The 144179-nt window shown below is 42.2% G+C and overlaps 1 protein-coding gene and 4 long non-coding RNA genes across 9 annotated transcripts in view; 3 read left to right on the forward strand and 2 right to left on the reverse strand.

Annotated features, from left to right (window-relative positions):
• Positions 1-7341: 7341 nt before the first annotated feature.
• Positions 7342-81489, forward strand: SNX10 (sorting nexin 10). Of its 5 annotated transcripts, none has more exons than XM_038557158.1 (8): positions 7437-7477; positions 29111-29174; positions 50791-50837; positions 67242-67328; positions 71333-71433; positions 71839-71937; positions 79009-79221; positions 79677-81489. In XM_038557158.1, the coding sequence occupies exons 3-8, from the start codon at positions 50814-50816 to the stop codon at positions 79756-79758; spliced, it is 606 nt and encodes a 201-aa protein (XP_038413086.1). In that variant the 5' UTR covers positions 7437-7477; positions 29111-29174; positions 50791-50813; the 3' UTR covers positions 79759-81489. The 5 variants fall into 5 exon arrangements, with proteins under 5 accessions (XP_038413085.1, XP_038413089.1, XP_038413086.1 ...); XM_038557159.1 differs by lacking the exon at positions 7437-7477 and adding an exon at positions 8783-8801; XM_038557157.1 differs by lacking the exon at positions 29111-29174 and having other exon boundaries at positions 7342-7477.
• On the reverse strand, positions 78560-79932 carry LOC119866299. The gene is made up of 2 exons (XR_005369578.1): positions 79608-79932; positions 78560-79166 (listed from the first exon to the last, which is right to left on the reverse strand). It is a non-coding gene; the product is annotated as an uncharacterized LOC119866299 (long non-coding RNA).
• Positions 81490-83574: 2085 nt separating the features above from the next.
• On the forward strand, positions 83575-97616 carry LOC111098806. Its single transcript, XR_005369579.1, has 4 exons — positions 83575-83824; positions 88447-88665; positions 90991-91107; positions 96810-97616. It is a non-coding gene; the product is annotated as an uncharacterized LOC111098806 (long non-coding RNA).
• LOC119866302 lies at positions 92329-94676 on the reverse strand. Its single transcript, XR_005369580.1, has 2 exons — positions 93609-94676; positions 92329-92812 (listed from the first exon to the last, which is right to left on the reverse strand). It is a non-coding gene; the product is annotated as an uncharacterized LOC119866302 (long non-coding RNA).
• Positions 97617-136615: 38999 nt separating the features above from the next.
• LOC111098688 overlaps positions 136616-144179 on the forward strand; it is a 7681-nt gene continuing 117 nt past the window's right edge. The window contains exons 1-3 of the long non-coding RNA XR_005369211.1: positions 136616-136733; positions 136930-137017; positions 143921-144179. The exon at positions 143921-144179 is cut by the window's right edge and continues 117 nt beyond it. This is a non-coding gene — a long non-coding RNA (uncharacterized LOC111098688). The remainder of the gene's footprint in view (positions 136734-136929; positions 137018-143920) is intronic.

Consider the following 144179-nt stretch of genomic DNA (forward strand, 5'->3'; position numbering starts at 1 on the left):
ACTCAGGTTTAAACCTGATCTCAGTCTCACGCAAAAAGGTTCCATTGTTCCCCATAAAGGGCTTGTCCTCTAGGGCCACAGAGCAGGACTATGCAGGTTGTACCTTTGAGCAACTCTAGGGGGCACACTTCACAGGGTAGTAAGTTTTCACATATTTTAAATGATAGTTTGGCCGCAGATGGCAGTAAAGTGTCTCGATGAAAGAGAGCTCTTAAGAAATCCTCACAAAGGGCTTGCAGTAGGGTTGGGTCATTGCTTTCCCCAGAGGAAAACTTCTATAAATGTTTAAAGCTCTCCTAGACCAACTATTCACACACACACACACACCAACCAAACAAGTTTTATAAACTTACAACTTCTTTTATGTAAATAGTAGCATACTATATACTATTTTCCACTTTTCTTTTTTCAAGTAATATGTCTTAAAGATCTTTCGATGTCAATGCATACAGACATTGCTGTGCATGTACCGTAGATTATTTAAACATTCCCTGATTGGTGGACATCGAATGTGCTTCCAGTCTTTTACTGTTACCAACAATGCTGCGATTCCCATCCTTGTACGTACATATTCTCAATCACGTGCATAAGGGTTTCTGTAGAAGAGATGCCGAGAAGCGGTACCGCTGGCCTACAGGGTATGTACAACTTGATAGGACACTGCCAAATCACTCTCCAGAACTGTTTTTCCAATTTACACTCTCATAAGTAGAGCATGAGAATATCTATGATCAACATGTGATACCCTCAATTACAATTTTTAAACTAAGCTGAGTGTTGAAAAATGGATTCTCCTTTTATGGTTTATCAGCTTTTGCTACTTTTGTGGAATTTTCTGTTCATGCCTTTAGAGCTTGCCTCTTACTTTGTCTACATGTTTTTGAATGTGCTCTTTAATATTTAAAAGGTTCAGATGACTATAGAGGGAGAAGTAATCTTCCTCCCACCTTTGCTCCTCCCATCAACTCCCTACTTCTCCTCACCAAAGTGTATCCTTCCAGAGGTATTTTATACATATACACTGACTGGTTATTTATTTATCTATTTATTTTTGACTGGTTATTTTTTAAAATGTAAGTGCGTGTATGTCCCTTTACAGAAAACTGTATACATGAATATAAGAGTATCCTCTTCTGCAAGAGTTATCACAATGAGATTTAGATATTAGGCAACCAGTTATTCAGGAAAGTTGAGGTGTGCATTAGAAGCAATAACATGGGGACGCCTGAGTGGCTCAGCAGTTGAGCATCTGCCTTTGGCTCAGGGCGTGACCCCAGGGTCCAGGGATTGAGGGGATTGAGTCCCACAACGGGCTCCCTATGAGGAGCCTGCTTCTCTCTCTGTCTAGGTCTCTGCCTCTCTCTCTATGTCTCTCATGAATAAAGAAATAAAATCTTAAAAAAAAAAAGCAAAAATATGTAAGTAATGCTTATGAAGCTCCATTTTACTCTGTTGCAGTGCCAGGCTAAGTACTTTTAATTTCAACCCTTGGGTAGATACTACTTTATATATAGATAAGAAGATTGAGACTTGGAGAGACAAAGTGATTTGCCAGGTCACATGGCTGCTGAGTAAAAGCTTCGGGATAAAAGCAGAGCTTTTGGCTCTGGAACCACTGCACTCTACTACCTCCACATGGCGATTGGCTGTAATGCACCCATAATCTAGAACTAGTACCACGTGGATAAAGTAGAGGCTACCCGTTTTGCAGAGCAGGAACCTCTACTAGCTCCTCCATCCAAGAGGGGGGCTTCTCCATTGTCCTCTTGCTCTTTGGTTGACTGTTGGTGCTAATTATACCATGTGACAATTTGTATCAAAGGCCAGGAAATTAGATGTTTTGGGACTGGATTCATGATAAAGATATGCCCTGTCACCCTAAGTTTTGTTGTTCATTTTTGGTCAGTTTTAGCCAACCAATTTATTATTTTTAGTTTGTAATAATAAACTCTGTTAGTAAAACCAATGGTTTTAAAATGGAGTTCTTGGGGCGTCTGGGTGGCTCAGTCAGTTAAGCATCTGCCTTGGGCTGGGGTCATGATCTCAGGGTTCTGGGATCGAACCCCACAACAGGCTCCCTGTTCAGCAGGGAGTCTGCTTCTCCCTCTCCCTCTGCTCCTCCTCACCGCTTGTGCTCTCTTTTTCTTGCTTGCTCCCTCTAAGTAAATAAATAAAATCTTTAAAAATAAATAAATAGGGATCCCTGGGTGGCGCAGCGGTTTGGCGCCTGCCTTTGGCCCAGGGCGCGATCCGGGAGACCCTGGATCGAATCCCACGTCGGGCTCCCGGTGCATGGAGCCTGCTTCTCCCTCTGCCTGTGTCTCTGCCTCTCTCTCTCTCTCTGTGTGACTATCATAAATAAATAAAAATTAAAAAAAATAAATAAATAAAAAGCAAAATGGAGTTCTTAATAATACAAAGCTTTTTTTTTTTTTTTTGGTTCTTTCGTTTTTAGGGAATGAAACTGTTAGCTATTTTGATAGAGCAGGATGACAGACCATCACTGCAGCATGCATCCATGGGTGGGGCCTGTGGAGTACGAGGCAAGGTACCCACCGCTCTGCTTGGTGTGTGCTTCTGTTGGTTGTGAAATAATACAAAAAAAATTTACACACACACACACACATACACACATCTCTGCCTCAGCTTTCTGGCATAGGATTCCTAAGATCTTTGTAATTTCCTAAGTGATAAGAACATTTGGAAATCTGTTCTAATATTTGGTTTCGACCCTGGGTCATGACACAGAGCTCCTAAATCCCTTGGAATTTCCAAGATCCTTTGGAGTGCCTTTTGTTTTAATGAGGCAACTCTGGGTGGGTTCATGGATAGCTTCAAGATGGAGGCTGATCACCAGAAAGACCAGACCATGGTTAGAAGCTTGGAACTTTCCACTCTATTTCCTATCCTTTAGGAAGGGGAAAGGGACTGGTGTTGCAAGAGAAGATCATACCACATACCACTAGCCTGGGAGAAGATAAAAATTCAAAATCTGAAGTACAGTTTCTTCTGGTGAAGATATATCACTTTTGCACCACCGTTAAGTCTAAAAATCCTAAATTGAACCATCATTAGTCAGGAACCATCTGTACAGGTGACAACTTGGAACTTGCACTTGGCACCTGAAGTGCAGGCAGTCTCTCAAGGGACTGAACACTTAACCTATGGCATCTGACACTCCGTGGAAATAGTGTCAGGGCTGAATTGAATTGTAGGACACCCATCTGGTGTTGCAGAATTGCTTGGAAAACCCACACATCTGGTGTCAGAAGTGCTGTGGATGTGGTAGTCACGTGAGAGTAAAGGAGAAACATGGGAGAGTTTATTTTTATACGGTTGTGTAAAGACAAGTGACCACATAGCATGTGGTATGGTGATAATTCCCATTATATACGTGTTAGTACCTACTGTAAATACTGGTCTTCTGACCTGCATTTTCTTTTCTTTTCTTAAAGTTTATTTATTTATTTTTAGTAATCTCTATACCCAGTGTGGGGCTTGAACTCACAACCTAGAGATCAAGAGTAACATGCTCTTCTGACCCAGCCAGCCAGGCGCCCCCTGACCTGTGTTTTCTATTCGCAATAAAACACGAGGATGTGTTCTATATTCTTAGTGCTTCATCTTTGAAACAAAAATTTCGATTAGCCCTCGTTCAAACTTCTAAATAGTTTAGATTGAAGAAAATCTTAAATTGTTTACAAACTGACTAAACAGCTCTCTAAGTAGATTAGGATATTTTCAATATTGAGTCATCAAATACAGAAATAAATTGGATGTTGATCCTGATAGGACATTCCAAAAATCATTCACAAGTCCCTGATTTCAAATGCTGGTGTTCAACAAAGCAGCTTCCGGTGGTCTTGGATTTCTTTGTGATATACAAATGTTACAAAATCAAAATTTTCAAATAAATGTATAGTAATGCAATATTGTTTATACTGGTTTTATAAAGGGGGTTCATTTTATTTTATTTTTAAGATTAAAAAAAGATTTTATTTATTTGAAAGAGAGTGAGGGAGAGAGAGAGCATGAGGTGGGGGAGCGGGAGAGCCAGAGGGAGAACCAGTCTCCCCACTGAGCGGGGATCCCAATGTGGGGCTCCATCTCAGGACCCTGGGATCATGACTTAAGCCAAAGGCAGATGCTTAAAACCACTGAGCCACTCAGGTGCCCCAAGGGGGCTCTATTTTAAAAAGGATCTCTTGCTAAAAACATTTGAGAACCACTAACATGGACCATAGTAAAGAAGATGTTGTAGGATTCTGAGAGAGTAGAGCTGGATAGGAGAATGGAGAGCAGAAGGTGAGGAAGCAGCAAGATCTGACCACAGTGAAATGCATGGGACTTGGGTCTGTGTGGATCGGGGAAGGGAGCAGGTCAAAGGCAGTGCCGATGTTGGTAGAATTGAGGCCTTTAACTGAGAGAAAGGTAGTTCTCTAACAAAAATAAGGAAGATGGAGTGGATGGGTTGATGGGTGAGAAGTCTAAACCCCTTTATCTTACAAATAGGTAATCAGGCTCAAAAGTTTTCTTTAGTCATTGTTTGGCAGGGGTGCATAAGACAGGTATTTGGAAAAAACATGTTAGATTAATGGTCAGAGTCGTTATTTTTATTCATGTTAATCTGTCTTTATACTATTCCAAAAAGATTATGATTGTAAGATCAGAAATAAAAATCCAAGTGATTTGCAATTTGTTTACTCTTTTTGCTCACATCCCTTATTGTTTGATGAATGATAAAAACTGTTTTCTGCACATTATATCTACCGTGACAATGTTTTTCAAGAAGGCAGGCAGGACCGTTCATGCCAATTTAAAGATAAAGAGTTTTTAATGTTTATGTATAGTATCAGTTAATTAAAATTTCTGAACACTGAGTCCAGGCAACTTCCATTTTTACTGTCTGTGGATTTTGTAATTTGCCCAGGGGTTGGAGGAAGAATTCAGTGTCTTCTTACTGACTTTTGAGCTAGAGGCAGGGTACTGGAGGTGGCTTTCCTTAATATGTCTACTAAGGGCAGCTTGGAGATGGAAGGGATTAGAGAAAGGATCAAATTATAACAATTGTAATAAAATCATAATAGTGTCATAGTAATAAATATATTAAGTACTTATTATGTACCCAGAAGAGTTCCAAGAATTTTACTTGGATTATTAAATACAAATTTTTTTGAAGTATTTTACCTTTTTTTTTTTTAAGATTTTATTTATTTATTCATGAGAGACAGAGAGAGAGAGAGGCAGAGACACAAGCAGAGGGAGAAGCAGGTTCCATGCAGGGAGCCCGATGCAGGACTTGATCCCAGGATTCCAGGATCACACCCTGGGCAGAAGGCAGGTGCTAAACGGCTGAGCTACCCAGGCGTCCCAACAAAGTCAGAACCTAAAAAGGTGGTAGTCACTTAGCTCCATCCTCTGGATTCAGGTTGCACATTATAATTTTAAGCCAGTAACACCAGTAATACCATCCAGCTGCTACACCCATGGAATGGATTAAAATACTCCATTATTGCTTCATTCTATTCTGAATTCTTTTTGTTTTCTTCTGTTCTGTTAGGGTCATAATTCTTTTTTTTTTTAAGTATTTATTTACTTACTTAAAATTTAATGTGCCAACATATAGTATAACAGCCAGTGTTAATCACAACACTGGCTCTCCTTAATGCCGGTCACCCAGTTACCCCATTCCCACCTCCCCTCCAGCAACCCTCCTTTTGTTTCCCAGAGTCAAGAGTCTCCCATGGTTTATCTTCATCTCTAATTTTCCCCCACTCAGTTTCTCCTCCTTCCCTTATGATCCCTTTCACTATTTCTTATATTCCACATATGGGTGAAACCATATGATAATTTTCTTTCTCCCATTGAGGGTCATAATTCTAACAGATATTTAAATGACCTCCTATAGACTCCCCAAAGATTTTTTTGCTACTCTGTCTACGGTTGTAAAGTTGTGCTTTGGAAATGATAATATTCAGAAAGTTTTTAATTTTCCAGAATCTCTTGGGATCTTAGACATACACTGCATTTTGTTTTCCAGTCAATGCTTTTGTGGGGCAGAGGAACAAGAATTTGAAACATACACTTTAATTTGATTTTCAAAAGCGATCATGTTTACACTCACTGTGTATTATGACTTGTGTGCGATTTTTAGAAGTTAAATAGCGATGTTAAAAACAAGACACAGGCCCCAGATGGAGTCAGTTATGGTAAGCCCCACACCACCAAACTGAGACCTCCTTACAGTTCTGCTGTCTCCCAGAAATGTAATCTTAAACCAGTCAATCAGGAATAATCTGGTTAGCACCGGCTAGGGACTCTGCTTGAGAGGCCCCTGCTAAGCCCTAAAGGGAAATAACCCGTGCACAACCAACCTGCTTTTTGTTCCCATAACTTGTCCTGCTCCCTTCTGCCTACAAAATCTTTCATAGGGTATAGCTCCTCAGAGCTCCTTTCTAGCTGCTAGTTGGGATGCAGCCCGATTTGTGAATCGGTGAATAAAGCCAAGAAAATCTTTAAAATTTACTCTGTTAAATTTTGTCAACACCAGTGCATGCATGTTCAGGATCCAGGACGTTAATACGCTAACATTGTAGATTTAGAAGTTTTGTTATGCCGAGTCAGTTTAGGTGTGGAGGACAGATACGCACATTTTTCTAGTGGGCCTGAAATGGCCCTGAATGATAATCTGCAGCCGGCTGTGTCGCTCGGGAAAATTCGTGCTTGTAAAAATGATGTATGAAGCTACGTTAGCATTCTGGCCCGTGGTCATCCAGGTGCTGTTTAAGCGATTCTGGGGGTTTCCCAAGCGAACAGGTGGGCCACACTCAGCCCAGGGTGCCATTTGGGAGATGGTTTCCTGATTCGGGCCCCTTTGGCACATCTCATTTCTTGCCCCCTAGAAGTTTTATTAACGAAAAATTTCAAACATACAGCAAAGCTGAAAGAATTTTACAGCGAACACCCCCATAGGGGCCACCGCCTAGGGTGCACCTTTCTAGTTGGTCCCAGATCTATCCACCCGTCTCTCTCCCCGGGCATCAGGCCCCCGGGTCACTAAGGGGGCGGGGTTAGGAGGCTCCCGGCGGCAGGCAGGCGGCGATGCGGGAGGATGCCGCTCCCTCGCGGGCTTTGGGGGACGCGCGGAGGGGGCGCGGAATCCGGGCTCCGGGGCGCCCCCCGGCGGCCGCCGCGCTCGCGGCAGCCCCTGCGGGCCTTCGGCGGCGGGAGGGCGGGGCTCGCGGGCGGCGCGGGGCTGCACCTGCGCTGCGCGGGGCGGTGCGGCGGCGGCCGGGGCGGCGGAAGCGGGCGGCCGGGCGGCCCCACGAGGTCTGCGGGCGCCGAGCGCGGGCGCGGGGCCGCTACGTGCGCGGGGCGCGCGGGGCTGCGCTCGGGGGCGCTCCTGGGCGCTCGTGGCCGCCGCCGCCGCGCCTTTGAGTCAGCAGAGTCCGCCGGCTCGGCCCTGCGCGGAGGAGCCGTAAGTGGCAGGAGCCCTGCGGGGTGGGCACCGCGGCGAGCCCGCCGCGCTCGTCTCTCCAGGGGGGCCCGCTGCGCCCCCATCACACCCCCCCGGAGCCGCTGCCTGCGGGCTGGGAAGAGCTTGGGGCGCCCGGGATCGCAGCGGGAGCTGCCGCCTTCCCGGCAGGGATGTGGGGGGAGGAAGACGTGGTCGGCTCGGTCGCCGGCCGGCGGGGGCTTGGAGCGTTACCGCTCCGGAGCGTCCAGGGACCCCGGGGAGAGGGTGGGCGGAGGCGGGAGCCGGGGTGCCAGAAAAAGTGCTCGGACACCTTACACCAGGCCGGGTGGGGTGGGTTTGTTTTTTTCTTGTTAAAACCCACCAAAGGGGTGGCTCTGAGTTTAGAAATCGGGAAGGGTAGGCGGGGGTTTGGGATTGCGGGATTGAGGGAAGAGGCCCGACCGAAAACCCACGTTGACTGGTGATGATGGTGATGGTGGTGATGGTGGTGATGGTGATGATGGTGATGATGATGGTGATGATGAGCAGCTTTGGTGCCGCGGGAAAGCAACAGCCTGTTTTTCAGTTCTGATGCGTCGTACTTGTGTGAGGTTACGCGGGTTATTGTGGGCAGTGGGCACCGGCCCGCGGGGCAACCCGTCCCGCCCGAAGGGAAGGGCGTCTGCTCCTTGCAAGACACGTTTACTTGTAAGAAGGATGGAATTGGACATTTGGAGCAGGATCGAGGCTTTCACGTGACCTCCTTCAAATCTTCCGTTTTAAGGACGGGGAAACTAAGGCCCGGGGAGGGGTGGGGGGAGACTTTCAGCCCAGATGGAAGCAGAGACAGGCCTAGATTGCAGGGGGCATCTGACTGCCACCCTGGGGTGGGGCGCGGGGGTGGGGGCGCGGGCTCGGGCAGGGGCGGGTCGGAGTGCAGAGCTCGCTGGCCTCCCCCGGGGCTGCTGCGCCCGGCAGGGGTGGGGGGGAGGCCGGGGAGAGCCAGCGGGAGCCGCGGGAGGGAGGCGCTGGGCACGGGAGGGGAGGGCGCCTGCCCTTGTGCCAGTCGCTTCCAGGGCTGGCTCTTCCTCGGGCCTCTTTTGTTCCGAGCAGCGGTAGACGTAAGACGGACCACTGGGGATGCTCTGGATAAAGGTCCAAAAATGAAATCCCCTTTAGAAGTCAGTGTATGAAGAAGGGAAGCAACGTGATGAGCACCGACTTCTATTGAGCTGATCATCCTGTTTCTTCTGCCGCCCATTTCACAAGGTCCCAGTGCCGACCATCCCGGCTCCCGGGTGAGGAAATTGGTGTGGGAAGCCTGGGGACCTACCCACCTGCTCAGGTGAGGCGGCCCCTCACCAGGGGTCCTTGCTTCGCACTGCACTTTTCTTCGGGCCACTCTTGGCTGTGGGGAGAACTTCCTCTTCTTCTACTTAGGGGAAGGCCTCCTGGAGCTTGATGTCCCCAAAGTAGATATAAACTGTCATTCTCTGCTAAATAAAAATGTATTAGTGCAAGACTGACGTTTGTGTTCTAGATGGCAGTTTTCACGTGGCTTCAGAGCAGTCTTGATATCTTTTTTTCAGCCTTAGGATCTCTATTTTCGTTTTAAAAAGGTTCACTTTGTTAGTGAAGCTATTGTAGGAAATGGCTTCTTTTTTCCTCTTTTGGTGTCATTGCTGTGGTTTAACAACCACTTGCGAAAAGCTTAGAACTGGCTGAGACTGGGGTCCAGCCTCTGTAGTCTTTCATTTTGGAGAGTGGCAAGAAGGGCTTTTTGTCAAAGTCAGGGTTGACCTCTGTGGAGGATACCCCTAATTTTAGACTGTTACCGCCCACCTCTGTTCTTTCTCTTGGTAAGTAGTAAGTATGAATCAGCATTTATGCTCTCTTAGCCCTGTTCAAATAAGAGATAGTACAGGTTTGTGATTACAAATTGTGGTTTCAGACTCATCAGAGTTGAAGTCTTGACACAGTCATTTGCTAGCTGAGGTACTATATCGGCAGGGCACACTGTCTAACTTAGCCTTTATCCGGAAATTTAAAAACAGGTAATGATCACCTTTCCCTCCCAGAATTGTTAATAGCAATAGCTGACATTTATTGAGCATTTACTACATGGTAGGCATGGTGAGAGTTTTTATGTGACAGCCTCATTAATCCCCACAAAAAGCTTATGAAGCAGATCCTATTTACATTTGGGGGAAACTAAGGCATCAAGATATTTAAGACTTCCCTAAACTTCACAGCTCACAGTTTTAACCACTCAGCAAATGTGTGCCACCTTTCTGTAATAGCTGATAGTTACTTAGGGCTCACTATAGGCCAGGCCCTGTTTCAATACCCTATGTATATTATTAACAGTCCTTGAGATTGGTACAACCTCTACCCCTCACCCTCCTTTTTTCTTTCTTTCTTTTTTTTTTTTTTATTACAGATGAAGAAACTGTGGCACAGAGTCCAGGGCAGACAACTAGTTAGTGATGGGGCCAAGATTTGAACTGGGCAGCCTGGTTCTGGAATGGGTGCTCTCAACTAGTCCCCTGTAAATGTATGTGAAAAGGCTGAGTCAGGCTTCAATCAAAGCAAGTCTTTTTTTTTTTTTTTTTTTTTTTTTTAAGATTTTATTTATTCATGAGAGACACAGAAAGAGAGGCAAAGACATAGGCAGAGGGAGAGGCAGGTTCCCTGCAGGGAGCCCGATGCGGGACTGGATCCAAGGACCCCAGGGATCATGCCCTGAGCCAAAGGCATATGCTCAACCACTGAGCCACCCAGGCTCCCCAAGGGCAAGTCTTAATGGCACTTTGATTTATTTTTCCCTAACTAACTCCTCCCTCCTCCCAGTATCTGCAGAGGAGATGCTCCCAGTTTTGCAAATGATTCAACTTCACTTCAAGTTTTGTGATTCTGTATATATTTGTTGTATTCTCTGTTATTTTTAACAGCTTGTGGTAGGTCTCCGTGATCTTGAGCCTAGGAATACAGATACAGGCTTTAGGGGATCTATGAGTCCCCTGAAAATGTCTGATTTTATACTCAAGTGCAAAGGGGCATTATTCTGAGTGCACAGCTTGCTTCCGATTCTTAAAGGGTCACCTGTGGTGGAAAGCAAGGTTAGAAATGATCATTCTATTCCAATAATCTCATTTTATGAATGAGGCAGCAAAGGCCCTTTGTAGAGGCAGAGTAACTTAATCTGAACTACACAGCTAATTAGAAATGGAAAGGGGGCTAAAACCCAGGTCTGCTGGGCTCTTCTACCCCTCACACTCACTTGTTTCCCTTTGGAATAAGTAAGTGGTGCCAGGTGAAGAAATTATGAGATGCCAAAAGACTCCCTCCTCTCCTGCTGGGTTGCCGCAGTATGTGAGGCCAGCACATCTTTCTGGAAGTGCCTCTCAAAATACAACATCCTTTGGCATGTCACTTTATTAGCTGAACCACTTTACTGTGACTCAGGAAGGGCATCAGCAGCTCTGAAAGGTATGAGCCGGGAGCATAAAAACTGGGGAGAAAATGGGGCAAGGTTCAGAACACACATCAGTTGAGTCACAAAGAGGCTGTGTGGGCCTCTGGGCCAAATTGTAGTGTCAGAGCATTTTTCTTGCGAGGTTTGTAAATTCAAAATTCCATGAAGTCTGAGATTTCTGTGTAGCATGTGAGTCACTAGGAAGTAAGGCCATCCTCTGGCCCAAGGCTGATGCTCCAATGACTAAGCAAGACTGAAAGGTCTTGAGATCTTTATTAGTTTAAGCCAACCCTTTAACTTTAATTTTTACAGACTGATGAAGTTTACCTGGAAAAGTAGCTTTGTCCTGGGAGGCAGTACATTCTGAAATGAATTGTTCACCCAGATTTCAAAATGTAGCCTACGGGACCAGGGATGGGGAGTCCAGAAATGGTTGTGTTGTGAAGACAGGAATTGAAGGTATGTCAGAAATGACTATGGTTAAGTCTGTTGAGACGGTTGCCTTACCCCATTCATAAAAATACAGGAATTCCATTTAAAGGTTAAATGTCAAAACCGAATTACAGACATTAAAATACATACGTAGATGAGATGGGTTTTTAAAAATATTTTATTTATTTATTCATGAGAGAGAGAGAGAGAGAGAGAGAGAGGCAGAGCCACAGGCAGAGGGAGAAGCAGGCTCCATGGGACTCGATCCCGGGTCTCCAGGATCATGCCCTGGGCTGAAGGTGGTGCTAAACTGCTGAGCCACCAGGGCTGCCCCTAGGATGGTTTTTAAAAATAACTTTGGAGTTATTTATTGGAGTTTGACGACTTTAATAAAACTCAGAAACCATAAAGGAAAATATTGATTTAATGTTATGAAACATTATACTTCTGTAAGAAAAAAGATGTCATAAACAAAGTTGAAAGGCAGATGACAAGTTAGTAAAGCCAATACTTGCAAGACAGATAACAGGCATAGAGTCTTGGAAATCAATAGAAAAAAGAAAATCTGATAGAAATATGGGCAAAGGCTATTAATAGATAATTCACATTTGTAATATGAAAATGTTTAAGTTTATTAATAACCAGATAAATGATCTGTGCCCACTGTCCCCTCCATTTGGCGGCTCCTCGGCCCATCCTGGGTCCTCTTTTGTTTCTCCACATTTTCTCCTGAGATCTGCCATTTTCAGATGTTTTTGTGCATAAGAATGATCTGGGAAACTTGTTAAAACAGATTTCTGGGCCATATCTCCAAATAGTCCAGTGGATCTGGAATGAGACCTGAGAATCCGTATCTTGATTCCCATGTGATCCAGATGCAGTGACAAACACTGGACAAGCCAGTTTTATTCATTTCCGTGATTTTAAACCACTAATTCCTGGATGTCTGGCTCTCTTGTGAGCTCCAGGATGATGCAGTTGACATTGAATCTGACTCCTTGGATGTGTCATGCACATTTTAATTAACCTGCCCAGCAGTATTGATCATCCCCTCCCCAGTTTTGTAGGGCCTAACACTTAGGCAGTTTGGGGGCCCTCTTTAAGAAGGAGAACACAGCATTTTGAATGCAAAATGCAATACAGGACCATGGAGGTGTCTGTGCAGATTGTGACCTCAGAAACTGGAGCTTCTTTAACTTGTTGGTCATCCCTCCTCTGCTCTCCAGTCTCACCCAACCTGTCAGCCTCCTCCCTTGCCCATCTGAAGATACTATTACTGCCATCCGTCCATTTGTCCAGGCTAGCTCGGGGAGCCATTTCCTCACCCCATCTCTGAGCCAGTTCAGTGGCTGATTTTCCCATCTACTTGTGCTCAGTTCCTTGCCCCAGGTCCCCCTGAGCTCAGGCTGCCGTCATGCACGTTCGTCTCAGCTTCTGATCCCATCTCTTGTTCCACTCTGCTCTCCACACAATCTAGTTTCCCAAATCAGCCAGAGTAGTTTTTTTTAAGGTTTTATTTATTTATTTGAAAGAGAGAGAGCACAAGCAAGGGTAGGGGCAGATGGAGAAGCAGGGTCCCCTCAGCAGGGAGCCTGATGTGGTGCTTGATCCCAGGAACCTAGGATCACGACCTGAGCCAAAGGCAGATGCTTAACTGACTGAACCACCCAGGTGCCCCAATAGTAATCTTTTTTTCTTTAAAGATTTATTAGAAGGGGGAGTGGTATGGGAAAGGGCAGGGGGAGAGAATATCCAAGCAGACTCTCACTGAGCATGGAGCCCGAGGAGCCATGAGATTGGGACCTGAGCCAAGAGTTGGATGCTTAAATGACAGAGCCACCCAGGTGCCCCCAGAGCAATCTTTTTAAGAATATACATTGCAACCTGTCATCCCCTTGATTTGCCCAGCCCCACAGGGTGGACTGGATGGTCCCTGCAAGTGGCTGAGACTGGTGGCAGGGCCATGAGTATAGGGTGGGTGGGAGAGGGTCAGGGTGGGGTCACACTACAAGAGCTTGACGTTTTGAGGACTAATTTCAAAGAGGTCGGGGTGCCTCTGGAGAGGCATTGTCCACTCCTGCTTGTTGGGTCTGTCCCAGTTTACCACCTTTCACTGAGAGAAGCTGGGTGCCACATAAGACCTGTGGAGTGCAAGCAAAGTCGGGGTGGATGTCCCTTCATTCTTTGCTTTGGGATGCGTTCCTGTGGTGGTTTGATGTTAAGCAGGATAATCAGGCTGTTTAATTAGTTTTAGGGGAAGAAAGGCACATTCTCTTTTAACCCAAGTGGCATCTGGGGGGCCTCCTGTTTCTTAGAAAACTAACAAACCTTGGTGAGAACCCACAAGCCCACGGCCCAAGGAGTTCCAAAGTCCTCTCAGGTTTTCTGCAAGTGGGTGCACCCTAGGGTGCGAGTGGGTGAGGGCTCCCCTGCTGTCTCTGCTCTACCTTGGTGTCAGCGCTGATGTACTGATGGAGTGATCTGTGCCACCGTGTACGTTGCTGGCTCAGTAGACTTAACTAGGTTAGGGAGAAGTCAGCCCTTGGGGCTCCTAACCTACCCTCTCTCTGCTCTGAGCCCTGCCCCTCCCTCCCGCCTCACTTACCTCTGAGTTCCAGGCTTTTCCCTCTATGACTATGGCTACTCCCCAGTTCCTTCCTCAGACTTATGAACCCAGACAGTTCAAAGCGCAGAGCACAACAAGCTGCTTTGTATGTTGGAGACCTGGGCTCCTTAAGAATTAGAAATACAAACACGCAAAGAAGAGTTTTCTATTGCCTGGCAATTTTCTTCCCTTTTCTTACCATCACAGTAGTTCTCCATATAGTAGAGTAGCATTTGGAAGATCTGGGGAGGAAGGTAAAAAGGGGAGAAGGCAGTTGTCCTTGCAGCAGCCCCAGGTCTCTGGCTGGTTTGGGGGTGGTGTGATCATAGCTCCAGGTTCTGGTATCTCAGAGCAGGAGACACAGAGGCTTATTATCAGCTACCTCTGGATGACCAGACCCCCAGAATCTGGGCTACCTTCTGCTCAAACACACATGTAAGTTCCTATGCCAGGAAATCAATGCAATGATTTACAAGGAAACGCAGACCGGATGCAGGGTTTGTTTTTTTTTGTTTTTTTGTTTTAGTTAGCTCATTTCCCTCACAGTTGAGAAACCTTGAAAAACTGTGACCTCTGTTTTGAGAATTTTGCTACACTGGTTGTAAACAAACACACATCAGATGCCCTTGGATTGCAGTCAGTGCTTTGACCAATAAGGAATAATAACTTTGGTATTCTATCCACATTAAAAAGGACTCTCTATATGGCTTATCTTCACCTTTTTTGATCAGGGTCAGGCACTGGATATCCCTGGGGAAATGACTGGCTGCAGGCCATGGTCAAGGGACGTGTTGCACACATGTGGGCTGAGTTTCAGAGCGTATAGATCTAAAATTTTCTGCCTCTAAAATGTTACTGTTCCATCTGACAAAACAGGTACTTGAAGAGAACAGTTTTTATTTCATTATTATTATTTTTAAAGATTTTATTTATTTATTCATGAGAGACAGAGAGAGAGAGGCTGAGACACAGGCAGAGGGAGAAGCAGGCTCCCCGTGCGGGACTCGATCCCAGGACCTCGGGATCACATCCTGAGCCAAAGGCAGACACTCAACCACTGAGCCACCCAGGCGTCCCAAGAGAACAGTTTTTAAAGGAGCAAATGCTCTGTGACCCTGAGGAAGAGACCTCAGGATTTTCCCTCAGGGGTCTTGGAAGAGTCCAGGAAGGCCAGTAGCGAACGGTGACAGTGGCTGCCACAGTGAGCCCTAGGCACACACGCCTCCACGTTGGCTCCTTCGGTCTTTGCAGCAGATTCATGAAGTGGGCAGGTGTCCCCCTTTTTACAGATGAGGGAAGCGAAGTCACCAGAAGGTTAAATACTTTCCCTTGACCAAGAGCAGCACGGGAATTCACAGCAGCTCTGCTTTCCCATACACCAGGCCCTTCCAACTCCTCTTAGGGGGAGTCCGTGAAGTCTTGCTTACATGTGAAGTCTCCCTTCTTGCGTGGCCCTCACCTTACTTGCCACTTCTTCATACCTGGACTGATGTCACTTTGGGCAGATTTGAACTTGACCAGAAGGTCACGACTCTTCTCACAAGTGACTGAGCTGGTGTTGTCAGGCTGCGCTTCTTTGCGCCAGAGGTGGCCAGCGTGGTGAAGACACCAAAACACAGTTTCCAGTGTGTTGCAACGCTTTTCCTTTTTGAAAGGGAATTTGTCACTCGGTTTGAAAGAGCAACATTGAATGCTCACTGTTGGCTCTCATTTGCCTTCCTGCATCCTTTCTCTGTCCCTACTGTTCTCCAGAGGCCTGAGGTGGTTTTGTTGTTCTTTGTGGACGTCCTCCAGCATGTCAGCGTGGTCCCACCCGACCTCATCTTTCTCTCAGCTCTGAAAACAGGCGCCCCCTTGCTGACTTCTTCTTTTCTGCTGGTGACCAGTCTTTTTCCAGTCACCTGGCTAGTGAGTCATCCTTGACTCTCTTTTCCCTATCATGCTCTTGTCTAAGTTTTTCTCACTAGATACATATTTTTAAATAGATTTTTTTTAAAGAGCAGTTTTAGGTTCACAGCAGAACTGGGGGAGAGCACAGAGAGATCCTATATACTGCCTGCCTCACCTCCCCCATTATCACCCAGAGTCCACACTTTTTTTTTTTTTTTTTAAGATTTAATTTATTTATTCATGAGGGACACAGAGAGGGAGAGACAGGCAGAGGGAGAAGCAGGCTTCCAGGGATCCCTGGGTGGCACAGCGGTTTGGCGCCTGCCTTTGGCCCAGGGCGCAATCCTGGAGACCCGGGATCGAATCCCACATCGGGTTCCTGGTGCATGGAGCCTGCTTCTCCCTCTGCCTGTGTCTCTGCCTCTCTCTCTCTCTCTCTCTCTCTCTTTCTCTGTGACTATCATAAATAAATAAATTTTAAAAAATTAAAAAAAAAAAAGAAGCAGGCTTCCTGCAGGGAACCTGATGCGGAACTTGATCCCAGGACCCTGGGATCATGACCTGAGCCACCCAAGTGCCCCCAAAGTCTATGCTTTACATCAAGGTTCATTCACGGTGTTGTACACTCTTTGGGTTTTGACAAAGGTCTGACGTGTGTCCACCATTCCCGTATCCTACAGAATAGTTTCACTGTCCCCAACACCCTCTGTGTCTGCTTTTTGTTACTTTCAAGTGCTTTTCCATCGCCCCTGCCCACCTTCAGTCCATGATCTCTCCTGCTGGCTGGAGCATCCTAGCACCCCCCTGATGAAGCTCCCTGCCTGTAATGTCTCTCCCTGTCAATCCATCCTCCACCCCATCCCCAAATGTATCCTAGTGATCGTATCATGGCAATTCATTCCTCTCTACCTTCCAGCAGGGTCGAAGTTCAAATTCCTCCTCTTATCCTGCAGGGACTTTCCCATCCTAGATGCCCATTGGAGCCCTTCTAGACACTCCCTTGAACTCTTCTACCAACACAGCTTCTCCACTCCTGGGGGACTGGGCCTTAGATCTCCAAAAGTGGTACTGCTTCTTAATCACCTGGTCCTGTTTTCTGTGCTTGTCCTAATGCAAATATTGAAGCCTCATCAAGCCCTACCTTCTCCACAAAGCCTCTCCCTCTCCATTCTTCCTATAGCCTTGTTCTTAGTACTACTTTTCTTTTTTCACATACAGTGAGCTTTGCATTACAAGTGAACTGTTTCATATCTGTGTCTGGCCATCCTTAGGTCATAGAACTCGGAGAGTGTAACTTAACCATTAAAAAAAAAATACCCCTCACCAGGACCAGACCTAGAAGTATCACACAGTAGGTGCTCAGTAATTACTTACTGAATTGAATTGTCATTGTCCTCTATTCTTAGAGGGTCCTTTATAGCCATTGGCACTAAAGAGCTCTGTCATGGGAATGTACTACCCTTCTCTCAGTATAACTCCTTTCTGAGGATGAGAAAGGCATGTCTAGATGCTTGGTTGCTGGTTTCCCAGGTTCATATACAGACAGAACTCTGCCCCCACCTCACCTCTCTAAAGCATTTGAGACTGGTTGCTATCTTTTTTTTTTTTTTTAATTCATGAGAGACACACACAGAGAGAGATAGGCAGAGACACAGGCAGAGGGAGAAGCAGGCTTCATGCAGGGAGCCCGACGTGGGACTCGATCCTGGGTCCTCAGGATCACACCCTGGGCTGAAGGTGACGCTAAACCGCAGAGCCACCCAGACTGTCCTGGTTGCTATCTTTTAAGCATTTATTTCTAAGGATGTAGCAGGGATGCCATGCTGGGCGTAGGGGGTAGTGTGTGGTGAGTTGGGGGAAGGCTGGTTACCTAGGTTTGGATCCTGGCTCCTTCACTTAGTAGCCACATGACCTTGGGCACAGTTTCCTTATTTGTAAAACTGAAGTAATGATACTTGGCTATCTTGAGGATTAGATCATTCATGTTACAAGCTCCTCACAGTGTCTGGCACATAGTTAGCAATCTGCTGTTGTTACTTTGATTACCATTTCTGATTATTAGTGGCATAACTAACGTTATTCCCCATTTTCATCCTCTGCTGTCCAGTGGAGTTAGGTCAGGAGGAAGACAGAAAACAAGAGAGGAAGACATGTGGTCTTGAAGACATTCCCTCTGGGCTGTTGCTGGCTAAAAGCTTTCTTTTCTCCCAAGGTGAATGGTGAACCACGAGTGAGAAGAGGGCTGGCAGGAGAGGCAGGCGCCTTATTCTCGGGGCCCCTCCTCCCAGCCCACGAGGTTGGCCTGCTTGGAAACCTGATGGCGATGCAGATGTGGAGAAAATTAGTTGGGACTAATTCAATCAAATTTAATTCACCCAATATTTATTGGGCACTTACTATATGCCAGGCACTCTGCTAAGTACTTGGGTTATAAAGCATTGAATAATTTGGACAAGGTCCCTGCCCTCCTGGGACCTTTGAAAGGACAGATAATAAACAACAGAATAGATTAATAGACAAAATAATACAGACTGTGATAAATTCTAAGGAGAAATAAAAGAGTAGAGCATTACTGGGGGAGTCTGCTCTAGTGGGTGGTCAGGGGAGGCCCTTCCGAGGAGGTATTTAAATCAAGACCTGCAGGAGGGGAAGGAGCCACCCTGGTGGATTGGAGGGGATGTAGCTGGGGAAGGGGGGCAAGGGGGACATTAGAGGGAACAAGAGGCACAAAGGGCCTGAGGTGGGAGTTTCAGAACTGACCTGTAGGGCAGCTAGACACCATGAGTGTGCAGAGGAGCTGAGACGAGGGGTTGGTTGGAGAACCAGAGGAGTGTGCTTTATAGGGGTTGTGCAGATACAGACCCTGTCCTCTGAAACAGTGGTTTTCAAAAACTTTCTATCATCAGTGCACTTGAGGGGGCATGCAGTGACCTTCTGGGGTGAGCCTGTTGGGTTGGTGATGGGGAAGGCTGAGGGGTATGTGAAAGTTGAAAAGAGCCCCCCATGATTGGGATACTCCTCACTTTCTCCCCTTCCCCAAAATGAGAAGTGCTGCTCATTGTGATCCATTCAGTAGCCGTGGAATCTTGGGAGCTTATCTTTTTTCTCTCATTTCTTTTTCTTTCTCTCTCTCTCACTTTCTTTTTCTTTTCTTTTTTCTTTTTTTTTCGGGTTGGGGGGGTTGCGTTGTGTTTCGTTTGGCGTGGTGTCTGGTCGTGGCGGTGCAGGTCGTGGCGGGGGGTCGTCGTTTGTTCTTGTCTTGTTTGCTTTCTTGATGGGTCTGCTTTTTTGCTTAGGTCTTTATTCTTTTTTCTTCTTTCTTATTTCTGTCTTTCTTCTTTCTTCTTTTCTTTCTTTCTTTCTTTCTTTCTTTCTTCTTTTCTTCTTCCTCTCTCTCTCTCTCTCTTTTTCTTTCTTTCAGATTTTATTTACTTGAGAGAGAGAGCAAGCATGAGCCCGGGTGTGGGAGAGGGAGAAGCAGACTCCCCTCTGAGCAGAGAACCCGACCTGGGCTCCATCCTACTGATACGGGAGAGCTTGGTTCTTGTCTCACGCAGCTGAAGAATGAATCTCAGGGACCCCAGAGTGAGCAAAGCGATTGAAGTTAATATTAAGCAGAGATACAGAGAAAACTAAAAAATGAGAGGCGTCCCGACAGGGTTGCCAGCAGGGGCTTTTTATGGTCTATCTTTTATAGGAAACTGACCAGGGTACTTGGCAAATTTCTAATTGATATCAGGGTGGATATTTGGAAGAAACATGGTATACTTACAACTATCATAATAGCCAACAAGATTTTTTTTGTAAATGTCATGAGCCCAAACCAAGTGTTCCCTTCTCTCAGGTTAGTATCTCCTCTATAACATTTCCTACATTGGGGTTTCTGTGATTGCTTAGTAGTCATTAAAAGAAGGATACTCCCTAACATTTTGGAGCTAGTGAGCCAGATTTATTTTATTTTTTTTGTTTTTACTGTCTTATCTCTGTTTTCTTGGGGTAGGAGCCTGACTCTGGGGCCTTTCCCTTCTTTTTTCCTGCCTAGCCCTGCCTGCCCCTATTTTGTTCCTACATCACTAAGACCCTGAGATCATGACCGGAGCCAAAGGCAGAGCCCACTGAGCCACCAGGTGCCCCTCTTGGGAACTTCTACGTCTCTTTTTTTTTTTTTTTTCAATTAAATTTGTGAGGTTATATAGGCACACTATAGAACATGGAACTCTGACAGTTGGTGAGAACATTGGCACGGGCATTTGAGGATGAGTCACTGTTTAATTGGATCACTGTGCGACCCACTTAAATAAGCACTTTTTTTAAAATAGGAAGTTTATTATTCACTTACTTTTGCAGTTATTTAGAAATGACTTTGGAGATGTCCTTTAAGATTTTTTTTTAAGATTTTATTTATTTATTCATGAGAGACACACACACACAGACAGAGACAGAGACACAGGCAGAGGGAGAAGCAGGCTCCATGCAGGGAGCCCGACGTGGGACCCAATCCCGGGTCTCTAGGATCAGGCCCTGGGCCCAAGGTAGACGCTAAACCGCTGAGCCACCCAGGGATCCCTTATATAAAATAACATTTTTAATGCATGTAGATGTTCCTTTGTTAAGAGAGGTGGTATAGGGGAGAGGAGAGCACAACTTCTGGCCTTCAGGAGCCCTCGGTTTGAGTCTGGACCACACGGTATGGCTTTCGTGGTCATTTATCCTTTCTGGGTGTTGGTATCCTCTTCCGTAAAATGAGACAGATAAGCTGCCTGCCTCACTGGCTGTCAGTGGGACAGTGCTTTACAAACTGAGCACATTAGAAAATAAAAGTTACTTTAAAAACCTTAAATTCTGGGGCACCTGGGTGGCTCAGAGTGGTTGAGTGTCTGCCTTTGGCTCAGGGTGTGATCCCGGGGTCCTGGGATCGAGTCCCACATCAGGCTTCCTGCAGGGAGCCTGCTTCTCCCTCTGCTTGTGTCTCTGCCTCCCTCTGTGTATCTGTCATGAATAAATAAATAAAATCTTAAAAAAAAAACAACCCTTAAATTCTATTTGTGTACATTATGGCCACGATGTAATTCATGACCATAGAAGATAACTTTTCACTGCTTATGGATGATTGGTTTCTGGAAACATCCAAAGGAAAATGTTTTTATAACTTTGCAGTAGGCATGGGCTTTCTAAGTATGGTGCAAAACTTAGAAGCCATAAGGAAATGATCAATAAAATTCATTACCTAAAAACAGTTGGCATCGTAGAACCCCCAGAAGCAAAAGACAATACATATTAGAAAAATATACTTGCATTTCATGTTATGTATTAAGGACTATTTTCCTAATACATAAAGAAGTCCTACAAATCAGTGAGGAAAATGGTCAAAGGCTGTGAATGAACAATCCATAGAAAATAATTAGTGGCTCCTAAATGTATAAAAAATGCTTGACCTCGCGTGTAATTTTTTGAATTCTAATTCGATTGCACTGAAATATTACCACATTTCATTTATTTGGGATTGACAAAGAGAAAAACATTTTGAAAACCATCCATGTTAGGAAGTCTGTGGGAAAACAGAACTCACACATACAGGGTTGGTGAATGTGTATTAGTTTGCATAGGGGCCACCGAGCCAGTGTCTATCAGAGTTAATAATTCACATGGTCTGGCTTGACTCAGATTTCACTTAAAGAATTTTGTCCTCCAGATAAATTCAATGTTCACTCTTTATAATAGCAAGAGTGTTTATAAGTGGAAGCTGGTGGACATGAATTATGGTGCATTTGCACAAGGGAGTAGTACACAGCCACGAAAAGAGACAGGGATGCTCTGTGGATAGCTGTGGAGCAGTCTACATTGTTAAGTAAAGAGTGAGGCATAGAAGGGGTCATATGTGAGTCCACCATTTACAGAAAAGGAAGGGGGGCAATCATAAGTATGTGTATGTGTTGCATATGCATAAAATAGCTCTAGAAGGATACTAAAAAATGACTAAGAGGTAGGAGGAAGAGTTTTTATTTTATACCATTTTGTATTTTTTACTTTTTAAAAAAGATTTATTTATTTATTCATGAGAGAAAGAGAAGGAGGCAGAGACACAGGCAGAGGGAGAAGCAGGCTCCCCACAGGGAGCCTGTGGGACTCGAACCTGGATCCTGGGATCACACCCTGAGCTTAAGGCAGTTGCTTGACTGCTGAACTACCCAGGCATCTCTATTTTTTTACATTTTGAAGTAAGCATTATATTTTAAGAGTTAATAAATACCAACTATGAAACAAAAAATAGAAAATAAAATAGTTGAGATAGGGATTGAACCTTCTTGTAGATTCATTAACAGTGTGTTTGATCCCCAGATTATTGAACATCTTTATGTGTCTGCCACTGACAGTTTGGGGCTATGATGGGGGGACACTTTCAAAGAGCTACTGGCCACTTGGGGACACAAGACTAATGTATGCTACAATCAGAGGCAGGGGAAGGACCGTATAACCAAGCATTCGGGTTGGTGCAGCTGAAGTCTGGCGGGGATTCAGTTTCATATTTGTCAGGGGGACACTGTGTTCAAGACACGTACACAAAGATTGTGATAGAATAATGGCCCCAAGGATGTCCATGTTCTAATCCCCAGAACCTGTGCATGTTTCCTTACTTTGAAGGATGAATGTTTAGATTAAGTTAAGGGTCTTGAGATAAGATTATCCTAGTTTTCTAGGTGGGCCCAATCTAATCACATGGGACCTTAAAAAGCAGGGAACGTTTCCTGGCTGTGATCAGAGGGAGATGTGCCCACAGAAGAAGGTGATATGTGCCTGACTTGGCGGATGGAGAAAGGAACCGGGAGCCAAGGAGTGCCGGCAGCCTCTAGAAGCTGGAAAAGGCAAGGGGACAGGCTCCCCTTTAGAGCCCCACAGATGTCTTGATTTTAGCCAGGAGAGATCGCTGTGGGATTTCTGGAGGAGCTGCGGAGGTGTACTATAATAAATTTGTGTTGTTTTAAGCCACGGAATCGATGGCAATTTGTAACAGCAGCTATAGGAAATGAATACAAAGATGATGTGGAAATTACTCTGAAGCCTTGCTCTCACGGGGTTTCTCATTTAGGAGGGAAGCAATGACAAGAATCTAGTCAATAATCATGCCATGCAAATGGGGAAAGTGCCATGAAGATTTGCAAAGAGCTGTCCACCGAGGGGTCGGGGAAGGCTTGGGGAGCATGTGCGGCCTGGATTGTGCTGTGAGAGGCAGTGCGGCTTGCTGGTTGGGAAGGACTCTGGTCCTGACTGTGGGCCCGAGTCTTGTTTCTGCTTCTTCCTAGCTATGGGGCCTGGAGACAGTCCATCTCTCTGTGCCTCGGTTTTCTAATCTGTAAAGTGGGGATACTAATGCCTCTTCCAAGGGCTGCTGCACACCTGTCAGTAAGTTAATGTGTGTCAAGTGCTTGCAGTATAGTCCTGGCCATTCCAAAAGCTGTAGAAGTGTTCACTATTGATGTTTTGCCCTAATGGATGGGGAAGGCAGAGGTAGGCAGAGAGAGAGATGGTGGGCCATCTGAGGACAGCAAGCCCACTGCTTCCAGTTGAGTGGGGAGAAGGAGCAGACAATAAGGCTGTTAAGGAGCATGGAGCGAGATGATGGTGGCCTTGGCACCTGGCTGAAGAGCAGTCGCTTAGTGCCCTGGAGGATTTGGCATGTGGGATGACAATGAGTACAGCAAGGGTGCTGATCAGATTTCTTTAAGCAGGGAGGTGGGTTTGGTTTCTGAGCCCTAACTCCAGAGCCTTCTTCCCACTTACCTTGTCTTTTCTATCCCCTCACAATGGGCGGTCTGACCTCTAACCAAGATGATCAGTCTTCATTCCCCTCTGTGCTCCCTCTGCCACTCTGCAGGATTTGGATTCAGGGGCAATCTTATCAGTACTAGATCATCAGGGCTCAGAGAACACTAGAGAACACTCCAGTATCTGTCATTGGCTCTCAGGTGTGGATTCTCATAGTCAACCTACTTCTTCAAAGCCAGCTTTCAGCCTCTTCTGTGTCCCCATAGACAGAGGAGCAGACACCTGGCCAATGTGGCTTCGGCAGGTCCCCACAGGCTAATGACTGGGCCCAGGAGGGAGCCTCGGCCTATCCCTTTAGTCTTTCAGAAGTCAGCTCCCTTCTGGCCATTTGGGGTCTGTGTCCTCTCAACATGTAGAGCTGGTTCTTGAGCAGGTGAGCCACCAAAACCTTCAGAGTTCTTGGGGAGAATGATTCTGAGGTAGGGCATTTCCCTTAAGCAGAAATGGGAATCTGAATTTTCCCGACCAGCTGCTTGGTCCTGTGTGTTCTCTGCTTTTTGGAAATCCCTCTTTCCTCACAGCTCAGGTTCCTCTCACTGACTCTGGGATGCCCTGGGCCTCTCAGGGAGCTGTCCCTGAAATAGGGGATCCTCAGCATGTCCTTCCAAACCATCCCCCCAGACCTCCATGCTTTTGACTCCTCCTGCCCCTCCCACTTTTGCTTTAACCCCCTCAAAATTTAGATGCTAGAGTGTTGGTCTTTCAAGGCCTCTTCTCTGCTACATTATCTGGTAGGTGAACTTGTGCAAAGGGACAGGTAGGTGCTTGTGAATGGATTTATTATGATCATGTAAGGAAATGCCCACGCCTCTCTATCCTTGGATAAGTCATCACCTCCATTAGGCATCTCTTCTCATTTGAGAAACAGAGACCGTAATACCTTCGCCGCCTCACAGGATTGTTTTGACTAGGATATCACTCATTCGTTTATTTGTTCACTCATCCGTCACATAGTCCTTGAGTACCTGGATAGTGGCTGGTACTATGCCAAGTAGCCGGTATAGACTCATGATAAAACACAGTGCCTGCCCTACTCTTGTGGAGACAGATCACAAACAAGAGACAAAAACATATGTGGCTTATGGGTACGTCGTAATGTCTTTGACAGGGCCAAGTTGTCATTGGAAATGACGGCCTTCAGTTTACCCAGACAAAGGCCTTCTGGTGAAGCAGGGGTCAGGGCTCAGGGTCTCCTGCGTTTCTGGGTGGCGGGTGAGGAAACACCTGTGAGTGCTTTGCTTTTCCTTTCGCTTAATCACACAGCGGAGGTCTCTCTGCCTCTGCCAGGGCTTTCAGCAGGCGTGTGAGTGGTGTTTGGACAGGCGCCTGGCCTTTCTCATCACTGTCTTCTCAGAATGAGATCGGGGAGCATTGTCCTCCCGACAGGTGAGTGCACAGGTGTGCTCCCTGGACACAGGGCTACTTCCTTTGCGGTTCTATGTGCAGGAGAGGAGAGAGGAACTTGGCTTTTGCAGCAAACAGAAGCAAGCTTTGGTCCCTGTTGACTTTATTAGAGTTGCCAGGAGGAGTAACTGGAGGTTTAGGGCCATTGTGATAAAGCGGTTTGAGTTGCTTAAAATTATATTCAGAGGAGGCTCAAGATGCTAACAGTTGTGCATAGGTCTGGCTGTGGGTTACTTCATTCGAAGCAAGGCTACACGTAGTTCTTAAAGCTTTCATATGAGGGCTCATGTGGGGCCCTTGAGATCATGATTTTAGCTTCACATCGCTTCCTCTTCTTAGGGAACAGGCTTGGGGTGACTCCACCCCAAGTGGTAGCAGATGTGGGAAACAGAACCTCTTTTTCTTTTACGCAAGGTGCTGCCTCTCAGGGAAGAGCGGGGTATTTCTGTGAAGAAGATGCATGAAGCACACCTGGGAATCAAGATGTAGACGTTAACTGGCAGAAGGTGGAAAAAACTAGTTGTGTGTGGGTGCACACGTGTGTGTGCAGGTTCACAGAAGAGGCATGAAGGGACATCTTTGTTTGCAACCTTTTTTTATTTTTTTAAAGATTTTATTTATTTATTCATGAGAGACACAGAGAGAGGCAGAGACACAGGCAGAGGGAGAAGCAGGCTCCATGCAGGGAGCCCTACATGGGACTCGATCCCCAGTCTCCAGGATCACACCCTGGGCTGAAGGCGGCGCTAAACCGCTGAGCCACCGGGGCTGCCCCATGTTTGCAATCTTTTGGGAATCCTGCAGTTTCTCTTTCTCAGTCCTTCCTGTATGGCTAGCTGAAAACCATTTAGCAGATATCTAATCATTAAAAAAAAGGTTTTTTTTTTTTAATTATAGTAAGAACACTTAGTATGAGATCTACCCTTTTAACAATATTTATTTATTTATTTATTTATTTATTTATTTATTTATTTATTTATTTATTTATTTATTTATTTAAAGTGGGTTCCATGGCCAGCATGGAGCCCAGGATGGGGTTTGAACTCATAACCCTGAGATCAAGACTTGAGCTGAGATTAAGAGTCAGAAGTTTAACTGACTGAGCCATGAGCCACCCAAGTGCTCCTTAACAAATTTTTAAGTTTGTGATGTGGTATTAGGATGGTATTAATGATGAGTACTGTATCGAACAGCAGTGCTCTGGATTGGTTCTTCGAGCATATACTTGATGGTGTTAGAACCCGTAAGCTGATGTCTTTCCTCCCCAAGGCTGCTGTTTCACTCACCTGCAGTACTTTTCTTGGCTAAGAGGTTGCCTAGCTGGTCTCTCCAAGATTGTTTTGCCACCCGGGAAGATCTGCTATATCTATGACCCTCTGAAAAGAATTTTCAGAAGAATTCTATACCTATAAAGATTGCATATTTAAAAAGGGTTAAATTGTGTAGGGCTTTCATGAATTTGGGGCTTTGCCAACACAATGTGGCTAAGTTTGTTTTCTCCCCTCTTTTTCCTGAGCATTTCTGTAACAAAACTCCCCTCTCCGGATTGTCTCCACCTCCTCTCTCCTCATAGAGCTCAGTGTTCACCTGTGGTATAAAAATAAAAAACATTACAAAGTTTGAGCTGTCATCAGACTAATAATTAGGCCCTGAGCCCTTTATAAAACCTGATTTTTTGACAGGTAGCAATTTTTTAAAAAAGTTATTCCTTTTTTATCTTGGACTAAAATCACTTGTGGATGTGTTTTCAAAATATAGTCCCTTCTCAAATACTATCTTTTTTTTTTTTTTTTTCTTTTTTTAAGTAGGCCCTACGCCCAACATGGGGCTTGAGCTCATGACCTTGGAATCAGGAGTTGGATGATGCTCTACTGACTGAGCCAGCCAGGCACCTCAAAATATAGTCCACTCTTGTTAAGGACTTAATACTTCTACTGTTTTACGTTTTAATATTATGAGTGACTATAATATGGAACGGTGCTATATGGTTTGCTTACAAGATTTTGCTTAGGGGCGCCTGGCTGGCTCAGTCGGTAAAGCATGTCTCTTGATATCAGGGGTGTGAGTTCAAGCCCCACATTGGGTGTAGTGATTACTTCAAACATTAAAAAAAAAAAAAAAACAGGGTACTTGGCTGGCTCGGTTGGTGCAGCATGCGACTCTTGATCTCGGGGTTGTAAGTTTGGGCCCCATGTTGGGCGTGGAGCCTACTTAAATAAAGACAAAAAAATTTTGCTCTGAAACCCTTGGGATTTTCCTTGTGACAGTGACTTGCGAAGAAGTGCCGAGATTTAATAACTATTTTTTGTTGTGAATATAACTTCCTTTATTTCCAGTTGCTTTCACTTTCGTAGCTGAGTGTTAAGAAAATAGCCTGTGAACACCATGTGATTCTGCTTCAAGTGTTTTGAGAAAACAGATAAGGAAGGGACTGGAAAGCAGATTAAAATAGTAGGAAAAATAATCAAAAGGTGGTGGTGGGGGCGGGGGAGGCGCCTGGCTGGCTCAGACCGTGAAGCGTGTGACTCTTGATCTTGGGCTTGTGAGTTCAAGCCCTACCCTGGGTGTAGAGATTACTTAAAAATAAAATCATAATAAAAATTGTTTAGTTAAAAGAATCAAAACAGAAATAAGCCATATGTAGGGAAAATAATCCACCAGAATGAATCAGAAACATGATTTATTGTTAATGATGTATTAATGATGATTAATGAGGGTTGATGAAGAGTCCAGCTCTTGTACTGCCCTCTTTCAAATGGGGAGATGGTGGTGTGTCTCACCATTGGGAGGTTTTATGCTTGAGATCCTTTTCCACTTCTGTCTTATTGTTATCTTGGTTCTCAGAATGGGCAGATGGTGTTGTGGATGGATGTCCACTGGGCTGCCTGTGCTTGGTACAGTACCCAAGTGGCTGGCTGATTTCTGAGTACTGGTTTTCCCCATTTATTCATGCAATCAGTGTAAATGTGTATGGAGAACCCATTATGTGCCTGGTACTATGGTAAGAGGTCAGGGATTTTAAGTAAACAAGCACAGTGAGGAGCTGTGCTATCCTCAAGCTTACAATTTGATGTGGAGACGGACATTAAATCAATATTGACGCAGATAGGGATAAAAATGTCACTGTGATCAGAACTACAGAGGAAGACAATAGTGCAAGGGAAGTGTACCTAGGGGGATTTGACTTTGCTGGAGGGAGTTAGGGAAGCTGCTCTGGGTTGGTGTGATTGGAACCCAGATCAGAAAAGTGAATAGAGGTTAACTAGACAGGTGGGTTTGAATTCCAGCATTGCCCTTGGACAAATTGGTGACCTTGTGATGACCTTGAGCAAACTACTTCACCTCTTTAAGCCTTAGTGTCTTCATCTATATGGGTGGTTGTGGGAATGAAATGAGGCAGTGCACATAATATACTCCACACAATACCAGCGCATAGCTGACACTCATAAACAGTAGCAATATTTATCAATGTGGTGTTTTCTATTCATTTGGAAACTTGGAAAAAATACCTGCTTAAATTTATTCTGGTTAGCGAGAGCTACTAAATACCTGAGGATGGAAAATGGAGGCCTAAAGGGAGGTTTATTGATGGTCTTCAACTAGGCCAAGTGTTCTTGGTGCCTAAAACCTGGGAAAAGCTCATACAGAGCCAAGGTGGTGTGAAAACACATTCAGAATGGGGCTGCCTTGGAGGTCATTGTAATGTACTAGGATTTTAAGGCACAATATTGTTAGATCACATCACCTACGTTTCTATTTCTCTTGATAGTCAATCGTGAATAGCTAGGCTAATGTGTATTTTCTATACCAATAGCATATTCTATTTGCCCAGTGATTTTTGCTGCAGTGTTTGTAGTTTTGCACAGATATTTCTTAGAGCTAAAGGTGTAGTGGTCCCTGTGTGTGTGCTTTGAGAATGGCAAGTTTTGCTTTTCTCTCTCTGCTCTGGGACATATACGTGTGTATGTATATAGTCCAGCTTTTTACTGAAATAATGAGTTTTTACATCCTTTATTGTTCTTAGATTTTGAAGAAAAAGGTATCAAGGATTCAGCCCGTGGTCACGCTTAATTTTTATTGTACACTTGGTAAGTGCTTTAAGTACATTATATTACCTGACTTAATCCTCACCCTATGAAACAAGCACTATGAAGAATCCTTCTTCCCCTTCTCCCCTCCCCACCCTCTGCAAGAAAATGGGGACCAGAGAAGTTAGGTACTTGCCCAGGTTCTCACAGCCATGAGTGGCATAATTGGGATTTGAACCTGGATGTGAATGGCTCCAAATCTGAGCTCTAAATGCTTCCATGCTGCCTTTTGAGCTACTTACTGAAAATCATCGACCCACTGTGCCAACACGGTAGATATATGTCAGAAGATTAATTAGACTTATATGGTCATGAAAAAGACTAATTAAACATGTCAGTGGCCTCTGAAGAGCATGGGGAAGCTTGTTGAATTTAGATTTATTCACTGAGTCAGTGGAAGTGGATATTGTAGTGATGTTCTTCTGGATTATTTTCCTGATTGTTATTAACCTTGGTTTTATAGTACGGATCTTAAGGAGCACTAATGTATATCAACCAAAAATTACATATGCTTATAAGTATTAGGAGTTTATACTGAAAATAACATTTTTACTTCTTCCTCATTCTTACCATATCTGTATGACAATTCCTATGTTAACTAATAGCTTTACTGTCTTAAGGTTAACTATTGTTTGCTGCCTTAAAGCTCTTTGGGAACTGCTTCCCATCCATTTGGAAGCAAGGGAAAGATGAATTAGAGATAAATAATATATTCAGAAATAGATATAGACAATATGGATGGAGTTGGAAGGACATATCAATGAGACCTTTGGCCAATAAAGCCACTGGCCCTCAGTGCCTGATACCGTCCCAGACTTTGATGGAGCCTGCTTGGGCCTGGCTGACCTGGCTTCCTAACTGGCTGGATTTGCTCCACAGTTCCTGTTTTGTTTTACTGCTAATGCAAATCCTGCTTCAAAAAAGTGTTGTTGACGGATCAGAACCAAATACAAGTACAGCCTGGTGTGTCAGCTATGGGAGGGAGAAATATCAAACTCTGGGAGGGAGGGAGGGAGGGAGGAAGTGGAGTGGTCTCTTCTCCAGGCTTTGTTTACTTTCCTAGTAATTGGTTTTATCTGATTGAGCAAAGGAGAAATAAAGATGCCTGGGGGCCCCAGTTTGTTTTATGTATTTACATATGCTATATGCATTTACACCTTTATTTTATCTGTATTTTCAAATCACCAAAGTACTGTATTTTAAAAAGTAAGAGTTGTTGACAATCCAGGAGTATATAAAGTAGAAAAAAGGAAGTGGTCCCCCTGCAATACACCCCAGTTGCATTCACTTTGGCAATATATGCTCTGGAATTTTCTTCAGTGCATATAAGAGTATACACATGTATGTTGTTAAAAAAAAAAACAATACTCAACTGGTCAGCATCCCACCCACCAAGTAGAGAGATGGTCTGAGGAACTGTACAAAATGGAAGGTTTTTATAGGAAGGAGGATGGGGGAGAAAAGTTATTAGCAAAAAACAAAGAATTGCTTCAGGCAAGGCCATTTTTTTCCCCTTGGGAAGAGTAGGTGCAGATTACCTTTATTTTAGACAAGAAGCAGGGGAGTGGGATGAAGAGGGCCCATGTGATGGATTATTTTATTGGTGCTGACCAAAAAATTTCTGACTGACCCGTTAAGACTACATTTCTGGCGTGGGGGTGGAGGTGTTTAAACTGCATTTAGGTTAGGTAGTAAGGCCTGGTTTGGTGATGTGGTCTAACGGAAGTGACTCCATTTTGGGCCTTTGGTTTTCTTTTCGACACACTTAAGCAGTGGAGTCACACTACATATTGTTCTGCAATCTGTTGTTCTCACCCTGTGCATCATGGCTGATCCCACATCTCAGCCTTTACAGGTTCCGCCCCCCACCTTCTTTGAACAACTGTGAGGTATTCTATGAATGTTTCTTACTTTATTTAATCGTTCCTTCACTAATGGGCATGCAGGGTGTCTCAGTCTCCAGTTAGAAACACGGCTGCAGGTGAGCAGCCTCACGGATGTGGCTTTGCACCTGGGTGCTCGTCTTTCTCAGGGATCCCTTCTTAGAAGTGGGGGTGCTGGGTTGAAGGAAGTATGAGCCCTAGACTTTGCTTTTTTTTTTTTTTTTTTTTTAAGATTTTATTCATCTATTCATGACAGACACAGAGAGAGGGGTAGAGACACAGGCAGAGGGAAAAGAGGCTCCCTGTCGGGAGACCGATGCGGGACTCCATCCCAGGACCCTGGGATCACAACTCGAGCTGAAGGCCGACACTCAGCCACTAAGCGATCTAGGTGCCCTATTTATCCTTTCATGGGAGACACACAGAGAGAAGCAGAGACACAGGCAGAGGGGGAAGCAGACTCCCTGCTAGGAGCCTGATGCGGGACTCGATCCCAGGACCCAAGCCAAAAGCAGATGCTCAGCCCACTGAGCCATCCAGGGGCCCCGAGCCCTAGACTTTGGAGCCGGTAACCCTGTGTTCAGGTCAGGGTCGAGGGTGCACACTGCTCTAACTCACACAGAGTCATGTCTTCCGTGCCGACGAGGCAAGCAGAGCAGTACCCAGCCCAGAGCCACGAGACAGAGCTAGTTATTGGGCATGATGATTCTCCCAGCTAGCTCACCCTTTGCAAATTTACGAAGGTAACAATTTAGCAATGGTTAAACCTTGACTTTTGTTTCCATCCGGGTATTCTCAGAGAACTTGAATCTGCCAGGTCTACTCCTGGAGCAGAGCCAGTCTGGGTTTTCTTTCCCACTCCCCAACCACCTACATTTGTTTGCTCTCCTGGTATTTTGTTAATCTTTGGACTTTAAATAGCTGACAAGATCACAAGATTAGTGTGGTTTCAAAAACACTCCCTCTGGCTTTAATTTGGGCAGTTCGGTGAGGCCTTGTCCCAGAGCCCTTTCCTAGGCAGAGTGCCTGGGCCCAGGCCCCTTTCTAGGGGTACCGGAGACCCATGACGTCCCGGATCCCATGGTGACCGCCTGTCCGGGTTATGCTGGGGCAGGAAATGATTCACGTACCAGGAGTGAGCCAGGCCAGCAGGTCCCTGGGCGCCCTAGCGACCTCGCTTTCTCTACTCCTGGGTTCCCCCACAGCTTATGCTACGGGCCTGAACAAGTCACTTTAATTTTTTACTTATAATTTACCAGGTTTTAACATGGGGCTCTGATGAGGCTTAGGGCAGGGGTTATTTCTGTCAGACGCATTGCTCACGTCACTGTGCCTCCGCTTTATCTCCCATCTCCTCCCTGCCTGGCCCCCACCATGGGAGAGGGCAGTGGGTGATCTGATCCTGCCTCTTTCCCAGGGGGCCTGACGAACCCTCTAGAGTATTTACTTTCAGAGGTCAGAGGACATTTCTTTGGGTTCTTTCACTTCATCCTTAGGTCTCCCCTTGACCGTGAGGAATGACCCTGTTGGATTCTTTTTTTTTTTTTTTTTTTTACCCTGTTGGATTCTTACAAGTTGGGAGGCCTTGGAGCTGAAGTGATTATTGTTTGGCCTCCTAGAGTCTCAGGTAGAAAGGAACGAAAGAAGCACTTACAGATTCCAAGGTGATCTTTTCCAGTGATGAGATTAGGAATCTGAATCAGAATGACCCAAGGGGTTGCTTAGACAATTCGTGAGGCCTCTTCTCCTTTTCCTTCCCAAAACAGTGTTAGAGCAAGTGGTTAGTTTTGGGGTCTGCCTTTTAATTTGTTTCTACAAAAGTTTTCCTAAGATAGACTTGTGTATAACCTCACAGCAGCGGGGCGTCAGGATGGCAATTTATTGGCTCAGATTCGAAGTACTGTGAAACAAAATCAGAGATTTCTGGGCACCTGGGTGGCTCAGTCACTTAAGTGTTGACTCTTAATTTTGGCTTGGGTCATGATCTCCGTCCTGAGATGAGCACCACATTCGACTGGTGCTGGGGGGTGGAGCCTGCTTCAGATTCTCTCCTTCTGCCCCTCCGTTCTTCTCCTGGCAAAAAAAAAAAAAAATAAATAAATAAAATAAAATAAAATAAAATAAAATAAAATTTTAAAAAACACATGTAATCCTTTTTTATAATAAATTTATTTTTTATTGGTGTTCAATTTGCCAACATGCAGAATAGCACCCAGTGCTCATCCCGTCAAGTGAAAAAACACATGTAATCTTTTTGGACTAATACTGTATCACAAATAAGTACCAGTGGGGTAGGGTGCTGATACATTTTTTTTAAAAGATTTTATTTATTTATTCATGAGAGATGCACACAGAGAGAGAGGCAGAGACACAGGCAGAGGGAGAAGCAGGCTCCCCCTGGGCTGAAGGCAACGCTAAACCACTGAGCCACCTAAACCACTGAGCCCCCGGGGCTGCCCTAGGGTGCTGATACTTAACTCCATGGACTGTGGGGGAGGTTATACCATCTAGTTCACAGTAAGACCTTGAATGAATCAGCGATTCCTTTGCCTTTTAGCTTTTCCACCTTCAAATTCAAAAGAACTAAATATGTTGGTTAAGAAAACAGAGTGAACATGCTCCTCTAACTGTTCACTATCTTGTGAAAGATGGAGGCACTTTACCTACCAAATGAGACCGGCCAGTGGCCCTGGACCAGGTAACAGGAAGCTGCGTGTCTGGCCCCATCTCTTCTCTGGGACCTTACTTTCTACCACCCCCTCAATCCCAGCCACAGTGGACCACTTCCTGTTCTCATCTTCAGGCCTCACTGCCTGTAATTGTGTGTTCCCTCTACCTGGAACCACCCTTTGCCATCTTACCCCCATCATGAAGGCAGCGTGACAGAGGTTAAAGGGACTAACAACACGGACACTGGAGCCAGACTGCCTGGGTTCAGATCCCAGTTCTGTCACTTGGTAGCTTTACGACCTTTGACAAATTACTTGTTAACTTCTTGGTGTCTCTGTTTCCTTAACTGTAAAATGGGGATCACATTCATGCCTACCTCAGGATTTTTTTTTAAAGATTTTATTTATTTAAGAGAGAGGGAGTGAGTGAGAGAGAGAGAGAGCAGGAGCCAGGGGAGGGGCAGAGGGAGAGGGAGAAGCAGACTCCCTGTGAGCAAGGAGCCTGGATGGACATGGGGCTCGATTCCAGGACTCCAGGATCATGAGCTGAACAGATGCTTAACCAACTGAGCCATGTTGGTGCCCCTCATAGGATTTTTTTGAGGATATAGGCAAAGTTCTTAGAATGGTGACTGTGTCAGAAGCACTCTCTGTGTGTTGGCTATTATTATTATTATTATCATCATCTTTTGAGGTCCAGCCTGTCCTGTAAGTCTATGACCATTAATCACGATAGGATTTGGGGCCTGCAGACCTGGGTTTGAATCTGAACCCACCCGTGTATGAGTTGGATGACCTTAGATGGTTATTTAACTCCTTTGAATGTCATTTTCCCCATCAGAAGCACAGTATATCATATAGTTGCTGGGTGAGTCATGTGTGTGTGAAAAGCCTGGTTTAGTACTTGACAACTGAACAAGTGTTAGTTTTCATCCCCACCTCCCCCTGCCACAACCACCCCCAACACTCTATCACCTGATACCCTGTGCTTGCTTGGTTCCATCTCCTCCATTAAACTGTGTATTCCTTAGTCCTCTTTGCACATAGAATGCATTTATTCTTTTATCTATTCATTGATTTTTCCCACTCATTTGTTCATGCAGTCATTTCATTCATTCATTCATGCTCCTTCTTTTGTTTATTTGAAAATCATTTACTGAGTATCTGCAAAGTGTGTTGGGTGCTGAGAATCTACATTATTCCAGCTAGAATTCAGGAAAGAAATGACAAGATCCTGAATTAGTCCAGTGATACTGGAGGCCAAGAGAGGGGACTAGACTAAGGCAGCATTTCAGAGAGACGCTTGGTAGGGCTTACTGACCAATTGGATTTGGAAAGTAAGGGAAGGGAAGGAATCAAAGACAGTTTCTGGGATTCCCATTTGAGGCACTGTGTGGATGGTGACACTATTATCATTAAAATCATTAAATGGGCTAGGCCACAGAAGTGCACAGGGAAAGGTATCCTGTGACAGCCAGCCTGGATTGGACAGAGTAAGTGAGAGGTGCCTACCAGATGTCTGGATGGAAATGTCTACTAGGAGGTGGCCAGGCTGTCCCCTCAAAGGCAGTTCTGATTCTGGACTCCATTGCGTGTGTGATAGGGGAGTGGTAGCCAAAACAGAATGAGGGTAGAGTGGGAGAAGAGAGGGCTGCTCATGGCTCCTTGGAGAATTGTCCTACTTAAAGTGGAAGGTGACAGTAAGTCTGTGGCTTCCGCTGAGAAGCCACGTGTGTGCCTCACCAAGGAAACTACTCATGTCTCCCACCAGGAACATACTATTCACTACATATTCAAGGACAGCCCTGGGGGTGTCAGTGCAGAAGTAGGGAGAAGAAAGCCTATTGCCCCGTTGTGAGCCTCCGTGGAGTGTACTTTCACAGGACTGCCTTGTGTCTGGCTCCCTCTTGCCTTTCAGATTTCAGTTCAAATATCACTTTCTCAGAGAAGCCTTCCCTGATCACCTGAATGTGAAGTAGTCCCCACCAAATACCCATAGTCGACCTTTATTACATCATTCTGTTGTTTTCTTCATTAAGCTCGCTCATTACCTTGTCCATTTATTTGCTCACATGTTTGCTTTCTGTCTTCCCATTATGAGGTCAGTAAGACCAGGGACCTGCTGTCTTGTTCATTGCCTTATCTCTGATGTCTGCAGCAGGGCCTGGTCCTTACTAGGTTGAATGAACTAACCAGGATTGCCCATCTACACTGAGATGAGAAAAAGTTGCACTTGTTTGTTGGGGAAGGAAGCAGTTGGAGTTAGTAAGGGTGAGGGGCAATTGAACCAATTTCTTAGAGGAGGGAGGAGAAATAAGATCATGAAGACAGGGGAGAATATGATCCTTTTCTTTGAGACTGAGGGAACTGGGTGAATATATGGGTAGATTTCAAGGGAGCAGAGAATAAGATGAAGAATGTATACCTGGTTGTCTTACTGTTTTGATGAAGTAGGACATAAGAGTTATCAGATGACAGAGGGGTGGCAGACTGGGAGGAGGTAGGAGGTAGGAGGCTGAAGGTCCCAAGATACTGGCATGAGTGGAAGACTCCTCCCTGGAGAACTTCACCGAAGTTGGAATTTATAACCTAGTAATGGAACCAATCACAGAACGATGGGATTTTTCTTCAGTGGTAGATGGGAGAGAAGAAAAAATGGAGGTGACAGCTTAAGTTGGTCCATTTTTGGAGGTTGATAAATAGAAGTGTGTCTGTGGAAATGAGGAATGCTGGACGGAGAGTATTTGAAAGGTTCAGAGCAGTGAAGTTGGGAGGGAAGTCTAGGAAGGGAAGGAACAAAGTTCTGGAGGTTTTTCATTCAAGTGGAAGAACAAATTGGATAAGAATGAGGAAGTGAGAAAAGGAAGGGTGGGCTGTGTGGTAATCAGAGGAGACTTTAATTTTGCATTTAAAAAAGCAGTTCCTGGTCTGGGTCTGGTTACATGGTAAGCACTTGTTGGTAAGAGGTTAGGGTACAAGAACGAATAGCCTAAGGCAAGGCCAGGAGATGTTAGGTCATGACTCATGAATGAGGTCCTCCTTGGAGAAATCAGGAAAAAGTGGGAAAGAATACAGAGGTTCTTAAAAATGTAGAAAGGAGAAACAGGACACTGGAGAGAAGGAAGTCACTCCAGGAAGTGAGGAGGAGGGAGTTGGTCACATTCTTAGGTTCCAGGTACTTGTTGGTAGGTTATTGTCTGGAGACTGTAGTGACCAGGGGAATTTGGTTTTCTCTTGGTCCTTAGAAGTGGGAGTGCTGAGGACATGAGCAGCTTTGATTGTAAGGGTCACAAGGGAAGGGGAGAGTGGAGAAGCCAGGGCCCCGCCGAGGTAGAGCTGTTGAGATAGGTGCAAATGTGGGGCACTTGTTGGCTCTAGGAGGAGTGTTCCCAAAGGACAGTGGGAGGAAGGGTTGCAAGAGGGGATGGCAGAGCAAGGCTGGGGTCAGAGCCAAGTAGGGACAGGGATGAGAGAACCCTAGAGGTGGATGATGCCTGGAGGGCCTTCAGCTTGGCAGACATTGTGGTTTGCAGGATGAGGGATGCTGGGGCCATGAATAAAATGAGTCAAGCTCAGAGTTTCAGGTAACACTTAAAAAAAAAAAAAGACAGCTTTATTGAAATATCTACATACTGTACAACTTACCCAATTAAGTGTACTATTCACTGGTTTTAGTATATTGGCGGATATATACAACTGTCACCACAGCCAATTTTAGAAAGTTTTTATCATCTCATTTCATTGCCCTTTAGCTGTCACTTCCCTGAACCCCTAAACTCCACCCCTCTACTCTCCACCCACCACCCCACCCAGTAATCTTAAGCAACCTACTTAGTAATCTATTTTCTGTTTTAATAAAAGAGTTCGCAATTTTGGACTTTCATATGAATGGAATGTGTAATATGTGAAATTTTGTGGATCTTTCTAACTTGATGTTTTCAAGGTTCATCCAAGTTGTATCAATACTTCATTCCTTTTTATTGTCAAATAACTTTCCATTATATGGATGTACCACAGTTTATCCATTCATCCGTTGTTGAACATTTGGGTTATTTCCACCTTTTGGCTATGAATAATGCTGATATTTATATACTAGTTTCTCTATGGACATACATTTTCATTTCTTTTGGGTATAATTTAGGAGAATTGCTGGGTCAAATGATGAGTCTGTGTAGAGTGGTTTGAGAAACTGCTGGATTGTTTTCTGAGATGGCCGTACCACTTTATAAATCCACCCACAGTGTTTGAGAGTTCCAATTTCTCTGTTTCCTTGCCCAAATTTATTATTGGACTTTTTGATTCTAGCCAGCCTCGTGGGAGTGAAGTGGGGTCTCATTGTGGTTTTGATTTGCTTTCCTCTGATGACTAATGATATTGAACATCTTTTCATGTGCTCATTGGCCATTTTTCTATTTTCCTTGGAGGAATGTCCGTTGAGGATCCTTTGCCTGTTTTGGAAATGAATTATTGGGCAGCCTGGTTGGCTCAGCGGTTTAGTGCTGCCTTCAGCCCAGGGCGTGATCCTGGAGACCTGGGATCAAGTCCCAACTCAGGCTCCTGGCATGGAGCCTGCTTCTCCCTTTGCCTGTGTCTCTGCCTCTCTGTCTGTGTCTCTCATGAACAAATAAAATCCTTAAAATAAAATAAAATAAAATAAAATAAAATAAAATAAAATAAAATAAAAAGAAATGAGTTATCTGTTATCTTTATTATCAGTGATCTTTTTATTACTGTATTTATATATGTAATGTGTAATATATATTTTATTATTTTTCTAGTTTTATTGAGGTATAATTGACAGACAAAATTGTAAGAAATTTAAAATGTATGATGTGAAGATTTGATAATACACATCCATTGTGGAAGGATTCTCTTCTCAAGTTACTTAACACATCCATCACCTCACTTTTTACCTTCTTTTTTTTTTTGGCAAGGATATTTAAGCTTTACTCTTTTAGAAAATTTCAATTATATAATATAGTGTTATCAACTCTTGTCATCATGTTATACATTAGGTCCTTAAGGTTTTTTTTTATTATTGAATTGAACAAGCTCTTTATGTATTCTAGCCATAAGTCCCTTATCAGATACATGATTTGCAGATATTTTCTCCCATTCCATGCATTGTCTTTTCACTTTCTTGATGGTATGCTTTGAAGCACAGAAAGTTTTAATTTTCACAAAGTCTAACTTACCTGTTTTATCCTTTTGTTGCTTATGCATTGGTATATCTGAGAATTCTTTGCTAAATCTCAGGCCATGAAGATTTACCTCTGTGTTTTCTTCTAAGAGTTTCATAGTTTTTGCTTTTACCTTTAGGTCTTTGATCCATTTCAAGTTAATTTCTATAGATGGTATAAAGTAAGTAGACTTCTAGCTTTATTCTTTTGCTTTTGGCTATTCACTTGACCCAGCACCATTTGTTGAAAAGACTGTTGTTTTTTCCCCCTCGTTGAATTATTTTGGCACCCTCTTGAAAATCAGTTGACCATAAAGGTATGGATTTATTTCTGGACTGTTAATTCTATTCTTTTAATCTATTTGTTTATCCTCGTGCCAGTTGCACACTGTCTTAAGTACTGCTGCTTTGTAGTAAGTCTTGAAATCAGGAAGTGGGAGTCTTAGCTTACTATGTTCTTCTTTTTCAGGGTTGTTTTGACTAATTTAGGTCCCTTGCAATTAGGGTTTTAGAATCAGCTTGTCAGTTTGTACAAAGAAGTCAGCTGAGATTCTGATAAAGATTGCATTGCATCTGTAGATCATTTTGAGCAGAATTGCTGCCCTAACAATGTTAATTAAGTCTTCCAGTTCATGAGTATGGTGTTTTTTCATTTATTTAGATATTCTTTACTTTTTATTTTATTTATTCATGAGAGACACACACAGAGAGAGAGAGAGAGAGAGAGAGAGAGGCAGAGACACAGGCAGAGGGATAAGCAGGCTCAGTGCAGGGAGCCTGACGTGGGACTCGATCCCGGGACCCCAGGATCATACCCCAGGCTGAAGGTGGTGCCAAACCGCTGGGCCACCAGGGCTGCCCCTTAGATATTCTTTAATTTCTTTCAATGATCTTTGGTAATTTTCAGAGTATACACTTTGTACTTCTTTTGTTAATTTAATCATAGGTATTTTATCTTTTCAATGCTGTTTTTCAGGCAGTATGTTGATGAGAAGTTGTGATCATACCTGTGCAAAGCCCCCTTACCAGGTGAAGGGCTAGAGTAAGTTGAAAAAATGACCTCCCAATTATTGGCAGGAAAGAAGAGCAGGGCATTTTCTGCTGTTCTTCAGGGGGCTGTGTTCTCAGGTCTTTCATGATTCTGTGGCAGGGCACTGAGGGGATACATCAACCTCCAAAGAACTCCACACCGCTAAGTACCAATGGTTTCCCCTCTTCCATCCTAATCCAAACTGTGTGGTGATGGGGTAGGGGAGGGGAGTGAATAGCTGTAGATAGCTTCTGGCTAATAGGAGTGCAATCTGATTGGACGAATTCACACTAATATTTAAATTACTAATACCCCTTCCCCTAACCTCAAGACTTATCTGCTTTTTTTAGAAGATAAGCCCTTAACTGTAACTTTAGAAGAGGAAAAGGAGTAGCCCAGGCACATTACTAGTTAGGAGAACATTAGTAGCATATAAAAGGAAGGGTACCATTTGGGAAATGTGAAAAATATTCTTGAGTTTGATCTTGGAGGGGGGGTTGTTTTGGGGGAGAGAAGATGTCACAAGTTAGAATGTAGTATTACCTGTGTGTCTGCTCTAGTGTCAACTTCTCTCTCCTACATCTGCTTTTTATGGCATCTTTTTAATTCTGTTTCTTCTGGTCATGGTTTTTATTTTATTTTTTGTCCCTTCCCCACCTCCCCCCACCCCGTTATCCCCCAGGTGGCTGTCCTTGGTGTGTATATAATGGGAGGTAAAGGTCAGGCCCACAACATCCATGCCTATATGTCCAGAGTGGTTAAATCTAAGGTAGTACTTTTCCTAAATACACCAAAATAGTTGTGAGGTTAAAATTAGATGTATTTTGGGCAGCTCGGGTGGCTCAGTGGTTTAGCGCTGCCTTCAGCCCGGGGTATGATCTTGGAGACCCGGGATTGAGTCCCACGTCAGGCTCCCTGCATGGAGCCTGCATCTCCCTTTGCCTGTCTCTGTCTCTGTCTCTCTCTCTTCTCTGTCTCTCATGAATAAATAAATAAAATCTTAAAAAAAAATAGATGTATTTTTTCTTCTCCCTGGATTTCAAACCCCAAATTTGGCCTAGCATCATCTTCATGACCATTAATGGAACCCCTGTGTTGTCGAGATTAGCAAGTTAGTGGTTTCATTGTTTTTTTTGGTACTATGAACCAGTATTTTTTGGCTGCTAACAAACCTTAAAAAGAAATGCCTTATCCTCTTTAACTTTTTTCTTTTGTGATAAATTGTGGAAAACTTAAAGGGTAAGTTTATTTGTGCTTCTAACTTTGAACTTCAGATTTCGGCTTGTTTTTCCATATTTTTTTAAAAGTAGGCTCTATACCCAGCGTGGGGCACAATGTGGGGCTTGGACTCATGACCCTGAGATCAAGAGTTGGACGCTTAACTGACTGACGCACCCAGGCACCCCTTAGTTTGTCTTTTTTAAGTTCTAAGATCGGAGTGAGGAAGAACTTGGTGGGCTTGGGAAGAACTATAGTGGTTCTGCACAAGCTGTACCAAACCCATAAACTGGACTAAAGTGGAGCAGCCATGCTCTTTCACGGAGAATATAGCTGATTTGGATGAGCTCTTTTGATTGCCCAAGTTGGGATCTACCTCAAACTACCTTAAGTAAAGGGTGCAAGGGGAATCCAGGAGATGCTGGAGCATTAAGTCACTGGGCACCCTGGGCGCTGCAGCTCTGTGGATGTCAGCAGCTGAAGCCTGCACTGTAATTCAGCTCTTCTGGTGGCCAGCTTCTTTCATATCTCATGAGAACTTTGATCTTCACCATGGCTTCTGTTGTGTTCAGAACTCTAGCTGTGACGTCATTACCCTCCCTTTCTCTTTCATCCTTTCCCAGGGAACTGGCAAGGCTCCCTGTGTTTCCTGGGCCAAATATGGGAAGGAGTGGGTGCCCACTCCTTCTTTTGGTGCCAGGTGGTGCCTCAGGCACCTGACTAACCTATGGACTGGCTTCACTGGAGTCTGATGCTTATCATTGATGCTGTTGCCTGTATCTAGGTATGGGGTGCTCCTGCCCCACCTCCACCATGATACAGAGCAGGGCTGCCCCTGTAGAGCTGCTCCTGCAGCAGGAGCTTGGCTGACACTTTCCCCCCAGAGAAGATTTTGGGGAGACCATGGTCCTACCCCCAGACCTGCCCAATGCAGCATGAAGGACATAAGGTGGTGGTACTGAGAACAGGTATGAGAAACATTGGTATGGAGTTAAACTGTGAATCTAAAACAACCTCACTGATGGCATATCTTTATGAGATGAAGGTAATTTTTCATTTATATAGAAAAATTGATGAACATCATAGAAGGAAGTAAAACCCAGTGAAATTAATGTAGTTGTTTGTTTCCTTGGAAAGGGGAATATAAAAGTAACTGAGCACATAAAGTTTTACTTTTAAAAAATGTATTATTTTTTGTGTTATTTTAAAAGTACTTTAAAAAAGTATTTTTTCAGACTTAAAAGTAAGGCATTGTAAACTTTTGGAAAAATAACAGAAAAAAGTGGATTAGAATCCTACCGTTCAGAAATGACAACTGTTAACTTTTCATGTGTAAGCTCTGGTTCTCAAATAAATAAGTAAAGAAATAGAAACATTGGGGCAGCCCGTGTGGCTCAGTGGTTTAGCGCCACCTTCAGCCCAGGGCGTGATCCTGGGGCCCTGGGATCGAGTCCCACGTCAGGCTCCCTGCATGGAGCCTGCTTCTCCCTTTGCCTGTGTCTCTGCCTTGCTCTCTCTCTCTCTCTCTCTCTCTCTCTCCCCCCCCTCTCTCTGTGTGTTTCTCATGAATAAATAAGTAAAATCTTTAAAAAAAAAGGAAATAGAAACATACTTAAAAAAATCATTTGACAATACTTCTTGAACAGTCCCTATCATTTAATATTCTTCTCTAACATAATTTGTAGTGGTACAAGCTGGTCTGTTAGGCAGCTCTACCATAATTCATTTTTTTCCTAATCTACTGATGGACATTTAGGTTTCCATTTTTTGATATATTTTTAAAAAACATTGCATTGCAAACATTTTTTCAGACAGAATTTTTTTTTTTTTTTTTTTTTTTGCACATATCAGATTGGTTTTTGAGGTTGAGTTCCCAGATGTGGAATAATTTAGTCAAAGAACATGAGCAATTTAAAAATTCTTTTGAAACATATGGCCACATCATCTTTAAGGAATATTGAAATAGCTCATATTCCTACCAGCAGCGATTGGTCCATTTTGCAGGATCTTTGCCAGTGGGGATATTATCATTTAAAAATTCTAATATAATAGACACAAATATGGTATTTTACTTTTTATTTGCATTTTGGTTTATAGCAAGGTTAAACATTTTAAATAGATCATTGACCTTTTTCCCAAAACGTTTAATTGTGGTAAGAACATACAAAATTTACCATCCTGCCCATGTTAAGTGTACAGTTCAGCTGTAGGTATATTCACATTGGTGTGTAACATTTCCAGATCCGCTTCCTTCATCCGTTTCTCTGGCCAAACTGAAACTCTGTACCCATTAAACAAGAGTTCTCCATTTCCCCTTCCCCTCAGCGGCTGGCAACCACCCTTCTACTTTCTGTATCTATGAATTTGGGTGGTTTAGAAACCTCAAGTAAATAGAATCATAAAGTACCTGGTTTTTGTGTACGTGACTGATCATTTCATTTAGATTAATGTCCTCAGGGTTCATCCATGTTGTAGAATGTGTCAGAATTTCCTTCCCTTTAAAACCTGAGTAGTATTCAATTGTGTGTACGTACCATACCACATCTTGCTGATGCATTTGTCCATGGACACTTGAGTTGGTTACCCTTCTTGGCTTTAGGAATAATGCCTCTATGAACACAGGTGCACAAATATCTCTTTGAGATCCTGCTTTCAGTTCTTTTGGAGATATACTTGGAAGTAGAATTGCTGGGCTATATAATAGTACTAATTTTAGTTTTTAAAAGTTTGTTGGTTGGTTTATTTATTTATTTATTTAAGTAATCACTGCCCCCATTATGGGGTTCAAACTCATGACTCTGAGATCAAGAGTCTCGTGTTCTTCCAACTGAGCCAGTCAGATGCCCCTATTTTTTTTTAAAAGATTTTATTTATTTATTCATGAGAGATGACACACAGAGAGAGGCAGAGACATAGGCAGAAGGAGAAGCAGGCCCGATGTGGGAGGGATCCCGAGCCTGATGTGGGACTCGATCCTGAGACTCCAGGATCATACCCTGAGCCAAAGGCAGATGCTCAACCACTGAGCCACCCAGATGTCCCAGATGCTCCTATTTTTAATTTTTAAAGTAACTTCCGTACTGTTTTTTTTTTTAATAGAAGCAACACCATTTTACATTCCCATCGGCACAAAGGTTCCAATTTCTCTATATTCTTGCCAATACTTGTTTTCTGTTTTTTTTTTTTTTTTTTTTTATAGTAGTCTTCTTAATGGATGTGAGGTGATATCTCATTGTGGTTTTGATTTGCATTTCCCTAATGATTGGTGATACTATCTTTTCATATGCTTTTTGGCTATTTTGTATATCATCTTTGGGGAAATGTCTATTCAAGTCCTTTGCCCAGTTTTTAATCATGTTGTTTGTTTTTTGTTGAGGTGACCTTTGTTGTTTTTGTTTTGTGAATTATTGATAATGTTTGCTTATTTTTCTACAGAAATATTCTTTGGTATGGATTTATAAGAGCTTTTCATATATTAGGAAATATTAATCCTTTGGCATATGTATTATAAATATTATTATTATATAACATTTGTCTTTATATTCCTTGTGAGTATACAGCAGGTTGAAATTTTTATATGGTCATATCTATCACTGTTTTCTCAAAATTTTTTCTTTTAAAAAAATAAAAAAATAAAAAAAATTTTAAAGGTTTTATTTATTCATTCATGAGAGACACACAGAGAGAGATTGAGAGAGAGAGAGAGGCAGAGACACAGGCAGAGGGAGAAGCAGGCTCCATTCAGGGAGCCCGACATGGGACTCGGTCCCGGGTCCCCAGGATCAACATCCTGGGCTGAAGGCAGTACTAAACCACTGAGCCACCTGGGCTGCCCCAATTTTTTCTATTCTTACGTGTTTATGAGGGTGGAGGGGTATTTCCTAACTGTAATGCCAGGGGGTCCTAGAGAACTCCTTGGGGCCTTCAGCACCCTAGGGCATTTCCCAAGGCAGCACAGTGGTCACAGCATAAATCCCCTGGCATGGCGAACCTTTCCCCTGCAAGGCAGGGAGCTGGCCAGCCAGGTGTACACAGAACACCACTCCCTCCTCTGTGCACACTGCAGGGGCCATAGGTACCAGACTGCGCATAGGTGGACCGAGGTTCTCCTCTGGAAGGGTGGGCAATAAGCTTTTTAGAAGCCCACAACAGCATAGTTCCTGGGTGCCCTGAAAGCAGCCATCCTTCCGCCTCTTCTGAAACTGGCCCAGGCTATTGAGCCAACTCCTCATGTGGCCCCCCCAGTGCTCAGCAGGGTTCCTACCCTTACATCCCTTCAGTACCAAGGCTTTTGTCTGACGTTTTTACAAAAAGCTCTGTCTGGAGGCAGAATTGTAACAGGAAAGGAAATGGGGACTGATGCTTTTTTCCTTAAGCACTGCTGTCCCAGGGTGGACTCTCTTCAACATTAAAGTGGTAGTGTGTTGTTGTGAAGACTCTAAGACTAGGGTGAAAATGCATCAGAAGAAGCTGTGTCCAGGTGAGATGGTGAGACATGGCAATACCTAATGGAACGGTGGTATCTTTTTTACTTATTGCTTCCTCCACACCCAGCTTGCAGGCCTGTCTCCAGCTCCAGCTCCTGGAACCTGGCCACATCTCCAGAAGGGAGAAGAGGTTAAGTGTATTTGTTGAAGAGGGTTGACTACTCCTTCTAATATAGTAAATAAATAAATAAATAAATAAATAAATAAATAGGCAAGAAAGCTGTAGCAGTTGTTTCCTAATAAAAATACACTCCTGCCCCCATATAAAAGCTCTGCCCACTGTGAGGTTAGTTAAAAATCTTCCTGCACGTTCCTCTAGGAGCACATGAGATTTCTCTAGGCTTTGTTGTGGGAAATCCGGAAAAATATATCCATTTGGTCTATGAAATTGTATATTGTTACAGTGAGTCAATAACTGTAGATCCTCAATAAAACCAATTTTGTTCTGTTTAGGATATCCTTATGGCTTTGAAAATTCCAGTCTAGTTCATGATTAACAAGTTTGTTGGGTTAATCAGCCTTTGATACAGGATGGTAAAGGAAACCCAAAACTACGCTCCTGAAAGCTCACCCCACCCCCATTTTCATTTTAGAGAATGATGTAAGCCATACTTTCATTCCTTATTTCACCTTTGTAAAAGTACGTAATCCCCCTCTCATTCACGTATATAGTCCATAGACTCTCAGTCAGGAGTTTGCTTATCAGAGAGGAGATTGCCTTATAGGCATATAGACCAAGTTTAACATTGTGACATTTTTTTTCCTATTGATCTAAGAGAGAGCTTTATTAAGGTATAGAATTGAAAACACACCACATGATTGCTCCACAGGAAGGCTCTGTGAACTATTGCCGACTGTTTTTGTAGATAAAGTTTTGCTGGAACATAGCCATGTGCATTCAATTACTTAGCATCTGTGTGCTTTCTCACTGCAAATTGTAGAATTGAAGAGTTTGCAACAGAGACTATTTGACCTGCAAACCCTCAAATATATACTATCTAGGCCCTTTACAGAAAAAAACTGCCAAGCCCTGCTCTACAGAACTCTTTGTTTCACAGACATTTTGTATTTTATAGAAGAAATATTCCAAGATGGAAAACGAAGGCAGTTTTCTCCTGAAGTTTCCCGCTTGGCAAACCATACTCTCAAGGCAGTGATAGAGTTGTGAAGATACATCATGAGTCTCTCAGATGACTCTCCATGGCCGTCATGTTTCCCAGTAGGGGGACAACCCATGTATCTGCCATCTCCCTGTACTCAATTCTAACCTGAACAACAGGTTTGAGAAGTCATCCCTGTTGTTTGGAATGGTGGTGACATTTAGTAATTCTTTTTTTTTTTTTTTAAATTTTTTTTTAATCTTTTTTTTAAAGATTTTTTATTTTTTAAGATTTTACTTCTTTATTTATTAGAGAGAGGGGGAGGGGATGGAGCATGAATTCAGGGTGGAGGAGCAGAGGGAGAGGGATAAACAGACTCTGTGTTCAGCGTGATGCCTGATGCAGGGCTCAATGCCACGATCCTGAGATCATGACCTGAGCTAAAGTCAAGTTGGTTGCACAACCAACTGAGCCACCCAGGCACCCCGAGATTTAATAATAATTCTTTCTAGGAAGGTAAGTAGGAAGGATAATGGGTCTCAGTAAGTGAGTATCTAGGTGTGCTGTGGTTCCCTATTGGTGGTGGGGAGACAATGTGCTCCAAAGACAGCCTTGTTGATGGTCACCTGGAAGTAGAGTTCCATAATTGTTGGAATGAAAATATTCTGGGCAGGCAAGAGTTCTCTGTGAACAGCATAATGACAGACACATGGGCTAGTTTGGGGAATTTGGAAATCTAAACAAATCTAATACTACAACCCATCAGGAGGGCATTGGTTTTTCAGAGGACGGTTTCTGATTAGCATCTTTGGTTTGCTTAATTATAGACAACTGACCTCTTATCTGAAACCATACTAATGTACAATCATTTAATTTCCTTCCCTCTATTAGGAAATGCCATGGCAAGGTCTAGTACCAGATAACATTTTCTGTTATAAAGGTAGCATCTCTATAATTTGAATCTGCTGTTTATTTTACGTGAAATAAAAAGCTTCCATAATTTATGTTAGAGTCCCTGTTCCTGATAGAGTTCTGGTGTTTAATTTACTTTAAACAGTTGTTACTTCAAAAAGTATAAAATGAATTTGTGTTAACTACAAAAATTCGAACATTGTGGAAGTCTGTAGAGTAAACAACCTTTCTCCCTGTGGATTACAATGTTAAAGGTTGGGACGCCTGGGTGGCTCAAGCGGTTGAGCGTTCTGTCTTCAGCTCGGATGTGATCCTGGGGTCCAGGATCGAGTCCCGCATCAGGCTCCTGGTGGGAAGTAGGCTTCTCCCTCTGCCTGTGTGTCTGCCTCTCTCTCTCTCTCTCTCTCTCTCTCTGTGTCTCTCATGAATAAATAGTATATTTGAAAAAAAATGTTAAAGGTTGACTGTGTGGTTCTCAGTGATGTTTTGGAACTGGTTTAAATGTTCTGTTTCCTACTTCTGTGCTACTTGGTTTGTAACATCTTGGGGTGGCCAGCACCCTGCTGAGATTGCTGAGTCTTTCCGCCTGGGTGGGAAAAGCTCCAACTCTTTAAGGAGGCTTAAGATCCAGACTTGGACCCATTGGCTCATAAGACATAGTCATGGATGTAGCCTCAGGCAATGGAAAGAACAGCATGGGGAAGGAGACTGACTTGCAGAGTTGAAAGTGGACTGGAGTTGTCTCACTAGCTTGGGCCACCTGATCCGTCTGTTTTCTTACCCATAAAGTGAGGATGCTCACATCTCCCTCCCAGGATGGTTGTGAAGTTTAATTATCCAGGAAAACACAGATATGCTGTGTTGGAGAAATTGAATCTGTTGGGGAGACCGAATATACAAGTATTATGGTGTGAGTGAAGTTGAGGATGGCAGAAACCGGGTGAGGGGCCGAGCTGGGGCAGGAGAGGGGGAGTGATTTCTGAGCAGAATCATGGGGAGGAGTGGGGGTTTGCAGGGGGACTTGGAAGGGGTGAAGGCAGCGGCTCAGCTGTGTGGAGCAGGGCAGCCTGGGTAGGGAATCATGACCAGTCCTGAGACGGAGGCGGCCCTCGGTCTAAGGTTTATCCAATACAGGAATCCCTTTAAGAGCCCGTCTCTCAAGCTACTCCTCCCTCCAGCCTCTGCCCCTCTGCGCATGCCAGTCCCTCTGCTTAGAATATATTTTTCTCTTTACATTCCTGGCTAAGTCACCCCAACCTTTGGGCTTCAGCTCAAGGGCCACATTCTCAGTAAAGCCTTCCCAGTTCCCCCACCCCCATATTGTCTCTCCATTCTTGCAACAGCTGTCCTTTCCTTTCCTGTTGCTTCTGCATTATAGTTCCGAGGTCCTCTTTAGGAGCTCCGGGTGTAGGCCATACTCCACTGCATGCCCATTCCCAGCCAGCACGTGGCCCGTACTAGGAGCGCCGTATTCGTTGCGTGCTGCACAAATGAACGCATTCTCATCGCTTCCACAGCTGTGACCCTGGCCTTGCTCTCCTATCTGATCCCCGCAGACCCTTTCTGTATTAGTTTCCAGTGGCTGCCAAAAGAAATTACCACTTAACAGTGGCTTAAAACAAGACAAATTTATTCTTTAATCGTCCTGGAGGCCAGATGCCTGAAATCAAGGTGTTGGCAGGATGGTGTTCCCTCTGGAGGCTAGAGGAAAATCTAGGGGATTTTTCCTTGCCTCTGGTGACCAGGTGTCCTTGGCTTGTGTCTGCAACTCAACAATCTCTGCTTCCATCTTCATGTGGCCTTCTCCCCTGTGTGTAGATTTTTCTCCTCTTCTTTCATAAGGACGTTTGCCATTGCATTCAGGGCCCACACTGGTATTTCAGGATGATGAAATGTGAGAGTCTTATTTATGTCTGCAAAGACCCTTTTATCAAATAGGTTCTAGAGGTTAGGACATGGATATATCTTTTTGGTAGCAACAATTCAACCAAACCCACCCTCCATTGTCCCTTTCCCTCAATGGAACTGGCCTGTCCACCATCTCTTGTCTATCCATCACGCTTTTCTCCATCCTTGTGGACACCACTGCCACCTCTGTTTCCTTGGAAATCCCTCTTACTTCCATGAATGCTGATATTCCTGCATTCTCTGTGGGTTCTCCTGTGCCCTTCAGGTGACAGGAGCTGTCTTCCCCTTGGAAATCTGCCAGCCTCTCCCTACAGTCCACTCTTCCTGTAAGACGTCCTTCCCCCCTGCCTGCCATGAGGCATCTGATCAGCAGCATCATGCAGGTCTGGAGGCTGAGGCTAGTGTTCTTACTTCTTCATATTCCTATAGTGCCAAGGATGTTGGTAGACTCGGGAAATATTTATGGTTGGTAAAGAGTGTCACAAAATAAAGACAAATAGTGACCATGCAGTCATAGCCACCTTTCAGTTGTAAGAATACATATGCATGGATATAGTCAGGGGATTTTAATTTTCTTTAACAGGGACCAGGCATCAATTCCAGTGGGCTTATGTAAGGGGTTTAACATGCAGTAGACAACCCCAGGGACATTCAGGGCCTGGAATCAACCTTCGGTTTGGTTGTACTGACTGGAATCAAGGTGCTGACCTTCATCCTTCTTGGTGCTGCATCATTTCTTGTCTGAACTCTGGAGTAGTTTAGCTATCACAGGAATGACTTATTTCTTGAAGGTCTAGTTGCTGGGAAAGGGATCAGAACTGTTCTCAGTGGTGGATCTTTCTGGGCATTTCCATTCTCTCCATCTCACTGCCAATCAGTGTCCCCTGCTGGCCCCTCGTGGCCACTCTGCTTCCCCACCTCCAGCCTCTGACTCACCAGGGCTCCAAATCCAACCAGAGTCTGCGTGGCCTTCCAGTGTGAGTGCTTGTCATCATCTAACTGCCCTGGACTTGCCATGTTGCAAACTCCCAATCCCTAGTGCAGACTGCTGTTCACCTTGGTCTGGGCAGCAGTGGACAGGAGGTCGGACAGAGCAGAGGTTCATTGTTCAGAGACTGTGGATATGCAGAGAGATGGTTCCTTAGAGCATTTGGGTGGGAGGCCATGAGAGGCATGTCTGCTCCAGTACGGAACTTCCAAATCACTGAGTATTGGTATCTTATTTTTCAGATTGATTGTGTCCTGTGTTGAAGATGTTTCCAGAACAACAGAAAGAGGTATGTCATCACAAATTCGAAAATAAATAATCCATGCATTTTGATTCACTGAAGGTTAGTTCTTCATTCATCAACTATCAGTCTGTGGTGGAGAGTCAAGATACTCCCAGGGCATCCCAGAGGAGGGCTAACGAAAGAATAAAACACCTGCCCTCCTGCTCCCACTCCCCCCACTCCCCAGCATTGGCACATTCTTGGCTCTCATTCCTTGGTTCCAGTGACTGAGCTGGCTCTTAGCTCACTCCCACCCACTGCTTATAAAAGTATCTTGTTCCATGACTCAGATTTCTCCCAGGCTCTGACTCCCACCCTTTGCTTTGAACAGCCTTCCTCTGGCTTTCTTGGATTTCTACTCAGTTGCCTCATATGTGAATCTCCCCACCTTGAGTAACAACCCAGGGGAGCTGTCTGCCATTAGTTTCAGTATTGCCTTATGTATTGCCTAGTAGATCTCTTGGCTTGGTTTCGCACAATTCAGAGAACACTGTCCCTTCCTGAGCCAAGCCTGATTGATCTCCCAGGCCTCTAATCCCAGCTTCCAGAGCTTTGTCTGACTGGGAGGTGGGTAGGACAGCCACCACACCAACCTTTTGCTGAGTGGCCCTCTCTGGAAAGTTTTTTTTGTTTTGTTTTGTTTTAGAGGGACAGAGAGAGGGGGAGGGAGGGGCAGAGGGAGAGAGAGACAGAGAATCTTAAGCAGGTTCCATGACTAGCACACAGCTCCATGAGGGGCTCTGTCTTACAACCCTGAGATCATCACCTGAGCAGAAATCAAGAGTCAGACACTTGACCAACTGAGCCACCCTGGCGCCCCTTGAAAGTACCCATTTGTCCTACCCTGCCTACTATTGTACCACATACATTGTCACTAATGAAACTGAATAGTGGCAGAAGGGCTTTTTAGGGAATATACACGCACACGCACACACACACACACACACACACACACCCACACACACACAAACACGGCCAAGTGGCCCTTTGTCTTGTCCAAGTTTAAAGCACTATACAATCCAAAAAATACATTTCAGAGAATCCTTCTAGAAGCTTCTTTGCTAGATCTCACATCCTTTCTTTCAGCCCTGTCTTTGGGTTCAGACTGTCCTCATTAATCTAGCCCACTTTGACCCTTTAATTCCAGGTTGGGCTCCCCCATTTTCTTTTTTAATTTTTCTTCTTCTTATCTATTTTTTTGGCTTCCCCATTTTCAAAGACTGTTTTGGTTTGTTTTTTAACTTTCTGAGTATAGCATGTATACTATAAAACGCATCAAATGCCCTAATCTTATATGTACAGCTCAGCAGATTATCTCTTATGTGTACACCTGCGTAACCACACTCAGGTCGAGGTGTGGATGTTTCCAGCACCTCAGAAGGTACTGTGTGTCCCTTTCCAGTCAGTCCCTCTATTTTCTCTACAGAGGTAACCCCATACAGGACCAAGACTCTTCTCCTGTCTCTCTATTAAATAATATTGAGATCAGGCTGTTTGTTTCGGGAAATACCTTCTCTGTGTAGTTGGCCAAACTTCAAGTCCCCACCTGACTTCTCTCACTTCACACACCAATTACAATTTCAGGGTTTCCCCAAACCATCCTCAGTTTTGATGATTTACAAGAAAGATTTACAGAACTCCCTGAGACAGCTGTTATACTCATAGTTGTGGTTATTACAGGGAAGACACAAATTAGAAATACTCAAAAGAAGGGATTGAGAGGCACCTGGGTGGCCCAGTGGTTGAGTGCCTGCCTTCGGCTCAAGGCGTGATTCCAGGGTCCTGGGATTGAGTCCCACATCAGGTCCCTGTGGGGAGCCTGCTTCTCCCTCTGCCTGTGTCTCTGCCTCTCTCTCTCTGTGTCTCTCATGAATACGTAAATAAAATCTTAAAAACAAAACAAAACAAAAGGAAGGGATGCAGAGGACAGAATTGGGGAGAAGTCCAAATGTGGAGCTCTCACTTGTCTTCTCCTTACGGAGTTGCTGGAATTATGCTGCCCCTATTGATGTGTGATGATATGCACAGGGGAGCTCAGCAGGGCCTTTGGTGGCCAGTTTTTACTGGGGCTCGGTCATACACTGTGGCTGACTTTTTTAGTCTTCAGTCCTCCTCGGGTCATGCTAATACCTCCTGGGGTCATGCTAATATCATTAGTCTCTGGTTCCTCCAAAGGTTGCAGTTGGTACAATGTGGTCCTAAACCCCCATCATATTCACATTGTTGGACTGTCTAGTGGCCAAAGCCTGTCTAGCAGGTACTCTTGTTAGGCAGGACATTCTAGGGGCCTAGAGATCACCTTCTAGTAGTTGAGGGCAGAGACCAGACCTCCCCCTGGGTGAGATGAATTCTTCACTATACACAGGCATTGGTCTGACCGCTGGGCAGGCAGTGCCAAGGGAGTAGGAGTGTGTGCTCACTGGCACATATCAAAGGCACGTTTTATTTATTTTTTAAAAGATTTTATTTATTTATTTACAAGAGGCATAGAGAGAGATAGAGAGAGAGAGAGAGAGAGAGAGGCAGAGACATAGGCAGAGGGAGAAGCAGGCTCTGTGCAAGAAGCCTGATGCAGGGACTCGATCCTGGGACTCCGGGATCACGACCTGAGCCAAAGGCAGACGCTCAATCACTGAGCCACCCAGGCATCCCACAAAGGCACATTTTAAAAGTTGTTCTCCAAAGGGGAAAAAACTGCCAATGAAAGCAACAAAGACTTTCTTTTTCATTAGAAGAAGATTTATTTTAAATTAAAAAAATTTTTAACTTTCTAAATTTTTTGCTTAATAATTTAATCACTTGATTTTTATTATAAACTCACTTCAATTGATAAAAGCCACTCAGATTTTAACCAACTACATAAAGTATTTTATTGATCTTGTAAAAGTCCTTTAAAGATTTTATTTATTGATTTGAGGAGTGGGGAGGGGCAGAGGAAAAGGGAGAGAGAATGTTAAGCAGACTGTGCTTAGTGTGGAACCTGACCTGGGGCTCGATTTCATGACCCTGAGATCATGACCTGAGCCGAAATCAAGAGTCAGATGCTTAACTGACTGAGCACCAAGCACCCCCCAAAGTTTTGTAGTATAAATAATTATATAATAATATAACATTAAGAAATTTTAAACTAGAAAGTCCTTCAACTGAAGAGGAAAAAAATACAGTAAGAAGAAAGAGGTTTAATATTTGGAAGTTTAGCCTCTGTCAGCAAGGACCTAAGCATAGTCAGGCTAGGTTCTGGATGTATTGTAATATAGTGCTTTTCATCGCATATCAGTCCATTGTCTACCTGTGGCTGGAATGATCTCCTGGTTTCTAACGCATTGTTCTTAGAGCAAAGTCAAAACTCCTAAATGTGGTTTCTAAAGCCCTGTATGATCGGTCCCTGCTTCTTTCCCTGGGCTCATTTTCTGCCTCTCTCTCTACCCGGATGCCCTTCTTACTTCTTATTTTGGAGCTTATTTTGCAGACTTGAATGTTCTGTGCGCTCTGGGCCCCTGAGCTTTCACAGATGTTTTCCCCACTGCTTGGAATAATCTCTCTTCCTCTAGACTTCACTCCATGTTGACTGGCTAACTCCTCCTTATCCTCAGGCTTCCACTTAGAAGTCAAGAAGAGGCTTTTCTAAAGCCTCAATTACAAAATGTATTTTCATCTCACCACCTACTCTGTAGTCAATGTAGTTAGAAGTGGAGGAGATTTTGGTTGAGCCTTTAAATCTCTTGGTGCCTGGTTGTTGTTTAGTGGAAATAATTCAGGTCCCACCTGACTGCATATGTAAAGGCTAAATGCAATATCACTGATTGTTCTAGTATCTAGACTCAGGCAGCAATGTGTGTAAAGCACTTTCCACTCGGTGCCCATAGCAGACTTTACTAATTAATCTTGACATTGGCACATGGATTGAGACCTATTTACCATCCTTGTTTAAAACTGAGACAGCCAGGAGTGATATGTTGGTTCTACCTAACTGGTAGCTCTAGCCTAGAAGTTTGGTAAATTTTTTTATAGATGGTGGGGGGTGGATAACCAAATGTAGTCTCTCTCGTTAAAATAGCTTTATTATTGTAATAAATCTATAGAGAGAGGAGAACAGGGAGTGAGAGTCTCCCTTGTTAGTTAAACATGTTCCATTTGCACATTGGTTTGGATTCCCAGGAGAGCAGTATCCAAGCTGATGGATCTTTCCCATAAAAAGGCCTTGGCATTGGGCCATTGTAAAATCAAAATGAATTCAGATTCATTCATGCGTGCAACTTTAATTTACAATTAAAATATTATGGTTACATATTTTAATAAGAATAATTAGATGGGCCCAACTGAATCAACTCTCCTGTTTAATGAGATAGAACCCAGAATCCTAATGAAAAGGCAGGTGACTGTGTCAGAAAACATGTTTCAGACTGTCTTTCCATGGAATCAGGCATTTTCATTCTTTTTATATTCCAGTGTCCAGAGCAAGCAGTTGAGTTTTTCTGCATTATTAAAGACCCTCGCTTCCTGCCATGTTGAACTCCTCTTGTGTGATGTGTCGATAAACAGTTCCTTCCTGCTGGATGATGTTTTATAAGGTCCCACATTCTGGTCCCTCCAAGGCACTGGGTTTGTCCCTCTGCCCCTGGTGTAAATGGGATGGTTCTGCCTATATGATATGACCAGAAAGGTGGGCTGAAACCCCTTCTGTGTATGTGGGTGTCGGGGTGGATGTATATCTCCCCTGCTGCCCTGGATCACCATGGCCAGATTCTCCCTTGAGAAATTTATATCTTTAGGGCAAGGGTTTTTCTTCAAAATGTACATACTTCATACTGGACAGCAACTATCGGTCATTGGCACCTTAGTGGCAATAAATCCTGCAGCTTTATGGCAGCAGATATCCTGAATGGAGCAGACCAGGTGGACCCAGGAGAATTCCAGGTGCCACAAGGACCCTGTCAGCGAGGGAGGAGACAGGGCCATGCAGGGAGGGATATGAGGGATGTGCTGCTATTTTGTTTGTGTTGCCTCAAAACGTAACATTTACATATTTGGGATATGTTTGCACTGACTAATGGTACTCTTTTGGGCTTCCTCTAGGAAAGCATGCTTTTGTTACTGGGAAGCTGGAAACTGACTGGGCTGGAACCAATGACTATCATTAAAGAATATCCCATAAGCAAGTCTTCCCCCTAGGTCCTGTGATCCTGGGGACGTTGAAGGGAAGTGACAAGACAGAAATCTCTCCTACTCCCCCAAATGAATTTTTTGGTCATTTCTTCCTCCTTCCTTCCTTGCTGTTGTGATGTGATATTATAATAGGGGAAACTAGATGTAGGATATATGGAGATATTTCTTTATATCTAAAACTTTTAAAACAAACTACACTGAGGGGCACCTGGGTGGCTCAGTGGTGGAGTGTCTGCCTTCGGCTCAGGTTGTGACCCTGGGGTCCTGGGATCGAGTCCTGAATCAGGCTCCCTGTGGAGACCCAAGCCAAAGGCAGACGCTCTACCACTAAGCCACCCAGGTACCCCAATGAATAAAATCTTTAAAAGAAATAAAATTACACTGAATTATATATGCTCACATATAGAGGTTTCTAAAAGATTGTGCAGTAAATAAAGCAAGGTATAAAACAATATTTATATTATACTCCCATTTGTGTTAAAAAGTATAAATATGATATATACATATGTGCCAATGACATTTAATATATGTAATAATGTATATATAATATAAAAATATATATTACATAATATATAACAAAAAAATACATAAAAGTCCTTGTTTAGTTGGACAAAAAACTGGGAGTCTAGTAAGGAGGGGGGCTTCATTTTCATGGTGTACTCATCTGCTTTTGAAGTCTTATATATATCCTTCTTTAATTACAGACATGTTTTATCCTTACAGTAATGAAAAAATCCTATTTTTAAAGATAGATAAGTTTTAGACTATCATTATGATAATGGCATCGATAAATGTTGAACAATGGTTAACATTTCAGATCGATTTCTGACTTGCTTTCACCTTCGAGCGCCACATTTGTTCCTTTTCATCAAGCACTTTGCTTGGGATGACCCCCCCGCCCCTCTTCCCGCTCTTCTTTCCTTTTACTTTCTCTGGTTTTAACTTTTCATTATGAAATTTTAAACATACACAAAGCAGAAAGAATAATATAATGAACCCTTATGTACCTAAGCATTCAACAATTAACACATTATTAATTAATGACCAAATTATGCCCCACCCCTATCTGTTTCCTCCTATCAGACAGTGAATTATTTTGAAACAAATTCTAGACATTGTGTATTTTCATCTGTAAATATTTCCATATACATGTCTAACAAATGACCCTTCTTAGGAACCAACCATATTATCACACCTTAAATAATTAATATTAATTCTTTCATACCATCAAATATTCAGTCAGTGTTCAAGTTTTTCTGATTCTGTTGGTGGGGTGGAAAATATATATTGGTTGTTCTAATCATGATCCAAATAGGGACCACACATGGCATTTGGTTCATATATTTACTAAAGTCTGTCATTCTGCATTTTTTTCCCTTTTGCAATTTATTTGTTGAAGAAACTGCATCTTTTGTTTATAGAGGTTTTCACAAACTGAGTTTTGCCTATTGTGTCCTTGTGGTGTGGTTTAACACAGGTTGGCAATTACTTCTTATTGCAAAAGATGAGTTTTTTCCACTGCACTTTTCTTAATGTGTTATGAGATATAAAGATAACTCCTTAATTTGGGACACTGCTTGTGTAAAGAAGCTTGCAACATCAGGAATCCTTCATTACTGTAAGGATAAATCATGTATGTAATTAAAGAAGGATATATATAAAACTTCAAAAGCAGATGAGTACACCATGAAAATGAAGCCCCCCCTCCTTACTAGACTCCCAGTTTTTTGTCCAACTAAACAAGGACTTTTATGCATTTTTTGTTATATATTATGTAATATATATTTTTATATTATATATACATTATTACATATATTAAATGTCATTGGCACATATGTTATATATCATATTTATACTTTTTAACACAAATGGGAGTATAATATAAATATTGTTTTATACCTTGCTTTATTTACTGCACAATCTTTTAGAAACCTCTATATGTGAGCATATATAATTCAGTGTAATTTTATTTCTTTTAAAGATTTTATTCATTGGGGTACCTGGGTGGCTTAGTGGTAGAGCGTCTGCCTTTGGCTTGGGTCTCCGTTGTATGTCCTACAAAAGGCAGGTCTAAGTGAATCTCATCCAAGTTATTTCTCCTGAAGTAATAAAAGCTTTCTTAAAAAATCATCATTCAAAACTGCCAGAGCATGGCATTTAAATACCCCAAGCTATAAAGTGGCAAGTAGCATCCCTTGTACTGTATCTTTTAGGTGATTTGTCATAACTATTATTAGGAAATACGAAGCTTACTTGATACATTCCTTCTGCCTTTCAAGCTTGTTATTTGTAAAGAATGCGGTGTGTAAAATGGGCTAAATTTTAGTTTTAAGATTTGTTATGTGGGAGTCCTGAACAGAACCCTGGTGAATAAGATATTGGTTAAATTCTGCAATTTAGAACAGTGCCTAGCACAGAGTCAGTGCTCTTTAATTGAATGAATGAATGAGTCCTCAGTTTAAATGCATAACCATGTAAAACATACTTTGGAATAGGGGAAAAAGAAATGTCCTGAGAAAGCGAACACAAAATGAAACAAGTTTTTCGTTTTTGTGAAAGAAAATTTTCATTAAACCTCTGAACAATGAATACTTAGTAATACCTAGAGGTCTTGATTTATTAGCATTTGTCTCCCCTACTCATCTTTTTGTAATCTGAGTAAAGACTCTTACAGTTAGCACATAGTTATGTTTACTGCGCTATAAATATAAAGCAGGGCTACAGTGAAAATTTAAAAAAGACACACCTATCAAAATGGCTAACATAAACTGTAGCAATACCACCACCAGTAACAGGTGGTGGTGCAGTGATACTGCACTGTGTGGCCACCCACATTTCCCTGATAGCTAATGACCTGGCACCCCTTTTCCCATGCTTGCTTGCCCTCTGTGTGTCCTCCTTGGTGAAATAGCTCTTTGGGTGTTTTGCCTATTTTTTAATGGAATCCTTTCTTCAGATGTTGAGTTTTGGGAATTCTTTACGGGTTCTGGGTACAAGCCCTTTGAAGGATGTGTGATTCATAAGTATTTTCTTCCATCTGTCATTTGTCTTTTCAACTTCTTTGCAAGATCTTTTGCAGGGGAAAGATTTTAGTTTTGGTGAGGTCCCATACATCACCATTTCCTTATGTGGGTTATCCTTTTGGTATCAAGTCTTAGAACTCTTTGTCTAGGCCTAGGTCCCAAAGATTTTTTTCCTAATCATTTTATGGTTACATTTAAATCTGTGATCCAGGGATCCCTGGGTGGCGCAGCGGTTTGGCGCCTGCCTTTGGCCCAGGGCGCGATCCTGGATCGAATCCCACGTCAGGCTCCCGGTGCATGGAGCCTGCTTCTCCCTCTGTCTGTGTCTCTGCCTCTCTCTCTGTCTCTCTGTGACTATCATAAATACATAAAAATTAAAAAAAATCTGTGATCCATTTTGAGTTAACTTTTGTAAAAGGTATGAGGGTCAGGTTGAAGTTCATCTTGGGCCTGTAGATGTTAAATTGGTGCAGAACCACTTGTTGAAAGGTTATCTGTCCTTCATTGAATTGTTTTTACATGTTTGTCAGTAATCAGTTAGGCATATTTGTATGGGTCTATTTCTGGGTTTTCTGTTCTATTTCATTGATCTGTGTACCTCTTCCAGTACCATATGGTCTTGATTACTGTAGCTATCTAGTAAGCCTTGATGTCAGGAAGAGGTATTCTTTTCACTTAGTTCTTTTTCAGAATTATTTTGGCTATTCTAGGGTCTGTCCCTTTCCATGAAAATTTTAGAATAAGTTCATCTATGTCTTCAGAACATCTTACTGGGATCTATACAAGAATTGCATTAAACCTATAGATCAATTTGCAGAGAATTGATCTCCTTACTGTGTTGAGTCTTTCAGCTCGTGAACACAGTATTGACATATACTTACATGGATATATACAAAGAAGTATAAACCTCTTTGATTTGATTGCTTTCAACTGCATCGTGTAATTTTCAGCATATAGCATTTGTACATCTTTTGTTTTTGAATCATCTTTGTAATCAGTTGGTTGGTTAATTCTCAAACATTTCATGACAACTTATGTGCTAATGCTGTGCTTGGGGCTAGAAATATAAAGGTGGAATAGAAAGCCTTGGAAAAATGCATGTTTTTTGAACTGGTATTTTAGCTGATAACAAAGATGATAATTTTCCCCCCCTCCAAAATAATACGATTACAGTGAAAATGGAGGTTATCTGAGATTTATCATTGCTAAAAGAACCGCTAGATAGAACATGTTTGAGAGCACAGGTTTTGGAGCAAGGTTTGAGTTTGAAACCTAGCTCAGCTTATTGGCCATTTGGCTTTGGGCCAGTTGCTTAAGCTTTAGAAGCTTTACTTTCCTTATATGTATAATGGGATGTTAATATTATTGACCTGTTAGGATTGTTGTAAAGATGAAAGAGAAACATATATAAAACACTTCTCACAGTACCCTATGCAGTGCGATTATTTTTATTGTTAATTTCATCTCCTGTCCAGGCTAAGGAAAAGAAAAAAGACCAGGTAGACAGATAAATAGACAAAGGTTGAACCTGGGATGTTGGGGGCTATGGGGGACAGGGTGTATTGAAATCAAAGAGTGATTATTATAAGAGAACACAGGAATTAGATTTTTCAGAGTCTAGCAGTCTTTCTTTCTTCAGAAGCCTTTTCCCACATGGAGAACAGTAGGGATCAGTTAGTTTAAATTTTTAATTCTACTCTGCCTGGCTTCTTCCTTCATACTAGATATAGTCATTAGGCCCAAGAAGTCATTAAAGTGTTTAATAAGGTTATTAAATTGACTAACTGCTGCTGCTGAAGCAATTTTCATAGGAAATCCATATGATTCTAGGTATGGAACTCGGAGCTGTCCTCTGTGGCTGACAGACTGTCAACATTCCTTTGAAGGATGGTGGGCAGCATCGTGAGGGATGCGTCTAATTAAGAGATTATAGGTGAACCTTGGCTTCCTGGGTGTGCTATTCATAGCTGGAAGCATGGTGAAACTTCACTAATTCCTACTAATTGCAAGGTGGGGGAGGGGAGGCCCATCTGAATCATAGAATATTTTAAAATAAATGTACTTTTATTACTTTCAAGTACATATTTTAACTCCAACTAGGCAAACAAATTGTTGTCTGGTACAGGTCTTAGGGGACCCAAGTTATTGAAGCTATCAGAATGATTTTCAATTATTTCTATGTAAATAGGTGCTTCTGGAGTTCTTTAGGGTGCTCAAAAACAGTTTGTTCTCATAGATCTTAAACATTGCTCCCGTAGCCATATGCTGTTAATTGGCACACCCTTAGAGGAAGGGGTTTGTTAAATTAAGATAAACTTTAAACCAGCTGCTAAATAACTTATCATTAATTCACGGACTCCAAGAACCCAAGTGGATGAGGATTTTATTTCAATTGAAGTTTGATCTCATTTTTTTCCCTAAAGGCAGTTCATTCATTCCTGCAGGCATTCATTTATTTATTAAGTGATATTAATGGAGTACATTGGCTGTGCACTCATGTCCTACATGAGAGCCTGCACTCCCCTGAAGGAGCTCAGCATCTGGTAGAGGAGACCTTCGGGCATGAGCAGCCCAGTAAGCTGTGGTGAGCAGGGACAGGGCCCAGAGGCATTAGCGGCTTAGAGAAGTATCAGCTTAATCAGACTAGGTGAGTCAAAGGATTTCCAGACACTGAATTGCATTTTGAAAAATGAATTTGCGTTAGAAGAAAATGAAGGCAAGAGAAAGATGATGGCAAAAAAGAAAGAGGAAAGGGGGGGTAGGGACAGCAGTCCAGGAAGCGGGCATAGTATATTCAAAGGTATGGAGGTGCAAACTGGCATGTCCTGTAGGGGGACCTTTGTTAAGCCTTTGGAAATGAGTAGAGTGAAAATCATGAAAGACTCTGTTGGGCTAGCTAGGGAGCCTGAACTTGATCTTGAAGATTTTGGGGCAGGTTTTGAAGGGGCATGTTTTAAGCAGGACAATGTGACATTACTAGATGTGTGCTTTGGGGCCATTCTTCTCTTAGTGTGGGGGATGAATTGGGTACAGGCCCGGAGATCAATTAGCCACCTATGCACTGATGTTGGGCAAGTGGTTCTTGAGCTAAAGCAGTTGCAGGGGGAATAGAGTTGTGGGTAGTTCAGAGGAGGGTGAATCTTGAGAACTTGGGGGATGCCCAGGTAGCTCAGCAGTTTAGTGCCTGCCTTCGGCCCAGGGCGTGACCCTGGAGTCCCAGGATCGAGTCCCACATCCGGCTCCCTGCATGGAGCCTGCTTCTCCCTCTGCCTGTGTCTCTGCCTCTCTCTGTCTCTCTCTCTCTCTTGAATAAATAAATAAAATCTTAAAAAAAAAAAGAATCTTGAGAACTTGGTCAGTGTGGATTTGGGAGGTGAGTCAAAGAGAGAAGTCTAGGGTAACTGGGTTTCTGGTGGGTTGGCTGGAAATGAGATGGAGAGCAAGAGGGTGTGGCAAGAGTGTGGCCTCTGTGCTCATGGGACCACTAGGCAAGAGGCTGGATATGTATGTGGAGAGATGCCTGGGCTGGGATGGAGATGGAATCATCAGCTCATGCTGGGTGCTTGAAACCATATGTTTGGATGAGATCATCCTGGAAGTGCAGCAGGGTGTGAGGAACAGCAGCTGGGGATGACACTCAGGGGGCCACAGCAGTGTTTAAGAGAGTGAGAAGGGAAAAGCTCACCATCCGCAAAAGAATAGTGATATTTAGCACTCCAAGTTAAAGATTTTCAAGATTGAAAAAATATTTAGAATCTTAGCACCATAGCTAATTTTGTGCATTTATTTTTTTTTAATTTATTTATTCAGGAGAGACACAGAGAGGGAGGCAGAGACATAGGCAGAGGGAGATCCCAGGATCTGGGATCATGACCTAAAAGCCAAATGCAAATGCTAAACCACTGAGTCACCCAGACATCCCCAAACTTGTGCATTTAAAATGCATTGCTGTTCTTTTTTTTTTTTTTAAGATTTTATTATTTTTTATTTATTCATGATAGACAGAGAGAGAGAGAGAGAGAGAGGCAGAGACACAGGCAGAGGGAGAAGCAGGCTCCATGCAGGGAGCCAGATGTGGGACTCGATCCCAGGACTCCAGGATTGCGCCCTGGGCCAAACGCAGGTGCTAAACCGATGCACCACCCAGGGATCCCCTGCATCGCTGTTCTTAGAAGACTGTCCCCCATCCCCCCACCCGGCATAGTTTTAGAATATGTATTCAGCATACCCTACCCTATGTAAAGATTAGACTTAATGAGTGATAATAATAGCAGAGTCTGAGAATTCCAACCCACGGAGATGAAGAAAGGACTTTTTTACTGTAATTTGTCATTATGCTGTCCATTCTTTCTACAAATATTATGAGGGGCTTGCTCTGAGCAAGTACTGTGAAATCTTTAGGTCAGTGTTTTACTGAAAAATTACAGTGTTAAAGTGTTTGCTGCTGGGTTCTTAAATTAATAGTTTGTACTTTAAAAATATATACAGTTGGTTTAGCTTAATTGCTTCTTGCCTGTGTCTGTGGGAAGGTCTCAGTGCTTTGGGTTTATAAGCATTTTCCTTTCTATGTAATAATACTTTACATTCATATAGCACTGAAACATTTTGCTTTTTGTTTTTTGTTTTTAGGAAGGGTATGAGCAGGGGTGGTGGAAGAGGCAAAGGGAGAGGGAGAGAGAGAAGCTTAAACAGGTTAAACAGGTTCCACCTCTACCACGGAGCCTGACATGGGCTCGATCTTGTGACCCTGAGACCTGGGCAGAAATCAAGAGTCTGGCACTTAACCAACTGAGCCACTGGGGCACCCCTATATTCACATAGTGCTAAATGAAAAATTTCCTAGCATTTTCACCAGTGTTTTATAATTTGATACTCCTAACAAACAGCTGAGATAAGTTGGAACAAGCATTATTCCCATTTTCCAAATGTGGAAACAGGCTCAGTGAGTAAGTTAATAATTTAGAAAGTGGATAAATCAAAATTTATTCCTAGTCTTGTGACCATAATCACTGCTCTTTCCATGAAAAGGGATATGTTACTCTCAGCTTACATGTTAACAGTTGGACAGTAGCAAGCAAATAGGGGAAAAGAGCCCTGATTTTTTTTCAGAACTATTTGTCATTGCTACCATTATTAATAGTGTGTTGAGTGGTTAGGGGGTTTGTGACACTGTAGTAGCTGTGGGTTTTATAGTTTTAGTTCAGAATCTTTTAAAAAAATTTTTTTTAAATCATAAGTTTGCAGCACATTGACAAATGGGTTTCCTTTCTTTTCATTTTTTAAAAATCTGTGTAAAAGCCCACTATTTCAGTAACAGGTACATGGCTTCTGCTGTTAATATAGAACATTCCGCTATTGGAAATTTTTAATTTCCCTTTTGGTAAATTCAAGAACTCCTGCCTCTCCAAGTGGAAAAGTGGAGCTGCCAGCACCCTGTGAGGGCACATGGCTTACATGTGACCTGATGACTAGGTGCCTTCTGGCTTGAAGAGCCAGAAGGGGTGGCATAGAGTAACCTTGGCTGCTGTTACCCGTGTTGTGCCTTGTTCAGTGTGGGCTCCACTGGCTTCTCCATTAGGCATAGTGGTGACCAGGGTCCAAGAAAATGTTTTGATTTTTTTTTTTTTTAAAGATTTTACTTATTTGAGAGAGAGAGCAAGCAGGGGGAGGGGCAGAGGGAGAAGGGGAAGCAGACTCCCTGATGAGCAGGGAGCGTGATGTGGGGGCTCATCCTAGGCCCCTGAGATCATGACCTGAGCCAAAGGCAGACACTTAACTGACCGAGCCACCCAGGCGCCTCTGTTTTGATTTCTTTTAAAATCAGAAAAGTAAAATGTACTTTTAGATGAAAGTAAAGGTTTTAATATATAATATTGATATATTCATCTTTATGTCAGTATAGTCATAAAGTATGATTTTTTTAAATATATATATATATATATATATTTTGTGGCAGAAAGTACCCAGGACCAGGAAAGTGAGAAGGCAGCCCTGAGTGTATGTGTGGATGGGGGATTTGGAAAAGTAAATGTCTGCCCTGGATGCCGGTCTTCTCTTCCTAACCTATTTGCCCTCTGTTCATTGATTCATTGATGACCGGTTCATTCCTTCTAAGAATGCTGGGTATGTGAAAAATACTCCAGGGAAATGAGTTAAAAACACACACACCCACAGACAGGAGATCAAGGTGAAATGTGCACAGACTCAGGCATCATGCCTGGGTTTCGTTCCAGTTTCCATCTCTGGGCAGCTTCTCTTATAATTTAATGTGCTTTTGGGAAATAAAGGCCAAAAATGTGTAGAGCATCACTGTATGGTCATCTTGTTTTTATTGTCTGTCTTCTAAATGACCTTAAAAATACATAATGAAGAGATTTTAAAGTAAGGCTTGGAAAGATGAACTCTTAATCCCTTTATACTGAGGGGAGGCAGTGAGGCAGAAATCTCAAATTCAAGAATAAAGTATTATGTTGCCTTAGAAGGTGACACTTGATAGGTGGCAAGAGGGGATACGAACTATTTTTTTCACCTTAAAAAAAAATCCTCTGTACTGAGTCTCACTTTACAATCTATGTAACAGAATGGAGGTGCTTTGTCCAGAACACACCATAATCTCTCTTCTGCTTCTGCTCTAGAGCGTTCCTAGCCTGTCCTTCCGATGTACCAAAACAAAGCAGTAACAAATGCCTAAAATTTCAGCTTTGATACCCCATTCTTTAGACAAAAGGTTAAAATATTTAAAATTAGATTCAATTAGGGGTGCCTGGCTGGCTCAGTTGGTAAAGCATGCAGCTCTTAATCTTGGAGTTGTGAGTTCAAGCCCATATAGAATATAGTCATTATTTAAAAATAAAATCTTTAGGGCACCTGGGTGGCTCAGCGGTTGAGCGTCTGCCTCTGGCTCAGGTCGTGACCCCGGAATCCTGGGATCGAGTCCCACGTCGGGCTCCCTGCGTGGAGCCTGCTCCTCCCTCTGCCTGTGTCTCTGCCTCTCTCTGTCTGTGTCTCTCATGAATAAATAAATAAAATCTTTAAAAAAAATAAATAAAAAGAAAATCTTAAAAAAAAATTCAGGATGCCTGGCCAGTTCAGTCAGTGGAGCGTGGAATTTTCGATCTTGGGGTGTTGGGTTTGAGCCCCATGCTGGGTGTAGAGATTACTGAAAGGTAAAATCTTTAGGCATGCCTGGGTGGTTCATTTGGTTTAGTTTCCAACTCTTGATTTCATAGGTCATGACCTCAGGCTCATGGGATTGAGCCCCACTGGGGCTCTGCATTCAGCTGGGAAATTTCTGTCCCTCTCCCTGTGTTTTTTCCCCCACTCATGCTTACTTTCTCTCTCACTCTCTGTCTCAAATAAATGAATAAAATCTTTAAAATAAATGGAATCTTTAAATAAAATAATTCATTTAGCAAATTTATGATCACCAAGTGAGTATAACTTACTTTAAAATTTATTGTGCCAAACATAATAATTGTTTGTTGCACGTGATTTCATATTTTTAAACTGAGCTTATGTAGTAAAGGGCACTTTTTGGAAAGTATTGTGTTTTAAATTTTATTTCCAATTCTTACTATATTTAAAAAGGAACAAGATTATCTACCGTGTATTTTTTTTAACATTGCTAACTTTTATCTATAACATGAGGTTATGAAGACGAAATGATTCACCAAATGGAAAAATATATTTTAAAAATAGAAAAGTATTGAGTAAAAGGTGTTTATCTTTTTTATTAATAAGTGATTGCTGCTTAATCTCATGAAGCTGGGCTGCATACATGAAGTCATTTTCATCTTCCATTGCTTGCTTCACATGATCTTCACTAGTTTTTTATATTTTGTTCTAGGGAATGACTTAGTTTTAATGTAGAGGGATGAAGAAAGTAAGAAATGGCCGCTTTTATGATTTGAGAAAACCCTGAACATACTTTTCATGATTAAAAATGAAAAATCCGTATTCGAGTATATTTTCTTGTCATTATATAACCTGTAAGACTTTAAGGACACCCAGCTTGGTTTTGCATCATTTTGAAAATTCCATTTGTGGCAGAAGTACTTTTGGACTTCCTGTGGTGCCTGATTCATTAACCTTACTTCTTGTTTTTTTAAGAATTAACGACCACAGCTCATTTCAGTTTTGTTTTGGTAGCATCACTTCCCTCTGCTCTTTCCAGACCTCCTTGCGATTCTGAAACATCTCTTTTCTTATGATGCCTTTACAGGAGTTTGTAAGCGTCTGGGTTCGAGATCCTCGGATTCAGAAAGAGGACTTTTGGCATTCTTATATTGACTATGAGATATGTATTCATGTAAGTATGCAGTCAAGAGTCTACAGGTCATAGTAATTTTTAGGTATACATCTTAAGGGGCACTGTTATACTAAAAATTGAAATCTGTAAAAATTTTCCTAACTCAAAGAGTGGAATTTGAATGATGACAAGTAATGCCTGTATCTCCAACAGGGTAGTCAGATGGCTCCTAAAGCTGGGAAATTACTCCTTTGAGTTCCTTATTGTATCTTTACTAATATTAATATTTTAATGTTTATTGCCTACATGTATGAATATGTGAATACATCTAAAATTCACCATTAAAGAGTATTTATAGCTCATTAATGGTATTTCTTTATGATTTGTTATAGCATATTTCTGTGTAATATATTACCTGATAAATCTTAGGTTTTGAGAGATATAGAGTTCTCTGAAAAACTGATGTGCTGTGGTTTTATATGTAGAATAAGGAAGTAGGAAATGAATACGTGCAATTATTTTGCCTTAATCTAGATTCTGAGTAATTAACATAAGTAAATAAATAGAAATGATGTATTTTATTTGGAAATAATACTTTATTATAATCTCTTGGATAATGCTGTGTGGTGTGTGGCCTTCTACGATCATCTTCAACAGCTAACTTTTTTTGTAGAGACCCAGGTAGTAAATGTTTTCAGCTTTGTGGGCCATACATTCTCTGTTGAATCTACTCAATTCCGCTCTTGTAGGTGAAAGCAGCCATACACAGTATGTAAATGAGTACATGTAATTGTGTTCCAATAAAACTTTATTTGCAAAGACAAGTGTCAGGCTGGATATGGCCCACAGATTATAGTTTATTGGCCCTGATCATGGAGATGTCACTTTCCCCATCAGATTTAGTCCAGAATTCTCTTGGGAACATAGAAACAGGCTCAGATTTGATCTGTGACTATATAGTTCAAATGAAGTAAAATTTAGCCACCTTTAGTTTTCCCATTGTAAATAATTAACCTGGTATATTGGACACCCAAGCATCAGCCATAAAACTTTTTTTCCCCCTCCTTTCTTCCCTTTTTTTTCTTCCCAAGTTCCCCAACTTAGAAAATAAAGTAAAAACTCAGAACTGTTTTTGTTTTGTTTTGTTTTGTTTTTGGTGGTGGTGGTTGTTTTGTGTTTTTTTAGAACTACTTTTTATTGATTGTGTTGAAGGTCACTGCCAGTGTATGCCTTGTATTTTTATTTTGTTTTGGTTTTACTCCTAAAGTCACACCAGATACGGATTCTGTGTAGAAAACTATAACATGAGTATGTAAGACTAAGCATTTGAAAATGAAATGAAATTCTCTAGTTACCTTTTTAACTTCCTCTAAAAAATATGTGGATCCTTATCACTCTTTATGGTAGACATGAAATTTAATTATCCTCAGAGAGTAAATGAAAGCATAGATTTTTCTCTGCTACATAAATAGCTTGAGGTGAATTCAGAAATGTCTGTCTCAAGCCAGAAATGATAGGTTCCACAAGTATTATTTGATGGTTTTCTGGCATTCTGCTGAAATACTAATAAATTGACATTGTATAAATCTTGGCTTGGTAGATAGCAGAAATAAGCAAATAGATTTAGAGGAGCTTAATAAATAAGTGATCTCAGCATATTCTGGTCTGAACTGTCCATACTTGTTTATGATTAGGAATGGGTGGGAGGGCCTGGAGGGCTCTTGTCAGCCTCCCTCAGGTGCTATACCCATAGAGCTTTGCAGGTAGAGAAGCTGGTGGTTAACCCTTTTAAATTAACCTCAAGGGAAATGATACCAGGTGACTCTGGCATCTTAGCATTTATTTGGTATTTTAAACTAGTGGACTATATATATTCTCCTGACCTTGTCCTGCAAATGAAGGACTTATGAATGGACCTCTGTCTGGTATAGGTACCAGATGGATCTTCAGTCAACATCCATGACATTGACATCCATAGTAATTCAGAACAGAGAAATGAAAGGGAGTTGAAATTGACTCAGTTGTAGGTGAGGCATCAGGAGTCCCTGAAGTGGCCTGGTCCCCTCTGGGGAGGGAGCACTGAGAAGATATCTGCCCAGGCCTTGTGAGGGCCTCGTTCTGATGTAAATGGTCTGCTGTCACTTGATCACTTTATAGAGTGAGGCCCTGGTGTGCTTTGAAATCCACGCACAGATTGTGCCACAAACGTTTTGCTGCCATATTGTCAAAGGTGATGGGGTTTAGACCAGTAGTTACTTTGGGGACAGATGTCTTAACCCCTCTTCCTTTTGAGGCTTTCCGAACTTTATCAAGTTCAGGAGTATCAGGAACCATGCCATACATTTCATAGGAACAGTTTAAGACCTCAGGCACATAATCACTTACGTTTGCCAAGGAAAACAAGTGCTGGGTGCTTATTAAGTGGTAGAATGATAATAATCTTGAGAGAATATAAATCTTTGGGGCAAACAGTTTTTTCATTTGGCAATGTAAAGATTATGAAATAGAATTTTGAAATAAATACAGAGAATAGAGATCTCCTTACAACACCAATAGACAGGTATTTGCCAGTCTCTTGTTTATAGAAAGGAGAAAGGAGAAACACTTGTATTTACCAGTCTTGGGTTCAGTCTTACCTGAAGGAGAAGCATTGCTGTTTTGCTTAGGATGGGGATTCCATGGGTCACTTTTTCGAAGTCTACTTTACGGTAGCTGGAAGGACACCCAACATGTATTATCTATTAATAATATTTATAGATAACATTTGCCAGGTACTTATCTCACTCCTTACAACCACCCTGTGAAATAGGTATGTACTACTTGGTCCGCATTTTACCATTTGGTAAACTGGAGTTGAAGTGATTTGTCCTGTGGCAGAGTGGGACTGGTTTGCAGGCTCCCCACGTAGATGTTTGTCCCCATGCACTGAATGCCTCACTCTACCTTGCATGTCTAGTAGAGGAGACTGCTGTTTTAAAAGCAATTTCAGTACACCCCAGTGACCCTCTACACCTGGGGGTCACAGGACGAAGAACTCCCCACTGTCTAGACAGGCAGCCCAGTTCTGACTTCCCCTGGGGCTGTGTAGACCCCACCCACAGGGGCCAGTACAGATGCTATGGTGAACACAAACTCCTCCACATGATCAGCCCCAGGTATCCCCTGTCCCAAGACATCCTGATCACAGCCACAAACAACCAAGATTACACAGTGGAGAATCCCATCCGGGTGGGCATGCCTACCTTGATCCTCCTGATGGTTCTCAGGGGGCTGCTGCTTCAAGCTCAGTACAGTCAGAGAAGACCCCAAGATGCAGACATGAGATAAACATAAGGGAGAGAAGACCCACCATTCGGCAAGTTAGAACATTGGAAGTAAAATTGATGATACCAATAGGTTCTGGAAGAAAATCGGCATACGTTGGGGAAACAGTTTGTTGAGGATGCTCAGAGTATAAACATGGTTTGGGTGCAGGGAAATGTCTGGATTGGTGCTGTAGCAGCTCTTTTGTGATTAAACTATGGTAATTTCAGCCCCCCCCGCCCCAAATGATTTCAGGATGCCTGGTGATTTGTGTGATCTGTACCGATGGCCATATCAAGGATATGACGGCTTCTTGCATCATGTCAAGGGCTGTAAGAATGTGTCTCTCATTCCCAAAGGTCTTTTGCAGCTACACACATGGATGGATGGATGGTGTTAAAATGAAAGGATGACCCTGAGTTTTTATTGGTCACTTAGACTTCAGGATTTGTTTAATTTTTATGATTCATCTTTGATAGCAGTGCTAATAGGTGAGCAAGAGGCTGCCTCAGGACTCAGGGAGTTGGTGGGGTCATGCTTCGCCCCAGGATGACACTGCTCATTGATGTCATCCCAGCTGTCTTCAGCAATGTTATATTGGTGGGTTTTGTGCAAGATGGGAGTCTAGCATAAATGCCAATGTATTTTTGGTTTTAAAAAATCCTATTAAAAATGTATATGGGTGCATATAGTAAGAGATGCAAGAAAAAACTTTTTTTTTTCCTCAAGGAAAACTTATATGTGTTTTTTTCTTTAAACAGACCAATAGCATGTGTTTTACAATGAAAACATCCTGTGTGCGAAGAAGATACAGAGAATTTGTGTGGCTGAGGCAGAGACTCCAAAATAATGCACTGCTGGTGTAAGTGATTTAAATAAGTGATATTGAGGAGACTTTATTATTACATTCAATATTTTAAAATTTGTTGTGCAGTAGACGACATAGTACATAGGCTTTTTTTTTTTTTATTGCAGTATATTAGCTTTAGCTAGTTCTGTGGTTACTGCATCTGAATTCAAAATTTACCACTTAAATTTCCTCAACTTGATAAGTACTGGCCATGGAAGGCCTCAGGAATGTTTAAAAATGGGTTTTTCTTTAACTTAATTAATTTTCTCATACCCTTATTATAGAACTATAATAACATATGTGACATAAGATACATATACAACTATATGATAGTTACATGATAATTATCATATAATGTGCTTTCACCAAACCACCTTGATTTGATGATTAAAAACTTTTTTTTTTCTTTCTCGTAAGACAACTGCCAGAACTTCCATCTAAAAACCTATTTTTCAACATGAATAATCGCCAGCATGTAGATCAGCGGCGTCAGGGTTTGGAGGATTTCCTCAGAAAGTAAGTGCACAGAAACTCTTGTGGCCAGATGGGAGTTGTGAGCAAAGTGCTTTGCAACAGTCAAGTGTCCTATAATTATGTGGGGGAAAATATGACTCTTCTGAAATGCTAATGATAATAATCTAGGGCCAGGCTCAGTAGTTCATTTCCTATATTAGAGCTCCATCTTGTGGCTCCCATCATATGGTACACATCCCAGACCACATCTTCCAGAAGGAAAACAATGGCTAATTGAGTCACATAATAAATCTGTATGTAGTCCCTGCAGCTGTAAAGCAGAGCCAAATTACTTGGGGAGTTTAGCTGGCAAAAGGAAAATTTGCCAAGAGGCAAATGTGCTTTATTAAAAAGGTATTTCTTAAAAACTGTCTTTATTTAAATTTTATTTATTTATTTATTTATTTATTTATTTATTTATTTATTTATTTATATTTATTTTTTATTTACAACATTTTAGGATTGACCAAAAAGCAGCTCCGTGATGGGCTGCTAATTAATCGTTTCTGGGCTCTTCTAAAGAAAGAGTTTAACTGTATTCTTTTGGAGAGAATGTTTATAAGGGAGTATTTATTGGTGTTTGAATAATCTTGGTTACTAACCCTGGGCTCTTTGGTGATGGTAGTTACTGCAGTTAAAGTGACTTGAATTTGCATTACTGTAATTTAGTTTCTCTTTTTTTCCCCATTCTGGAATGCTAGAATGTCCATCCCGTGAAACAGCACATTGATTTGTACTCAGACACTGAGGCCACACTCCCTGGGTTCAAATCTTGGCCCTGCTACTTATTAGCCAGGGATGTGGACAAGTCTTTTACCTCCTCTGTGCTTGTGTTTTTCCATCTATAAAACAGGGTTAATAATAGTATGTACTTTGTAAAGTTGTCGAGAGGATTAGGTGAGTTAATGAACGTAAAGCGCTCACAACAGTTCTACATGTAATGTATGGTATTGGTCGTTATTATTTTAATCCACTTAGACATGAAATTAGCTTTGAGCTAATTTTTCTAATTTCCTATTTTATAGATAAGGAAATAGGCTGAGTCCTATGACTATTAGTGGCAGGGCCTAGTTTCCTAAGCTACCTCTCTTTTTCCATTGACTTCAGGATCTGAAGTAATCTCCTTTGGAGTTCACTACACAATACCTTAGAGCTAGCCTGAAATAACATACTGCCTTCTCCCCATATGGCTCACTCATAAAGGGTTTGGATATTAAGTATGCACATGAATATTAATATTTATTTCAATTAGGTTGATATAGTGTCTTTCTTTGGAAGGGGTCATGGAGACATATAGAAACGTGCGAGATTATAAATTGAGGGAGGACCAGAAAGGAAAAGGAAGCCAGAGGAATAAAAATGACAAGACACCAGAAGAACCTATTAAGTGAGCCAAGTCCTCAGGAGCCATTATGGGGGTATTCTTTTGGGTATCACAGGCATGGAGAACAAAGACCTGGTCAAGTCTTTTCTGCCCATTCCCTTGGGAGACAGCTCTGATTTTAATTGCTGCCTCTATGAGACCCAGGTGGCTGATGGCGTCTCCCTTAAGATGTGGCTTCAGTGGTTCAAGTTTGCCGACTAGGCTGTCAGTGCAGATGCTGCTCGGGAGCTGCAGACTGGCGGTCAGCAGTGAGGCCTGGACAGGGACAGGCAAATCCTGTGGTCCCTGTCAGCGCTGGGAAGCTGCTTGTCTTCTGTAGAGGAGTCTCCTGATTGGAGGTCAAAGGACAGCATGTGTCCCTGTATTTATATTGTGAGTTCAGCACAGGGCATGTGTTTCTGACCAGGAATCACTTCACTATTTTGACTATGACCTTTCCTTCCCCAGTTGATCTACCAAATTGATGCCTGAGTGAGTGTGACTTGGCTGCAGAGGAGTTAATGCTCGTGCCTGGTGGTTTTTGCATCCTGTGTCATTTGGCTGCTTGCTGATTGAATGTGATACAGTCCTCCTAGCAGGGGGTATCCTGGAGCAAGAGCATGGGAAGCTGGGTTCCAGGTCTCCCATGAATCGCAGCTTCTCAATTTTTTCTGGCTCTCCGACCTTGGAAAAATCACTTAATTCTCATGTGCCCTGGTTTGCTCTAAAGGGTGTGATAATGTAGCACAAAACGCTGCTTGACCTCATTGGTTGTGTCATTAGGATGATGCATTTGGAAAGGCCTCTGATAACCTGTTTGTCAAGTGTCTACTTTGGGCCAGCCTGGGTACTGGGCAGATGGGACAACAATCCTTCTCCTCTTGAAGCACCCATTCCAGTGGGAAAGTGCTGTGTACCTATCAGGGGATCGCTAGTTTCCTTAAAATTGGATCCAGATTATCATCCAGAAGTCCAGTCATAGAACAGACACCACGTTCTCTTGTGTTGTTATTTGTCCCACTATTAGTATGTGAATATTAGTCTCCAAGCTGATGAGTTTCACATTAAAAATGAAAGCCGGTGCTTCTACGTGGTTTGAACCCGAAGGAAGCAAGGAGTCTTTGATAACACATGGTTGGATTCAAGCCTGACCTAGGTGTCCTTGACACTGGGGCTCCTCTTGATCCTCCTCACCCTCAGATTCTGATGCAGAGCTCTCCTGTCTCTGTCTGGTTTGTGTAGAAGTAGCAGCCTTCCAGGTCCTGGCCCCTGGAATCCCCTCAGCTCAGGCCCAGTCTGGGAAACGTTTTCTGCACTGTGTCCTGACCCCAGCTGGACATCCCCTGGGGCCCCACTGGCTACCCGTTAAGTAAGGCCACTGTCAATAGCCTGCACTTTGTTTTTTTTTTTTTTTTTTTTTTTTTTTGTAGAGTGCTTTTAGGAACTTGAGAGGGAAGACACCAGAGCATTAAAATGTGAAATATGCTTGTGTTGTAGATTTTTACTTTATTTTTATTATTATTGTTTATGTTGTAGATTTTTAGCATGTATTTTAATTTTTATTATTTTTAAAAAGATTTTATTTGTTTGACACAGAGCAGGTACACCAGTAGGGGGAGGGGTAGAGGGAGCAGGAGAAGCAGACTACCCCCTGAGCTGGGAGCCTGATGTGGGGCTCCATCCCAGGACCCTGGGATCATGACCTGAGCTGAAGGTAAACACTTAACTGACTGAGCCACCCAGGCGCCCCTAGCATGTATTTTTAAAATCTGTTTTTTTATGGAGGTTTTGAAGTTATAAACCAAGAACACTATATATGTTCACACCCTTTGAAACCAAAATGCTGCTGTCTTTGTGCATATGTGCACATATAAGTATATATATGTTTTTTCATCTTGAGGTGAAATCATACATCTTTAATAACAAAGTACGTATCCAGACTAGCCTTTATGAAGGAACTGGGAAGTTGTTTCTTTGACTAGGTGCCAAATAGTAATAAGTTGTACCATTTATTGAACACTTGCTCTGTGTTTAGCTTTTTACATGTTTTATCTCAGTTCTTACAATAATATTAGGAATTGGGTGTCATCTCAATTTTATAGACAAGGAAATTATAGGAATGGTGGAGACATCATATGAATTCCAGGAACTGGCAAGTTTATAATTAGTGGAACTCTTAAATGCTGGCTAAATTTGGCAAGTATAATTGTGGCATTTTTCAGATATATTCATTTTCTCTCAATCTTGGGTATCATCTCTCCTTTTTTGGACTCCTCCCCACCCCTCTGGCTAATTACAAATTGTAAGTCACTTCTATTAATAGTCATAGAAAAAGAAAGTTATAGACTAAAATTATAAACTGTTGGTAAGTAACCAACTATAAACATGGCAGTCCTAGTAATTTTTTATGTTTGCTTCATACCACAAATGGGAGCCAGCTTTCCTTCTTTATTGAATTAATCTCATTAATATAACTACATGTCCCTTACAGTGTAAACTTCTGTATTAGAATTTTATATTTCTTAAAAATTTAAGGAATATTAGAGTTTTTACAAAAGGATACCATGGAAAGACTAGTTTTATACACACACACACACATTTTTATAAATCTTTGTGTTCAATAGAGGGCACCATAGCACAGATCATGAATGTCTTCAGTGAGGATTTGTAGGTTTTATTTATTTTTTCTCCTGGTAAGAGGTAAACAGGCTGAATTAATTTTTTCCCCTTACATCCCACTGCTAACCTTCCATACTCTATACACATGTGTATATATCATTATATTGGGTTCAGTAGACAGGGCATCCTTAGTTAGGATTAAGTGGTTTTGCATAGCTATATATTGTTCCCAGCTGGACCAGTATATAATACACCTAATAAAATCATGCTGAAGAAAACCAGATTTTCTACTGTGTCCAGTTCAAGGGAAAAACAGGATTTGCTTTGTTTAGTTTAAAGTTGTTTTGGGGAAAGGAATAACTTTTGGCTCATGTTGTAAATATCTTTTCAGAAATTTCTTTAAAATTTCAGAGACTTTTTTTTTCTGCTTTTATAAAGGCTTGAAAATTATATACATTTATTTTTATGGAAGCTTATAAAGATGACATTTTATTGACGGTTTTACAAAGTACTCTTTGTATTAAGTTTGAAGTTGATTTTCTGCTATTAGATTTGTTTGTGGAAAATGTGGCACAAATATGACTACAGTAAAAATAGGATTTAATATTATGATGGTGGCAGTCACAACATTCTCTGAAATACCAGATACTACTTAAAATGAATGAGCTGCGCTCACCGAACCAGATGGGAAAGTATTTACAAAATCTGGTATTTTTAATTGCGAAATGAAATACCTGAGAGTAAAAATCATAAATATGTTCAAAATTTCTTTTGCTTATTTAAAACCCATACCCATGGAGCACGGCCACGTAAATTTAGCCAGCCAGGAGAGGGCATTCCAATAACCAAACTGTGCCTAGCGGGTGTCCTGTTTTGTGAGTCCAGGGCCATGTAGTGTTCAGATCCTGCCTCCCTGGGAGCGGGGGTCACATCTTCCACTTCAGAATCCTGAGCTGGGTGTGTGCAGGCTCCCTCTTGCTTTTCACCAGCATGCCCTCCAGATGGCAGTAATAAGCAGAAAAGAAAACACTGGGAAATAATGAGTCTAATGTACAGTAAAATTGGAAATTGAATTATAGCTCAAGAAAAAGGACAGTAGCCTTGAGGTCCCGATCAACCTGGACTCTGATCACTTTTGTTTGCTGCACCCATGTGTTAGGTTACTAGCAAGTTAATAACCGCGCGTGAGCAGTTCAAGGCTCAGTAGAATTGCTTTAGACATGAAATAAAGCTAAAATGAATTTGTGTCCAATATCATTGGCATTAGTGCTCATTACTTTTGTGGTGTAATGCCTCGAACCATCTAAAATCAATTTTAAAGATTACCTATTATTTTATAAAGAAAATAAAACACATTTCCAACAGAAATAAAGCAGTGAGTATAATCCTATGAGCAGTTCCTTGTACCGTGGCTGGCAGGAAGACCACTGACAGGCAGACACAGGAAACTCTGCAAACGGCGAGCACAAGTTAATATTAATGGGTCGTTGCCATATAAATCCTCTCTTGAAGTATTTAAAACAAGAGTGGTAAACATTTGTAAATGTAGAAAATAAATCTCAAAAAGTAGTAAAAGGGATTTACTACTTTACTACTTGTACTTGGTAAATTAATCTTCATCATGTGATATGGTCATCTTCTGGGAGAAGCCAGGGCAGAGGACACGGAGGGGAGGGGAAGTACTTAGCTGCTTTGCTTGAGATTTTGCCCTTTTAAAAGGCACAAAGGTTTTACTTTTCCTTTTAGTAGGCCTGTAAAAATATTTTCCCAAGCTACATTGGTAAGCCTGTTGAAGCTAGATTTTTGGTTTTCATGCTCTACGTGTTTAGACTTTTGCCTTCTTGAAGAAAAGGACTCTGTTTTATTTTGGAGGAAAGGAAATCTTCTAATGACCTTGAGTTTTAAGCACATTGACATAAATGCCCAAAAAAGATATGCTTTCCTAATTATTTGTGTAAAAATGCAGAATATAAGGTAAGGTTCATTTGGTCTGACATACATGATCCGGTTTTCATAGAGCTCTCTATGCAAAATCCTGTGTTGGGCAAAATTATACTCCGGTTTTAGTGTTTTAGTTTTGTCCCCTCTATCTGGTCTCTGGTCTGAGTGCCTGGTATTATATAATTACTGAACTATTTATAGAGACTAAATTATTGTATATCAAGTTCTTTCCTAAAATGGTAAAACCAGTTTTAGTTTAAAAATAAGGGTGTACTTTGACTTAATTTCCTGTTTGAAGACATGAAGGTCAGAAAAAAAAATACCACATTCGGTGATAATATGATTTTGAGCCGGTACAGATTTGTTGGACTTGTTTTTAGCTTTCCCTGGAGTTCTGATGCACTCACTGGTTGAAATCTGTACTCTCTGTAAACTTTGACCTTGAATGTGGGAAGGCTAATAAGTACTTATCACAAAATTATCATATTTTAAGTGTATATATGGTAAAATTGGCTGGGAGTAATTTTATTTGGTGGCTTATTTTAACGACATAGAAACACAGTGCCACCGAAGATTATGGAGAAATTTTTAGTTAGTCTTAGGTATTCAAAAAAAAAAAGCCACTTCTCAGGTTAGCCCTTGTAAACATGTACCTAAGCATACTTGTAAAGTTTTAAAATATAAGACATGCTGAGAAATATATTGACTTTTTAATACAATTTTTAATAGTTGTTGAAAGTTTTGATGTTTCATGACAGCCTAGCCCATAAAGATCACAGAATAGACGTACTGGTTGGCAGTAAAAAAAATTTTTTTAAGGAAAATAAATTTCTAGGAGTATAAGCAAAATCTTTCCATAATTAATCCACATGGTCACAACAGATGGTTAAATTGAAGAAATGTCCTTGAAGTTATTCTTTTAACAGATGTTCTTAACTATTAGCTTCATGTTTTTACCCACCTAAATTTCCAAATAATTGAATAAAAGTTAACATATGCTTTCATCCTTTTAATAGGCAATGTCTTTAATTGATGCAAAGTTTGCCATAGTGAAGAGATTACTTCAGTGGCACATTTTTAGCGTTTCTCTCTGTCCTACCCTCTGTCCATCCCTGGTCACCGATCATTTCTCCTTTTTCCCTTTTACATAGGGTCCTACAGAACGCACTCCTGCTCTCGGATAGCTGCCTTCACCTCTTCTTGCAGAGCCACTTGAATTCAGAAGACATTGAGGCTTGCGTTTCTGGGCAGACCAAGTACTCTGTAGAAGACGCGATTCACAAGTTTGCCTTGATGAACAGACGTTTCCCTGAAGAAGATGAAGAAGGAAAAAAAGAAAACGATATAGATTATGATTCAGAAAGGTATTTCCTTGCATTTCGATGTAATGTATATGTGTTTGCATAATACAGAGTGCACATATGCATGTGTATAGATATATCTACACACTTCACTTTTTTGTTGATGTAATACTAAGATAATGAAAAAATTAATTGACTGAGATTTTATTGAGCTGTGACAGCTCATCATAGTAGTCTTCACACACACCTCCACACTGAATTAATGAATGCAGTAGAAATTCAATTATCTGCATTCTGATTATGTGACTTTCATTTAGTCAGACTTGAATTATTCGCGTTTAAATTATCTAGCTAAAAAAATATCCAACTGCACTCCAAATGGCTAATTAAAAGTCCAAATTTCCTGTCTCTCTTTGTGACTGGAGATAATTAAAGTTCTCCTCTGTTACTCAGGCTTTGAGTGTGTTGTGAAAACCAATTTCCTCTTTTTATTATTTTCCCCCTCTCTTCTTTTCCAGTTCATCCTCTGGGTTTGGACACAGTAGTGATGACAGCAGTTCACATGGATGTACGATGAGCACAGCTCCACAGGAATCCTGAAAAATAATTCTAATGTTACCATCTTAGGAATAGCAAATTATGTCCACTCATGGAGAAGAAAGCTTGCTAATATATCCTTACCTAGAGCTCACTGTCATGATATTAGGAATTTAAATTCTTAAAGACGCTGGGTTGTTTATTAGTGGTATTTTTATGTTGTGTCTTATTTTGGCTAAGCTCCTGTAAAAAGCTAAAGGCCTGTGAATGCAGTCTCCTTATAGGCAAACATTATTGGTAAAATAAGATCCTGCCCTGGAATGAAATGATATATGCATTTAGAAAAATCTCCTTGGTTTTTACTGAATTTTAAAAGATAGGTATATAGGTAGCCTGCATTTAAATTCCAGACAGCACATTCCTTCTTGCATCAGTGGGACAGTGTTAGCATCAATACAGCCTGTATGATCTTAACCACGATGGAAATTGACAGCATAGACCAGGCCGCCTCTCTCAGACATGTGGCTGATATTTTGTGGGCACCCACCCCCTGCACTGGGGAAAAACACTTAGCTTTGCGCTGTTTGATTGGAATATTTTAAGAAGTTTCACCTTTCCAGTATTTTATTTCACATTTAGATGGAAAGTGTATCTTATGCATAGAGACATGTTAAAATAATGTTGATGTCTTACACAAAAACAGAAATAGTGTTAGTCATTTTGCTTATATTTGCAATATATGGATTCAGAAATACATTTTCATTATCCAGATTCACACATGGTTTCTGGAAACAAGTAGTTTGTTTTCATTATTGTTGTGCGATTAGAATTTACGGGTTAACTATTTATTTTTTGACTAAATGTGCAATTTCTTACCACTAGGTAACTTTCAGTGTCAGTGGTGGCTACTTGTCACTTATTTTTACGTTAGAAGTGGGATCTTATAAAAATTAGTAAATTTATCAGTAAATATTCCTGTGATTTAGAAAAGAATATCAACTTGCTAATTTAAATTTTTTTTTCATTTTTAAAAAGCCCTTTCTTTTAAAGCATCTACCGAGGACTGGTATCATTTAATAAAATGTTGCCTTTTTTTAGTGACTCAAAGAGAAAAGGTCTGAGATAAACTACAGTGAACTTCAAATTTCAGACGAGGCAGCATTTTCTTGAGATAAATATCCAAGTTTCTTTTTTGTTGAATGGTATGAAATATCTCTGAAACTACCGGGAAGATGTTTTTACAACACTGGAATAACTTGTTGCTTTAATTAAATGTTACCTCACCTCATTTTATTTTAACTGGGAGTTTAAAAGTTACCATGTTATTAAAAAGTCTTTGAAATGCTGGTAACAAAGAACAGAAAAAAATATTAAATTTAGAATAAGAATGATCTCCTTAATTCTTCCTTCTTGTTTTTATTTGGTCTAAAACATTGAGCTTCTGTAAATATTGATTTAATGTATCTTGGATCTCATTACTTTACTTTATTCATCTAAGACTTATTATTTCAATACAGAGGAAAAAAAGATTTAGCAACTTCTTTTTATCTTGCTAACATGTAAAGTTTGCCATCAAGTCATTTAAGAGCGATCCTTAGCTTGCTGGCAATATGTATTTGAATTCACATTATTTGTTTAAACAGCAGTTTTGAAAAGCATGTCAAGTGCCACCGATTGTCGTATTATTTTTAGATGATGTAACATAGCCATCAAAATTGATATTAAGTATGCCTAATACTGTGGTATGTAAACTTCACAAGATCATCGTTTTCACATTAAACGTGAAAAAATCAAGTTCAGTTTGTTGGATCACTTATTTTATACAAGAGAATATATTTCTTCTGACTAACACCTAAATAGGGGTGTTTCTGAATGAGCAGTAAATTTTAATGAGAAACTTTGGTAAGATTCGGTTTAATAGTCCCTATAGCTGTGCACAAGTGAAGCTTTTAGCCTTGGTTTGATGATTGTGATATCTAAGCGTTGGCTTCTTAAAACTCATTTTCTGCAGCTGAGATATTTAGGTGAACTTCAGCCCCCTGTGGCTTCCTTGCTTTGTTCTGGTCTCTTACTTTTCTCTGGCATATTTTTACAAAGCTTTCTTTAGGAAAAGAAAATAATTACTAAGTAACTAAATTAAATAGATGTTTATTTAAAACTATTTTTAGTGTAACTTAAATTTAAAGAATTCTAATCTTGGATGCTTTATGATTTACACGCAGCGACACTGTATTTCCCTGGCTAATTCTGAAAGGGTAAATGATTCACCTATAAAGCCAGTTTATGTGTATTGTTGGAGAACTGACTTTATGTATAACCCAGAGGTGTCAACAATGAAAATCAACAACCTGTTACTTAGGGCTTCTTCAAAGTCTCACTTGGAAGAAAGTGATTTAGATAGCAGTTAAAATTTCAAGTTTTAAAAATTACTAAGGAAAACCAGAAATGTTTGTCTTTAAGTAGTTATATCCCTTAAAATATTAAATATCTTGCAGGAGCTTTTCAAGCCTAATGCACATTTTATTGAATAATTAAATACAAGTGATATGCAATAACCTTACTGTAGTAAGGTAAAAGAATAAAATTTCTTTTATGGCTATTCAGAACATAAACAAATTCATTTAGTCTAGTCACAATTGCTGTTATAGCCAACAGTAAATTGAATGCCACTGTGAACTCTGTTTGTTTTTTTGATGCCTTAAGGATTCATCACTATTGAGCTGCTGTGGCACAAATAAGGTTTTCAGTATTTCAGCGAAAAAGGAGAAGACCCTTTTTCCACGAAGGGCCTCTACAGTTTTAAGACAAAAATAACAAGACAAAGGCTTATTCTGTTTCTAGTTTTCCTCCTAACATTTAAATTGCTTAGTCGATGTCCTGTGAATACAATGTAGCATCTTTTCAATGGATAAAACCATTTATTTCAACATAATTCTGTTTTTGTTTGGAATATAGACCTTTTCTTACTTTATTATATATACGCACACTTTCAAAAAGAAATGCCGTCTGAAATTAATTACTGCAACTTGACATTCAAAGCATAGACACAATGTCCTTTGCAAATAAAGGTCATAAGACATTAATACACTGTTAACAGGAAGTTCAAAAATTGTCGAAGAGTGTAAGCAACAATTTCTCTAAAATCTGAAACATTTACAAAGGATCTCGCCTCTGTTCTTTGCCATATGCATCTCACAAACGAGTCCCCATTGTCCCTGTAAGTCAGACCCGATTGCTCTCCGCCCTTGTTGCAAACTTTTCCTACATCGTTACTATGAACAGTGCATTGGACACTAATTTATTTTAGCTGCGCAAACTCTTGGTAGTTAATGATCCCTTTTCTCTATCTCCAAAATCCCAAAGACTTCTTTTCAAAAGGTCCAGAAGAGAAGAGGGGAAAAAAAAAAAATCAGCTACAGTTTTCTGCTGCACGGCAACTCTCAAAGACACTATGCAAATGGCTTATGCTAAAGAGGAAAGTAGCCTTTCGCGCCCCCACCGAAGGGCAGCCTCATCCCAAACCCCACGCCGCCGGCCTGGGGCGCCGCGGAGGCACCGCGCGGGCGGCGCTTGCGGTCGCTGTGTCGGGTCGTTTCTTACCTCGGGGTCTTCTTATAGCCGCGCCCCCTCCCCACCGGCGGCCGCGCTCCCGCCGCTGCAGCCTCGGCCGCCCGTTGGCTGCGGCGCCCCTGCGGCTCGCGCACACTCCCCCGCGCCGCGTCCCGCACACGCGCGCTCCCGCCTCCTCCCGCCCGGGCGCTCGGCCGGCGGCGGCTGCGGCGGCGACTGGCTGGCAGGTAGCGAGCCAGCCGGCCTCGGTCCGGTAACCCATGGCAACCGCCCTGGTAACCCATAGCAACTGCGCTGCGGAAAGAAAGAAAGAAGGGAAAAAAAAAAAAAAAAACCCGGGTGGAGGGGGGGGTGGGGGGAAGCGGTGAGTGGGAACAACCACCGCGAAATGACAGCGATTTACAGCACAAACCTGCAGCGCCCTGTCCCCTGCCCCACCTGCTGCCAACGTGGGCAGCGCGAGGCCCCCTTCCCAATGTGACAGTGACAGCTCTGGCGGCCTGAAAAGTAGTAATACAACAGCAAGGCAGAGGGACCTCGCTGGGCGGTGGGGATGCAGGTTGGTGTGGGAGGGAGCTTTGCAGAGCGGAGCCCTCCGCCACCCCGACCCCACGCCCCCCCCCCCCCCCCCACTCCCGGGCCTCAGGGCTCAGTCGTCTCCTGGGCCCCCGCTGGGCCTGCGAGCGCGCGCGGAGCCGCGACCCCGCCGCTCCGGTGGGCTCGGGGTCGGCCGCGCGGGAGCCCCGGGAAGGCGAAGGCGGCGGCGGCGGCGGCGGCGGCGGCGGCGATGCTCGGTCTCGACCCACCCGAGGCTTTGTTCTGCAGATGCTCGCGGCGCTGCGGCCCCCCGGCCCCGCCGGCCGGCCCGGGAGAGGCGGCGAGGCCTGGCGGGGCCCCCGCGGGCGCCCCTGGGGCACGGCCCGTGCGCCCCACATGGGTCATCTGCGCCCGCACCGCACCCATTAGTTAACCCCTTTTCCTCTCCAGTCTCCCCAGGACCTTAAAACCTGCGGGGCTGACGCGCCGACGCCGGAGTTCGCCTCCTCCCGCCTGGAGAGGGAGGGGACAGTCGCGCTTGGCGGCGGGACGGGGCCTCGGGGTCGAAGCCGTGCCTCCGGGCCCAGAAACGGGCCTGGGTCAGAGTTTAATGCCTGTGTGTGCCGGGGTGGGGGTGGAGGGGTGGGGGTGGGGGTGGAGACACAAATCCCCCCCGGCTTCGGGCTGCGGGCCCAGGAGCGCCGCTCGGGTCTCCGCCTGGGAAAAAAAGGAGGCGCGCGGCGGGCGGCAAACCCGGTGCAAGGCCGCGGGAGGACAGCGGGGGGCGCTGCCGGGCCGGCGCTGCGAGGGCCGCTGCCGCCCGAGAACGCGCCGCCGGGGTTGGCTAGCCGTCCGCGGGGTGGAGTGGTGTTCGGGGTTCCCGGCGGAAGGAACCTGCGCCTCGCAGAGATTAGGGGAGCATCGCCTGCTCGCTCGTGTGTTCGCGGACCCTCCCAGCCCTCCACGCGAAGACGATGCGGGAACCAACCTGGGACTGGTTCCACTGGGTGCAGAGCACCTAAGCACACGCAAGTCCAACCCACCAGGAAATGTCCTGGGGTGAAGACCGGCTGCCCCAGCTAGGAAGCTGCAAGTCCGCAGATCTAGGTCTAGTTCAAATGAGCTGGGATCCCAAGCCCATTTTGATGTTTTAAGAAGGAAAACGTTTGACCTGGATGATTTTTGAACTCCTTTGAGATCTTAATCCTCAATGAGTTTCCTTCTGTAGATGTGGACCAGTTACAAATCCAAGTAGCAGAGCCAGCAGCCACATCTTTTTTGGGGAGGCAAAGACGCACACGAGTGTAACACCCCCTCATTCGTACAATGTATGTTCCTGGACAGGTGATCGGATCCACAGTGTTTTATCTAACTTTTGCTGGTAGACAGAAGGGAATCTGGTTGTGTAAAGACTGCTGTTTTAAATCCTTTCATAAAGGAAAGAGTCTTCCAAACATGTATTTTTGCAGCCACAGATCCTAGGGAACCTTGGTTGATTTTCACAAGTATGCACGTTCTGGGCTCCACCGTCTCCTGGGCAGCTGGGGCCGAGAGACTGTACGAGCCTTTAAAGGTAAAAGGGAGCTACTTGCGTGCCTGGGGATCCATTCAGTACCATCCCAGCCCTCTGGTCGTGGTGTACTGGGAGCCCTGTGCTTTAATTTAATTTTTTTTAACAAAAGCAATTACAGAAAAGTGCAAATTTAACGTGTGACATTTAACATTTTGCCGTGGCAGGCAGCCTCCACTTAAATGGGGTCTTTCTGCAGAACAACAGGAGCCGAAAGGCCTTGTGTCATGGAGTAATGTAAGACACAATCTAGGCTGCAAACGCACAATGAATCGGGAAGGATTTATGTAATTAATTGACCAGTCTTAACCTGTTATCGTGATGTAAGGAATTTGGAACTCATTAATTTGGGCTCTGACAGATTTCATATTAGAGCTGGCAAATATGGATTGAACCTCTTATTCTTGTAGCAGCTGGAATTTCCATGACAGTGAGGATTAGTGAAGAAGACCTATTGCTGGAGTCAAACTGCCTCTTTGTAATCAGTAGCCCTGCTCTGCATTAAAGGGATAATGAAAAAAAAAAAAAAAAGAAAAAAAGAAAAAAAAAAAGGAAGAGGCGTTATTACCTGGCTGAAGAAGCCGAAGGGGCTTGTGTTCACTCTGCTGGTATGTGTGTTGAGCTCCAGCATTTGCAGGCGAATGAAAACATTAATTTCAATCATAAAGTTAGGTGGTTTCCCAAGCACCTTGAGAGAATGAGAAGGTAGAGGGGTCTCAGGGTCGGGTTTGGTATTTTTGTCAAACTTAAAAGGGATGAAAAGATGGAGCCTTTGAATTTCCTCTATGTGAACACAGAGACTGTATGGAGAAGGATATAGAAGTCCTCTGAGGGGCAAATGGTATTTCTTGTAATGTCATATCCACAAATGAGCAATTGAGAGCCTTGAAGGAGAGCCTGGCTTTCTTAGGAGCCACTCACTGTCTCCTGCTCAGAGCTCTTTCATGGACCTCACGAAACCCAGGACTCACATAATGAGCCTTTCATTGATCATCTAATCTCTGTCCTCTTCACAGGATACGATGTCTAGTAAATCACCCCTTTGGAAATGTCTAATTTCTTTTTTGAGATTTTAAGAAAACCCAGTAAAGACCTAACTTTCATTTTTCCCCCTTGACAATCAGAAAATTGCTAGGTTGAAAAAAGGGTCTTGAGATTAAACTAAATGTCTTTTCTTTTCCTTCCTTTCATAACACTTTCCCCCTATTGCTGTGCTATGTGATAAGGTTAATATAACAACTGCCGTAGGGATCATTAATACAGGAAGATAAGCAAAGTTGCACGTTTAAAACATTTTCAGGGTATCATTTGCCTCCTTCTACTGATAAAGAAGCCTTTGGTAACAAATGCAGAACGCAGGCACTGAATATTTAACTTTTTAGACAGGAAGCCCAATTGACCTTTCCTAATACAATATTATTCATAAATACTCTTGAAAGCTGGGTACTGATTGCTCTTGAAATGTGTTTTTTTCACTTGTGTATTATCTTTTAAAAACTTTCATTCGAGCATGACTTAAATTTTAATATGACAAATATTATTATAATATAAATCTTTGCAAAACAGAAAGATTTCCAGCCCTCCTCCCCGCCTCCCTTTTCTGTGCTGTCAGGTTCCAACTGAATTCCAAAGTAAAGAATTTTCTTTTTAGTTACTGATAATGGGATTTGATCTAGCAACGGAGTACTTGGTACAAAGATTTGTTTTGTGATTATCTTGTTAACGACTGATTTCTTCAGCTTTGGTTCCATTTAAATGAATGCATAAAGATAAACACTAGAAATTGGCATCAGTATATTAATGTTATCCTTCACATTGAGAGAGCTAGTAGTTGTTATTGGTATTATTATTTCAGTGGGAAGGCTGTGAAGATAAACAGTTGATATCAGCCAGACTTGGATAACTAATATAAACCATGACAAGGGCGATTAATAGTGTATATAAACACACTTCAAACTTGTATACATGATCTCAGCTCTCACCTACGGATTTCTTTGTATTTTTTTTTAAGGGTAATTTGTAAGTTGATGATTACAAGGTTATCAACTCATGTGCTGTGTGTACTGTTTATATATTGGAAGTATGGAATGGACATATTGAAGCATGATTTGTCAGAGAGAGTGTTGACTGAAAGGAAGTCTGATGAATTGAGTTCTGGCTCTGCCCCTAGCACATACCCAAAGGTAGCTCCCAACTCCTCTGGACTGCAGTTTCCTCATCACTGCAATAAGAAGATTGAATACAGAATGCAGAATGTCTTTAAACATGTAATTTTAAAAGGTGTTATTTAAAAAAAAAAAAGAAAATTAGGTTGAAGTTTCCATGGTCAGTTACATTTTCGACACATTGCATTAAACAAAATTTAACATTAATTTTTCTGCAGGACTTGTTGGGGCTTTTTATATGTTAATATACACTGTGAATCTCTATGTGTGTGTGGGAGGGGGCAGGGAGGTCTTCTTTATGCGGTTTCCTTAAACTGATTTGAAGAAGAGAATCTAAAATTCTATGATTTTTGAATCTGTAATATTTTGGATCTCTTCCCAGAATGAATAAGGGACACTTGCTTTCATCCTAGATGTTCTTGAGGTGGGGTGTGGGCATCACTAAGTAAGACGCATTCCCCTTTAGAGAGCAAGTTCTATACAGAGACAGGGCGTATGGTACTAAGTTTAAATCTTAGTTTCAATGCTTACAAGATAAGTGACCTGAGAATGGGTGACTCAACCTCATGGCATTTTTTTCTTTCTTTATAGCATGAGGACAATAATACAACGTGAGGCTAGGTTTGGAGTGCTGATGAAGTCACTGCATGTTCCCTCTGCTTGGATGGGTCTTTTCTTTTTCCCTCCCAATGCCTTATTGTTTGGCTCATTCCTACTATTTATTTGGCACTCATGTCATGTCTCCTATGCGCTTATGACTGATGTCAATTGTGACCACACCCACTACAGGTCAAGTACCCTCCCCGTGGTGTTTCTGTAGTAAGATCCATGACCAACCTCATATCCCCATGTGCCTTTCTGCCCTCCTCTCCTCTGCATGATTGGTCACCCGTCTGTCCCTCTGTTTAGGCAGAAGCTCCTGGAGGGTGAGGACTGCATTTCATCTCTGCCTCCCACCCCTCACTACCCAGCACCAGCCTATAGTTTAATACAGAGCACATTCTACAGTCAATGATGAAGTAACTACTGCCATGTGGTGGGTGAAAGGCCTGCAGACCCTCCTAAAGCCCCTTTCCTGCGGCAGAACCAACAAAAGTAGTAGTAGAAGAGCTCAGAGAGCAGGAGCAGGTAACTCAGAGGTGTTTACCTCTTTGAACTTGGAAACTTTGGTCACCCTGGGGGTGCCTGAGAGAGAACCCTCTGTTGCAAGTGCCTTGTTTCTTATTTCTCGTCTGTAGTAGGCCTGGAGATGATAAGTAACGTAACTGTCCCTTCGTGACGTCTGCACGGCAGTCAATAAATGCTTTGCTGGAGATTACTGTTTTCGTTGATCAATGAGACCATTCAATGAAACATTTTGATAAAATATTTCTTTTGGTCAACTTGTTTCTGATAAGACACTGTGCCTTGTGCAGTGTGTATACAGTAGAGTGACATCTGAAAAACTGGGGGTGGTGGTGATTTCAAGTTGAAAGATTTGACTGTGTGGACAGGTTAGCAGTTTCTCTAAATGTCTGCTGCTGTGTCATATATAACCCTATATAAAGCTGAAGCCCAGACTGGCTTTTATTTATTTTTTCTTATTATTTTTAAAATATTTTATTTATTTATTCATGAGAGACACAGAGAGAGGCAGAGACATAGGCAGAGGGAGAAGCAGGCTCCCCGCAGGGACCTTAGTGCGGGACTTGATCTTGGACCCTGAGATCACGGCCTGAGCCAAAGGCAGAAGCTCAACCGCTGAGCCACCCAGGCATCCCCAAGACTGGCTTTTAAAGAGGAACTGAAAAGTAATTTAGGGTTTTACTAACATCTCCTAAAAAGCACCAAAGGAATCTAATTTTAACACCCAACTTTCTGTCTCTGTCTCTCTCTCTCTACACACACACACACACACACACACACACACACACACACACCTCATTTTCCTTGTCAGTTTTTTTTAAACTTTTGGCAACTTCAGGGACTGTCCAAGCTTCCAAATCCCAGCCCACACTGGCTCTTGTCTTTCTCCCCCTCTTCTCTATTCTGTCCTACCCATCCCTTGCTCTTCTCTCATGGAAATTGGTGACAGCAATCTCCAATCCTCTTGGTTTCTGGCCACTTTAATTCCAACCAGAGTTCCTGCAGTCTGGCAAAGACAGACTTCTGTGGGGTGGGGGGCAGGAGGGCCGGGGTGGGGGCAAGGGGGGATGAGAGTGTAGATGTGGGTGTGCTGGGCACAGAGGGTGGGAGCCGGCTGGCTCTACTCACAAGGTATTCTTCCCCCGTCGCAGAAGCGAGCAGAGCAAACCCGCAGTCTAACCCTGCCAATGCAGCTTCCTGAAACTCCTCATTTTTTAGATTCAATAATAATAAACGGTAGCTTGGCATCCCATTTTTATTTTCCTTTCTGTGGGTCTATCTACCAATTTCAGCCTCTGACCTTCAGAGGAATTCACCTAAAGCCACGATGTAAAAATCAACCTTATTTCTAAAGACCATTGGAGAAAGAGTCTGTGACTTTTGCTAATCCCCAAAGGATTAACAACTTTTTTTAGAAAATTATTTTAAATCCATGTGCCTTGGGGCGCCTGGGTGGCTCAGCGGTTGAGCGTCCACCTTTGGCTCAGGTCATGATCCTGGGGTCGTGGGATTGAGTCCCGCATCAGGCTCCCTGCTTCTCCCTCTGCCTATGTCTCTGTCTCTCTTTCTGGGTCTCTCACGAATCAATACATAAAATCTTTTTTTTTTTTTAAGATTTTATTTTTTTATTTATTCATGAGAGACACAGAGAGGGAGAGAGAGAGAGATGCAGAGACACAGGCAGAGGAGAAGCAGGCTCCATGCAGGGAGCCCTATGTTGGACTCGATCCTGGGTCTCCAGGATCAGGCCCTGGGCTGAAGGCGGCGCTAAACTGCTGAGCCACCGGGGGTAGGGGGGGTGTGTGCTAAATACATAAAATTAAAAAATATATATCCACATCCCTCATGCTGCCTGTGAGGCCCAGTCTATGGCTGGATCACTTGAGCTCAGGGTAAATGTGTAAGAAGCATGGGTGATGCCAAGGAAGGGCAGACTCTGTGTCTGTCCCTGGAACAGGTATGCCCTCCATGCACAGAAATTCCAAAATCCTGCAAGCAGGGTTGGACTGTGCAGGATCTAGGGAGGGGAAGGCTGCATGTGTCCATGGGTTGGATGCAGCCAACGGGGGTTTAGAATACAGCCATATTTTTATGTGGGGGAAAAAAATTAAATGTTTTTCTTAACCTTTTATTTTCTAGTTGAAATGTTCCCAACATTGCTATTTCATCCTAAGTTTTGCTGGAATACTTGATGGTTCTTTTCTGAATCGAGCTTGTCTGTAACTGTAGTAAATAGGGGGCCTCCAAACTCAAACATGACATTTTGGTAAGGGTTTCGACAGTGAGTGGTATCATGAGCAATTTGATTTAAGGTTAGTTTTCGTGCAGTCTAGGGACTCCTGGAGCTTGTGGAGCCGGACCTCCAGAGGAGCAAAAACCATAGCCAGGAGTAAACATGGATTGAGTTGAGCTGCTCTTCCGACCCCGAAGAGGACCAGAAGAAAAGTAAGAGAATGGTGGAAGCAGGTGTATGATACTGTCTGTTAGAGGGAAGGAGGCAGTTTTGAAATAGAATGTAAGTAAATTAGGAGCTGGAATTATGTAAAGAACACACTGTCATTATAATAAAGAGAGCCCAAGGAGCAGCGTGGCTCCAGGGAGCGAGAAATCTATTTCTCTTTCAATAACTCTCCGCCACAGGTAGGCAAGGCCCGCTCCAGGAAATCATCCGGGGACACAGGCTGCCAGGTGGTCCTGCTGTCCCCGACAGGAGCTTTCCAACGTTGCCCCACTCCCTCCTATGTCTAGCTCATGAGATGGAAAGGCGAGAATAACTGGGTCAAAGCACTTTTTAATTAATTAATTAAATTATTTTCTTTTATTTTACTTTATTTCTGTTTGTCAATAGAGTTCTCAAGCATACACACATGTAAAGACAATGGAGTATGATACACTCCCCCACCCTATGTGCCCATCACTGAAAGTTACCTTCATGTTGTAGAACATGTACCATTTACGTGCCCCAAATATGCCCTCCCCCTCTGCTGGATTATTTTAAATAAAATCTCAGACCCCTTCAAGCAGCTATCTGAAAGTTGCAGACATCCTTGTCTTGCTTGGTAGAACTCCGTCACCAGGCCACGTCTAGGGGTGAGCAAGGCTGGGCAGAGTGTCCCAGGGGCAGCTGTGTGCCCAGGACAGAGGAGAAAAGGCTGCACTTGAGATCACAGGATTTAGGGGGAGGGGTGCTTGAGAGAGGCCACGGAGATTGAAGTGAAAATGCACAGGAAACACTAAGGACATTTCTAGACGGTAGTAAAATCCAAATGATGACGACTATATCAAGGCTATAGTGAATCTTCTGCTCTTGAATTTTTAGCTAATGCAACATTTGCTGAGCAAAAACAGAACAGCAAGATGAAGTGGCTTAGAAAGTCTTCACAGAATCTTGCTTTTTTTCTCAACTGTGTAAAATTAGCTGAGAAAATGATTCTAGAGGAGAGTCAATATATACTCTTATGTATTATGAAGAGTCAATATATACTCTTATGAATTATGAAGATGGTTTGTTTGCTGCTACTGTTGTAATTCTGTCTTTGTAAGGTGTTAAAAGGTGTAGGTTTGTTTGAGACCTTGTGTATCTTTGTGTAATAGAGAGGGAATGAGACACCAGAGAACTTAAAAGGAGCAAAAGAAGAACTAGTTTAAACTAGTGTAATGAATCAATTCATGCCAAGAAATATTTATTGAGCTTGTGCTATATCCAAGGATTGTCCTGGGCCTCAGGGATACAAGGATAACAAATGGATAGTCCTTGTTCTCGGGGGCTCTCAATCTGAGGGCAGATACACATGGAAGCATGACCATAGTACGAGACAGAGTGAATTGGGTGCCACAGCTGAGAGTAGTGGGCACGCATCGCTCTACCTGCCTACTGTCCATTCTTTTCCTGCAAGAGTCTTGATTTTTCCTCAGGGGCAACAGTTCTTTGCTCTCAGTTCATAGTGGAGCTGATTCAACCTCCATGCTTGGCCAATCAGAACAATGCTATTTCCCTGGCCCAGGTCATTGGTTCAGGAGAGGGTACAAGACTCCAATGGTTTCTGTGCAGTTATAGAGAAAAGAAGTTCTCTTTTATCTTCTGGAGGGTGGATGAGGGTGCAAGCCTGGAACCCTGGGACACCATCTTGCCACTGTAAAGGGAGCCTGCCTGAGAATAAAGCCACAAGAAAGAGAACAGAGCTGAGAGAGAAGAGAGTGGGCCTTGATGACATCACTGTAAATCTCTTAAATACTTCCCACCTCAAGCCCTGCAGGAAGCACACCACTCACCGATTTATTCACTCATTCATTCACTCACTTGCTCACTTTTCTGGCATTGGCTGCATTTAATCCCTGTAACATTATTACGAATAGGTACCATTATCCCCAGTATATAAATGAACCTACTGCTAATTAATGGAAGAGTTGGAATTTAACACAGGTCTGTTTATAAATCCTAACTCATTTCCCTATATGATTTCCCTAGACACAGCTCTTAAGAAAATAGCTCTTATTGACCAATGGATTCTCTAAGCACCTAGCATAGTGCACTTGCTTCGAAGGAGCCTCTTACACATTTATTGACTGTATATTTGTGATATAAGGGGGGTGGTGGTGCTGTTAATCAGAGTAGGGAGCACATAGGAGGTGAAGGAGGAAGAGGAGGAGAGGATGAAATTCAAGTATGGCAGTGATGACTTTGGGGTGGGGATACAGGAAGAGATGGTGTGTTTTGAAGCTCCAGTGTGGGGTTGAGATCAGCAGAGAGGTCAAAGATGGAAATTCAAAAATCGTCTGAGAGGAGAATTGACAGAGGTCATCTCTGCACAAATGTCTAGTCAGTGAGACCTGCTGTGACCCCAAAATTGCAATGTCCTCTCAACTCCCTTACCCTGTCCCTCTCTATCCCTCTTCTCTTCTTTATAGTCTCCACAGCACTCACCACCTATATCCATGTTACTTACCAATTCGTTTTTCTCTGTCTCCTCTGCACCCACCCAACAATATAAACTTTTTCTTGTGCAGAGAGATGACTGTTATTCCCTGTCTTATCCCATGTGGCCAGACGAGTGCGTTGCACATAGGAGGTGCCTAAAAAAGATACTTGTTAAATGAATAAATGAAAAAAGAGGAGTGGATGAGGTTGCTCACTGATGGCAGACCTTGAGGGAAAGGGACAGAAGGCCAAGAAGAGGAAATCTGGGAAAAGACTGAGAAAGTCTATGAGGCAATACGCAAATCAATAAAGAGCAATTTCCAAGAATAAAGAAAGCAGAGGGTTTCAAGAAGGCAGGAATGGGCTGGCAGCAGGGCCCAATGTTGCTGAGAGGTAAAAAAAAAAAAAAAAAATCCGCTTCCATTATATTTGGGATAAATTTTCTTTGGTAATGTTGTTCAGCAGCAGAATGTGGTAGCACCTGGGCTCAGTATATCATGAGAATATGAGTTCCAGTCCGGTCATTTATTAGTGATGAAAATCTCTGAACATCTGAGCCTTGCTTTCTTTACCTGTACAATGAGTATAATACCGATCCTATCTCAGAGCATGATTGTGAAGGTGAGCTGAATTACTGCATGTGAAATGCAGGTGTACTTTGAATTATCACTATTATTACTGACTTGCAGTGAGTAGAATAAATGTACAAGAAAGAGTCACCAAGATTTCTATAACCATTGTTTTTTGGGATTCATCGATTTCAAGACAGAACAAAATACAGGATGAGTCTTGCTGTCATTTTTCAATCAGGGCGCGTTCTCATTTGAAAGGGAGTACACTGTACTTATGAATTCGAATTTGGGGCTTTTTCTTCATCATGCCTAATTCAGGCTTTCCACACCCCTTCTTGCTCAGGCTGCTTATGCAAATACAGAACCCCAAGCCAAGAGGCAACATTTCAGTTCCCTGTCAATTGGGCTGAAGAGCTGCATGCAACCATTCTCTTCCCCTGCCCCCTCCCAGGGCATATTGTTTCTCACCCTTTGTAGCCAGGAGGTTGCATTTCTCCTGCCTTTCTAGAAAATCACTGATTATATTTATGCCTTTTATATTTAGCCTTTTATATAGTAGGCTTTGAGTTAGATTTAGTCCCAGTGGTTGAAAGTTCAACGTTTTCTCAATATTTTCCTCCAAAACCACAACCGTATTTGGCAGCAAGGAAGATGAGGGATGAATAGGCTTCCATGTTGCTTGGTTATAGATATGGAGATGCTGGCAGAAATTTGCAAGCATTTGCATATATACAATTGTCTGTCTGATGTTTGCTTCCATGCTTGCTCTCCTCCTCTGCCCTCTGTTCTCTTTGTGCAGTGAATTACTAATACAAATACAGATAATGAAATTTCTGATCCCAGCCTGCAAAGCAGACGCACATTTTGGAAGGTATCTGGGGAAAATGGATGGGCTCTCTGATCTTGTTGCTTTATCCGGACAAGGAAACGAAGGGGAGAAAGTAATTACAGGGACTTGTCTTTGAAGGTAGAATGAGTGGCACTGACAGGATTTCTTTTCAGAGAATCTTGTAGAGATGCTATTTTCTTGTTAATACCAATAGGTATTTCCCGGGAAATCGAGTTTACTTATTAAAATGTGTGTTCAGCAGATGGGGCGCTGTTCACAAGAAGCAGAACAAGTTCTGTCCTTGGGGCTTCAGAACAGGGGGGTCTAGGGACAGGTGAAGTTGGTCCTCAGGATAGGGCAAATCTTGAAGGCTGGGGGAGGTAAATTTACCCCCGAAACCATCTTTTGGTAAATCACTGCTTCTGCAGATTCAGGAGCTGCCAGTTTCTTAAAGCAGATGTGTGACTTTGTTGGGTAAGTGGAGGTGGTATGGCTCAGGGGCCCTGGGTAGGTGACAGGAATAACTGGAAGGCTCAGCCCGCCTGACTTCAGAATATGTTCCCATTAGCTATTAGAAAGACTGCTGGAGGAGAGAGCTGAAAAGAAACTCTAATTGGAAATATTTTAAGGCAACAAATAACATTTTCTTATACCTTTCCCTGCAAGGGGACCCAAAGTTGATACGCTGGAAAGCGAGCCACTAAAATCAAACCTATGTTTTCTTAAACAATCAAATGAATAAATAATGAAGTTCTCGTTGTCAATGGACTATATAATTTATGGCATAACACGATCACCTTCTGTTCCAAATACGCGTGTCAACTCTTCTTTTTAAATAATCTTTGATTTTTCCTATTGTTGCCCTTTTATCATATGTCACGTATTAAACACCAGTTCTGTTTGTATGGACAGGTTTCTAAACAACCCGAGTTTGTGCTGACAGCTGTACGAAAAGAACAAATATGTGCTTTTTATTTCATGTAAATATGTATTTGCTGTCAAATAAGACAGGGTTAAGGACACTAAGATTTTGTCTTTCATAGCTCACTAAGGGACAGCTAATCTATATCAGAAATAATTTTAAATGTAGAACTGCGGTGTGGGAAATACGGACCTCCCACTGGTTGAAATAACATTAGTAGAAAAAGAAATTCGCTGGGAAGGGTTATAAAATGTTTACTTTGTCATACAACTTAAAATATGTTGGGAATAGAATTTTAAAAAGAGAGAAATGAAAAAAATAAAAATAAAAGAGAAATGGCTTAGAAAACTGTACTAACAGCTATTACTGTCTTGGAAATTAGTTCAGTGGTATCATAACTTTAAATAGATGTATATGAAAAAAAATAGACATATATGAAATGATATAACTTTCCAGTAACATGGGGTTAAGTAAAAAACATCGCTAGTATTATTTTAGATCAAGTAGATTCATTCCTTGAAATTGTTGTTGTTAAAGAACTCATGGGGCACCAGCTAGGTGCTTTGCTTTCTTTCTGTTCTTGGATAGCAAAGCCTTTAGAGCCCATAATGGGGTAAGTAGGGGTACACTCTTAACCACTGCTGTTTTGTGAAGAGAGTAAATGAAAGAAAATTTAGCTTAAAAATGCAAACAGTGCTCACCCTAATGTGCTGTTGGACTATACACAGTGGAGATTTCAGCTAGTATGTGGAATTCATTTGCAGATATAATGGATATGAATTCGAGTATGAAATATTAATTATGTACCATATTGCTTCTGTTGGGATGCGTGCTGTCTGCCATTTTCGGTGGCACTGTGGGCTGATTTTCCCCCTGACTCGTTTCTTGTTTCTTGATGTCCACCAGGCAGTATTGCTGGGATGTGTCAGCCGAGGAGCTACCTTACTGGAATGACTGTTGTCCCCACTTTCCTTTACGCAATGAAGAATTAACTGTTCAGGTACAGCCCTCTGCCTCCTACAATATATCTTATGACACAGAAGGAGAATTTTAATAAGACTTCCAAGGGGTCTGCTGCCATTTTTTAGAGGAGGGAAGGTGTCCTGCAAAGGAAGTGCATGGAAACTCTCAAGAGGAAGCTGTTGAAAACACCCCCAGTGAGAGGAACGGGTGTCATCCCATTTTATTGTCTACCTGTCACCACAGCCCTTGCATGATTCTGACAGGCTGCTCTTTTCTCTTGTAGCCATTGCTGCTTTATGTCATTTTCTTGGTTGAACATCTTTATTTCTGACTTGTTACAAACCATTAACTAGTTTCCAGGTTTCAGTGTCCTGGATACTTTTGACTAGTAAGTCATTTGGCATAACAAGGTTTCCCTTTATCTTCTTGTGAAAGAAAATCTCTACATGAAATGATCAATGTTCCAATTTTTATGAATCCTAGCAGATAGGAAGTGCCTGTCATCGGATGCAAGGCATCTTTTCTGAAAGCATATTCTACTTCATATAATGGAACTTGACAGACACACTAGGTAACCGTTATGCTGTTTGCAGGGAAGCTTTGAACAATTCAGGGGGGAAAGCAGAGAACTTTACAAATATATTTAACTTGTAATGGTTGCAAATAAACACAATACTGTTTTTAACCAGATTTCGTGGATGAAATGTTTTTAAATGTAAACTTCTTTGAATATATTTTTTTAAAATTCAGTCATTTAACAGTTGTCAATCTGTATAAACACACTTTAAAAGTGGTCATGAGGGACACCTGGGTGGCTCAGTGGTTGAGTATCTGCCTTCAGCTTAGGTTGTGATCCTAGGGTCCTGGGATCGAGTCCCACATTGGGTTCCCCCTGGGGAGCCTGCTTCTCCCTCTGCCTATGTCTCTGCCTCTCTCTCTGTCTCTCTCATGACTAAATAAGATCTTTAAAAAAATAAAAATAAAAGTGGTTATTATATGTAGTAGCGATAAAATGAAGACTGGCTGCTTTGGGTGCTGATATTGAAAATAATACAGACAGACGTGTGGCTTGATGACATATTGCTAAAACATGAGGAACAACTTAGATTTTAGCTTGCTTTTTCATAAAGCTACTCACACATGAAATTGATGTAATTAAAAGTTTAGATGATATTTTCCCAAATTACTTTGTATTATTAAAGTTTTAAAACTATACTTGTAAGACAATGCACTTCCATGTTATGTGCAAAGCTATTCATGCAATGTTGTATTTAAATCCTAAATAGAAATATTAATTTATCCTGCCCAATTAATGGATGAAGGAGCTTTTATTTTTATTTATTTTTAAATATTTTATTTATTTATTTATGACACACGCAGAGAGAGGCAGAGGCACAGGCAGAGGGAGAAGCAGGCTCCATGCAGGGAGCCCGACCTGGGATTCTGGGTCTCCAGGATCAGGCCCTGGGCTGAAGGTGGCGCTAAACCGCTGAGCCACCCGGGCTGCCCTATTTTTATTTTTAAGTAAGCTCTACACACAATGCAAGGCTCGAACTTATGACCCTGCTATGGAGAGTCACATGCTCTACTGACTGAGCTGGCTGGGGACTCTGGATCAAGGAGATTTTAAAAATCAGTTAGTGGCCTGGCAATTCCACTTTTGGTGCTCTCTCTTAGTGAAATAGTTGAGCAAGTGCATGAGTATGTAAGTTCAGTGTATGTGGCACTGTCTTTTAATCGTGAAAAATTGGAGACAGCTTAACAATCTGTTAATGAGGGAAGGGATAAATGGACCATAGCACCTCTATAAAATGGAGCATTATACTGTTGTTTAAAATATGAACTACAAATGCATGTGCTGATTCAGGGGCTGTTGAGTAAAAAAAGCAAATTGCGGCACAGTATGCAGAGTGTGATACCACTTTTGAGGGTAGGGGGACTCTTCTTCCCCACCTTCTGTATCTTTAAATGAGCATGGAACAGTCTGGAAGAATGCTCAGCAGACAACCTCTGGCTGTGAAAGCATGGGAGAAATAAGAAGAAAGCCCTGATCTTTTTGCTTTATATACCTTCATATTCCTCGAATTTAGATCCTCTAATGTTTTTAGACATTATGAACTCACTTGACAATCTAATTAAATAATTTAAAAAGGAAATCTAATGTCATAGAAAGGACAGGATGAAAAGAGATAAATGTAGCTACTTGAAATTTCTAACAAAGAAGCATGGCTTCCTTTCATTCAGTCAGCTCTGGCACTTAGAGCATTTGTGTCTCTTTGTGTATTTTAACAGAACCTCAAAATCTGGGTATACATGCTGTCAAACCTGGGTGTGTGTCATTCTAGGCACTGGCAGTGGTCCTCACTTGGTTCCTTGGTGCTGTATTTCAAATCAGCTCATGAATTATTTATAGTACATGTGTAGGTCAGAGACACACTAACCCTGACAATCATTCCATAATATTCTCTCTTTAGCATCAGAAGAGAAGAGAAGGGAGTAATCAATATGCAACATCAGAGGTACATTTCACATAGATATGGTATATGCACTTAGAAAAAAAAGAGTCAGATCTTTACAAAAACCTGTCAGCCTGGCATTAATCTTGTATTATGAGTAATGTGGCTATCTATGAATCTTTAATATTTTTTAAATGATGAAATTGTATGGTATGCTCTACCAAAGCAAATTTGATAAAATGTGAGAATAGTTTGATCAATGAAGATGCTGATATACTTGAATAAAAAAACTTTAAACCTAGCTCATTAAAGCAGAAAAAGCAACAGCTATCCTTTGACCTAAGGGTAAATTTTCAGCCCCATTAAATTAAGTTCTCCTGTTATCCAGAATGGCTGGATATTATTCTTTAAACAAGTTATAAAAATAACTGTTTAGTTAAAACCATCCTCCCACTAGACAAGAAGCTCTGGTAATATACTACCAGCAACCAATATGGTGCTGTCTCCTGGCTTATAATAAAACCTGTATTTGAAAATTCCTAACAAACACACAGATTAATGTTTCATAAAAAGATACAGCCATGCTTGAGAAATATTACAAATCGAATGGCTTGTTTGAAATATAGTTATATTCATTTTCCCCCATAAAGTAATCCTGGAATAATTTTTTCCAGGTTTAATTTTCAGTGAAAGTAAGAAAAGTAGATCAAGAACTTTGCTTACGAAATTTGACTAATGAAGAAATTTTAATCAGTGCTTGTTGAACTGAAGATAAAAATATAGTTTGTTTCTACAGATTTGAGGAGAATTAACACGTATCTGATTGTTAATATTTGATTCTTGTTTAATTATTTATGATATCAAGGAATGAATCTGTCAAGTAAATAATGAAATGCGTACATGCAGCATATGTAATTAGGTTAGGTGCATAAATCCAAAGTGTTCACTTTATAGTTGTCAGTGTAAAATTTATTAATAATGAGAAATGTTAAGTGAAGAAAATTCTTAACACAGTCTACCTCATTAGTGTGGATTATAGCAATTGTTGGTCAAAGAAGAGGAGGCAAGGGATGAAGAGGAGAAATTAGGCTTCATTTTCTTAGTTGTGCTTGAATTGTTTAAAAAATCTTCGTGTATTGGAGCACATTTTCCTTTCTGCTGTTTAGAAATGTATGATTTGAACAAACGAGTTGTGGGTTTGAGTGAATGCCGCAAATGGAATAATTCTAGATTGAAAAAATAGAGGCCCAGGGTTTCTAAATCCAAACAATATTGAAGGGGGAAAATTCAACTACCATTGAGAAGTAAATACCCACTTTTATGATTGAACTGAAAGCATCTATTCTTAAAATTCGTCTTCAATTTCATGGTGATGGTAATATGATGGCAAGGAATGGATTACAGCTGTGTTCTTCCGTTTGTCCCTTTCATCTCACACTGAAAGGGAGTAGAGGAAAGAAGCACCTTGTCAAGGACATTTCTTGGACCTTGGGTTTCCCTGGGCTGCTGGGACAGGTAATGAAACAGGGACTTGAGGAGACTTTAGATATCTGTGGGTGGGGATGTAGGTAGTACCGGGCCGGGGTTGAGAGTACACCCGGAGGATATAATCTAGATCCTGCCCCTGATGGGACCTGGCTGAATGGATGCCACCTACCCTTTCCTTCAAGATTTGTTTATTTATTAATTTGAGTAAGAGACGGAGAGAGAGTGTGTGTTTCCATGCGCAGGAGGGGAGGAGGCTGGGGCAGAGGGAGAGGGCTAGGGAGGAGAGAAGCAGACTCCCTGTTGAGCGCAGAGCCCCATGTGGGGCTAGATCCCTCAACTCTGAGATCAGATCACGACCTGAACCGAAATCAAGAATTGGAGTCTTAACCCAAGGTGCTGTTCAGGCACTCCAGAGCCTACTCTTATTCAGGACTTTGACTTGATAACCTGAGTAGAGTTAGTTCTGTCCTTAAACGTTAATCATTAATAGAATCATTAATAGCATGGGGTCGTGTAGAGGACAATCAACCAGAAAAACAAGATGATGAGATCCTATTCTGCCACTGATGGCCTGACAACTTCCAGAAAGTTCTCTGAACTCTAGGGCCTCACTTTCTTCACTTGATCAGATTAGAAGGCTGTGATTCCGGCTCTCATGGTCTACGATTCACAGAGATGACGCTGAAATACATCTGATTTTGTGCAAGCAGTTCCATGAGCTTCTTGAACAAAAATGGGGGAGAGAGGTAGTATTATTATACGGACATTCATCATCTGACTGGGTATTGTTATAGAGGCAGTTATACATTTATTAGAAGATGGAAGATACCATCACAAAAGAAGTCCATGTATTATTTTAGTAAATGATATGAATCTAACTATAGCTGCCACCAAAGAATTTCTTGCCTCATACATATGAAAGTTAAAAGAGAATTGGAAGCCTATTTAGGGCAAAGAAGTGACTTTACAAAATAAAGAATGTTATGTTGCGATTTCCTGCCTGCCCTGATTAAAAGGGGGAATGCTTGTTTAATAATTTTATCCTCAAAAGCTTCTGTGATTTACAGGCTTTCAAAATGGTAATATTCTGATGGTGAATAATCCAGTTATCAAATTATTTGCTCAATCAAAGGAATTATTTGCTATCCTCCTGACCTTAATTCTCAGATGTCTACAGCCTAAAGAATTTAGGGCAGAAATGGCTTAATACAGTCAAGCATTAGTGTTATTAAAGGCAAACTCCTATGTGGAGTCTGTAACATGGAAATATTTAGGAAAAAAGAAAAGCAAAAGAGCAAACATGATTTTTACCACCCACTAAGAAAATTATCAGTTGAATTAGCCAATCAATTTGCTACTGACTAAACTAATATATACCATCTTAACACGTATTTTGTAGAAAGAACAAACTACAAGAATAATCTCAATGACTATTTCTGACTTTCAAATAAACCATCATAAGTTGCATGGAAGAGATACTTTCAGCTGCTTACCCACCAACCCTCCCTTCTCCCTTGGGAATCACCCCTTTCCTCATCCAGTCCAGTATCTTGAGAAAAGAAGATTTTTTAAGCCAGTAAGCTTTCAGATGGTTTATATGCATAACAGATGCTTGAGGGACTAGCTAAAACTTACCTTTTGTTTTGATATTGCCTGTCCTATCCCCTGCCTTCCCCCCCAGTCCCCCAATATAACTCAGGGATAAATCCTGGTTAGTCATCAATGATGATAGTTTCATCTCCCTTGCCAGTAAAAGTTTAGAGATAGGCATATGATCCAACTCTGGCTAAGGGCATATGAAAAAAGATCTTCTGAGGTAATTTTCTGGTATAATTTTCCTATTCTTCAGAAGAAATTAAAGGTAAGAACAGTTCCACTTTTTTGGCTGGTTGTTAGCTTGTCTTGAGGTGATGCCTGGAACTACAGTAGCCATTTTGAGACCCTGAGGAGAACTAGCTAACGACAAGGCCAACAAGCTGAGGATGGCTTGGGTCCCTGAGGACACTAAACATTATGGAGCCATTAAATTAATCAGCCTCAGCACCTGCCACCTTGAGAATTCCTACATGAGATACTACATTTTCCTTGTTGCTTGAACTAGTAGGGGCAAGTTTTCTATTCTTTACATCAGATTTGTCCTAATGAAAACAAGAGGTGCAAGAAACTTTATCACATCTAAGAGACCATCCTTAAGTTGGGAATGAGGTTTATATATTCTGCTGATAATATTTAGGCCTATGCTATTTGGGCATGTACACTATTTTAAGAGTATTGGGTGTACACTCAAAACATCTGCTAAATATTACTAAGAACAAACACTAAGTAACAAAATTTTGTGTTACTAAATATGAGGAATGGGAAAGGATTTTTGGAAGAGGTGGTATTTAATCTGGACCTGGAAAGAGCAGTTGTATTTGAATAGTTGGAGATAGGGTTCAAGGGCATTCTAGACAGTGTGGGCAATGAACGTACTAAGGAAGATGAAATGCAAGAGCATGATTTAGGGGTTTATGATGGTAGACAGATAAGGCTGGAGCTGGTTAGGTACAGATCATGGCAGGTGTTGAATGTCTTGCTAATGGGTCAGGGCTTTTTTTCCTCGGCAGTGGGAAATATTAGAGATATTGGAGCCAGTCACCATATTGATTCTGGAAGGATTGTTAAAGCACATAGCATGTATTTTGTATATTTTTGTGCATATTTCAGTGAAGAGTGTGCATGGTTTTAATGAAACAGAAACAATAAAAATCAACTTTCCATTCTAATTTGAATTCTATGTTTTAAAGCAGCTGACAAAGGAAATGACTAAGTGACTGGTTAAGTAGCCATTGTTTCTGAAAATGTCCAAAAGCAGACACAAATTCTCTAAAGAGACTGCCTGAATGCCAGCAAAGAACATTTCAAAGGTCAGACACCTGCATGTGTGCGTGCAGGACAGTTAAATGGAAGGTCTGATGCTCCGGGAGGGAAGAGATGCTTTGCCTGTGTAGGCAAAGGACTGTCTTGAAGGAAAAGGAAATTGGGGAAAAGCTGCTTAGGGCCCTGAGACTGAATGGGGTTGGAGGTGAGTGCCCAGGAAGAGGAGTTGGAAGGGTGAGGTTCCATTTTCAGTATCTGGAGCCGACCCTCTTCCGTCATTTTACTGATGAAGAAAGGGAAAGAGAACAGGGTAGAGACATGACCAAATTTTTGGGGTTTTTGTTTATTTCTTCTTATTTTCTCTCATTCCAGAAAGGAATGAACTTAAATATAGCCTGAATATACATGAGGCAGCATGATTTCACTGCTAGTAGATATGGGGATAGAATGAGACTTTCCCGGGGCGCCTGGGTGGCTCAGTGGTTGAAACTCTGCCTTCGGTTCAAGCTGGGTTCCTGGGATGGAGTCCTGCATCAGGCTCCTTGCAGGGAACCTGCTTCTCCCTCTGCCCATGTCTTTGCCTCTCTCATGAATAAATAAACAAAATATTAAAAAAAAAAAAAAGAATGAGACTTTCCTAAGCTTTAGCTCTTATTGAGTTTACTGAGGTGGTAGGGAAGCTGAAGGGACTCCCTTTCAGAAAGGCTCCATCTTTGCTGGTTTTCTGCTAGGACCTATTTACTCATGTTCCATATTTTGCGTCTGAATATGCCAAAGAAGCTATGTTCCCACTTCAAGGCGGAAGCAAGGCCGTTAATCATTCTCTGAGTTTTGTCCTAGGTTTTAAAACACGGAAGAAGAGCCAGATCTCTAACGTTCCAGGACATTAGCTTCAAACAAGCCTCAGCTGACGCTGGCATCAGTACCCCCACTTTCAGTACTCTATGGAATAATGCCTATTGTTCACCTAAAACTAGCCTTTGATTGGACCTTATCCTTGATTCCTGAGGGAACACATACCCTAGACTCCTTTCCAGGATAAACCCCTCAACCCAGGTGATGATGAGACTCACTCTCCTTTCCTTTCTGAGTCTCCCAGACACCCTGTTTGCTACCCTCGGTCACTCTCCCTATTCAATAAACTGCTTTCACTTTCTCTGGCTTGTTTGGTTTCTATCATGTATGAAGCCAAGGATCCTCTTAGCTGGTCCTACAGGACCCTCCCTCTGAGGCCTTGGACTCGGCCTGCCTGCATCACTGAATCCAGCAAATCTATCTCTACAAAAAGTAGTTTTGTTGGTTGGCTCCTCCATTGCTACTAGGTGGTAGACACCATCAGACTTCTCAGAGCACCAAGATATCATCCAGCAGAAGAGATGAGAATTGCTTCTGTGTGTCCCTTTTTTGGGGCAAGGAAGCACTTTCCAGAATCCCCCAGAGATGTCCCCTCCCATGACATTGGCCAGGACTGGTCACATGTTCTTTTCTGAACCAAGCCCCAGACAAAAGAAGTGGTGGAATGTAACAGATTTGGGATTTACTCTGGGCCATAAGGTTAGGAACTGTCTTGAAGGGAACCGGGAGTTGAAGGAAGGGGGTGCAGAACAGCAGTGCCAGCTGCAAGGCCCATAAAATGAATATTGCAGAATGGTCCAGGACACAGGCTCTGGAGGGAGGCAGGCCTGCTTTTCCATCCCTGTTCCACTCCTTCCTGCTGGGTTACCCTGGGCCCCTTATAAGGCTTCCCTAAGCCTCGGTTTTCAGGGGAGCAATAGGGGTGTTGCTGCAAAGATAATCTAGATAAAGGAGTAGCATAATGTCTTGTGCATAATAAGCCCTCAGCAGATGTTTACTATTGTTGATGTTATCAATAAAAATGACCTAGCCCCTGTCCTCGAGGAGCTCTCAGGGAGTCCACATGTAATAACTGGAGCTGTCGCAAGGCAGGAGGTGACTTCTTGCTAAGGAATGAGTTCTCCTCTGGTTCTATATGCCCAAGGAGGGAGGGAGGCTCTCTAAGGACTGTGTTTCCTTCTGTCCAAGACTTGCCTCTATTCCCACATGGATTGGGAGAGAGGTCCCGCACAGCGATGGAGCACCCCGTCTCCCCGGAGGCAGGCACACCCCAAGGCCTGGGGAGCGGAGGGCAGGCAGCAGCACACGCCCCTCCCCGCTTGCTCACTCGGCGCAAATGGGGCCTTAGGGATGCTTTCGTCCAAATTAATCACGGGCCCGCGCGGTCGGGGACCGGTGGGGTCCAACCTCTTCCATCAGGGTTCAAGGTTACGAATCCCATCCACCCACCCACCGAGGGCTGTTTCCCGGCACTGCCATACTTTAATTAGATGACAGTTATGAGGCAGGGCGTTTGCTAAACACTCCCGAGCACCTCTTAGGTCAGCCGTTCTCAGGCGCCCGGGCCCTCCCAGCCGGCGTCGGGCGGGGTCCGGGGTCCCGGTCCCGGTCCCGGTCCCGGCGGTGCGGGGGGGGCGCGGGGGGAGGAGCCGGGCTGCCGCGGGCCGCTCGTCGGGTCGGGCGGCGGCGGCGGCTCCCGGGGCCTCGGCCCGCAGCCCGCGGCAGAGCGGAGGCAGGCGGCGAGACGGCCGAGCCATTTGCATTCGCCGGCAGTCATTTTTATACGCGGAGGTAATGAAGTTGTCAGCGGCGCCCGGAGTGTGGCAGAGCCTGATATTCAAATAGACCTGCCCGCCTCGCCCAGCCTCCCCCCTCCGCCGCCGGCCGGCCCGCCAGTCCCCGGATGAGCGCGCGCCCCCGCCCCCTCCCGCCGGCCGCCCGCCCCCCCGCCCGCGCTTTGTCTGCCCCGCCGCCCCCGCCCCGCCCCCCGCAGCCCTGCGCCCCGCAGCCCCGCGCCGCCACCCCCGACCCCGACCGCCCCCAGCCCCGCCCCCCGACACCCCCCCGCAGCCCCGCGCCCCGCAGCCCAGCCCGACGCCCCCCAGCCCCGCCCCCCCGACCCCCCCGCAGCCCTGCACCCCGCAGCCCTGCGCCGGCACCCCCGACCCCGACCGCCCCCAGCCCCGCCCCCCGACCCCCCCGCAGCCCTGCACCCCGCAGCCCTGCGCCGCCACCCCCGACCCCGACCGCCCCCAGCCCCGCCCCCCGACACCCCCCCGCAGCCCCGCGCCCCGCAGCCCAGCCCGACGCCCCCCAGCCCCGCCCCCCGACCCCCCCGCAGCCCTGCACCCCGCAGCCCTGCGCCGCCACCCCCACCCCGACCGCCCCCGGCCCCGCCCCGCCCCCCGCAGCCCTGCACCCCGCAGCCCTGCGCCGCCACCCCCGACCCCGACCGCCCCCCGCCCCCCGCAGCCCTGCGCCCCGCCGCCTCATCCCCACCCTGACCGCCCCCGGCCCCGCACCCTGCCCCCGCCCCGCAGCCCTGCGCCTCCGCCGCCCCCCCATCCCGCCCCCGCCCTCGCCCTCCTCCTTTTCTTTCCCCGCGCCTTTGTCTCCGCCTCCCTCCCCATTTGTGTCTCCGGGAAGACTCGGCCTCAGATACCAGCGCACGTCCCCCCCGCCCCCCCACCGGGCCGGCGTTCGGGGACCCCGCAAGCCCCGCGGCCCGCACGTTTGCGGACGAAGTTAGTGGCCGTGAGGCCGCCGCCCTCGGGCTTGGCACCGTTGGGCTCCGTTTCCCCTCCCCCGGCAGCTCCCCCTCCTCCTCCTCTCCGTCACCGTCTCCGAGGAGGACCTGCTGGGGACAGGATCTTTTGGGCCTAGAGTAGTTCTCTCCCCTTCCCGAGCGCATCTTTGCGGTCGTTTTTATGATCGCAAAACCAACACAGGGCCGCCCGCTGAGGGTGCTAAGAAAAGGCTATTCAGCAGGTGCACTGGTAGGGAAATGAGGTGGAAGGAGAGACGCACCCCTGCTTGGAAATAGGTACTTGCCTGCGAACCCCGAGCTACTGGGATTCATTTTCCCGGGCCTCGGTAGCCGGTAGCCGAGCTGTCACCGGGGCAGCCACTGGCCACGTGTGGCTATTGAGCCCTTGGAATGTGGCCAGTCTAAAAGAATGTAAACTCCCAATCATTCAAAAATATTGATTGGATATTGACAAGATAGTATTTTGTGTGAAGTAAAATATATTATTAAAATCTGTTAAATCTGTTTCTTTTTAAAAAGTGTGACTACAAGGAATATTTAAAATGACTTAAGTGGCTCCCATTGTATTTCTGTTGGAAGGTGGTGGTCTAGATAGAGCCTTAGGTCCCAAGGAGATTGCCTCTAGCCATCCTTCTCACCTGACTCTTCAGATGCTCTGGAACAGGGCAGGGAGAGGGAAGGTTCTTGGAATCTTAAGTAGCAGACGCCCAGGAAAATGATTGGAAAATAGTGGGGATTCGGAATGAAACACTGAATAGAAGCCGGGGCTTAGACTGCAAGAACTAGCTGTCCCTTTCCCTTTGTTCACCGTACAGAGAGCCCCACACTCCTGCCACAGTCATGCAACAATTCCATGGACCAGCCGGCTGTGCGTGAAGTTGGGCCGCTAGGAGTGTTTTGTGCCTTTTAGGAGTTATTTGTGGCACACTAAACTTGCTGACATGCCGTTTAGAAGAGTGAATACTGTGTATGCACTGTAACTACTATTTCATAAGGATTTTTGGTGTACATTGTGCCTCGGCACGCACAGGCTGCGGAGTAAGGGCTCCCCGAGTATGCATTGACACGATGCGCTGCAAATGATCCAGGCATGGGGGCGTCCCTGAGTGTGCATTGACTCCACGCTCGGCCATGGCTCCTACAGGGCTTTTATGGTGTAGCTTGCCAATGATCCGTGCATTAAAGACTCCCCAAATACACATTGACACGATAGACTGGAGTTGTTTGGGTCTACCATGGCAATGATCCGGGGATAATAGCGGTGTCTTACGCACTTTCATTGAGATTGGAGTGCTCCTGGTCCTAACGCAGAACCAGAACTGCCCCAGTTAAGTCCCACTGTGACTCCTGGTGCAGAGTGCATGGGTCTTTGACCTCCTGCATCATGACACTGTGGCATTGCTAACATTTGTTGATGTTTTCACTGATGCAATTGAGTAAGCTTTTTTTTCCCCCCCAAATGTACTTTTGTAATTCAGTACCTGGATTGGGGGCCCATGTGCTGATTGTTTCGTCTGGTTAACAATAAGCTAAAGATCTTGGAAAGGTCATACTTAAAGTGAAAGAGTGGCTTAGAGAGAATGAGTTTGGGAAATACATATGAATTTCAGAGTTAATATGGAATAAATAAGTTTAGTCCTGAGAAAATCGAGTTGGCTAAACTGAAATAGATAAAATAAGAAGGTGGTGAGAAGGTGGAAGGCACTTTTAGAAATCATAACAATAATATATTTTATAGTAAAATAATTCAAACACTACCAGAGTATGAACTAAAAAGTAAAATTCTCCTATTTCTTTCTGGCTTTTATACTATCCATTGTTATAATTTCTGATAATATTTTGGGCATATCCTTTTAGTAATATTTATACATATACAAATACATGTATATATTATTTGTTTACACAAATGGGATAATATTAAACAATACTCTTCAGTGTTTTGAATTTTCAATTAATAATATATTGACTGTCTCTCTTCAGCACATTTAACCTCTTACATTTTTTGTAATGATTGCATGGAATTCCAGGGTATGGATGTAACCATTTTTAAATTTATATTATTTCAACCATGGCTGCAATGAATATACTTACACATTTGCAGATTTGTGCAAATATGTTCATAGGGTAAGTTTTTAGCAGTGGAAATGCTGGCACCAAGCGATGTACATTTAAAATGTTGATACATATTGCCAAGTTGGCCACTAGAATGATTGTACTGTCTTTTTTTTTTTTTTTTTTTAATAGGCTCCATGCATGGAGCCCAACATGGAGCTTGAACTCACTATCCTGAGATCAAGATCTGAGCCAAGATCGAGTTGGATGGTTAACCGACTGAGCCTACCACATACCTTCTAGAAAGATTGTCCTGTCTTCTATTCTAGCTAATAGTGTGTATGCCTCTTTTCCCACTCCAGGCCAATACTTTGTTTTATCATGGGGGACGCTTCTGATGTGTGGGAGAGGATTTTCCCATCATGTTTTCTGCACAGCTTTATGGCGAGAACCCAGCCCTGGGGGCTGTGATAAATGCAGTGAAGTGCAGAAGTCAGACTACAAAGTAGGAAGTCCTGTTAGTCAAGATAAAGAGCAATTGCTCCACAAAACACACCGACATCAGTTGAATTTTATAATAGCATATCAATATGGGAGAATTGGAATTAACTCATATTAATCCATCATTCAGGAAATATTTGCTGAGAAGTTGTGACTTTTCCACTGGGATTGTAAGCCCCTTGAGAACAAAAGCTTTGTCTTGTTATCTCTGTGGCTTCTACAGATTTATGGAATGGGGCCTCACCCAAGGCTGTTTTTATTGTTGTTACTGTTTATTTGCTTGTTTTAATTTGGCCGTTTATTGTCCATGACATACTTGACTCTCTACCTGGACTACCTGAGGCTGGGGATTCAAGATGGCTGACACCCCTTTTCCCAGCAGCTCACAATAGGAGAGACAGGGGGATGTAAATCAGTCTGAAAATTCACATAATATGGGAAAATGAACAATGAGCAACTAACTCTGATGGAGTAGTTTCCTCAAAGTTTATTTGAACTAGGTCTCAGATGATGATTAGGGAACTGTTCCCATAGCAACAGGGTAGGACTTCTAGACAGAGGAAACCGCAATAGGTGGGTGAAGCTTTGTGGGAATGCTGGGGTGAACGGCTCACTGGGAGGAAGAGGAGCAGAAAGGGAAGCACTACCTACTTATGGGGAGGCACTGAGTCGGGCATTCTGGAACATAAAGGGAGCGAGGTATAAGGAAGGGGTAAGGTTCTCACTCAGGCTCTAAATCTGGATTGCAGTGGGGTATTCAAAAATCATGGAAATCCTGTAGCTTTAAAGTGCCTCATTTGTAAAATGGAACATATAGGCTACATAATTTCTAAAATATTTCTAAAATTTTATGGCCTTTGAGCTACAGGATTTGAACTTGCTTGCAAGGACCTTATCTTTTGTTCTGTGTGCCAAGGAGCACTATGTGCTATTTCAGGGTGTTCCTTTAAGATGGTAGGAAGAGGCTCATTATAATTTGCTGGAACTAACTACCATGGCCACTTAACTGTGATCTCAAGACTACTAAAAAGTGTGCCCCCCCCCAAAGATACTAATGAGAATGAAGAAGAAAATAACAGCGAGCAATATAAATCTTTTGATAATTACTCTTCATCTGCAACTAAATCCTATTTTACTGGAAGTTGAACAGACACTGCTTAAATTGTTTCTCTGAAGTATATTGCAGAGTTGGATGTCAAGTGTCCTGTTCCTTGGATTCCTATGCTGAATAAATTTCATAGGATTTGATAAGCATGTCATCCATGTCCTTGTCTGTGGCAGGGGGAAGCATTTGGATTGAGGCAACATCTAAAGACAGAGAGAGGAGGAGCAAGATGGCGGAAGAGTAGGGTCTCCAAATCACCTGTCTCCACCAAACTACCTAGAAAACCTTCAAATTATCCTGAAAATCTATGAATTCGGCCTGAGATTTAAAGAGAGACCAGCTGGAATGCGACAGTGAGAAGAGTTCGCGCTTCTATCAAGGTAGGAAGACGGGGAAAAAGAAGTAAAGAAACAAAGGCCTCCAAGGGGGAGGGGCCCCGCGAGGAGCCGGGCTGAGGCCGGGGCGAGTGTCCCCAGGACAGGAGAGCCCCGTCCCGGAGGAGCAGGAGCTGCACCGACCTTCCCGGGGGAAAGGGGCTCGCAGGGAGGTGGAGCAGGACCCAGGAGGGCGGGCATGCCCTCGGGCTCCCGGGGACAGTAACAGACACCTGCGCCCCGGGAGAGTGCGCCGAGCTCCCTAAGGGCTGCAGCGCGCACGGCGGGACCCGGCGGGACCCGGAGCAGCTCGGAGGGGCTCGGGGGCGGCTCCGCGGAGGGGGCTGCGCGGCCCGGGAGCGCGAATCCAACAGCGCAGGCTCCGGAGCACAGGGCGCCGGGACACAGCCCAGGATCCCGCCTCCCCCGGGACAGGCAGAGGCCGGGAGGGCCCAGGACAGCGAGGACGCTCCTGCCCCAGCTGAGCACATCAGCGGCCCCGCCCCGGAGCCTCCAGGCCCTGCAGACGGAGTTCCTGCCGGAGCTGAATCCAGGTTTCCAGAGCTGCCCCGCCACTGGGGCTGTTCCTCCTGCGGCCTCACGGGGTAAACAACCCCCACCGAGCCCTGCACCAGGCAGGGGCACAGCAGCTCCCCCAACTGCTAACACCTGAAAATCAGCACAACAGGCCCCTCCCCCAGAACACCAGCTAGACGGACAACTTCCAGGAGAAGCCAAGGGACTTAAAGTACACAGAATCAGAAGATACTCCCCGGTGGTTCTTTTTTTGTTTGTTTTTGTTTTTGTTTTTGTTTTTGTTTTGTTTTGCTTTTTGATTTGTTTCCTTCCCCCACCCCCTTTTTTTTCTCCTTTCTTTTTCTTTCTCTTTTTCTTCTTTTTTTTTTTTCGTTTTTTTTTTTTCTTCCCTTTTTTTTTCTCTTTCTCTTTTCTTTCCTTCTTTCTCTCCTCTCTTTTTCTCTTTTTCCCAATACAACTTGCTTTTGGCCACTCTGCACTGAGCAAAATGACTAGAAGGAAAACCTCACCTCAAAAGAAAGAATCAGAAACAGTCCTCTCTCCCACAGAGTTACAAAATCTGGATTACAATTCAATGTCAGAAAGCCAATTCAGAAGCACTATTATACAGCTACTGGTGGCTCTAGAAAAAAGTATAAAGGACTCAAGAGACTTCATGACTGCAGAATTTAGAGCTAATCAGGCAGAAATTAAAAATCAATTGAATGAGATGCAATCCAAACTAGAAGTCCTAACGACGAGGGTTAACGAGGTGGAAGAACGAGTGAGTGACCTAGAAGACAAGTTGATAGCAAAGAGGGAAACTGAGGAAAAAAGAGACAAACAATTAAAAGACCAAGAAGATAGATTAAGGGAAATAAACGACAGCCTGAGGAAGAAAAACCTACGTTTAATTGGGGTTCCCGAGGGCGCCGAAAGGGACAGAGGGCCAGAATATGTATTTGAACAAATTCTAGCTGAAAACTTTCCTAATCTGGGAAGGGAAACAGGCATTCAGATCCAGGAAATAGAGAGATCCCCCCCTAAAATCAATAAAAACCGTTCAACACCTCGACATTTAATTGTGAAGCTTGCAAATTCCAAAGATAAAGAGAAGATCCTTAAAGCAGCAAGAGACAAGAAATCCCTGACTTTTATGGGGAGGAGTATTAGGGTAACAGCAGACCTCTCCACAGAGACCTGGCAGGCCAGAAAGGGCTGGCAAGATATATTCAGGGTCCTAAATGAAAAGAACATGCAACCAAGAATACTTTATCCAGCAAGGCTCTCATTCAAAATGGAAGGAGAGATAAAGAGCTTCCAAGACAGGCAGCAACTAAAAGAATATGTGACCTCCAAACCAGCTCTGCAAGAAATTTTAAGGGGGCCTCTTAAAATTCCCCTTTAAGAAGAAGTTCAGTGGAACAGTCCACAAAAACAAAGACTGAATAGATATCATGATGACACTAAACTCATATCTCTCAATAGTAACTCTGAATGTGAACGGGCTTAATGACCCCATCAAAAGGCGCAGGGTTTCAGACTGGATAAAAAAGCAGGACCCATCTATTTGCTGTCTACAAGAGACTCATTTTAGACAGAAGGACACCTACAGCCTGAAAATAAAAGGTTGGAGAACCATTTACCATTCGAATGGTCCTCAAAAGAAAGCAGGGGTAGCCATCCTTATATCAGATAAACTAAAATTTACCCCAAAGACTGTAGTGAGAGATGAAGAGGGACACTATATCATACTTAAAGGATCTATTCAACAAGAGGACTTAACAATCCTCAATATATATGCTCCGAATGTGGGAGCTGCCAAATATATAAATCAATTATTAACCAAAGTGAAGAAATACTTAGATAATAATACACTTATACTTGGTGACTTCAATCTAGCTCTTTCTATACTCGATAGGTCTTCTAAGCAAAACATCTCCAAAGAAACGAGAGCTTTAAATGATACACTGGACCAGATGGATTTCACAGATATCTACAGAACTTTACATCCAAACTCAACTGAATACACATTCTTCTCAAGCGCACATGGAACTTTCTCCAGAATAGACCACATATTGGGTCACAAATCGGGTCTGAACCGATACCAAAAGATTGGGATTGTCCCCTGCATATTCTCGGACCATAATGCCTTGAAATTAGAACTAAATCACAACAAGAAGTTTGGAAGGACCTCAAACACGTGGAGGTTAAGGACCATCCTGCTAAAAGATAAAAGGGTCAACCAGGAAATTAAGGAAGAATTAAAAAGATTCATGGAAACTAATGAGAATGAAGATACAACCGTTCAAAATCTTTGGGATGCAGCAAAAGCAGTCCTAAGGGGGAAATACATCGCAATACAAGCATCCATTCAAAAACTGGAAAGAACTCAAATACAAAAGCTAACCTTACACATAAAGGAGCTAGAGAAAAAACAGCAAATAGATCCTACACCCAAGAGAAGAAGGGAGTTAATAAAGATTCGAGCAGAACTCAACGAAATCGAGACCAGAAGAACTGTGGAACAGATCAACAGAACCAGGAGTTGGTTCTTTGAAAGAATTAATAAGATAGATAAACCATTAGCCAGCCTTATTAAAAAGAAGAGAGAGAAGACTCAAATTAATAAAATCATGAATGAGAAAGGAGAGATCACTACCAACACCAAGGAAATACAAACGATTTTAAAAACATATTATGAACAGCTATACGCCAATAAATTAGGCAATCTAGAAGAAATGGACGCATTCCTGGAAAGCCACAAACTACCAAAACTGGAACAGGAAGAAATAGAAAACCTGAACAGGCCAATAACCAGGGAGGAAATTGAAGCAGTCATCAAAAACCTCCCAAGACACAAGAGTCCAGGGCCAGATGGCTTCCCAGGAGAATTTTACAAAACGTTTAAAGAAGAAATCATACCTATTCTCCTAAAGCTGTTTGGAAAGATAGAAAGAGATGGAGTACTTCCAAATTCGTTCTATGAAGCCAGCATCACCTTAATTCCAAAGCCAGACAAAGACCCCGCCAAAAAGGAGAATTACAGACCAATATCCCTGATGAACATGGATGCAAAAATTCTCAACAAGATACTGGCCAATAGGATCCAACAGTACATTAAGAAAATTATTCACCATGACCAAGTAGGATTTATCCCTGGGACACAAGGCTGGTTCAACACCCGTAAAACAATCAATGTGATTCATCATATCAGCAAGAGAAAAACCAAGAACCATATGATCCTCTCATTGGATGCAGAGAAAGCATTTGACAAAATACAGCATCCATTCCTGATTAAAACTCTTCAGAGTGTAGGGATAGAGGGAACATTCCTCGACATCTTAAAAGCCATCTATGAAAAGCCCACAGCAAATATCATTCTCAATGGGGAAGCACTGGGAGCCTTTCCCCTAAGATCAGGAACAAGACAGGGATGTCCACTCTCACCACTGCTATTCAACATAGTACTGGAAGTCCTAGCCTCAGCAATCAGACAACAAAAAGACATTAAAGGCATTCAAATTGGCAAAGAAGAAGTCAAACTCTCTCTCTTCGCTGATGACATGATACTCTACATAGAAAACCCAAAAGACTCCACCCCAAGATTGCTAGAACTCATACAGCAATTCGGTAGCGTGGCAGGATACAAAATCAATGCCCAGAAGTCAGTGGCATTTCTATACACTAACAATGAGACTGAAGAAAGAGAAATTAAGGAGTCAATCCCATTTACAATTGCACCCAAAAGCATAAGATACCTAGGAATAAACCTCACCAAAGATGTAAAGGATCTATACCCTCAAAACTATAGAACACTTCTGAAAGAAATTGAGGAAGACACAAAGAGATGGAAAAATATTCCATGCTCATGGATTGGCAGAATTAATATTGTGAAAATGTCAATGTTACCCAGGGCAATATACACGTTTAATGCAATCCCTATCAAAATACCATGGACTTTCTTCAGAGAGTTAGAACAAATTATTTTAAGATTTGTGTGGAATCAGAAAAGACCCCGAATAGCCAGGGGAATTTTAAAAAAGAAAACCATATCTGGGGGCATCACAATGCCAGATTTCAGGTTGTACTACAAAGCTGTGGTCATCAAGACAGTGTGGTACTGGCACAAAAACAGACACATAGATCAGTGGAACAGAATAGAGAATCCAGAAGTGGACCCTGAACTTTATGGGCAACTAATATTCGATAAAGGAGGAAAGACTATCCATTGGAAGAAAGACAGTCTCTTCAATAAATGGTGCTGGGAAAATTGGACATCCACATGCAGAAGAATGAAACTAGACCACTCTCTTTCACCATACACAAAGATAAACTCAAAATGGATGAAAGATCTAAATGTGAGACAAGATTCCATCAAAATCCTAGAGAAGAACACAGGCAACACCCTTTTTGAACTCGGCCATAGTAACTTCTTGCAAGATACATCCACAAAGGCAAAAGAAACAAAAGCAAAAATGAACTATTGGGACTTCATCAAGATAAGAAGCTTTTGCGCAGCAAAGAATACAGTCAACAAAACTCAAAGACAACCTACAGAATGGGAGAAGATATTTGCAAATGACATATCAGATAAAGGGCTAGTTTCCAAGATCTATAAAGAACTTATTAAACTCAACACCAAAGAAACAAACAATCCAATCATGAAATGGGCAAAAGACATGAACAGAAATCTCACAGAGGAAGACATAGACATGGCCAACATGCATATGAGAAAATGCTCTGCATCACTTGCCATCAGGGAAATACAAATCAAAACTACAATGAGATACCACCTCACACCAGTGAGAATGGGGAAAATTAACAAGACAGGAAACCACAAATGTTGGAGAGGATGCGGAGAAAAGGGAACCCTCTTACACTGTTGGTGGGAATGTGAACTGGTGCAGCCACTCTGGAAAACTGTGTGGAGGTTCCTCAAACAGTTAAAAATATACCTGCCCTACGACCCAGCAATTGCACTGTTGGGGATTTACCCCAAAGATACAAATGCAATGAAACGCCGGGACACTTGCACCCCGATGTTTCTAGCAGCAATGGCCACTATAGCCAAACTGTGGAAGGAGCCTCGGTGTCCAACGAAAGATGAATGGATAAAGAAGATGTGGTTTATGTATACAATGGAATATTACTCAGCTATTAGAAATGACAAATACCCACCATTTGCTTCAACGTGGATGGAACTGGAGGGTATTATGCTGAGTGAAGTAAGTCGGAGAAGGACAAACATTATATGTTCTCATTCATTTGGGGAATATAAATAATAGTGAAAGGGAAAATAAGGGAAGGGAGAAGAAATGTGTGGGAAATATCAGAAAGGGAGACAGAACGTAAAGACTGCTAACTCTGGGAAACGAACTAGGGGTGGTAGAAGGGGAGGAGGGCGGGGGGTGGGAGTGAATGGGTGACGGGCACTGGGTGTTATTCTGTATGTTAGTAAATTGAACACCAATAAAAAATAAAAAATAAAAAATAAAAAAATCTGATGGGTGTAAAAAAAAAAAAAAAAAAAAAAAAAAAAAAAAAAAATAAAGACAGAGAGAGCCCTGTGGCCTTTTGGTTAGAGACCTCCCTCTAAGCTGACATCAGTTACTCTTTGAGAATTATTAGCCAGCTCATCTTGCCCAAAAGAATGAGAGACTTGGTTTTAAGTCTGTGCTGACTTCCAGATGAACTTTATGTAATTCCCCTAATTTTTAGGCTCAGGGTTTTCCACGTTGTATTTGAGGCTATCTAGAAAAAAACAAACACAAGCAGACTTCCCATAGGACCAAACAAGTGGCACAATAACATCTCTTGTGATCAGTGACTAGCCTAAGATTAGGTAGTTAGATGAAATGATTGAATTATTGAAGAAAGATGTCCTATCAGCCCTACTGGTCCCTGTTCAGTGTCTTGAATTTTACAAATGAAAGCAAGAGGTCTGAGAGGTTCTGCTGAAACCTCATAGCATTGAACCATCTGCCCCACATGTTGATGTTGGGGATTTCCAACGTAGTTTCCCATGAGATCACCTCCTATGTGGAATCCTTGGCAGTGACCTCCAAGAGGGACTCCTGACAAAACCAAATTTGATATTTTCATTGTCATGGAACAAAGCCTGGGTGATGAGAATAAATTTCTAATTTTCTCAGATATCAAACAGAAGCACGAGATTGTTGAGAGTATGAAGAGAGAACTCTTACTGTGTAGGTGAATAGGCGGCAATCAGTAATCACCGCTGGGACTTTGGGGACATGCAATCTTTGTTCAGACAACAGTCTTTCATAATGATTTACTCCCAGGTTAAAACAATTTTAATGTGCTTATGATCTAACAAAGTAACTAGACCATAGCTAGGTGGTCAATAGGAACTAATCAAATGATGAATAAGAAGGAGAGACTCAATGTTAGATACAATATAGAAAGATACCAGAATTGTTTTTGCCTAGTATGATAATACCTATGTATGAAGAGAGAAATGACTGCAAGCTTAAATATGGTAGGACCTAACGGCGTGTCACTAAAACTTGAAAAAGGAGAGAAAAAAAAATTAGAACCAATGATCAATTTCTAAGGCCACTGTGTCTTTTGAATAACCTAATTATAGAAAGATCTCTCAAAGTAAACCTCATTTAAATCTAGACATGTCATCAATTGACTTGAAATCTTGAGCTTCTGTACCAACAAAATAGATTTGAGTAAATCACACCTTGTGATACCTTGTGAACTGTAGTAGTGTCACAACACTTAAAGCCTGTGAAGCACCTATCACTGAAGTTAAAACTGAGGAAGGAATGAGGAGCCAATAAAAACTTGCAAAAGCCATTCCAAATATATGAAAAAACAGATTGTCAAGATGAAGCAGGAAAGTTCCAATAAGGAATCCAAATTTTTTTTTCATCTTAGGAGACATATATGGCATCTTCAGTAAATGAAATTCGGACCATACACAGAAGATTGAATTCCTACAATGGTCATTTAACTGCAGAGGACAGAGCCCATACTTCACATCATAGAGCTGTAAATACAGTGTCATACCCAGAATTGGTTTCCTGGCATGAAATGTAAGAGATCTTGAGGATAGAACCTGGATAATAAGTTTTATTTGGCACCAACATTTTAACATCAGATCTTAAGAGGCCACCAAAGCTAGGAGACAGAGAAAGCAATTCTTCAATGGCCAATGGAGCTGCTTTAAGAAGCACTGGATCTTCATCTCTTGCTGAATTCAAGAGGGTCTCTTCCATATACTTTTTCACAGGTTAAAATGGTCTGTGATTGGAGATGCTACTACGATAATTTTCAAGATGAGATCAACAGGTGAGACACATCAAGATGCTTGTTTAATTTTAAGGGTAAATTTCTTTACCTCTGAAATCAGCAATAAAACCTTCCAGGTGATTTTTTAAAAAAAGCTTTTATTTATTTATTTATAAAAGACACACAGAGAGAGAGGCAGAGACGCAGGCAGAGGGAGAAGCAGGCTCTTCGTGGGGAGCCTGATGTGGGACTCCATCCTGGGACTCCAAGATCACGCCCTGAGCCAAAGGCAGACACCCAACCACTGAGCCACTCAGGCGTCCCTTCCCAGGTGATCCTTAAAGTGATTCCAACTTTAATGCAACCTCCTGTGGTTAGGGTTGCAAGGGTCTGTTCTAAAGTGATCCGTTCCTTTAAATATTGGAAGTCATATGCTGGAGGAAACAGGCATGGTTAAACAAGTAGTTCATTTTAAAAATAAAAAACAACTTTATTATTTTTCTTGGTTGAGAAATGGTATATGTTCATCGTAAAAAAACAGTTTTTTTGGAAAATATAAAGAAGAAAGTATTTTATACACTCTTTAGTGATATTAACTTTGCAAATCATGTTTGTTGCAAATATTTTTCTGTTTGTCATTTGCCTTTTTTTAATTACAGAGATTTTATATTTTTAAATGAAATAAAATGTATCGGGTTTTCCCTTTTCACTTCTGGCCTTTGACTTATGATAAGAAAGACTGCCATTTTTCCTAGATAATAAAAATCTTTATTCCTTTTTCCCATATTACTTTTACAGTTCCAATTTTTACATTTAAATTGTTGATCCCTCTGGAATTTAACTCAGTTTAAAGAATGAGGCTGGGATCCAGCTCTATTTATTTTTTCCAAATGGCTAGCTAGTTTTTTCAAGATAGTTTCTTGAATAATTTATCTTATTCCCACTGATATAAAATGCTGCTTTTATTATGTACTAAACGTCCATATATACTTTCTGGGCTCTACTGTGGTCATTTGATCACTCTGTGCATTTCTGTGCCAGGACCACAGTTTTAATATCTCATTACTATTCATTTTTAGAATTTTCCTGGCTATATGAATGTTTAGTCTTCCAGACAGATTTTAGAATCATTTTTCAAAGGTTCAAAGATGATCCTTTTAGGATTTTCATTAGAACTGCATTTTATATACAGACTAATTTGGGAGAAGAATTGTTTTTTTCACAATTCTGAGTCTTAGGTGAGAATGTCCCTCTGTGTGAATGTGTAACACAGATTTTTTGCCTGTTTCTCACAATGGTTGTTTCTGGGTGTTTTTGTGGGTTCTGTTGGTTTTATGATTTTTTAAAAAATATTTTATTTGACGGAGCGCACACACAAGCAGGGCAAGCTGCAAGCAGAGAGAGAGGGAGAAGCAGTCTGCCTGTGGAGCAGGCAGCCCAATGTGGGCTTCATCCCAGGACTCCAGAATCATGACCTGAGCTGAAGACAGATGCTCAGCCAACTGAGCCACCCAGTGCCCCTGGTTTTATGATTAATCATATGGTTCTTAGGTGTGTGCTATCCTCTGGCAGAGACTGTAAGCTAGGAGCTGGATTGTGATGTTTTAGGGAGTCGCTATGTAATAGAAGCCTACCAAGTGGACCTTTCATATAACTTCAAGGTTGCCATGAGGCTTTGGGTAGATTTGCTTTCTAAGCTTCTTTAGAACCCCATCTGTGAAACAGGAAACTGGCAAGAATTTGTGAGCATCAGTGACGATACCTTAATTAACCTAATACAGGGCTTAGCACTTAGTGAGTCCTCGGATACGGGGACTGTTTGAGGGCCAGATTAAGGGGTTCATTTCAAAATTCCTTACAAGTTTGAGATACCTTGAAGCTCTCAAAAACATACCCATACTCAGCAGATTTTTAGAAAATGCTCTTAATAAAACACTGTTCTAACACCCTTCTCTTCTAACACCCGTGACAACATATTGGATATGAATAAGAGATCTCATCCAATGACTGTCTCATTCTGAGCAGGATCATTGCTGCAGGTCTGGTCCCAGCCGCATCGCAATGGGAGGCCTGATTCTTTCTTCTTACACCATTAATTAATGGTTGCTTGGGGAATTGAGGGAGGTGCTTCAATGTGTTAATGGCTTAGAAAAATACATCTGAGGTACACAGACCATTTGGAATACCCAGTTAAGAATGATTTGCCATCTATAGGAAAGCTTAAAGAAGGCTTTCACAAATATGGGCATTCAGCTAAACCAATAGTTAGCCCCACATTCTTAATGGCATAATCACCAGCATAACCAATTCAGCATAATGGCCTGTTAATACTGAAACAATTACTTTGGATAATAAAATAACACTTTTAATTTACCTGACACCAAATTCAACCTATGTGGATCATCTGATGGTGAGGTTAGGGGAAAGGGAGTCTGTTGAGTTCTAAATACATTATAAAGCGATAACACTTAATGTACGTAATGTATTTCAGGTCTGAGATGCTTTAAATAGCTAAGTGGAAAAATAAAACAATTAGAATATACTATTGCTTTGGAATTTGCCAAATACTTCATGATTTATATACTGATTTCCACAAGTTTCTTAGGAGGAAATGGTTAAACCTTGAAGTTGATGCACTTTGATTAAATTTGTTCATTTTAAACATCTGCTGTGGGAAGTGCTATGAAAGATACAATCAATACATTTTTGTTGAGTAAGAAATAATACTGTGTTCTAGGAAGAAAATGTAAACTAAATTCATTGTTCACTATCTTTATTTCTATTTTTCAGACATTATAAACTGTTTTTATTGTGTTTTATTGAATTGAATTGTTTAAATAGTTTTAAAAGTTTTATTTATTTAAGTAATCTCTACTCTCAATGTGGGGCTTTAACTTAGAACTCTGAGATCAAAAGTCCACTCTTCCAAAAGTCCATTCAATTAGGAGCCAGCCAGGTGCTCCTAATTGAATCATTTATATTTTCATCCAGTGTTTTTAAATTCTTTTGGGCAGTAGATGAGTTTTAAATCCTAAATAATTAAAAAGCCTCCCTATATATACCTCCTAAGTGAGTGACCAAGGCTGCCATCTATATTTTGGTCTCATAGTTTGTTGGTGTAGTCAAGGACTCTTGCTTTTTCATTTGGAAGGAGAAGAGCTGGGATCAAACCTAGGAGCCACACACCATATACATCAGAGATTCCAGTCAGCCTCTTCAGTTGCCTGATTTCAAAGTAATATTCCTAAGGCATAGCTGATTGAAATGTGACAATTAGTCCCTTTTTGCTAACTGTCTCTCGTGAAAAGGCAAATGCTCCTTGGAAAATATTATGAGTTATTAGTCATTTATACGTTAGTGATAATGAATTTATAATAGTTTTCTTAAAGTAAGTTAAGGATATATTAATTAATAAGTATGGTGAGGAAAAAAATTATCATCTTCCAAATTATAATTAAAAGCCAAATAGTTTATAGAGTCCTTTTTTTAAAAAAAAAGATTTATTTATTTGAGAGAGAGAGAACACACAAGCATGTAGGGGAGAGGGGCAGAGGAAGAGAGAATCCCAAGCAGACTCTGCCATGTATAGCGCCTGATATGGGGTTTGATCCCACAATCCTGAGATCATGACCTGAGATGAAACCAAGAGTCAGATGTTTACTGATTGTACCACCCAGTCACCACTAGAGTCCTTTATTGATAGCAGATTTTGATATGTTAGAGATGGAATTATACTGGGTATATTTTACTCTTGTTTTCTATTTAATGTTGTATCTGTTCCTCCAATGACCATGTACTATTCCAATGAATGGCTTCACCAGAATTATTGTTTTATTCTTCTACTGGTAGACAATTGCATCTTATTGGTTTATAATATGAAAGATGCTCTTATGTCTGTGAACTATCTTTTTATAAATGTCTTTGTTTCCTTTCTTTTTTTCCTCCTTTTCATTTGGATTTTTTAACGTTGGGCTTCCCTTCTCTGAGATACACCTGTACATACAAACACTAATCATTGTTAAGTGGGCCTCTTGCCTTTTCAGGATTATGGGACTGCAGGTAAAGTGTCCTATATCACTGCTGTTCCAAGAGTGGTCTGTGGACCAGTGCATGTCTATGAGCTGTTTGCTACAGGTTTACAATGAGAAAAGTACATAAATTGAGAGGAAGTGTTTAGATCTTAACATTTCATAGGGATTTGAGATTGCTACACCATCCAAGAAGCAGTCAGAGGATTATCTTACAGGATATTGAGCAGGTTGGGTTCTGAGTCTGGTGTGGTGGGAATCTATAGGCATATTAGAACTCTGTGTCAGTCCATGACAGATTGCACAAAACAAGCAAACAAACCACTTCTTCACTTTGCATAGGCTGAGAAGCACTGTCCTAAATCAGAGTGGAGAATGCAAGCACACAGGGTCTCAAAATCTCCATAAACCCTCACAGCAGGAAAGATAGGACAATAGTCAAAAGACAGACTTGATTCACATCCCAGATCTGCCTCCTGTTTAGCAATTACTAAAATTACTAAAATGTTCTGTGCTTTGGTTTCCTCATCTGTAAAAATGAAAGGATTAATTTTGTAATACGATTCTACAGAGAAAGGACTTTGCACATTGCCTGGCATGTATTAAATGCTCAATAAATGGAAGCTACCATCATTATGTCACTAAACAGCACCCCAAGCAGAAGTTTGGGAAGGGTTCCTTTATGCATTATTATTGCAAAACATACAGCTCTCACGTGAACTCCTGCTTTTTGTATGCCTGTGATCCAGGAACTGTTTGTGGTCCACATCCCCTGAAGGGCAGCCTGGCTTGGAGCTGACAGACCAGGAAATCTCAGACCCTTCAAAACACTCATCTCCCCTCCTTCCTACACTGTCACCAACTCATCAAAATCTCTGAGTGCTTATCTCACAATTGCCAGATGTCCATCTGTTTGGGGTTGTCCTGAATTTTACTGCCTTGTCCTGTTTACAATTCCCACAGGGCACACAATGGCCCTGTGTTGGTGTGAGACCACATAGGAGATGTGTATCCATGCCAGCACACCAGGATCTGGTGGGTCTGTAATCCTGCTCCTACTGTTAACCCACTCACTACCCTGCAGGCTTCATATAGCACCAGAGCCAAACGAGTGTCAGGGCTGATGTTGAAGATTGGGATTTTTATTCTGACTCTGCCACTTATGATCTCTGAGCCCCAGTGTCTTCCTCTGCAAAATGGGGCCATAATACTAACCCCAGCGACTAAACAAGATAGTCTTTGAAAAGTGTTCTGCTGTATAATAAGTGCAACTTTCCTCCCGTCCTTCCAGGGTTAGATGCCTTCTCTTTTCCCGCTTTGTGCTGTGCTAAGTGTATGATGCCTCACACAAAGGGAATTTCCCACTAGAACATATGTTTATAAAGGCAGGGATTTATCTATTTTATTTATTGGTCTATCCCCAAGTTTTAGAACAGCGCTTGGGGCTAGTGGATGTTCAATTAGTACACGTTGAACAAATTAATTAAAGTGAATTATATAGTCATGTTTTCTGCTGTCTCCTTTCAGAGAGTTTAAGCTCTGAGCAACAGAAAACCCTGACTCAACTTGCTAAATCAGTGACGACATCTATTATTTCATACAACTAGAAGTTTGAAAGTAGAGAGGTTCGGTGGTTGGTTAATTTGATAGCTCCCTAACATCATGCCTGGCCAGCTCCTTCTCATCTTTCTGTTCTGTCATTTTCAGGCTAGCTGATGTCATAGTCATAAATGGCTGCTACCATTCCAGGCACCATATCTGGACGCATTAACATCCAATAGAAATGGAGAGAGCCTCTCTCTTCCTTGTATATCCTTTCATATAGAAGCCCAGAACCCCTTCAGTTGGCATTTGCTCCCTTACACACCTACACCAATCACTGGCTTGGATCAGTTAGTATTAATCCTGAGTTACGTGTGGGAGCGGTAGATATCTAAACAGATTCTGTCCTTTGCCAAAAAGGAAGAACAGAGGGCAGCCAACTGTGTTGGATATACTTAAGTCTTTGGAGGCTTAGGAAAAAAAAAGAACGATTAAGCAAAAAATTAATTAAACAAGTGCACAAATAAGTGTTTATGTTATATGCAAATTAAGGGTTGCAATAATAAGTGGAGAATTGCATGTTGAGAGAGGAACGTACCCTACCTAGCTTCCTGATTTAAGTACAGATATGGTTAGAGTTACCAACTGGCTATGTCAAAGGAGGTGCTTAAATGCAAGATGAAGTAGAGTAAGATATATTTTACAGTGTTGCAGTGTCTCACGGATAAGGTTAGAGATTGGGACCCACTGTTCTTGCTGCAGTATAATTTCACTAATGCATCCTCAATTAATTCAAAGCACACACTACTTCACTTGGCCAGTCTAGTATTTACTCTGGTATTTTCAAGGGAGAAATGGTTTGCAAAGGAAATGAATAGTCCAAGTAGGAGTATAGGAATGTGTTGAATTATTTTTAATATTCTGGCATGTGAAGCCTCATAGGCAAATAATATTTATTGGTTTATTGAAGCAGGTCCCTGGAACCTATACCCGACACACTTAATGATTTGTGGTTGAAGGCACTATATGCATTTGGAATTAACGCAGCAGTACCTTCTATAATACCTTGCATACCTTGTAATGCAAATTCTCTTAACTTGGCCATTGCCCTCCTTGCAGTTAGGTTGGATTTGTGTTTTTCATGTGTCTTCAAAGCTTAGATACTTAGTGGTAATCAGACTATAAGAAGCCAGCTCTTGCTTCTGGTGCTGCTATTGTGAAAGTTGCTTAGGGTCAGCTATAGGTGCACATTTTGTGGAAGGTGTTTAGGGCACAGAAGCCAAGTGTAAAAGACTGGGCAGCCAGACCACCTGTATACAATGCTGTTTGGCTGTTTGTTATCTGTGTGATGGAGGTGAGTTATATTATCTCTCCATTTCTTGGTTTCCCCATCTGTAAAATGGAAATAGTAGTACCTATCTTATAGTGTTGTGGTGATGAATATGTAAATTAGTATATATAAAGTTCTTACAGCAGTGCTTGGTTTACAGAGAGTATTATAAAAATGTTTGCTATTATCATATATTGACTATATGAATTCAATATGAATAGATCAAATCATATCTATTGTGACTTAAAAGACAGTGTTTGACCAATTACAAGTCACTTTCTTTCTGGGTCCCTTGAAATGTAACATTTTCCTCAGTGCCTGGGCAAATTTTGTTCAGCATGTCTCAGGGCAGTCATATTATACCTGGGTGACATTGGATGCAATAGATTTTAATAAAATTAACTACTCAATTACCTCTCAAGCAGTTTGCAATGATTTTAATTCCAATAATAGTGATGGCATTCTCACTCTTGCCTCCCACTGAATTAAACACAGTAAACATTGAATATACACTTCCAGCATTAAACTAAGATAAAAATTAGTTTTTATGCTTGAACCTAGTTGACTTACTTTTGTCATCTGTTTAGAAATTATCATTACTTTTCCAGAAAGCCAGAAAAAAATTCATTGAATAAACCAATTTTAAAGTAAAATTCTACATGAATTATCCTGCTGGGGTTAGGATATGTCTGAATTTGCCAACAAATTGAGTCATCCTCTGTTTGTCTTCATGGATCTAGGACTTTAATACTCTGCTACGGCTGTTGATCTAACACGGGCATGTAAGTCACACGTTATTCTCCAGATAGTTTTGAGTGGCCTGAAGCTTATAGGTTTTGGAGAGATGCTTTGTATCCTATATTCAAGCTGAGAGTAAAGGGAAAGCAATTGACTTCTTGTCGGTTTCTGAAATTCTTTCTACCTATCCATACAGCAAAGCATTACCTCATCTTGGGTTCCAGCATAGTTTGCAAGAGGAAATCAGTCACACACAGAACACCATAAATGGTGGAAGTTTCTGAGAAAAGCCAGGAGCTTAGGGCCTTAGGAAGATACTGACATGGAGGTTCATCTCTAGCTCCACATGGCTCTCTGGATGTCTACAAATCAATCTTTTCATTGACCCTTTCAGGGTGAATTTGAAAGCAGAATCTCCTCAAAGTTCTGCCTCCAAGTTCTGGTGACTCCAAATTGTGATTCAACATTCCTATCTATTGTAGACCTTTCATGCTTTTTTATGGTACTTATCACAAAATTAGTTGTCCTTTGTGTTTCTTTTCCCGAATGTTTGCTGGAATGAGTCAGAGCTTTCTTGTAATATGTGAACAGCCCAGAGGAAAGTGCCATTATTTTAAGAGCTAGGCAGGGATTCCTTTCAGGGAGGAGACTGTCTACCACCTTAATGGAAGCATTTGGCTAAGAAGATAAGGCCTCCAGAGATAGCCTGACCGGTCTGGAGCTACAGAAGAGGGGAGAACATTGCTCTGTGAGAGAAGTTTATGGGTATTGTGATGGGGGAGAGCAGAGGAGAAAGAGGAGGGGAGAGAGACTAAGAGACAAAGCAAGATGGTGGCACGTGATGGACCTGATGACAGACTTTTAAGGGCATAAAGAGTCTGCTCCACACAAATACTGTTACAGAAATCAAGTAAAAGGGGTTACCTTCAAATTCTCAGTTGGCATGGGGCAGTCATAGAAGTGAGCGACAGTGAGATCAAGAATCCGGCCCAGAGAAATCACTGGAGAGAGAAGTGACTAGGAAACTCTAAGTTCTCCAGAATTCTCAGAAATCTGGGGGAGAACATCTGACTTCTCTCAGGATGTGGGGTGAATACTTGAGCCAGTTTATTTATTTAAATCTCAAAGGAGGGAGTGACCTCAGCTGAAAGCCATGATCTGTCTATACCAGGGACAAAAGTGGTTTTAGTTAAAGAATTTTTGCAATGCTGCTGTAGAGATGCATGAAACCTTAGAATAAATTGTATGACTTATGTATCTCATAAAAAGAAAAGCATATCACTAGCATTTTAAAAAGTTATTTTAAAGGATTTCCTTATTCTAATGGATAGGGATTGTCTTTGGATAATATAAATATTCCAAATATTTAATGAAGTTATCTGAGGCCATGTAGACATTAATTAGAGTTTTGTGATTAGAATTATAGTTATAGAAGCTTCCTACTGTAAAATAGAGGGCAATATTTCAATATTTCAGGTTTACTGTGCTGTTAGAACACAGTACCTGATGCGTTTTCATATACCATGGCTTTAATAATTCTTTCTAAATAACCACTTTGATAGATATTTAATAGTTTTTTAATTAATGTTGGAGTAAAACTCATTTATATTTGTGCTCCTTCCAGTCCTTCTTCTCTCCAGGTAAACAGTCTGTCTGCTTCCTGCACAGAGTCACCCAAACCAATGATGACACAGAATCCAATCAGAAAAGCAGCATAAAGATGAAAGGTCTTACCAATGAGAAGTGAACTTGCTAAAGTATACCTTTCAATGAATTTGGACAAAACTGAAAAATGTTGTTGATATCAGATCCTTAGGCTGATTACTGAAGTGTTCGATTTTTCAGTATGTCAATTCATCACTGTCTACCTGGTTATATTTAACACTTTCTCCCGTTTCCAGCGTGTCTGCTGAGATAGGCAATTGCTGTCACATGATATCTACCTCTCAGGAAGGTCAGCAGACCACTTGGGGGGCCGTGGTTTCTGCCCCTCAGCTGCCTCAATTCTTTCTCAGGTGGTGCTGACAGCAGATGGAGCCTCAATGTCTTGCAGGATCTAAAATATTAATAAGATTAGGGCTTTTATCCCTCAAACAGTTTAGCCTTTCCTTTTAGAGGCTCTGCAAAAATGTCTAATCTGCTAATTTATAACACTGGCTCTCCAGGAAGACCCGCCACCACTTAGACATACCAAAAGACCACTTTGTACCAGGGTCCTTCCTTTTCGTTTTGTGCTAGTGCTGGTTCACATTTTAAATCACTCTCATTTTTCAGAGACACTTGGATGAGTTTAATTCCATTTTGAGATGAGAGGTCTTGGGGTGCGTTTTAATAAATAGTTGATGGGAATGCTAGCCTTGGGGGTCATTCTTATTTACAAAATTAGGGATGGTGTCTCTGAGGCAGGCTTAACTTTCTGGAAGAAGCAGTGTTTGGAAATGGCAGTACTCTCATGTGCCGGGTTTGTTCTACTTTCCAGAACGTGGTGATCCATGGTTTTATTTTTAGAAGCACTGATTAGATTGCAGAGCACTGCTGTGTGGTACCAATTAAAATAACCATTGTCTATTCAACAGTTTTTGTGTGTCTGTGTGTAGAAAGCAAAATTCACTTTTCTGCATAAATCCTGCAAAAAATACATATATCATATGGTGTGCAATTTAGATCTTTTTAAAAGACAGTAATAGCATTAGTTTAGCTAGTCCATTCTAGTTGGGCAATGAGCATAAATTTTGTTAATTAAGAATTTTAGGCTCTGTAAATTTATAGTACAATTACAATTTACTTCATATGGAAGAGGGTCTTTACCCCATGCCACCATTAGCAAAACATCCACTTTTATTATTTGCTGATCATTTCAAAGGCAGATGAATTTTAGAGAAAGTCACCGTTTCTTCTTTTGCATTGAAATATCTCATTAAATATCAATTGTTGGTCAGCAGAATGCAACCATGAAGACTTTTTACTTAAATCAATCTCTCTTCTCTTCTCTTCTCTTCTTTCCTTTCCTTTTCTTTTCTCCTCTCTTCTTTTCTTTCTTTTCTTTCTAAGAAAAAGCCAATTCATCAGGTAGGAGAGGATTGCCTTTTGCAGTCTCAGGTCCTGCCAGAGACAAATGACTGTAAAAATTCAAAATCAATCATTAACAGATTAGCTGTTGGTCCAAAGTAAATAGCAATCAGCTTATTAGGCATCAGGCAGAGTGAGATAAAGGGGAAGAAGTATTGAAAATGAGGATGTTGTCTGGGGCTCTGCTTGTGGGCGACACACAAGGAAGCTGCTTCTTTGTGACTCTAATTACAAATAGAAAACAAGGTAGTTGGCTGAATAAGTTGAGTTCCTGGTTGTGTTAAACAGAGTCCTGTGGTGTTCTGTTCTATGTCATGGCTTTATTCACCTTGATTAGCATGGAAGTTGGCTGTGCTCCCTGGTTGTTCTCCTCTTTGCCTTCTGAGCAAGATCTGTCAATTGCTGTTCAGTCGACTCTGCAAAGCAGCCCAGAAATTGTGGCTGAGACTCCTTAGTTTCAGGAACTGGACCTCCTTACCCCTTTGCACACTTAATTCAAATCTCATTATTGGTTGGGTTGAGGTTGGGAGGCAAAGGGATGATTCATTAGCTGCTTCCCTTCTAGCTTCAGGTGGTTGAGCTACTTACCATTTGGCAAATGCCAGGGTAATAATGTTGCAAGTAAGATCCACCAATGGATGCTAGAATCATAGGTGAAGGTTTGAGGAGAAACAGGATATTTGTATAGTCTTAAAGTACCATTCTCAAGATTTTATTAATCCCAATGGAAAAAAAAAGTAACTTTACAATGGTGAAACCCAGAAGATATTCCCTTCACCAAGTGCTCAAGTAATGAATTCCTTCCACTCCCCTACCCTCATGATGCACTGAGAGGGAGCCAACATTGTTTTGATGATATTCTTACTAAAAATGCATAACCTCAATGAGAAAACATCAGACAAATCCATTCTGAAAAGTAACTGACCAGCAATCTTAAAAAGTGTGATTCACTTTTAAATAATTCACTTCAAAAGACTAATGAGTTATCATGGATTTGAGGGGACTAAGGAGACAAAACACTGTGGGATTCTGGATTGGATTCTAGAAGAGAAAAAGGACATTGGTAGAAAAACTGATGAAATCCAAATAAATGTTAGCACTGGGTGAAGGAAATATGGGACCTAGCTGTACTACTTTTGCAACTTTTTTTAAGTCTCAAGTTATTTCAAAATAAAAAATAAAAAGGGGATCCCTGGGTGGCGCAGCGGTTTGGCGCCTGCCTTTGGCCCAGGGCGCGATCCTGGAGACCCGGGATCGAATCCCACGTCGGGCTCCCGGTGCATGGAGCCTGCTTCTCCCTCTGCCTGTGGCTCTGCCTCTCTCTCTCTCTGACTATCATAAATAAATAAAAAATTTAAAAAAAATAAAAAAATAAAAAAATAAAAAATAAAAAGAAAAAAAAGAAAAAAAAAAGAAATGATGCACTGAATGAAAAAAGAATGGTGTGAATTACAGGGGCATCTGGGGGGCTCAGTTGGTTAAATGTTTGACTCTTGATTTCAACTCAGATCATGATCTCAGGGTCCTGAGATGGAGCCCAGCGTCTGGCTCCACACTCAGCGGGGAGTCTGCTTGAGATTCTCTCTCCTTCTCTCTCTCTACCCCTCCTCCCCACTTTCTCTCTCTCTCCTAAATAAATAAATAAATAAAATCTTAAAAAAAAAAAAAAAAAAAAAAGAATGGTCTGAGTTCCAAAAGCTGCCACTGTAAAACCCAGCTTTAGCCTGGACAGGTTTTAGGTTTTGTTCACCTTTGTACCTTATTGTAGTCAAAGCTGGAGGTAAACCACTGCTTTCAATGGGAAAAAAAAAAACAAAACAAAAGTCTGCATGGGCCCTTCTTCATAGTTCTTTGTTGTGAATAACGCAATAGGGTTATTGTTTATTGAAAGGTGCATTCACTACGGTTGTCAAAGACAGTCTGTTTGTGGAATGTCATATTCTGAGATTTGTGTGATTTGGATTTCCAGTTTGTGTGAATTATATTATGCTGTCTAGTCTCAAGGATCTGCAGACTGGATGCAGTTGGCTCTGCTTCATCCTGTGGGTCTGGATCTGCTCCGACTTGGACCAAGGGGTTAATTGGGACATAGTTTTCTCAGAGTGGTGGCAGAAACACAAGAGGGCAAGTCTCACCACACAAGGACATTTTAAGCTTTAGTTTGTGTCCCATCTAATGCTTCTTGGTCAAAACCATTCACTTGGCCATGCCTAAAGTCAAGGAGTGGGGAGCTACACTCTGCATGGAGGTTGTGGCAGGAGGGGATAAAGTACATATTTTTGGTAATATAGCTAATCAACCATAATATTTATGGCCTTTGCTGCCTCCACCACATGGCTACTTGTGGCCTGCTCCACAGAACCTTCTTCCTTTGCTTAAGTGCAGATATGGAAAGACTGACCTGCCCCATGGATAGGATCAGTTTCCACAGGTGCTATGACTGCTTGGTGGTTTCTCAGAAGTGAAAATGCTTCTTCCATTACAGTACAGTAAGAGTAGGGTCTCAGAGCATTACAGCCTGAGTGCTGTGGTGTTAAAGGAATGTCTTGCGGTCCTCCTCTTAGTTCCTACAGAGGTACGTGGACACCATCAGGTCAATTGGGCCAGGTGGCTCCAGGTACCAGGCTCCGCTGGTTATCCAGGATCACTACTGGCCCTCCTCATGGACTGGCTTGCCCTACCAGACCCCAGCCTACACAGTAAGTTCTTTTCTGCCATCTGTCCACCCTTCCCTTCAATCTGGCTTCCAATGCCCTCGCTTCTCAGTTATAAATAGAAATGAGGTTTATTGATTTGTTTGTTTGGGTTTCTCCAGGAGGCTCCTTGCCTCCCCCAGATCATTGGGTGCAAATACTCATTTGTCAGGAGACTTAGTCCTCTGTCTCAGAATTCTAGTGTCCTGAACCAGAAAGACCATCTTATTTGTCTTCTACCCATTGCAGTGAGTTACGCGTGACCCCACGTAACTTAAATGATCAAAAGGCATTTGTTCAAAGGAGCTAACCTTCTGAACCTTTCATAATCTGACTCAACCTTATTTCCTTTGATTCTCCAATGTTTTCTATCCACTCAATCTGGCTACTTTTCTCATTGCTCCAAGGTCACAGTGCCTAACCACTGTCTAGACTTCTCAGTCTAGACCCTACCTCTCCCTTCTTGCCTGCAAATCCTGCCTGCCCTTCAGGGCTCACACAGAACTCACATTTCCCCCTGCTGTTCCTGTCTTAGGTGAGTTCTCCATTGTTCTATGCTCTGAAACACATGAATTTCAACTACAGCTTGACCTTTAATAATTCTTTTGTTTTGTTTTTGTAATTGCATGCAAAATATAACAACATAAATTATCTTCAGCAACTAATTAGATTATAATGTCTTTGTGGGCAGAGCCCCCCGATACTGCTTCTGTATCCTCCCTGGCCAGGAAGATGATTTTAAGCACACAATAGGATTTCAAGAAATTCACCACCAGTTTCAAAATTTAAACCACGAAATAAGCCCTTTACTCTCTCCTACATTAACAGACAAAAGCTAAGAAGGAAAGCAGATTAAAAAAGATCAGAAAGAATAACCTCAATGTGGATATTAAATATTTTAAAAGAAATAGTAACTTTCAATTAGAAAGAAAAGTGGTCCTTTGAAGACAAAAAGGGCATTATTCACAAAGAAAAAGTTATTCTGGCTTTATTTTTGTCAGATGATGAATCAATACTAACTATTCCAAACTCTTATCTAAATACAGTAATAGGCTCTGTTTCCCCAGTATTTTATTAGCTGAGTGAGGGCAGACATCATTCATTGCCCTCCACTTAATAGGAAGATAAGGAACCGAGGGTCACAGCACATATATGCTTTGCCCAGCATCTTGGCTTCTAAAGGATGCAACCAGGCCTAAGTTGTCTCCCGACTTCAGGGCCAGGGTTCTTCCCACCACCCTTGTTGCAAATCTCTGTTCCTTGAGGATAAGTCCTTTTTTTCACCCTCCTGGGGTAACTCTGTAGCTTTTTTTTTTTTAAGATTTTATTTATTTATTCATGAGAGACACACAGAGAGGCAGAGACATAGGTAGAGGGAGAAGCAGGCTCCCTGCTGGAAGCCTGATGTGGGACTTGATCCCAGGACCCTGGGATTATGGCCTGAGCTGAAGGCAGACTCTCAACCACTGAGCCACCCAGGTGCCCCAACTCCATAGGTTTTGTAAAAGATCTATCATTCTGAAGATGAATTGAGCTATCAGGTAAACATTTTAGGAAAGGAAAGGAGCTTAGTTGGAATACGAGAGGATTCTGGTGTGGGTAGCTACCTGGCATTGACTGACAACGTAATGACTTCCCATAACATGGAGCAGCAATCACGAGGTGAGAGTAATGGACAGAGGCTCTTAAGTAGTTTCAGGTATGGATAAAATGAGCACTCTTCATTAATGAAGGCAGGTGCAGGTGCTGGAGTTTGCATGTCGCTGGTGGGTGGGATGGTATTAGGGTGCTAAGTGTTTGGCTCAGTCTAACATTCAAGTCCTCTGTTGCATCTATGATCTGCATTTCTGGTGCTTTCTTCCCCCAATTCCCTTTACTTAGCTTACCACTCAGCTCAGCTAGGACACCCAGGGTTCTCTGAACACAGTCCCCCTTCTTCCCCTGTCTCCCCAAGTTTGCACACCTACAATCACTTTCTGCTCTAAGATCCAGCTCAAAGGCAGCTCTTCTTGGAAGTTGCCCTCTTTCCCCAGCAGGAAGTGGGCTCCCCTGTTTCTCAAACCCTAAACCTGCTCTTTCACTTCTCTGATGGCCCATTGTCATGCAGTGTCTTTATTATAGTGTTTGTTCCTCTCTCCTTTGTGAGTGCAAAATCTTTAAAGAAGGCTTATCAGACCCAGCATAGTGCCTGGCACATGGCAATCCTCAGTGTAAACACTGCTTGGGAAAATGACTGAGTGAGCAAAGAACCAAATGTTTTACTTATCTAGCCTGCTAAATATTTTATTGCAAAATTTTCATATGATCATTGGAATCACTATTCTTTTAGAATATGAAAAAAAATCATTTTACCCCAGACATGTGCTCTTCCTTCTTTCCCAAAACTGTTTTATTAAGAACATCATATGGAAGAGGGAAAGTAACCAAATTGAGGGATAACTACTAAGCACCTGAAAATGCCCTGCTATTATATCTTAAGGCTCATTTGGGTAGAAGCAGGATTTTTAAAACACTAGGGGTTGCACTTGTTTCTCATGGATATTTACATTTACTTAAACAACTGCACCAAATACAGAAGTGACTTAGAGTTGGAGATTCTGTTTCTTCCCTTTTGAAAGACTTTCCCCCATGTAGTGAGTCTGCCTGTCTATCTATCTATCTATCTATCTATCTATCTATCTATCTATCTATCTATCATCTATCTATCATCTATCTATCATCTTCTACAGTGTGCCGACATTAGAACAGCTTTGTCCAGTAGAACTTTCTAAGATGATGGAAATGTTCTTTTTTTTTTTTTTAATTTTTATTTATTTATGATAGTCACAGAGAGAGAGAGAGAGGCAGAGACATAGGCAGAGGGAGAAGCAGGCTCCATGCACCGGGAGCCTGATGTGGGATTCGATCCTGGGTCTCCAGGATCGCGCCCTGGGCCAAAGGCAGGTGCCAAACCGCTGCGCCACCCAGGGATCCCTGGAAATGTTCTATGTCTGCACTGTCCAGTAGGGCACCACTAGCCATGTGTGGCCACTGAGCACTTGAAATGTGCCCGTGTGATTCAGGAACTGAATTTCAAATTTTATTTGAATTATTTAAAATTAATCCGTATAACTGTAAGTAGCCACACGTGGTTAGTGGCTACTATATTGGACAAGTCAGATTTAGGGCCTCATGGCCTTTCTTACCTCTGGTGTCAGAGAGAAGGGATCCACTTCTACTCCCACTGTGTGGGGCAGCCTGGGGAAAACTCAGGTTTCGAAGGCCTTTTGTCTCCACTCCAGAAGGGTTTCTCTAGCATCTTCAGAGCAGTGAAAGAGAGCAAGAAGAAGAGCCAGGATTTTATGTGTTTATGAGTTAGGTTACTTTTGTCCAGCTTTTTATTTATTTAAAGGCCACATGCCACATAGCATTACTAAGTTGGTATCATAACAGTTCTGTCTATGTTGTTTTCAAAGTTATTGTTCATAGCTTCTTTAATTCTCCCTGAAGACTATGAATCTGCAGAGAATAAGTATGATTAAGTAGAGTAAGCTGAGATTTCCCTGTAAATTACTGGTGTCCAAATGAGATGTCTTCTACCACCCTGTCCTTATCTCCTACTGCTCACACACACAGTTTTATTAGGAGAGACTTTTTTTGGTGATGAGTTGCTACCATTTTGTTTTATGGGGTGGAGAATGTTATTTTCATACTGTAACTGGTACCATGTCTGCCTGAACTTTTTTGATGTTTGGAAGCAAAACAACCACTTACTCCTTGCCTAAAAATTCTTATCAGTGAGGCCCACACAATTGAGCAAGGTGTTTACATGAAGAAATCAACCCACAAAATAAAAACTCTATGAAAGGTGAGGCTGGGAGAAAAGACATACTTTTTTTTTTTTTTTTTTTTTGAGGAGGGGCCGCCTGGAAGCCTCTCTTAGAAACTTTATTCTCATGAAGAAAGATGGGAATTAGAATGAAAATAAACATCTTTTGTTTAGAGCAGCCGGTTTAAATGTGTGCTGTTTCCAGACCCCTTAGCAGAAAGCCAGCCATTTCCATGGCAGCACAGTGACATCATTTCATAGCTCTTCTATGTGGGAATAACAACCAACAGCCCTTCTGCCCTCACCTTCAGATGCCACCCCTCATCCCGGCCTCAACTTGCCATCAGCAGGGGCACCATTGACGGCCCCTGTAACATCCAGGGGGACTGCATTGCAGCGATCGTTTGTTTTTGGGGAGGGGTGGTAATTACCAGCACATGATTATTTTATTTTGTCTGAATTATTTACGATGGAAGGAAGCAGTTTGGAGGGGAGGGGATGCTAAGGAGTGTGTTCAACTCCACTCGCTTGCATTGATTCTAGCCAGAGCGAGAAGAGCAAACCTATTAAGAAGAAAAATCACTTCCTTTCCTTTTTCTCTTTCCTCTCCTACCCCTAGGTCTTGGAAATAAATAAATAATGCAAAGAGAAGCCCTGGTGGCTGCAGGGAGGGGCCAGCGGCTGGGGACTGGTCCCCATTACTGCAGGTGAGTGCCTGGAGCTCTCCGTGGTTCTGTTCTCTCTCCTCCTCCCATCTGGCCTGATGGTGGATAATGAGCACCACGTATGGATTTAAATCCCATTTAGAGGATATTCCCTTATGGAATTTGTGATCAGGAAAGTTGGGTTTTAACCCCAGATGTGCCATTCCCTTGTTGTTTTTACATTTAAGAGTTAGAGCTTCTGACTTCCAAAAGAACTTGTGGATGGTATATAGAGGCAAACAGTGCATGAAGACCCCTTTGGGGATAAAACAGAATGGAAGCTGCGGGAAGAGACAATGACTGTAACAGTTGGCCAATAGGAGCGCAGTGCTTTTGTGCTTCCATTCCTCCTTTGCAAAATAGGAAAAGCAAACCCACCTCCTGCCCTGTGAAGCGCGAGGTACAGAAATCTCTGTGAGAAGAGGTGTCAGATCATTTTGGCAAGATAATGAATTTTTCTATTAAGAAAACAAACAAATATGTAAATAGAGGCCGAGTGCCCCTCTGACCTGACTCTATTGCATACCTGCAGAACAGCCCCTGGCACACTCAAGAGGGGGAGCTGGGGCCTTCTCAGTATGTGTTGGCATGAACGTGTGGGTGAGCCACCTGAGAGACAAGGGGAGGGACCCTAACTAAGCGAGATAGTGGCTATATTAATTTTTTCTTCATTGAAGAACTTTTGAACAGAAGGTTAAAATACTTACAAATTCATAATAGGTATGCATTGGAAGACTTTGTGATAAAATGAATGTCTCTGCATCTACCCACCCAAATTAAGAAATATAGTACATTATTATCACCATTGAGACTCTAATAATGCCCTTCTTACTCCCAGAGGTAACCCCTATCCTGATTTTATGCATGTTATGCTCCAGATATGCCTCTATTTATATGTTGATGATGTGATTTTTTCTATTATGGCTTCATTTTCAAGTCCTCATTATTTAAACTCCTCTCATGCTCCTGCTTTTTAAAAACAAATTTTCCATGTTTGAACCATATGTAAATGGAATCATACTGTTATATTCTTCTATGAATTGCTTTTCTTCACTCAATATTATATTTGTGAGATTTGTCTAAGTTGATACATGTAACATACTTTATTCATACTCACTACTGTTTGTTATTCCGTTGTGTGAATACTCTGAGACTTATTTATCCATCCTTTTCTTGATGACCATCTGGATGTCTCCATTTTTTTTGTTATTACAAGCCATATTTCCATGAATATTCTAATCCAATCTAGTCTCTTGGTCTAAAAATTTCTCCATTATATATGCCCGAGAGTAGTGTTGCTAGCTCATAGGGAATGAGCAGCTTCAACTTTATTAGATCATGCCAAGATCTGAGTGGTTGTCCAAGTTGCACTCCCAATAGCGCTTTTTAAGAAGAAACTCAAGGATGTGAATCAACCATGGGCTGATTCAGCTGTTCTCAAATATCTGTGTTAAGAGGAAAGAGAGCCAGCATGGCTAAGAAGAATCCTCAGATAATGATGATAGTGACATGACGTTGGCCAGGCACTGTCTTCGACACTTCACACATGGGGACTCATTTCATTTTTATAATTACTTTAAGAAGTTTGTACTATTATCCTCACCTGCAGGCAAGAAAATCTGAGCCCTGAAAGGTTAATTAATTTCACTGGTAAATGTAGGATCTGGAATTTGAACTGTTGCTCTGAACCCCATGCCTCATTTTAGCCATTAACCTATGAGTTCACTCTAGATGAGCCAGTAATAAGGGCAGCTTCACGACTGATGAGTGATTGGCTACTTTGCCATTCAGGATGGAGCTTACCTTTCCAGTCATACTACTTATCACACACTGCCTTTTGCAGTTCTCCTCGCTGAGAGCTTTGATTGTATTTCGACTTCATCAGAATTTGATTGTTAAGAAACAAAGAAAACCATTCTTTCTTGGGCAGCATGGAATTTGGATGACCTCTTTGGCTAATGTCAGAGAAAATGTCAGAAGGAATTCTTAAACCCAACACCCCAAATCCTAACTTAGCATAGCCTACCTGAAGTTGATGCTATGGTTATCGACACTTGGCTAGACAAGAAGAGAAATAATTGCTGCCACTGGCCCATCCTAGGTACTGTAGTTTGCATGACAAAGTGCAGGGGGAGGATATTGACTATTTCAAAGGCTGCTCAAAATTGCTAAAATATGACATAATAATGCTGTCACAAGGCACATAGGCATTGCTATTTTTTGTCATGAAAACATCAGCAGAAATGAAGAACCATACATAAATTCATACCTTAAGATCAATAAAGCTGTATTTTTTTGGTCCAAATTATTCAGATTATTCTTTTGCATGATATTTTCAGTCCTCAACTCTCCACTTCCCTTTGTCTGTACACAGACATTTGAACAGGACAGAAAAGTGATGTTGCTGAAATTTAATACCTGGAATCCTTCTCTATGATCTGTCTTTAAAAGTAAACATTATTTCACATATGATTAACAGCAATGTTCTCAAGACAATGATTTCTATTTTTGTTTGTTTGTTTAAAATAGGGATGTTTATATGAAAACCCAGTACAAGGACTAAACTATTAAGCTCCTCCTAAGTCAAAGTAGGCATATTTCATGTTGAAATATGTCATTTTAATGTTGAAAGAAAAGAAAGTTTTTAAAGATTTGGCCTATAGAGTAAATTTCAAAATGGGAAACAACACTGGTCCTGTAACTGATATTTATCTTCTCCTGGTGAGTTCAATTCCCTGTAGCAGCATAGAGAGGAAAAGAAAATATTGGAACTTAGAGTAATAAAGTGAATACAGCAGGCTCTGCATGTGTGAATGACACTTCCTTCACAAAATGAGAGTAACTGGAAGGCCTAAGACATATTCCCCTTTTCTGAAAATATCCCAGATGGTTTGACTTTTACCAATGTATTTACTGTCTTGAATCTCACCAGTGGGAGAATCACTGGGCTTTGGGACAGGCCCCTTTAGGAAGTCAAATGTCTTGGAGACTGTTAAGAAACAATGGGCTATTCATTTGTGACTATGAATTGGATCAATCGGATGGTTTTCCTTTTGGCAACCAATTGGGAGGGGTCTACAATGTGGAGTTCAAAGTTCTGAAACTAGGGGCTGAAGTAATTAGGAGGACGTACATGAAGGATGAGTGAGCACCAAGGTGAGGGGTTTAGGGAAGCCATGATGATGCTGAGTCCACAGGGAGAAATGGGAACAATGTTAAGAGGATAAAGGAAGTGAGCTGGGAAGACAAATTTGGCTTACTTTAAAAAATGTGACTATAGGGGTGCCTGGATGGTTCAATTGGTTAATCATCTGACTTGATTTTGGCTCAGGTCATGATCTCAGGGATCTGATCTCCACGTGGAGTCTGCTTGAGATTCTCTCTGCCTGCCCCTGTCCATACTCTCTCTCCTCTCTCAATATAAATAAATAAAATCTAAAAAAAAAAAAAAAAAGAAAAAGAAAAAATGTGACTGCATCATAGAACTGTCTGATTCTAGGCCACTGATGTTATTCTTTTTAGCATTAAATCAGTTTTGGTGAGCTAATATGATAAACTATGATTTACAATTTTATTTTTAAGGAAAAATGCATTCAGAAGCTAATAGATTGAATGATTAGCTCTAATTCTTCACTCCCTTACTTTAGGCTCATGTAGGAGGAGTGTATTTTACTATCCCTTGACTTTGGGCTCATCCATAGAACTTGATTTTGGCCAACCGCATGTGGGCAAAGTGTGCCAGTACTGACTCTAGGGCTTTAGAGGCTTTGTCTTTTTCTGCTTGCCTTCTTGTGCCTTATGCACTTCTCCTCTCTCTATGGGATGATCTTTCATGGATAGCTGCTACCCATTTAGCTGAGTTGCAACTTGAAGGAAAGCCATGGAACCTGAACATCAGCTTAAATTTGTTGATGTGTAGCTTACTTGAAGATATGTGAGAATAAATGCTAGTTGGTTTTTAAGTCACCGAGTTTTGGGATGGTTTGTTACACAGAATCTTTGTGGCAATAGCTAACTGATACATAGAGTTCTAAAGAACTCTCTTATAAGTGAATTATTGGAATATGAATTTTCCTGTGTTGCAACAAGATCATTATCCTCTTTTTAAAGAGAATTTTAAAAATTCAGTTCTAGGTCAGTGATAGGACAAGTACACAATTTGTTACCTGATAAGACAAAGATTAACAAAGACTATGTCTTGCACTTTAGCTTAGCACTACTAGCTATTGCATATAGGGATGGTTTTCAGACAACTCTATCAAGTACTGGTGCCTCCAGGGAGTTCTCATAAAGGCTGTCTTGTAGTGGAATTTCCCTCTCTCCCTCCTTCACCTAGCTTCAACCGTATCAGAGCTACTTTTATTTGTTTTGCATAGTGGGCTTCTTTGTAAGGTTTTGTCCAATTAAAAAGCTGAGATAAGTTTGAACACCTTCAGTGAACTCCTTGCTTTTCTTGGAACTCACACTTTCCCACACTTGTACATCTCTTCCTTCTGCCCAGATTGATCTCTTAGCTTCTCTATAGAAAGCTCCTATTCATTCTTCAATACTCATGATCTCAAAATATGTCTTTGATATTTCTTCCTTCAGAAGATGGAGCCTCATTGCCATGCCCTTAAGTGTGGGCTGACCTGAGTAACTTTGAAAAAAGTGGGATATGTAGGAAGTGACAGTGTGGGATGTCTAAGATTAGGACCTCTCTCTCTCTGTCTCCGTCTCAGTCTCTTAGTTCACTCATTCTTGGGAAATCCAGCTGCCATTTTATGAGAACACTCAAGCAACCTGACAGAGAGGTCCAGTAAGATTAACTGAGGCCTCTTGCCAACAGCCATGTGAGTGATCTTGATTGCAACCTAATGAGAAACCTTAACTCTCCAATTCTTGACTCACTGAAATTGTGAGGGAAAAAAAAAGTTAGCTTTAAGCTGCCCTGTTTGGGGTAATTTATTATGCAGCAATATAGGTATCCCCTGCTTTCTGAAAGTTTATGTCACTTCACTTTTATGAAAGGCTATTAGTACACTGATGGCTTTCTTCATAAAAGTGAAAATCTTCAGATTTCTTTAGGTTAGTGAAAAAAGGCACTAATTTTGGTTAGCAAAAACCGGTACTTACGTGGGTCTTTTATAAAAGCTGCTCTTCTGAAATTCCTAAGTATTAATATTTTTCTTCTTTTTCATAACTTTTAATATATACCTGATTTGCATAGTTTATCCCATTGCATTATCTATTTATATATCTGTCTTCCCCATTAAACTATGAGATACTTTGTTCTCAGATGCCTGGCATGGTTCTTGACATTTTATATATTAGATAAAAGATTTTAAAAAATAGCCTCAGCCCAAATCTGAAAAAAAATCACTCAGAGAATAAGACAAAGGATAAAAAAGAGTTATCTCTATCTCCACCACAGTAATTCTCAGTTCAGACCAGAGACGATAAAAAAAGCAGAAAACCTTCAAATGAAGTCAATACTATATATATATTTTTATAGCTTGTGAGCATATAAAACAGTTCTCTTGTTTTGGCATATGATAGACATTCCTGCTCAGATGGTGTGTCTGAAATCATGGGGTCTGTAAAAGACTAGGATTGGTGTTTTGGGTTTATAGGTGAACAAGTTGGAAATCTATCACCATCCAAAACAAGCTCTGGATTTATGGCTTTGATCAAGTGTAAATAGAAGGTAGTATATAATTTACTAAGCTATAGAGGATGTTTGACGTTTTTTAGAAGCCGGAGCTACAAAGTCAAATCAAAATGGTGAAGCTGGTATCTGGTTAATTCCATGTGGACCCAGTAATTTGGAATGAGTTTTTGGCTATGCCAGACTATACAGGCCCTGAAAAATTGGGTATTTAAAATTGAGATTTGATGATGATGATTTGTGTTTCTATTTCAGTGGTCATCTAGATATTAGTAGAAAAATACTCTGGAACATCTGGAGGTCAATCGAATAACCTAGAACTGCCATGTAATATCAGGTCTCAAGTTCATGACTCAAGATGGCTCAAATGGCCCCTCAGGTGACAGGGTTTAGCTTCTAATGCAATGTTTTTCAGACTGAGGTCTGTGGGCTTATAATTTTAAGGATCCACAAGTTCTTACATTTAGAAAACTGTGATAGAGACAATAAATGCTTCCTCGGAGGAGGTATTATTGATTTTTCATCTGGGTAGTCAAGGGAAGGTTTTATGAGGGAGCTGGCGTCCGAACTGGCCCTCAAGGACAGGCCCTGCATGCTTTCTCTTAACAAATGACATCAAGTGTCCATTTAAACTATCTGCTTGAGAAAATGCCCCACTTCCAGGGGCCATTCATTACTTCCTGGTTTTCCTTGAGAGCTTCAATGTGTTAGTTATATTTAATTATGGTATGGCCCAGAGAGAAGATGGAGTAGAAACAGTGTGTGGATGGAGCCATGGAGGAAAGGAGAGGGTGGGGCTTGCAGAGGGGAAAGAAAACAGTTCAGGTTGGCTGGAGTGCAGGGCAGATACAGGGTACAGTAGACCAAAGGTGCAAAGTCTATTGTGAAGGCCAAGGCTCAAGAGTGTATATTTATTTTTTCTGTATTTAGGCAAAGGAGGAGGTGTGTGTGTGTGTGTGTGTGTGTGTGTGTGTGTGTGTGTCTCAGGATTGGTCATTTTATGCCGATGGGGATGGGTCTGACAACATTACAACTAACATAAATTGATGGTCCTATTGTTGAATAACCGTGTCAGTATCATTTTGTTTTAGAACTGTTGCTCATCAGTAAAACTGTTGGGCATGTGGGGACTTTTCAATGTACATGTCACTTTTGATCCTTGGAGAAGACACGGGAGACACACCCTTGCTGACAAAGTAGACCTGGGCAGTTGTGTCTAAACTGCATCATCCTGCTCACTTTTACCCCCACCCGGACAGGTTAAATCCAACTCAGCAGCTGATTGTGGACGAACTGATCCATTGCCTGAGCTGAGCTAATCAGATTCTGTCTTATGGGGATTTGAAATTCAGGCACTGAGAAACTCAGTGGGTAAGATGAAGATGGTGCTGGAACTGAAAGTTTGTTCCAAGTGAGACCATGTGGAAAGCAGAGGAAGCTTACCGAGAGACCAAAGTGAAGAAAGAAGAAGAGCATGGCCAAGATGAAACCCACAGAGAGACAATAACCCGGGCTTCG

The sequence above is a fragment of the Canis lupus genome, chromosome 14, assembly GCF_011100685.1.
Source record: "Canis lupus familiaris isolate Mischka breed German Shepherd chromosome 14, alternate assembly UU_Cfam_GSD_1.0, whole genome shotgun sequence".
Lineage (NCBI taxonomy): Eukaryota > Metazoa > Chordata > Mammalia > Carnivora > Canidae > Canis > Canis lupus.

Excerpts from the sequence above, each read along its gene's own strand:
- SNX10 (XM_038557157.1), top strand. The coding sequence starts at position 50,814 with ATGTTTCCAGAACAACAGAAAGAG. Across the intron at positions 50,838-67,241 it reads TTCCAGAACAACAGAAAGAG|GAGTTTGTAAGCGTCTGGGT; the intron begins GTATGTCATCAC and ends ATGCCTTTACAG. Across the intron at positions 79,222-79,676 it reads ATAGATTATGATTCAGAAAG|TTCATCCTCTGGGTTTGGAC; the intron begins GTATTTCCTTGC and ends CTTCTTTTCCAG.